Source organism: Aptenodytes patagonicus, chromosome 3 (assembly GCF_965638725.1).
Source record: "Aptenodytes patagonicus chromosome 3, bAptPat1.pri.cur, whole genome shotgun sequence".
Taxonomy (NCBI): Eukaryota; Metazoa; Chordata; class Aves; order Sphenisciformes; family Spheniscidae; genus Aptenodytes; species Aptenodytes patagonicus.
Genome location: NC_134951.1, coordinates 13,669,630 through 13,813,808, shown reverse-complemented (window position 1 = coordinate 13,813,808; position 144,179 = coordinate 13,669,630). Strand labels below are relative to the sequence as shown.

General features: G+C 39.9%; 1 long non-coding RNA gene across 1 annotated transcript; it reads left to right on the top strand.

Moving 5' to 3' along the window:
- The first annotated feature begins 25,335 nt into the window (after positions 1-25,335).
- Positions 25,336-129,440, top strand: LOC143157763 (uncharacterized). Its single transcript, XR_012994841.1, has 6 exons — positions 25,336-25,505; positions 31,069-31,222; positions 82,054-82,131; positions 88,658-88,747; positions 124,643-124,750; positions 128,783-129,440. It is a non-coding gene; the product is annotated as an uncharacterized LOC143157763 (long non-coding RNA).
- The last annotated feature ends 14,739 nt before the right edge of the window (positions 129,441-144,179 follow it).

Genomic DNA, 144,179 nt, shown 5'->3' with positions numbered 1-144,179 from the left:
CCACAGGATACACCAAGCTGCAACGAGTGAGAGGTCAATTCACCTTCTAATGCTACCATGAGCTACCTAAATGTGAACAAATTAATCCATTCTTTATCAGTCAATGTTTTCTAGATTTTATCTGTTATGGTCACAGCTACACCATCTTGGAGCACTTGGAGCGCTTCAGCCTTGATATGATGTGTACAGACCTGAGAAGGTACTGTGACTAAAATAAAATGGTTATGACAAAGACTGCAGAAAAAATGTAGAATAGCTGTGGAAAGTGTCAGAAGTGAATTCACATCTCTCTAGATGGAGCAAAGCAGGACACAGCACAGGTGTTCAAAAGCAGTGGTATTCAAAAGGCAGACTCTTGCTTTCTTCTATAGTTTCAGGAATACAATCACAAAAGCAGCTTAACATAAAGTCGCTATCCATTTCAGGGCAGCTGATACTACATTTTTGTGCTATTGCTATTATTACATTTTCATAAGAACTACCCAGTTCTAAATCAAATAATTTTTCAGACACATGAAAAATGTCAATAGTGCTCTTGGCTACCTAGAAACTTGTTAGCAGTTAGAGATATGAGTAAAGACACAGCATTTTCATGAAATTTTGCACACCAGCAGCACTGTGGCCTAAGAAAATAAGAAAATGCCTATTGAATTGCTGCAATTTAACATGATGCCAGTCAAATCTTTGTAATGCTTTTTCTTTTATATTATGTTTGTCACAAACAGCTGTTTTATGTGCCCAGGCACATTGTTTGAAATAATCTCACTAAGTCTTCTGAAAGCTTGATCAGTTCTACCAGAACTGTTTAATCAGGTTTGGAGGGTTGACTGTTAGATCAGTGGTCCTCCTCCAAGCCTAAGTCCATCAGATTTTAAGACATTTGACCAAAACTGCTCAGGTCAGAGGAAATGAAGACGCAGAATCAGGAGTATCTATTTAAAGACTCTCGGCATGGCTATGAGCCTGGCAATTCAGTAATCCAAATAGGTCTTTTCTCAAAGAAATTGAGGTTTATCTCATGCACCATAAAAGTGAAGATATTTGTTTTTATGAGAATGAAATAACATCAATTAAATTTAAAAAACCTTTATCAAATTAAGCTGAGGATGATTAATTGGCATTTTTATTTTCTTAAGTTCCTTACATAAGGACATAACACAAATAAGCCTTCATTAGATATCAAAAGCTCTAAGATCATAGACATACAGTTTGAATAAAAAAGCTGACTAAAGAATAACAAGCACCTTTATGTAAGAAAGAGAAAACATGTTACACAAGCGGTTTGCCTATCTAAACTAAACTTTGGCATAAATTTTGTAAAAGGAATCAAGGGATGGAGGTAAATGGAATCAGATATATTATTGCATTACAAAAGATATACCATGCTAAATTAATCCAATATTGTTCCTAGAGAACTGTTTTTTAATGATGGGATATGTATGTGTTTCAATTCACCAGGACCTTACAAAGAGACCTAAGATGATGTAAATGGGAGAAGAGGGAGATCGATTAAAAAATGATTAAAGAAGAGATTATATGGGTTAGTACCAATGTGGAGGGAGATTAGTAGTGGGCATATGTGAAGGAGGGTTTCAGTGATGAGCATGGGACTGGATCCAGCAAGATCCTTACAGTCCTGGGTTGAAGGTGAATCTCAGTAGTTATTTCCTGAATGTAAGTGATAGAAGTTACACTGCCTCTTCTAAAGTCGTACTATTCTTCCTCAAGAAAGTGAACAGTATGACTTTTCTAATACATATGTGTGTTGGTTTTGGCTGGGATAGAGCTAATTTTCTTCATAGAAGCTAGTATGGGACTATGTTTTGGAGTTGTGCTGAAACAGTGTTGATAACACAGGGATGTTTTAGTTACTGCTGAGCAGTGCTGACACAGAGTCAAGGCCTTTTCTGCTTCTCACACCACCCCACCAGTGAGTAGGCTGGGGGTGCACAAGAAGTTGGGAGGGGACACAGCTGGGACAGCTGACCCCAACTGACCAAAGGGATATTCCATACCATATGATGTCATGCTCAGCAATATAAAGCTGGGGGAAGAAGAAGGAAGGGTGGATGTTTGGAGTGATGGTGTTTGTCTTCCCAAGTTACCGTTACTCCTGATGGAGCCCTGCTTTCCTGGAGATGGCTGAACACCTGCCTGCCGATGGGAAGGAGTGAATGAACTCCTTGTTTTGCTTTGTTTGTGCATGTGGCTTTTGCTTTAGCTATTAAACTGTTTTTATCTCAACCCATGAGTTTTCTTATTTTTACTCTTCTGATTCTCTCCCCCATCCCACCGTGGGGGAGTGAGCGAGCGGCTGTGTGGGGCTTAGTTGCTGGCTGGGGTTAAACCACGACAATGTGAAAGCATATCCCTAACTACATATTTTTGTCTGTAGTCCCCATTTTAGAAGAGTATGCATTGCTTCTTAAATAAACTGTTATCTCTCAAGCTTTTGTTTCCTATGTCATTGCTAAAGAATTGGATGTCTTTTTTTTCTCCTCAATATGTAATGTGTATTTTGTGTAATAATAAGCAGCACAGAGTAGCTCTTTAGGAACAGCAGGTTTCGTGTTTTTTAAGGAGTAACTAGCCATTTCTAAGAGCATTGTCTTGTGCTGATATTTGGGCCAGGCAAAAGAAAATCTTTGGCAATCTTATAACATTGCTTCCCAAAAGAAAGAGCATGCTGTCTGTGATAAAAACATGAAGAGACCTCTGAAAGATCCAGGATTAAGAATCATTGTGCCAAAAGGCTTGTATGAAATGGCCCTTTCCTGACAACTTGGTTCTCTTGCAATCCTGGAGGATAAATAAAGGAGTTTCTTTATTTTTGCAATTCTTCATTCTAATTTACAGCATATTTTTACAACATATTACTGAGGAATCATTTGGAAAATGTGTTTGGAAACATATGGTGACGTTGGGTAGCTGTCAGGCATTTAAATAGAGAAAAAATGAGTGTGTTTCACAGACACCTGCAAGGGTGAGAAGAAGACCCATTTTGTCTGATTTACCATTGCAATCTGCATCACTTGTCATCATGAACTCGAGTTAAACATTTGGTGACCAACTATATTTGCAAAACTTACTGTCGTCATTTTTATAAAGTGACGTAAAGTGCCTTTATGGTAGTAAGACCAAGATTGTATACCCAATTCCTAGTTCCTTGTTACCTCACTCAGAAAGGAGGGTTGGTTGCATGGGTTTGTTTGGAAAAGGCATTGGATACTTCTACTCCTTCCTTCCTTCTACAGTATTTCTTCCCCTTGAAGAGAACTGGGACCACCACAGATTTCTCCATCCTTTTGCTTGATCCAGGACTCCTCTGATTCTGTTACAAGTTACCCAGCACATTTTCCTCTTAAAAAAACTGTCTGTCTTCTTACCTTCCCCACAAGACCCCATTTTCTTTCTTAATGAAGAATAATATAGTTAATTTTAAAGAAAGAGTTACCAATTTATATTTGAAGTCTTAACTTTGCTGTCACCATTGTGCCACCACAAAAGACATGCAGGTGGTCCGCTCCCACTCTGTCTTAATAGGTACATTTATTATTGGCTACTGGTCCACTTATGTCCATGGGAGGGCTGCAAGGATTATTCCCGTAATACCTTGTCAATAAGCACTACCTTGCAGCTCCCTCTCTACCAAGCTGTACAGTTCCTCCCACTTCTGTTTCGTACTGCTCACTGCTCTCATACTCTTGCTGCCCATGCATACTTTAATGACACAAAAAACTGACTATGAGTGTAAACCATTGCTCAGCTAAGTCAGCTTTGAAATTTGATGTCTTGTTTTAAGCAGTTATCTCTGTCAGAAAATTCAGGATTATAATGTTGCTGTAGTACAATGTTATTACTGAAAGCATTTCATTGTGTCCACACCACTGAAGTTTAAACCAAATGTAAGAAGAGGTGGAAAAGGACAGCAAGAAGAAACTCAACCTTCCTGTAAACCCTGGGAAAGCAGGTTGCCTTAAAAGAGCCTATCTCATGGTTGTAGTCCTTTCCTGGAAAGTTACCCTGCCTCTGTGTTGTTCCCAAAGACTAATGATTTGCTGCTGAGCTACTTCATGCTCAGCTCATTCCTTTTGTTGACACTAAATGCCCATCCATTTTCATCATTATGTCACTCACGAAATGCAGAGAACGAAGGAGCATACAGCATCTATAATCCTGCACACAGAGTTTAGGTGGTAACTGAATAAAGTAAAAAGATTTTTCTCCTCATATCCTCCTCTAGGCAGCTGGAGAGAGTCAAAATCCAGTCCTGAGCAGATTTAGTGAATTGGAGAGAAATGACAGCTATTGCCACGGTGGAGAAGACCAAGTGGTCTCTGAACCTGGGAGGTGATTGCCTGTGCTTTGCACAGCTGCGAGCAGCAACAGACAGAACAGGATATCTCTCCTGATCTCTAGATGCTTTCAACCATTTTTAGAGCACCTGAAACACTAGAATAAACTCAAACAAGCAAAAGATCAAACAGCAACAAATTTTCTATCTCTGAGTAATAACCAATTAGAATCACGACAAAATAATTGGGGGTAGTGAGGCAGAGTGTAGAAGATAGCTCCTCCCTCAAAATGAGCCTTTTATATAACAGCAGCCTATTTTAAACACCTCTGAAAATAATGAGCTGCAAGCTGCAATTAGCATGAAAAGTAGAGTTATTTCAGAAAAAGGTTTGAAACAAATGCTAAAGCAAGGGGAATTTTGTGGATAACGTCCTGCCAGAAGCTGTTATTTTTCTTAGACTGAAGAGTTCCTGGCTAAAATTCCTTGCTCTCCATTGCAAGGAGACTAAAGAGAAGAGTCATGGCAAGCTTATTATTAGTTAAGTTAGTTTTCAATAGGAGATGACAGCGGAATGAATACAAACCATGTGTTTGCAGCACAGTATGCTGTATCTTGCTTACTTGTTTGGATTGTGAACACCACCTCAGTTGATGTGTTCTGGACTTACTCTGTTGTGAGTCAGTGGCATGAGCCCCTGGGGTGCTGCTCTGAACTGCAGTGCAACTGTGCCTATTACTGGGCTGTCATTAAATAAATACAAGAAGTTCTTTGAGGGGGACCAGTAGAAACCTAAGTATATTTTAATACTAGAATGATATTCTAAGTAAAAAGCTAGGACTTTAACAGCAAAGTCACGATTTTGAGGTGTAACATGAAAGAATGGAAAATTAGTTTCAAGTATTTGGTTAAAAACAGCATCTTAGCACAATTTGGTATGTCATATTGATATGTAGGAGGGAGCTGCTTGGTCAATCTCAAAAAATTTCAGTACGATGTTGAAGCTCTAGCACACAATAGTATTCTTATCCTAAATTTAAGACAAAAATGCACTGTAAAGCTATATTACTGGTGGAAATCAGACTCTGCCTCACCTTTCACAGTGTTTTGCCAAATAAAGCAGCAATCTATATTTATCCCTGAATCTTTGGGGCTTCAAGGGGGCTGAGAGTAGTCAAAAGGGGTCAGTTAGAGGAGTAAAATGAGCTAAAGTTTCAAAATTTGGACCTAAACTTATTGCCAGAATAAGAAAATTCTCTAAATTTTGGTAACTAATACCATCAAGTCTTGTTAAAATTGAGTCCAACAAAATGCATCACTATTCAGACAAGAATATAAGCAAACAATTAAAACTATAACAAGAATAGAAGTTATGACCCTAGGTGATTCTCTGCAAAAAGTGACATTTGCATGTACATCTGCAATAAAAAAATATATACCATAAAAGTGATTGTGTAAACTATACATGCAGAAAAGTGAATGTCTGTGACAGTGAAACTGTGAAATGCCTAACATATATCAAAGACAGAAACCTGAATCTCTCTAGGACATGTTGATTCAAATCCTTGAATCCTTCAAATTACTCATATTCATGAACGTTGAATCTGTTTGAATATTGCTGTGAATTTTTTTTTGTTTGTTTTCCATCAGGGAGATTCTTTTTGTTTCAATTTCCTGTAATTTGTTTCACAGTCCATAAAACAGAGAACCTTTTTTGGAGCTCTTGAATATCTATCATTCTCTTACACTCTGAATCCAGTTAGATTAGGTCCTCAGGCAGAAGCGGTAACTTACTTTCATTATTAAGAAAGTACTTTGCTATTCAACATGAGGGGGTTTTTATTATTTTGTTTTCTTAGTTGACCATAAGGAGCTTCCATTGCAGTCCTGAAATTAGCTAAAATAAAGGAAAACTTGTCAAGCTGCATTTTTAGGAATAAAGAGCATTACTCCAGCTCTAGGTGATAGTTAGAAAGACTTTGCTAATACCCACCTAGAGTTCAACACCTCTTTCAGTGTCCCTGTGGTTAACCTAACGTAATCATGAGTGTCTTCCTGCAGGTGTGGGTTTTTCTATCAGCATATGCTTGACTGAAAGCATCTGATTCACAGCCTGTGCCAGGACAGCAGATGCTGTGCGAGTCATTTCAGAGTGATACAGCGTGTGGAACTCATGACTGTAAAAGTAACATCTTTCCTCTGAGATCCTATTCCAAGATATTTTTGAATTTTTTTCTTTTTGAAACCTTTTACTTTAGAAAGTTTTAGAAAGAGAAAAACAAGTATTTTACTTTTCCCTAGGGTCAGTTCTATGTTGCTTTCTCATATTCATGGATGTTGAATGCTGCAGAATTAGTGGGTTGGAGAACCTTTTGTCCATGGCTTATCTGTGGGCTTTGTGCAGGAATAAACTCACATAAAGCCCACTGATACAGCCAGTTCCGGTCATCTGTAATTCAAGGTCAGCAGCTAAGAAAATGGCTGCAGACTTCTGACAAACAGACCTGGAGAAAGATATAGCACAAAGGCAAAAAGCAGAAAGTGCTATTACTTGCTACAGAAAAGAAATAATCAAAATGGAGGGTTTTAGGTTAGAATCACACCGTGAACCTAAGTTTTGCTCTAATTCCCACGGAAATTTAATATTGGAGCAGGCATTTAAGTAACTGAAGGAAAACTGTTCTGATTGTAAGGCAATTGTCATCACTGAAATCACTTCCAGCTCTGTTCAGTTCCTCTCAGTTATGTCTGCAACTGGCATGGAGTGGAGAGCTTCAGACAGAGCTTTGACATAAGTGCTAAAAATGTCAGTTCCATCCATTTATACAAGACAATGCAAAACTGCCATTTTATTTTTTTTTTTTACTCACACTTTAGGAGCTTAGGGTCAAAACTGTTACTCTTGTAAAACCTGATCAGTTGTTGCCTATTCTGGAGAAGGTAAAATTTCTGGGAACCAAGGATATGCTTAAATTTTAGACTCCTAATGTACGAATCTCCTTAAAGCAAATGCCTAAAATGCCTATATAACCTATAGTGAAAAGCAGGTGCTTTTAACTCGTCTCTTTAAACACAGACAACTAAGCTGAAGAGAGAAAGCTGATGATCAATGGCTTTTGAGCATAGCTGGAAATAGCAAACAGAAAATCTGCAATTCCTGAGCTGTCCCCACCTGATATTGTGATATTAATTTTATATTCTTATATGAAAATGTACTTTAACCCTGTGCACTTTTTAACTCCTGAGCCACTAGATAAAGTGACAATCATCATTACCTCCTCTTTCCACTAACTGGAAATGTAGGGTTTTGAAAGACAGGGCCACAGCACCTAAAAGAGAGGAAAAGGAGTCTGTCTGAAAATGGCTTATGACCTTTTACCATCATTTCTGCCTCTTAGGAGACTTCTGACACTAACAACTTTTGTTGGCTGTCATTTATGACATTTTTGGGTCATTATCTCCTCCCGTACACATTATAGAGAGTTTAGACCCACATTCAGGCCTCTGTTCAAGATGTTTACGTCCTGTTATATTTTAGCTGACAACTGCTGTTTGCAAATTCCATACTCAGTGAATAAGAAATCAGAATTGGCCAAGAACCCAAAGCTGAGACATCTTCAGTTTTAATCATAGAATCATAGTATCATAGAATAGTTTGGGTTAGAAGGGACCTCTAAAGGTCATCTAGTCCAAACCCCCTGCCGTGGGCAGGAACATCTTCAACTAGATCAGGTTGCTCAGAGCCCCGTCCAACCTGACCTTGAAGGTTTCCAGGGATGGGGCATCCACTGCCTCTCTGGGCAACCTGTGCCAGTGCTTCACCACCCTCAGCATAAAACATTTCTTCCTTCCATCTAGTCTAAATCTACCCCCCTTTAGTTTAAAGCCATTCCCCCTTGTCCTGTAGCAACAGGCCCTGCTAAAAAGTTTGCCGCTATCCTCAGGCTAAAATGCTGTGCTGCCATGGCTTAGTTATCCACTGCTCTCTGTCTCTTTTTTCTGAACTGTAATCTGCCACCAGTACTTACACACTACATAGGAGAGGAATTGAGAGGATTGATAGTGCCTTAATAGAGCTGTTAAACACAAATCTATTCATAATTATTATTATCCAACAACTGATTTCCATCTACAGAAAAAAAATTAGTCATGCTCTACTATAATTTACTGATCTGCACTTAACTTGACTGGGACTTGATCCTCTCTGTTTGCAATTTAACTACAAAAAAAGAATCATATTTACTTCAGAGAGATTTTTCCTTAGTATGTATTATGTGTATTATATATTCTTCAGAGAAATATTTTTCTTGCAATGAAATAGCTAACAAGGAAGCTCAATTTCTAGGGTCTTTTAGAGCTCAAATATCAAAAAATCTACAGCCAAAAGAAATCGTTCTACAGTTAACTCTTCAGCTGAGTTTATTTACATATATATATATGAACGGATATGTATATATGTCTACAGTACATATATATTATGTATGTATGTATGTATGTATCTATCTATCTATCTTTTTTTTTTTTTCCTGGGCTAGACACAATCCCTGCATGCCTGCAGGAAGAATGGAGGCTTCCCCACCACCTGACCAGGAGATGAGGGCACATCACGCAGTCCTAATGATGGGACTGCAGTCCCCATATTTTCAGTTGTAGTACCTGGCATGCACTGTCTGCAATAGAAAATAGATATATTTATAATACTAGGAGTAAATGAATAAGTACACAGTACACAGTTCTGATTTAAAAAAAAAAAATTGTAAAATAAATCCTGCAGGATCAATTTAGCTCAACTGCATTTGTTTCCTGGCTTCAGAAGAAAATGACACCCATTCTTCCTTTTGTATCTGATCTGACTGGGAAGTTCCATCATTGTATTTCTTTGCTGATTCTTTCTCCTGTTAATATTCATGCTTTTCATTCTGTCTTCATCTGAAATTTATCCTGTAAGCATCCATATAATTTAGCCTAATGGAACCGTTCAGAAGCAATTTTTTTTGAAGAAACTGAAATTTAGGATGAAAAGAAGTAGAAATCAGAGTACACAGCTTGAACTCCCTTTGAGTTACTTGATTTTGAAAGTGCCTGGAACATCTAGTCATTCAAGCTCATTGCAGCAACAATGCCAAGAGAGTTATGACATATTTTTATTGCAAAAAAATTCTGTTTTAAATGTCAACAACTTGATAAGTCAGTGCTTTCACATTACCTCAAGTTTAGGGCTTAATCTCAGGCCCATACAAACAGTTTCAACCTCCTTAGCAGACTTTAGAAGAGAAAATGGGAGCATATTTCAGTGACAAGTCTCTGGAGCGCAGGTCACACAGACCCCTGAGCTGGCTGCCCCTTTCCCGCACTAGAAGCAAGCACAGCACTGCACCTGGGTACCAGGTCTTGGGCTAATATTGCTACCCAGTACTATAGTGCAACACAGAAATCGTAATGGGGCCCATTTCTACTTACAACGTGCGGCATTATTCACGCTTGCCAAAGTTCAGATTCACAAAAGCCTTTGTCAGTACAAGTCACACTCACACAACCTAAATTCTCTGTCGGTCTTGCCTCTTCATCTCCCATTCACCATCACACCCCATTTCATAGAATCATAGAATCATAGAATCATTAAGGTTGGAAAAGACCTCTAAGATCATCGAGTCCAACTGTCGACCCAACACCACCATGCCCACTAAACCATGTCCCTAAATGCCTCATCTACACATCTTTTAAATACTTCCAGGGATGGGGACTCAACCACTTCCCTGGGCAGCCTGGTCCAATGTTTAACCACTCTTTCAGTAAAGAAATTTTTCCTCACATCCAATCTAAACCTCCCCTGGCACAACTTGAGGCCATTTCCTCTCGTCCTATCGCTAGTTCCTTGGGAGAAGAGACCCACACCCACCTCGCTACAACCTCCTTTCAGGTAGTTGTAGAGAGCGATGAGGTCTCCCCTCAGCCTCCTCTTCTCCAGGCTAAACAACCCCAGTTCCCTCAGTCGCTCCTCAGAAGACTTGTTCTCCAGACCCCTCACCAGCCTCGTTGCCCTTCCCTGGACATGCTCCAGCACCTCAACGTCCTTCTTGTAGTGAGGGGCCCAAAACTGAACACAGTGTTCAAGTAAGCCCACCCCACGTAACAAAATTGTTCAAACAATTTTTTTTCATAAGTCCAACTAGTGGCTGCTCACCAGTGTTGAGTACAGGGGCACGATCACTTCCCTACTCCTGCTGGCCACACTATTTCTGATACAGGCCAGGATGCCATTGGCCTTCTTGGCCGCCTGGGCACACTGCCGGCTCATGTTCAGCCGGCTGTCAACCAGCACCCCCAGGTCCTTTTCCGACAGGCAGCTTTCCAGCCACTCTTCCCCAAGCCTGTAGCGCTGCATGGGGTTGTTGTGGCCGAAGTGCAGGACCCGGCACTTGGCCTTGTTGAACCTCATACAGTTGGCCTGGGCCCATCCATCCAGCCTGTCCAGGTCCCTCTGCAGAGCCTTCCTACCCTCAAGCAGATCAACGCTCCCGCCCAACTTGGTGTCGTCTGCAAACTTACTGAGGGTGCACTCGATCCCCTCGTCCAGATCATCGATAAAGATATTAAACAAGACCGGCCCCAAAACTGAGCCCTGGGGAACACCGCTCATGACCGGCTGCCAACTGGATGTAACTCCATTCACCACACCTCTCTGGGCCCAGCCGTCCAGCCAGTTTTTTACCCTGCAAAGAGTACACCTGTCTAAGCCGTGAGCTGCCAGCTTCTCTAGGAGAATGCTGTGGGAGACAGTGTCAAAGGCCTTACTGAAGTCCAGGTAGAGCACATCCACAGCCTTTCCCTCATCCACTAGGCAGGTCACCTGGTCATAGAAGGAGATCAGGTTGGTCAAGCAGGACATGCCTCTCATGAACCCGTGCTGGCTGGGCCTGATCCCCTGGTTGTCCCGCTCATGCCTTGTGAGCACCCTCAAGATGAACCGCTCCATAATCTTCCCTGGCACTGAGGTCAGGCTGACAGGCCTGTAGTTCCCTGGATCCTCCTTCCAGCCCTTCTTATAGATGGGCGTCACATTGGCAAGCCTCCAGTCGTCCGGGACCTCCCCCGTTAACCAGGACTGCTGATAAATGATGGAGAGCGGCTTGGCGAGCTCCTCCGCCAGCTCCCTCAGCACTCTCGGGTGGATCCCATCCGGCCCCATAGACTTGTGAGCGTCCAGGTGGCGTAGCAGGTCATTGACTGCTTCCTCTTGGATTACGGGGGGGTTCATCCTGCTCGCCATCCCTGTCTTCCAGCTCGGGGGGCCGAGTACCCTGAGGATAACTGGTCTGCCTGTTTAAAGACTGAGGCAAAGAAGGCATTGAGTACCTCAGCCTTTTCCTCATCCTCGGTGACAGTGTTCCCCCCCGCATCCAATAAAGGATGGAGATTCTCCTTGGCTCTCTTCTTGTCATTAATATATTTGTAAAAATATTTTTTGTTGTCTTTAACGACAGCGGCCAGATTGCGTTCTAGCTGGGCTTTTGCCTTTCTCATTTCTTCTCTGCACGACCTAACGAGATCCCTGTACTCTTCTTGAGTTGCCTGCCCCTTCTTCCACAAGCGGTAAACTCTCCTTTTTTTCCTGAGTCCCAGCAAGAGCTCCCCGTTCAGCCAGGCCGGTCGTCTTCCCTGCCTGTTCTTCTTATGGCGTATGGGGACAGTCTGCTCCTGTGCCTTTAAGACTTCCTTCTTGAAGAACGTCCAGCCTTCCTGGACCCCTTTGCCCTTCAGGACTGTCTCCCAAGGGACTCTCTCAACCAGCATCCTGAACAGGCCAAAGTCCGCCCTCTGGAAGTCCATGGTTGCGGTTTTGCTGGCCCCTCTCCTTACTTCACCAAGAATGGAGAATTCTATCATTTCATGGTCGCTAAGCCCAAGACGGCCTCCGACCACCACATCTCCCACCAGTCCTTCTCTGTAAACAGCAGGTTGAGCGAGGCACCTCCCCTGGTAGGCTCACTTACCAGCTGTGTCAGGAAGTTGTCTTCCACACACTCCAGGAACCTCCTAGACTCTTTCCTCTCTGCCGTGTTGTATTTCCAGCAGACATCCGGAAAGTTGAAGTCCCCCACGAGAACAAGGGCTAGCGATTGAGAGACTTCTGCCAGCTGCTTATAGAATGCTTCATCCGCCTCTTCATCCTGGTTGGGTGGTCTATAACAGACTCCCAGCAGGATATCTGCCTCGTTGGCCTTCCCCCCTCATCCTTACCCATAAACACTCAACCGTATCATCATCACAATCGTTGAGCTCTAGACAATCAAAACACTCCCTAACATACAGGGCCACCCCACCGCCTCTCCTTCCTCGCCTGTCCCTTCTGAAGAGTCTATAGCCATCCATTGCAGCACTGCAATCGTGGGAGTCACCCCACCATGTTTCTGTGATGGCGACTAAGTCATAGCTATCCCGCTGCACAATGGCTTCCAGCTCCTCCTGCTTGCTGCCCATGCTGTGTGCATTGGTGTAGATGCACTTGAGCTGGGCTATCAATTTCGATCCCAGCATTGGCATGCCACCCCTAGGCTCATCCCCCTTTGAACCTAGTTTAAAGCCCTCTCAATGAGCCCCGCCAATTCATGAGCCATGATCCTTTTCCCCCTGTGAGACAGCTGAACTCCATCTGTTGCCAGCAGGCCCGGTGCCGTGTAAACCTCCCCATGATCAAAAAAGCCAAAATTCCGCTGATGGCACCAGCCCCTGAGCCACGTGTTGATCAGGTGTGTTTTCCTGTTCCTTTCAGTATTCTTCCCTGCCACTGTAGGGATTGAGGAGAACACTACCTGTGCTCCTGATCCTTCAACCAATCGCCCCAGTGCCCTGAAGTCCCTTTTGATCGCTTCTGGACTTCTCTCTGCAACCTCATCACTGCCAGCCTGTATAACCAACAGCGGGTAGTAGTCAGAAGGCCGTACCAGACCAGGGAGTTTCCTAGTAATGTCTCTGACCTGGGCCCCAGGGAGGCAGCAGACTTCCCTGTGGGACGGGTCTGGTTGGCATATCGGGCCCTCTGTTCCCCTCAGAAGGGAATCGTCTATGACAATTACAATCCTTTTTTTCTTAGCAGAGGCAGTCATAATGCGTGGGGCTGACTGCCTCACCCTAGGCGACCCCCTGGATGGGCCTTCGTCTACATCCTCGTTTGCCTGGCCCTCAAGTTCCAGGGCCCCATATCTGTTCTGTAAGGGCAACTGGGAAGGTGAGAGAGGCCAGGCGGGGGTTTGCCTGGTACCCCAAGCAGGGACCTGTTTCCATTCCCCCCTGTTGCTTAGGTCCCCTCCTTCTGCCTGGTGGCAAGAGGGCAGGGGATCCTCTGCTTCTTGTGCAGCCTCCATCTGCTGCCTTTGCCTCAGGGACGGTAGGGTGCGGCTCCACCAATCTATCTCCCTCTCACACTCCCGGATACTCCTCAACCTTTCCACTTCCTCCTTCAGCTCTGCCACCAGGCCGAGCAGACCATCCACCTGGTCACACCGCACACAGGTGATGTCTCTGCTGCCCTCTGGTACAAATGACAGGCTCAGGTACTCCCTGCAGCCGGAGACCTGCACAGCTGTATGCTTGTGTGAGGGCTCTGTCTGGGTCGCCACATTGCTTCTGGCAATGGCTTTCGGCCGAGTGGAAACCATAGCTGGGTCCTCTTCTAGGAGGGCGATGACTACTAGTTGAGTTGGTTGAGTTGGCCTCTAGAGCCAGGAGGGGGACTGCGCCCTGCCCACTCGCCTTCCCTGCGTGTCCTGCCTGCGTGAACTGCCATGCCATGCCCTTCTGAGGCGCCAAGTCCTGTTTGCCCGTCCTGTTTGCCACACTCCAGGTCAATCGTGCTCCCTGGGGGCTGCTCTTGTATGTGAGGGGGTTTGGCTACTGTCCCTCCTGTCCTCTCCCACGCTGAGTCAAAGCTGCTGCTCATCAGGAGCTCCCTCCTCCAGCTCAGGGAATGGGGGGGCTGGGGCACCCTCTCACTCCCTGTGCTTTTGCTTTCACGGTTTTTGCCGTGGTTTTGCCGCTTTAGGAAGCGTCCTGCGGTGTGATCCTCCGCTCCGGAGCCCTTCGCCTCGGTGGCTTCAGAAGGAGTTTTGCTGATTCCAGAGGCAGTCAGAGGTTTTATAGGTCTGGATCTCTGGCCTGAATGGAGAACCCCTGCGAATACCAGCAGGGTGACTCCAGTGCTTTGTTAGCCACATCTCGGTACACCGAAGAACTGAGCTCCTGCTCTTTGGACTACCTTACTACGTCATTCAGGCCTCCAGGAGTTCAACATAATGACAGCTCTGTGAATTACCAGTATACTAATGGCTCCTGACATTCGCAAGAGTTTTCAGGAAACGATTTGACATGATTCATGCATAATAATTCCCTGTTGCTTTTTAACAAGCTCGACATTTGTCAATGAACCTTTACACCAGGCAAGGATACCTATGACTCTTTTAATCTCCATTAAAGATTAACTGATGCTAACAAACTGTCTCACATTGGCTGCTTCTAAGCTACAGAATAACATACTAGAGAGGTGGATAACTTTAAAAAAACCTCTAATTGGAAACGACACTGTACAAACACCCACCTCAGAGGAAAATCATGTACATATTTACACAGATTATGGACTATGAGCAATTTGCCCACTATCCTCCAAATGCAATAAATATTTAAAAGCTGCATACATTGCACACGTATTAACAACACAGAGGCCAACTGATGGAGCTGGCTGGCAGCATATCCCATCCTGCAATCAATGATGCTAAGTTCGTCTTGGTCCTCAATGCTCCCCCAATCTACCTTCAAAAAGTCATCTGTGATGTCATACTCACATTTTTGACCCTTTTTGACCATTAGCAACTTTGAAACAATCTGAGATAAATATTTCATTACTTTAGCTGGAGTCACATCCTAGGTTGACTGGATTTTTATTCACTTTTGCCAAACACATTTTTGAGATGGAATTTGAGAAGAAACCTTTTAGGTGAATATTGGTGCTTGCATCACCTTCTTTGGAACATTATTTATTTTATCGTTCTTATGAAAGCAAAGATTTTAATCTTTAACATAATAGGCAACAAAACTTGAAATATTGACTAAGTTTATTCTTTATCACTTTTTTAATGTCACTATCACAAATCAGTGGCATGCTTATTTTCCTTGTTTTTCTCGTTACACATTTTTTCCTCTGAGCTGTACTTATGTCAGTCAAACACTAGAAATTAACTTGCAAATTTTAATATGACTTCATTTTTAATGTCATTATTGGATTTTCCCCCAAATTGGCATTCTAATAAATGTATTTTTATTATAAAGAACGGACAGCATATTTTTATTCTATTTTTCAACTTCAGATCAACAAACCTTAAAAATAAGCAAGCAGTTCAGCATAAAACAGTATGGCTTAAGTAAATCCTGCTTCCCCTCCTTTGAAAGGCCATCTCCAAGCTTATAATCAAATACTGCTATTCTTGTCAGATAAATAAAGTAAAATATGAAAACTAGCTACTTTCCTCATGGATTGTGGTCTGCCTACTATGTGCTACTCAGGTGTTAATTTTGGAAGTTGTGCAGAATCTTGAGTTTGTTTAGACAGAAAACAGGTGGCTCTGAACAAAACTGAGTTTGGGTTCCTGTTTATAAAGGAAGGATAAAACAGCACTTCTTCTGTAATGTCAAAATGGTCACAGTTATTCATGCCTTTATCTCCAGAGTGAGTCAGAGGAATGGATTTTACCCTAGCTCTGTCCAATTACTAAAATTGCAACAGCAAAACAGGTAATCCATCATCCTCATAATACTGTGAGAAATATTGAAAGTATACCTTACCTTCAGCCACATAAATCAGAGACTATTTGCTATATTGCTAGCAAGTTGCTCATAATTAGCATGAACTTCTCTTTTATGCTCTCTTCTCTCCCTTAATATGCTTTTTTATTGCTGTATATTTTCCTTATTTTTTATGCTAGGAATTAAATGGAAAAATTATATGAACTAAATATTCATATTGGCAGAAAACATTGTAAACAGATTGTCAATTGATGATTAGTTGGCACACAAAGCTGTAGAGAAAAATATTTATTCCATTGCTTTGAAAAATCTAAGGCAAAAAAAAATTATTTTCATATAATATATATTATATATAATATTATATTAACATATAAAATCATCACAAAAAAATAACTATTTCTCCAGTGTGCTGATTTGGCTACTGGATAGTAATTCTGTTCATGGAAAGTTCCTACACTTTTCGCCCCCCAAAAAACCCTAATATGTAGGTTTCAAATAGCACTTTTTAATTAGATGTGAAAACATAGCTCTGCTGAAGTCTGTAAAAGCTTTTCCACAGACTTCAATGGAACCAGGATTTTACCTCAGAGGAGGTAAACCTCATTTTCATGCTGACTGGATGGCTTTAATTAGATAAGTGAATTAACCTCAAGGGTACTCCAGCAAGCAAGACAGCTTCATCGGGGGCCCAACTTAAATGCCTCTATGCAAACGCACATAACATGGGGAATAATAAGAGAATATGGGGAATAATAACAAGAGGAGTTAGAGACGTGCGCACGCCTGCAGGGCTACGACCTTATTGGCATCACAGAGACGTGGTGGGATGGCTCTTATGATTGGAGTGTTGGGATGGAGGGATACGGGCTCTTTAGGAAGGACCTGGGGGTGCTGGTTGACAGCCGGCTGAACATGAGCCGGCAGTGTGCCCAGGCGGCCAAGAAGGCCAATGGCATCCTGGCCTGTATCAGAAATAGTGTGGCCAGCAGGAGTAGGGAAATGATCGTGCCCCTCTACTCTGCTCTGGTGAGACCCCACCTGGAGTCCTGCGTCCAGCTCTGGAGCCCTCAGCATAAGAAAGACACGGAGCTGTTGGAGTGGGTCCAGAAGAGGGCCACAAAGATGATCAGGGGATGGAACACCTCTCCTGTGAGGAAAGGCTGAGAGAGTTGGGGTTGTTCAGCCTAGAGAAGAGAAGGCTTTGGGGAGACCTTCTTGCAGCCTCTCAGTACTTCAAGGGGGCTTATAAAAAAGATGGCGGCAAACTTTTTATCAGGGCCTGTTGTGACAGGACAAGGGGGAATTAAATCTACCCTCCTTTAAACTAAAGGGGGGTAGACATAGACTAGATAGAAGGAAGCAATTTTTTACGCTGAGGGTGGTGAAGCACTGGCACAGGTTGCCCAGAGAGGCAGTGGATGGCCCATCCCTGGAAACATTCCAGGTCAGTTTGGAGGGGGCTCTGAGCAACCTGATCTAGTTGAAGATGTTCCTGCCCACGGCAGGGGGTTTGGACTAGATGACCTTTAGAGGTCCCTTCTAACCCAAACTATTCTATGATTCTATGATTCTATGATAAGAACTTGACAGTTCAATAGCATTACACTTGGACTCTTAATGTATACAAATTAAAATACTTAAGAAGGAATAGCTATCCTTGTATCTATAAAAACTAAAGAAAACAGTGGCCATACTCTGCTTACCTTAAGGAAATATCTCAAGCTGCAAAGTCTGTGCTTCCATCTATTAAGGGTCCAGAATACCAAATAAGAAGGGAAAGAATGGATGGGGCACTTAACATCTGAGAAAAAAGGAGATCTTCCTTTAGCACAGCAATAACTGATTGTCTTCACTGGGAGCTGGTCCATACCTGTGCTTCTGCTGTGATGATAATGTGTCCATTTTCCATTTAAGAAGCACTAGATAAGATGGGATAATGGAATTAGGTCAGCAAAGTACTCTAATTTCTGGCCTATATACAAAGAACATTATTTAATTCCACATCAGGGAAAATTTAAGGGTATTTAGAAAAAAAAGAAAACAGAACCCAAAAGAAGAAAATGAGGCATTGGCCCATCACAAAGTTACAATTAATCCAGTGTTGGTTTCAGATTATGGATTTGACCATCAAGTGCCGAACTTGTTGGGCAATGGTCCCACTTACTGACCTACAGGATACTTCCTCATTTTGACCTGAAAAAATAAAGTGTCCTCAAGAACCTGGTCTTAATGGAAATGAAATTTAAAATCTTTCTGAAAAAAAATCAGTCTGAAGTGTGTCAAACTGATCTTTGTCAATGAAAAATGGTTTTGTCAAAAAGGTCCCAGGCAACCACGAATAATCCAGAATGAGAAATGTAACATTTCTGTTGTGTATCCTGAGGGATAAAGGCATAAAAATATCAAAATTAAGTTGACTTTAAGGGCTACTCCAAGTAAAATAGAACAGGATAATAATTCAATGATTACAGAATATCTTTAACAATGACAAGGCAGATGTCTTAGGAGTTGTAAAATTTTAATAACAGTGTGGGGCTTCACTGACTTGGAGCCCCAGTTCCCAAGTAGAGATTTAATCTTTCCCTTTAACTGTGAAAAGCCTCTTGCAATTTTACAGGTCTTGAAGGCTTTACATAGTTTCGTACTTTGTATGAAACTTGAATTATAATCTCCTGTTAGCTGGAGTTCTTTCCTTTCTATCTAATTTTTCTTCAAAGCAAGAGGCACAGTTTAGTGCAATTGTTTCTTTAAGTATCTCACCAGGAGTGGCTGTTAGTCACTTACATGAAGTGCTTCCACTTAAAGCGCCAATTTACACAGCAGGACCCTGCAGAGCAGTAGTAGCAAGACAGGGGATATTTAAAATAGTATTAAATACAGTAAGAAAATGATTAGGATAACTGAGAAAAAGAAGTGGGAAAGGAAAAAAAAAGTATTGGCATTGGGAACATGGAACTAAGAAAAAGTACTGAAGAGAAAAACTGTGAAAAGACGGGGTTAGAAATTAAACTGGAAATATTGCTGATAAGGTGCAAATCACAGTGCACTCTAAAAGGTAGATGCCATGCCGGTGAATGTTTTGAAAGAGGAGAGTATTTGAATTTTGAATGTTCAATGCAACTTTAACATTAATATCTTTGTGGGGGAGTGAGGATTGATTTTAAGAAAAATGGTTCCTTGTGTCTTGGCTGTTCCCAGGAGCATGGGAAACCCAGGTTTAAACCCCTAGTCTGAACCAAGTGAAGAAATGAGTTTAACCTAGCTCAATCCTCTACAATCTTCTTACCAGAAGTGTAGTGGGGAGGAACCCCTAAAAACCCCAGCCACTTCCAAATATGACATGAAAACAGTGTCTTTCTCAGATCAAAACCTAGAGGTCTTCCTGGCAGGCGCATATGAACACTAAAAGGTGACTGCTACTGTAACACACACTCCATTCAGTTGCCGTTGTTTGCAGATTACAAACCATCCATGAAGCAGGACTGCTTCCAGAGCCACTCCTTGCTATCACAGAATTCTTCCTTTCAGAGGAGCTAATATAGCAATGTAGAATACATTCGCACATATCTTACAATGAAGGCTAAATGCTCCCAAATTATTCCTTTAACTGTTTCTTTCTCCTCTCACTTATGTGATGTCTTCATGTTTCTGAAGAGAAAAATCAAGATACAGATTATGATGTATAGCTAAACCATGTGTTCATGAAAGGAAACGGTAGAGGAAATGCTGATAAACTTACTAAGGTATGCCTTGTTCTAAAACTTAGATAAAATGGGTGAAGATAATTTTTTTTATTGTTCTGTTCTCTACAGAATTCTTTTTTGAATCTGTTAACTTTGCTTGACATTCATTGTCATATTTAGGAGCCTTGAAACAACAGGTGATAACAGACTTCATGTATTATTACACACTTAAGATTTTTTTGATCCTTCGAACTTACTTATTGGAAAAAAAACCAACCCTAGTTTCTCATTGTTTAACTTTATAGCCTGAGTGATTAAGTTTTCCATCATAATCTGTGTATTTATCAGACTACACTATGTAGATGAGCTTTATATTTGTTCATACATGATAAGTACTGCCAGAAAAACTTTAACAACTATAATATATGATGTTAAATGAGTCCACTAACAGAACAGCTGTATAAGATCTTAAGACCGACAGGAGTGTGAAATGTAGATTAGGATTCATCTTCCTACACATGTCCAAGAAAACAAGACTTTTTTCAAATATATATTTTACAGAAAACGCTGCACGTAGCTCTCCCAGCCAATAAATCTGGGAGAGAAGCCCTATCAGAGCCTGTGAACTGGCAGCTGCTGCCAGAGAGCATCCTACGCCTGGTAGGCTGAAAGGTCTCCGCTTGCCAGAAACAAAGACAAAACATGGGAGCCCCATTTTTGAGAACAAATGAGCTCCTTTTCCCTGTGAAAAGAGCACAGAAATGGTACTTATGCTTCTGTCCTGGTCTTTTAGAGGCAATAAATGGGGTAATAAAATGGTTCTTTGCTGCACTGAGTTCGGCTCTAGATCTCTGTCTTTAAACAAAAAAACCACTTGAGAGTGGACTGCTTCCACAGCAAGCAGCATGAGATCTGACTGTGTGTAAATGAAGGCCACAGCAGCAGCTTTCACAACAGGAGGAGCTAATGCTCTGCTATCCACACTCCCATCAAGGTGCTGTTTACTTGCAGTACACAATCTCACTCATACCCTATTCTGCTAAGCGCTGTCACACATAATGAAAAGTGGTCCCTGACACCAAGACCTGACACTCAGCATACAAAAGCAGCAAATAGATATCAGATGAGGAGCAGAACATGAGGGACAATTCATAAATAGCATAAAAAGCAATGGTCGAGACCTGTCAGCTGCTTAGCTACTCTTCTGAGCACTATTTATTCCTAGCTACAGGGGTGGAGCTATTTTGCAGGGTGCTTTTTCCAATTCATTGTGGTGCCTAGGATGAAAGGTTGAAGTAGAAAGCAAGTGTTAGTAACAAAGGAGATGAAGCAGAGATGGGCATAAAAGCCAGCAGCCTTACAGTGCACATGCTGAAGTACAAAGAGTCAAGAGCATCAAATGAGAATGTTAAATGCTTTTTTTACATAGAGGTTTTGAGTGAAGTATATTTGCAGCAGCAAATTCTCATAGCTGAAGAATTTGAATAGAATACCAGGTGGGTTATGGCAATAACCACATACTCCATAGCAGAAGCACTATCATGTTTCTTTCATAGCTGAAGTATATTTGAATAGCAAAAGATTTGAATAGTGAAGTCTAACAAAGCATAAAAGACGACACAGATTTTAGAGCGACATTTTATTTTCTTCCATTGACATAGTGGCTCATTACGGTTTGGAGATGTGAAAACTCAAGAAACAATGAAATAATGTGGAAAATAGTCTATAAAGGGATGGATAAGGAATAAAATCCTAGGATGGATATTTTCCTCACTAAGAATGAGACATCAGGAAATAGATTAAGTAAAAAGACATTGGTTTATATGAACAGGATATTGCTTATGGAGAAGTAGCACAACTTTTTGTCCCTGTCTCCCTTCCCTAGAGAAGGAAGGAACATAATGCTGAAAGCAATTGTGGAAGAATTGGTTTGATCTCTACTTATTTTGCTGCTCTTAAGTAGGGAAAGTGAGTTGGAGAGTGGAAGAAAATGGTTATTTTGTTAACAAAATCTCCAGTAAAGAGTACTATTGGGAAAAACACATCTTACTTTAGCTTTGTGGGTAATGCTTTGTTGATAGTATACTACCTAAAGTTGCCTCTGGGATTGAACAGGGGCTCCCATCTGCTGGCTGAATGGCCCACCCACTGTCCCAGATAGTGGACAGATAACAGCAAAAGGTAGCCTCTATTTGATGTTCTTGTGTAAAAAGATTATGAGGGAAAAAAGAAATAAAAATCCCTGCAAACCATCTTTACAACTGTTTGAATCTAAATTTCCTTTTTCTGTGCATGAACAATTGGAATTTTATACCCTGCTGAAGTGTCAATAAGATCAAAGGTGAAGAGAACAAGACAGTACTGATCCTACAAGAAAGCAAGAGTCAGAGCAGAAACATAAAGGGAAACTTGCCAGAAGCAAGAAAGGAGGTGAACCAAAGAGTGTGCTATTATTTTTATTATTGTTCAAGATATAGTAAGGCAAGGTAATGTAGTATCAACTAAGCTAAAAGCTTTCAGTAAGTTGGTTCCCCTGGTAACTTCCAGTTTTCAAACACTTGTTCCTCAGCAATTCTGAAATAACTTGTCTCTTTTCACTAAGGAATGAGTTACCATGCACATAGTGAATAGCTAGAGTACATTCATAGGTAGGAAACAAAGGATCTGAGCTTCATCCACACTTATTTAAGAGTAACTTGTAGTAACGTGTTCACAAGCTTGTTCCCAAGCAGAGATTAAGATAAGACATAGGGGATCTGGTTAGGTAGGAAAGCTTACCTTTTTCCATGTTCTGGGTTTGACACTAGGTCATGACTAGAAATAAATTGTAATATCAGCTTTGGGACATGCTCTTCTGATGTTTTTTTTAATGTACGACTGATTTGGTAGACTGTAGCAGATACTACAGAATAGCTATGATCAATTGTTTCACTGGCTGCATGCAACCTCTGCAAATGCCAATCAGATAGAGATGGATTGGACAAAAAGGTAGGTGGTCCCTATGACAAGGATATTTGAAATGAATGGATTTTTTTTTCTTAGATCAACCTCAAAAGTGAGCTCTCAAATATAGCTAATATTGGAAATTTCTTCATGTAGATGCATACCTGTTGAGTTATGTCTGTGTATAGAAGTTGGCCAGACCAGAAACAAAATTAACTTAAAAATTGCCTGCCTCCTCTGCACTCAATGCTGGTTTCAGTATGTTATACTTCTTTAATTCTGTCATGGGGGCAACATTTTTAACCAGGGAATGTGATCACTTGCCAAATAAATTAACTAGTGCATCTGACAGTTGAAGATAGTGCATACAGGTCCACTTAATTGTGGCTCAAATGAAGCTCAGAAAATAAAGCTGCTCTAGTCAAAACAGGTCTTTAAGGGTCTTTTGCCATCTCAGTCATAGGTTTGCTGATCCTGTCAGTGGAAGATTTATTCATAGTGTTACCGATTTTCCCATTTTTGACATGTGGACTAGGATTGGACCAGCCAAATCATGTGTGTTTGTAATTAATTTTATGCTTCAGTCGTTTAGGGTTGCTGTAACTATGAATAATTACCTTATGCTTTCATGACAGCAAGTGGTAAAGGTGACATAGGGTAAATCACTTCACATTCACAGAAAGATGTCCAGGCAGACCAAATACTATTGTACCTAGTAAAGTACTGTTTTTTGAGCATCGTGTTTACCACTGAATAACTTAGACACCAAAAAGCGAATGCTGCAATCCACAATATGACAGAAGTCTACAATAGGCACCTCAGCTCCCTGCACAGTGTGTGGGAAGGGCTAGAATAGGAAGCAAAATAATAGACCAGAAAGATGACTTAAGTACCCACAAAGAGGTTCTGTATGCAGCTGGTTTAACCACTGAAGACAAATCTATAACTGAAGTCTTTCTTTTAGACCTCACACCTCCACTTGTTATACTCAAAGAAGAAAAATCCACATTCCATAGGAGAAGATGCACCTTCCTGGAACATTATTTTAGGAAAAGATAAATCATCCCACAGGGCAAACTTTCTCTCTCCATTCCTTAGAGAAGGAAAACAGACGATTAGTTTAGCCTAAATGATAAATTTTTGTACAACAAAAGTTTGGGGACAAGAGTCCAACATAAAGTGTTCTTTTACCACTGAGAAATAGGATATCCTCTCAACAAGTTAATTGCATTAATGACAATTGTTAATTGCTAATGACATGCACCTATTGAAATCACTGTCTCTAACCCTTTTAGGCATTTTCTAATACTTGAATTTAAAAACAGTATCCAACTTCTGTAGACTACGAATTCACTTATTTCATTTAGCTGACTCCTGCAAAAGTTTTTGCATCATATTTATAGCAATTTATTAAAAATAATCTTGAAATAAGCCCAAGTAAACACTATTATCAAAATCTTTGCTAGCTGGGACTAAAATACTCAGTAACAAAAATCTTTTTGCAAGATTTAGATTTTTTTTGTTAGAATTTGCAAACTCCAGTGAAGCTTTTAAATTATATATCTTTGAATACTTTCTACTTAAATGCTCAGAAAGATTTTTTTCCCCACTAAAAATTCGCAAATTGTAAATTTGCAAACTGATCCTTGCAGTTTAGTCTGATGTCTAAGGCTGTGCTTTGAACTCTTTGTGAGGAAAATAGCCCACTTTCTCCAGCTTCCCACCCACCTCCATTATGTTTCAAACAGTTTCGCTTGCCGCTCTTAAGACAGCTTGAAGCAAGACCCATAGAAAGACAAAGCTACCGTAATCTCTCAAAATTGTCGTGCAGAATTTTTAGATAGTTTTTTGCCCGACGCAAGCTTTAAGGCTTCATTAGGTGCCTACATTCTGTGAATGATATATAGGGTAGTTTTTCCCTTGCAGTGCAATGCTGTTCAAGCTCCAAAACTAAAGGCATTGTAAATATGGTTAGTTTGCCTGAATGCAGCACCATATGGAATAGCTACACTGCTATAGGGGAGCCTGAACTAGTACCTCTCTTAGATCTTGTACAGACACACCTTCTCATACGGAGGTACTTGAATACTCCTAAAATCATGCTGCTTTTCATTTTGTAGGCAGTGTACATGGATAAGTCGTCACTGGAACAACTAGAGGACTATATAATCTATCTGATAGAAACCGCTGAAGCAAAACTTTGGTAATATATGGCCATTGCTGTGACATCAGTGTCTTTCTCTGGCAAAAAAAAAGGAAGTAACTTATTTCTAATCTGCATTCATCATCCTGAATCCTCCTCTGCAGCAAAATGTCCAAGTCATTTTTTCTCAGAAAACAGAAGAAATAAGAATAACATCTTTCTCTTAACCCGTAGCAGAGCACACCCATCATTTAGGAGCTCCAGATACAAATCTTTGTTAGCGACAGAAACTAGATGTGGATATTCCAGGTTACGTGTGATACCAGCTAGGTAATAGACTCACCTCCCTTTTCCCCTGGCTCAAGAATATGCAAGTGTTTTTCATAAAGGGGAGCAGTGTTAAAAGCAAGTTAGCAAATGCCAAATCTGGAATCTAGACAACCCCAAAATAGTTGTCCCTATGTTAAGTAACATCCATGTGAGAAGTGGGAGATGGAGCTTATCTTTTTTTAAAGGCAGGAGAGAAATATGGGTCTTCATATCCTAGATGAATGCTCAAAACATGGAGTTTCTGTATTAAAGGTGTGTGGATACAGGTCTCTGCACAGGGGCTGATCTGGTGGCTGTGCCTCAAGACTGCAGTCAGGTAAGGACCTGCGCAGGTGAATGCTTGGCATATCTTGCTGCTCAATACTGTCCAGATCTAGCGGTTCTCAGCATGCCAAAAAGCAAATATTGGAAGTTTACAGACATTTGCTAATATTTTGGGGGGAATATCCAGCTTTATACGACTACTGAATTGGTGTTTTGAGTATAGGGACTTTGACATCTATAGGGAGGAGCTGACAAATTCATGGGAAAGTCTGAGGGTTTGTGAGGATAAAGCTTGTATATCCTGTTTTCTACCAGGGAAAAGGCACTCATTCAGAAATAATACATTGAAGCACAAATGAAAATCAGTGTGATGCTGGAATTAAGATTATAGAGGGCTTGATAGTGGAAAGGATTTGTAAATCAGGAAATTTGATTTCTAATATAATCTAGGAAGAACAATGGTAGCACATTTGTAATTCTGGAGCAAATATGAAAGCCACTGTTTTGACTCAGCCCAGGGATTGCCATATCATTTATTCACCAGGAAATGTAATAATTAGGTTTAGATATCAGCCATAATTTGGCAGGCTCTCTCACAATACTGTCATGTTATGGATGTTCCCTACTTTGGAAATGGGGAGGGCTGTACTCCACCTGAAAAAATGTCATAGCTTGTTTTCTGAGTTATTGACATTTGAGAAAGCTAGATCTTGGAATGTTTAGCTATTGATTTCCTGACTGATAAGTTACAGCACAGGTGACTAATATGGATCAGTCACAAGGCAAGAACAACAGGAGCAGCTCTTTTCTAAGCATAAAATGAATTTTTTTTTCTGAAGTCCTGTGTCATCACTACTAAAACATCCCTGACATGTTTAAAAAAAAAGAATAAAAAGCACAAACCAGATAGATAGTATATTCAAATAGAAAGATTTGATATCTTAAAAGTATTTTACTTATTAAAAATGCATTTCCAAGAGATAAAACCAACAGGTCATTCTAATAATAATAATTTTGTGATTGTATGTGTTCATGATAAAACTGCATTTATTATGTGCAAAATTATGGTTTGTGTATCAATATATGTGTTCTCAGTACTTCAGAAAGGGAAATTTCACAAAGCTGGAAACATGAGCAAAAGAGAGGAGGAGGAAAAAATTAAATGACAAAGATAATACCAAATTGCTTAAATAATGCTTCATTGCATAAATAATATCTGTAATTATTTAATAAAGAAAAAAAACATTCTAATGATTAAGAATTGAGATTATGGTATCACTACAAGTATTTATAAGAAGTAAACAGAAAAATGAGTTTGATAACTGTCGTGGTTTAATTTCAGTCGGCAACTAAGCACCACGCAGCCGCTCGCTCACTCCCCCCCACCCGGTGGGATGGGGGAGAGAATTGGAAGAGCACAAGTGAGAAAAACTCATGGGTTGAGATAAAAACAGTTCAATAATTGAAATAAAATGATAATAATAATAATATGATAATAATAATAATAATACACAAAGCAAGTGATGCACAGTACAATTGCTCACCACCCACTGACCGATGCCCAGCCAGTCCCCGAGCAGCGGTCCCCCCGGCCAGCTTTCCCCCGTTTATGTACTGAGCATGACGTCCCATGGTATGGAATGTCCCTTTGGCCAGTTTGGCTGTGCCCCCTCCCAGCTTCTTGTGCACCCCCAGCCTTCTCAGTCGGTAGAACACGGGAAGCTGAAAAGTCCTTGGCTAGTGTAAGCATTACCTAGCAACAACTAAAACATCGGTGCATTATCAACTTTGTTCTCATCCTAAATCCAAAACACTGTACCAGCTACTAGGAAGGAAATTAACTCTATCCCTGCCGAAACCAGGACAATAACACAGAAGTTAAGATTTGTGGATAGATGATACAGAAGTAAAAAAAAAAAAAAATTACTGAAAAGGGATAGGGCCCATAAGAGGGAATGTTTTGCTTATACGAAGGACAAGAGCAGTGTGAATCATCATTGGATCAGACAAATACAGTCTATAATACAAGGAGGAAGGAAGTTTAAAGCATATCAGGAACTGCTTGCAGCTCACAGGGCAGGGCTCAAAAAATCTTACCTAGATGCATCAGTTCAAAGCTCAGATACAGAATATACAGTGTGGTCTTAGTCACTGGAATCAGGGACATATTTTCAGTGTGACCAGCCTAAGAAGATGTATCTGAAGATAACAGAATCATGTGGTGTAATAAAATCACCAAAGCTGCCTGTTTTGAAAATGCTTCTTTCAGGCAAACCAGTGCCTCCAAATGTCCAGCTCAGACACCCCTGGACTAAAACCAGACATAGATCTGCCTTCTATAGGGCTCCAGGGATGCCCACCTGAATCTTCAGTTCCTAATCTCATGTAATTTACACTGAAACTTCATGCAGAACTACCATTACTTCTCATAGAGCAGGATTGTCCCTGAGCAGTCATCAGAAGAGGAGAACGAACAACTTCCCTTACACCTCAGATTGTTCCCTGACACTCAGAATGAGGTTTAATGAGTTTCTCTGGAGAACATATTTTTCCATGAATGGCTGGTCCATCAGCATGGTTTGTTTATTGCACGTGTAGTGACAGACCACTTTTTTGTACCTTCCACAGGTATATGGTTTCCCAGCACACCATGAAACAGTATTTATCTTTCTCACTTCTCAGCATGGCTCGGATCCATAATTGAGCCCTTAATTTCATTTCTCAAAGAACTAAAATCTGCCTGTTAAACTGCCAGGTGCAATGTGATGTTAATGACTGAGTAGTGCATAATTCTGTGGTATTAATAGCTATTTCTAGGCATGTATGTACCTGTCTTATTCATTAATTCCTTTCTGACTGTTACATTATTCTTTCTCAAACAGTATTTTTCCTTCTATCTATTGAGAAGCTCTTTGTGTCCCTCTTGATTTTTCCATTCGCTATAATTAGTTTTAAATCACATTTCCTTAAATTAGAGAGTTTTCAGCCTTCTACACTGAATGAAATTTCATGACTTTGAGTTGCATATCCCTTTTCATATTTGATAAAAAAATTTTAAAAGCCTTCCTAATCACTAATCACACAGGTCAGAAACTTTAAAGTTGTATGTGCAAAATTAATTAGCTAGCTCTGAATATTTTTAATGCACACTGTTTCATCAATAAGATGGTAACTTCTGAGCACTCAAAGTTGCTAGAAAAGCTCTTAGGTGTGAGGAGTTGTAAATGAGGACATTTTATACACTTGTTAAATGTGATTTTTTTTTTTTAAAAAAGGCAGATAGAATCCAGATTTCTTTTTTTTTTTCTTCATGATTAATCAAGATAATATAGTACATCTTTGTATTCTGAAGTCAGGCTGCAATGCCATTTTCCACTCTCACAGTCTTCCTGTCTGAGAAATAAGTGGTTTGCACCACTGTAAAAAGCTGAGAAGACATTAAAATTAATACTTCTTCAGCCCTATTTGCATGGCTTAAATTGCTCTGAACATGGTATCAATGACCACCTCTATCCTGCTCTGTGGAGGAGGACTGTCCATACTGGAGCACCCTTTCTGCATTCCTAGTCTTGGCCTTGAAGGCATCTCTAAGGCTCCCCAGTTCCATTCAACTCCAAACCAGATTTGTCCCCTTTCCAAATTCCCATTTCCCAGTAATCATTCCTTCTAGCACCTGGTGCCACACCCCACCTGTCTCCACCATGCATGACTTGTTGAAGGTCCATTTGCTGTGTCTCCCTTAGACATCTAGGCATGGCACAGTTCAGCTGCTAGTAACCAAGGTGCAAGGGAAGGATGGAGGAGGCTTTGCCCATGAGGCATATATAGACACCTTTAGAGAGGGACTCCACAGAGTAGCGCCGTGGAGGATATATTTATTGAGCAAAGTTATCTCCTGGGCTCTGTCTTTCAGCCAATGCAACCCATCACAAATTCAGTGCTGTGCCTGGAGTGCGGCAATCTCTTCTGCTGCAGGGCCTGTACAGACAGATGCATACCATGCTCTGATGTGCATATAGCACATCATTGATACTATCAGCCACTTGAATGCCTACATGGACCAGACTTCATCTCTTTTCTTTCCCAGTACCTGAAGTCCTGGGATGCAGAGTCTGGGAACCCAGGAGAGAAAGCAGTTTGAGTTACCCATGGCTCTCCTGGATGTAGATGTCATAAAGCACAGTACCTATACTGAGCACATCTGGTGGGTTACATGAGCAACACTCTGAAAGCTTAGTTTCAAGGCTCAGGTCTTGTCCTCTTACATCTTTGTTTGGATTCTAAAAATAATTTATTTCAGTTAAATAACTTCTGATTCAATGGGAGCTGTGCTTAAAATCAATCTTGTAGAATTCAGCCCTGTAATTAAGTTACTTATTTCTGGACTAATATTGTATTTCTTGCACACGCACATCTCTCTCTCAGAATTGCAGAGATGGGCTGACTGCCAGCAAGCATTGGGTAAGCCCTCAACCATCATCACAGATCAAGAACAGGGCTTGTTTTGATCGATGGTAATAAAAGTCATCACATTTATGCCAGTAAAACCAGTTCACATCTGTTAATGATTGTGGCTAAACTTGTAGACAACACCTGTTTTACTTGTCAGAACAGACTATATGTGCCGCTATGACTGTGTTCAGTGTCTCTGAAATGGATAGCACTGCATCTGTTTACTGGCAGTTCTCCAGCAGAGCAGGTGTGCCACATTTCAGACTGCTAGTTAAGGGAATACTGTTGTAGATCACCTTGGTCCGTTAGATATGAGGATACATAGGCCCCCAACAGTGTGATAGCAGGACCCCAGCAGTGAGATACAAGGAAGAGTTTGTGACTACATGGTTTTGTAAAATCCTGAATTAAGATGTATAGAGGATGGAAGGCTGGATAGGCATATTGACTAACAGATCACATAATTCAGTATTTTTCCATTCTTGAATGATATATTTTCTTCCCGTAGCTAAAATAAATGCATACATTGCACATATGGATTTCTGAGAGAAAAAAATATGATGTAGGAAGAAGACATAAAAATCTGAATTATTATGCATGATAATTAATAATGAAAGCCTTGCAGAGAAGCTTAATAAGACTGAATCAAACTCAAGTAGGTTCATTTATGTTTGACATGAATTGTGAAGAGGCCGTGTCATTCTAGAAGGAAATCTACCCACTACATTTATACAAACCGTACAAGAAATCTCACAATGCTAGGTTCATCTGTGGCATATATCTATTTATTACATTGGGGTTTATTTTTTTGTCATTATTATTCCCTGGATTAACTGCTGGTATGGAGATAACCCTTCCCACAAAGATCCTCTGAGTACATGCTCTTTGATCAGAGGCTCAAGGGGAGCACAGCTACAGAGCCACTAACTCTCTGAACTAAAGTAATCCAAATCGTGCAGTCATACTTTTTAAAGGATGACCTAGATCTATCTCACACACTGAATAGTGCTTTGTACAATGTAGTAGAGATAGCACATAAAAACCCAATTATTTGATTTTAGGTATATACATATGAATGTTCACAAAAATGTGAAGTAATCATGTTTGTGGTATTCTATGACTTGGGTGGAGATTTCAAAATTTTATCTATATGATCTCTCTAGGCAAAGCTGTTAACGCTGGACTCTAAGTCAGACACAGTGAAGTGCATCATCTGATGAGGACTGGCTGCATTCCTTTCTGACTTCGAGGCTGTGCATGTCAATCAAGCTGCAATCAGCTAGTAGCAATGGTAAACCAATTAATGCTACCTGAAAGGTAAGACAGACCTCACTCTCTCTAATCCTTGCAACCAAATGTCCCAGTGGTCTGTATAATCAAAGGATGCATGTGTTATTACTATTAAAATGGTGGCTGTTAAAATACTTTGCTGATTTTGTTATATGTCAAATTACAATTGTCACAGTTTACAAGAAGTGTATTTATATGCATGTAAGGAACACATACATACATTTCTCTGTGTATTCAGCACTACAATAATGTTACTCTTACTGGTTGCTTAGCTTAATGAAACCAAGTGTTTAAACCATGTCCTGAATGTACTTTTCCTGTCTTCTCATAATGTCTTCAATAAATATAAAGACAAGCAAGAAATATGAGTCAGTATAAAGAAGGGACTGTTTATGCTTTTTCTTCGACATCTTTATTGTGACTGTCATTGATAGACACCCAAACAATGTTCTTCAGGTGAAAAACATTAAATCAACTAATTACACTTTCCAGTTTAATGAAAGAGTATTTACATTTTTACTTCAGTTGATTTAGTAGATTTCAAACCATTTTCTTTCAAAACATTGTTTTTTTTCAAAACTCTGGTCAACAGAAGTCTAAAAACAATTGTAGGAGCCATAAGAAATGAGCTCTAGCAGTGGCTGGTAGGTAGTAAAGCAAAAGGGAATGATAATTTCTTGTTTATCTCTCCTCAGTTTTTTCCCCTGACTTCTGATGATAGTCAGTCATACAGTTGTATTTTTTTCTTACAAGCTTTTTTTTTTTTTTTTGATAGAATATGTCCTTATTCTCAAGGCAGCTTTTGAATTTTTTTTTCTTTTTTTTTCATATACTCTGAAAAGTTCACACTTTGCTGAGGATTTGGGAGGTTTCTGCTAAAAGGAATTAATTCAAAGGTCTTCCTAAAAGCTGCATTGTTACTCCTCAGAATGTTTTTATGCTTCCTTTATCCTGTATGCAGTTCAACAGCAATCACCATTCTGTTTCTTTCATTTTTCTTCCTGCTTGTTTCACCTGCATAAGAAGGTGACAAGTTCTTATCTTGATGTTGTCATTGTTATTTTCCTATGCTGGGAATAAGGTTGCAAAATATGAGTAGTTGCCTAGGTCACAAAACCTGTGTAATGTGTAGTGATCACAGCTATATTTAAGCCCAATGAACAGCTATTTTTACAGAGTTCAGCATTTTCTAAATCATTGGTATTTTCAACTGGAAGACCATGGAAAATGTCTTGCTTGTACACTCAGAAACATCATTGTACACCAAATATAGCCATAAAGTTTATGTAAGTCCAGTCAAACTACCAGCTTATCTTTGGGTAGGAATGCAGGGACTGTGAGAATGCAGGGCAGCCTATATTTGGGATCTTATCTGCAGTCTACTCAGTTAGCACCTTCAGAAAGTCTTTAACTGGAAGACATGAAAGCCAGAACTGCAGTAACTCTTCTGAATGCCTAATAAAAACAATATTTTTTACTTTCTCAGTGTCTTAGAGGTCACATTATATTAGTGAGGTGAGAAATAAAATCAGGAAAGATGAACTAAAAGTATTAAACTAGTCTGAGCTCTGTGACTAACTTCAGTAAGAGGCTGAAATCCTTCTGTGAAAATAAAGCCATCTGTGTGAGACTGTCATAACAAATACTGAATTTTAAAGTAACCTAGAAATTCCAGGCTATTTAGTGAGTACCCAAATTACTACTGAATCAATATTTTTCTGCCAATAAAGGAAACAATATCCACTTTTTGTAAGAAACTGAAGTCTCTTACAAATCTTCATGGAAGCAATATAGAAGATTTGCCAACAGACCAACACTTAAACAGCTAAATTCTTTGTGCTGTAGATAAGGTCAATAGATCTAGAGAAGTTACAGTAGACAGCTAAGTTGTTCCGGCAATCAGCTGCTCACAGAAAGAATCTCAGTAACCTATGGGGTCTTGTAGGAATATTTGTGGCATACCAAACCACCAAAGAAAATCCCTAACTCTCTACTTCATTGAGCTGGAAGCCTTCCAATAGCAACCAATGAAAGAAATCTAGACCACTCCACCTGGATGCTCAAGCAAAGCCACACAAGTCCCAAGGGCACAGAAGTCCACTGTTGCAATGGTGCAACTTGAGTATAGAAGACTTTGAGAAAATGGCAAATTAACAGCTTGATAATAACATGAAAATATAGTACTCAATCAAGCTAGTGAAAGTTACACCAGACACGCATGGTATTGCAGGAAGAAGATACCCAACGGGCTCCAATAATCAGTTTTTAGCATGTAGCATGAACAAAAAAAGGGAGATCAAACAGTCAGTGAATGACAGGTTGAAAACTGCTGGTAGAGAGAAAAGGTGAATCCCGACCTAAAGCATTTCACAGTTAACCATTAAAACATATCTTTGGTATATTTAAGCCATATTATAGTCACATCAGTAAGGAATGTACTTTTTTTTCTGGATGAATATTTCTTTAATATTGTCTATAATAACTTTGGATCTCATTAGACACTGAACCACAATGATTTTTGGTTAATAAAGGCACTGCCAACTAGTAATTAATGAAAGTGGCTAAACTGTTCATACTTTAACTTCTGACTTTGAGTCTTGTATGGCTCCAGAAAAGGCAGTTTTATTAACTCCCATCTATTTTTAATTGGTTAAACATGAAGTTTAATTTTCAGGTAGCAAGATAATATAAAGAATCAGTGGTATTCATTTCAGAACATTCTGAGTCTCTCAAGAAGATCTCAAGATTCTTGAGCCTCTGACAAATATAAAAATTTTCACAACAAAATGCTCTCAATATAGACTTCAATCTGTTTAGAACTTTTAAGGCAGTTGGATTTACATTCAAAACTTTTTTTTTTTTTTAAACCAGCTGAACCGCCTTTTAAAATTACGTAGTGTCTGGTAAAATTGATAGACAATACCTTTCTTAATCATGCCATAGGACCTTCAAATGTATAGGGGGACATTTGTTAGTGCTAAACAAAAATGTAGGCATCAAGAAAAATAGTTGCTACAACAAATGTGCATTAGTGATTAAATGCTCCAATTCCAGTTTGCTTCTTATTCATTAACCTACCCATTGTTAATCTAATCATGCATTTTTTTTCAGATTTATATAGCAATTAAAGATTTCCCAATGAGTTTATTGAAATTATTATAGAACACTGTCTAGGCTCACCTACACCTGTAATATGCTAAATGATTCTATAAGCAAGAAATTATCACCCAAATAGTACTTGATGTTACTTGAAACAGACAAACTGCAGTTACTCGCTATTTTTCCTTTTCCTGAATATAACAGGGTGTTGTGAACCTTTCTAGCTTATGGTAAACTTTATTTTTATGTGCATTACCTTATGTGAGTGAAGAGTTCTTTCTTAACCCCATATCTTGCATCATAATGTACTGGATTAGGCTGTTTCATTCTTTGTTAAGATCAGTTTCACCTAATCAGGATAACGTAACCAGCTTTTTGTTGGCAGTGGATAGCATTTTTTTTCCAATCTTCATGAATAAAGGCTTTAGGAAAGAATTTGATTCTACTACTTCTAAAAATACAGTTTTGTAATCTTAACTCCAGACTCAGATCATGAAACCAGATGCCACAAGCCTTAGTAACGCTGCCTGAAAATTAATGAGACACTGAAAACTGGAAAAGTTGTTTGATTTCTAGCAAGTAGAAGTTGCCATCCGAAACTGAGGGATTAGGGTGATAAACTTCCTTAACTTTGAGTAAAAGAAACAATTTGAAACACAGTTTGGGATGTGAAATTAAGTTTGAAAATAGAGGTTGACAGAAAAATGTATCACATTCTTTACAACCCATCCTCTATATTGATTAGTTGGTCATCTTTATTGTTGCTTAGTGTTTATCAGCCAGAGTCAATAATCATATTCTGAATACTTATGTAAACAATATTATATGTACATATTGCAACACTCCAAACTCACTGTATAATGACTTTAATTCCAGGACTGCATCATTTATAAAATGTCTGTGAGCAGATCCAGTTTAAACTCCTCTGTCTAACCACACATTAGTTTCTTAGCTCAGGTGTCTTGCCTTTGAAATTAGTAATTAAATTTTAAAAGAATTAAACTTATTTAATTAGTAACACTGACTGTACATCATCCCATGATCCCCATCAGATAGAATTCTTCCCTGTCATTAAGGCTAATATTTAAAAGAAAATATGTGAACTTCAGATGAAAAATAGTTCAGAGTCATCAGCATACACAACTGCTATCATGCTTTCACTATATGCTTTTAATTTATATATTATTCCTGGTAATTGCTTGTCAAAAGCTGAGTATGACTGCAAATTGAATTTCCTGAGAAGATGTCCCTTTCCTCTGAGGAACTGTCTAGTTTCTCCAGCTATTTTGGTGTTTTGCCAAAAAATGCACAAACAAAGTTTTGGGATGACTGTTCAAAAATAATTAAATCATTTTGAGGAATCATTTGATGCCAGATCATATTGCAAAGATATCAGACATCAGCAAATATTTCAGCATATCCAGAAAGTTTAGTGTTTTCTGGAGCATATCTGGTTTAAAAAGAGGTATGCTATACTGCTTTCAACACATCTTTTCAATGTTAAATCCAAACTACTGATGCTTGCCACACAATCTCACTAAGCTTGAGTCAACAATGATGAACATTTTCAGAATAGTGCCCTGATCCAAGTTGGTCCAGCAATCTTCATTTCATGGCAGAAACAATTCTGTGTATTTTTGCTATTCAGTTCACACAGAAATCAAATGCTATAGATGTATGATATAGAATGATTCCTACGGCAGATGGTACATGATTTCATGTGTTATAGAATTATGGAGTTTCTAAGATTTTTTTAAAACAATATATGGCCACTGATGAAAAAAATCACCTTAAAGAACATTTCCTACTATGCTGCCTGATGAATTTTCTTCCCACCATTTCTTTTCCTTAAGAAAACAATATCTCCATTATTATTTTAGTGTCTCAGCCTTTTCTGCAAGTACCTGTGCATACCATATTTTTCTGGCATTATAGCTCCAGTGGAACAATATTTGCTACCTCTCACAGCTGAATTCACACAGGCCTAAGCATCTCTGCCCAAAGATCCCTTTTCTGGGTCATCACCTAAGGGAGGTATAGAAGTCAAGATGAAAGAGAGATTAATGAGGGATCAGTACTCCACAGGAATTGAAGGAAGCTAGAATTAATTGGGACCTAAATTAGCCATCCTTGCATCTTTTAGCCTGCCTTTAAACTGGAAAAGGTTAAGAGGAGCAGCAGATCAAGAAAGCAGGTGACCACAAAACTGATGAAAAAACACAAGTGTCTAGGTGATCAAATGATAGAGGACAGTGCTCAGTAGGTTCAAACAGTGTGGGTTTAATTAGGGGCAACTGTGATAACAGGCAAGAAGAGAAACCTGTGCTTTCCTAATCAGGATTGATATACATAGTACATGGTGTTTTATAGAAAAATAGCCAAAAATATTGGCTACTGAAACTATCAACATTGAGTAGATAGAGCTTTTTGCAATACTGTGAAGCTCTGCAATGCAAGTCTCATCTTCTAAGCATCCCGCGGTGAGTCAATACAGAATACAAGGATATTGTATGCCACAGGCCTGTGACAACTAAAAGTGAGATTTAACTCACCCAACTTTATCTATGCTTAGGTGTTGACCCTAAACCTAGGAAAAGAGAACTGAATACAAGATGTCTGGAAAACTCTGCAGGGTCATGCAAAGGCATTTACAAAATTAATACTTGCAATATACAAAGACCATGCAGCAAAGCTATTTCTACAAACCAAGGGCATCCACACAAATTCATAACAGATTCACCTATGAAAAAGAAATCACCAAATCTCCCTACCAATAGGCTTTTGCACTGAAGGCCAGGAAGAAGGATGGGACTTTTTTCTTCTTCACATTTCCTTGAAAACACAAATGTGCAGGAAAAGCCTGATTCCACTGTAAAGTGAGAGTTTATGCCTCTGCATTGTTAAGTAGAATCATAGAATCATAGAATTGTTTAGGTTGGAAAAGACCTCTAAGATCATCAAGTCCAACCATAAACGTAGCACTGCCAAGTCCACCACTAAACCATGTCCCTAAGCACCACATCTACACATCTTTTAAATACTTCCAGGGATGGGGACTCCACCACTTCCCTGGGCAGCCTCTTCCAATGTTTCACCACTCTTTCAGTAAAGACATTTTTCCTCATGTCCAATCTAAACCTCCCCTGGCACAACTTGAGGCCATTTCCTCTCATCCTATTGCTAGTTCCTTGGGAGAAGAGACCGACACCCACCTCGCTACAACCTCCTTTCAGGTAGTTGTAGAGCACGATAAGGTCTCCCCTGAAGCTCCTTTTCTCCAGGCTAAGCAAGCCCAGTTCCCTCAGTCGCTCCTCATAAGACTTGTTCTCCAGACCCTTCACCAGCCTCGTTGCCCTTCTCTGGACATGCTCCAGCACCTCAACGTCCTTCTTGTAGTGAGGGGCCCAAAACTGAACACAGTATTCAAGTAAGCCCACCACCCCACGTAACAAAATTGTTCAAACAATTTTTTTTCATAACCCCAACTGGTGGCTGCTTAGATATATCAAATCACTGCTAAAATGTGAGCGTAGATCATTGGACAGGTAGAGTAAGTTAGAATTAGATGTTACTGCAGTCTGAAAGCACCTGGCTTTCCCTTGCTGTTATTACAGTCCTTAAATAAAAATAATAATAGTATGAGTGGGAGCTGAAGCCTATGATCTGCAGAGGCACCAGGAAGCTTAACAATTCATCATGACTGATGCAAATCCAATGCCTAGGATAGATATCGTGCTCTATTTAGTGTGTTGCATATGTTATCTCACACCTTGGATTTGAGCAAGAGATACTGCCAGATCCCCTTGGGTCACAATGCAGAAGCAAAGAGAGGATCTAGGACAAGTATAGGACTTTTTCTGATTCAACTTCTTACATTTTTGACTAATTAATACAGGAAATATCTTCCAGAGACTGATCAAATGAATGTAGACTCCTGCCTACATTCAATATTTCTATTTTAAGCAACACCTGGGAGGATCACAGAAGGCCCATGGAAATTTTGTTATAGAAACATTGAGAGAGGTGAGTCTGATTGTAAAGTATCCAAATGCCAACCAGGAGTGGGTGAAGCAGTTCACTTAAGAGTAGAACTGCAGATGAAGTACCAAGGAACACAACATGCTTTGCTACAGGTAATGCCAGTATTAACTGGCAAGTGCCTAGGACTAGAATTTTCTTAACAGGACTGGTATGCTACTATCCCAGGTTTCAACAACATTATAACTGCCATTAGACAAGTTGGGACTTCTGCATTAAAAAAAAAAAAAACAACAAAAAACCAACAACCAAAACAAAAACCAAACAGCCAGGAAATAAGCATGTTGAACAAATTGAACAGGTAAAAAAATCTCAGTCAGTTTTGACAACGTATTTGAATTTTGCATCAATGCATGAAACAGCAGGTTTAGAAAGGATTATTCCAAACAGGGAAGGAAAGAAAGAAATAGGATGAGGCTTTTGCATTCTTTTTCTTTGCTTTGCTTTTAGCAAAAATGTTAACATTTTGCAAGCAGCAGTTTTTGTCACATAATGGGAACATTATGCCATTGTAGGGATCAGGCAATTGAAGTTTTGGTTGTTTAGCTATGTTCTCTACTGAAAATAAAACCACTAATTCGAATTTGTTAAACTAGAGTTTGCAAAGCGAAGAATGTGTCATCAATGTCTTGGATGACAGAAAGGTAGTTGAGTGGACTTGAAAGCAAATCAAGGCCTTATGGAACAGCGTGCAGCCAAACTGCTGTGTGTGTCAGAGGGAATGTGTGAGAGCCTTAACTTCTCCAAATCACAAATAAAGGAAAGTGAGGCACTCCAGCTGGCAGTAAATTTTTCATTTGTACTATTATACTTCATGGAATCTCTCTAGAAATCAAAATATTTTGTATCACAAAAGCACAAAAAATTGTGTATAGTATATATTTTTTGCAATATTACAATTCCCAGTTACAGGAAGCCTTAAATAGGCTTGTAGGTTAAGACAAATTGTCTGGAAATAGGACAGTCAGAAGGATTTCAAGTGCATCAGCATTCCCTGATAGGAAGAGGATCTTAATGTAAGAAATCAACTTATGACAGATACTGTGTGCATATCTCTGCTCAGCTGGACACTATATTTCATTAGATTTTTTTTTTACAGGATTGTAAATTCAAACTACTAAAACTGCAAGTTTTGTTAATTTAATCTAGTAAGGAAGAAAGAAAAACTGGAATGAACAGAAATTCCTTAAGCATTAATTAGTAAACAATGGCACTCTAATAGCCCTCAACAATAGTTAGAATAATGGAAGCTCAGACTAAGTCAGCTCTGGGAAGCTACTTTTAAGAAATATCTAAATGACAGGTTACAGATATTTGGTTCAGACATTGAAATATACAGTCTCTTTTTTGTGTACATTTCTTACATCAGTTTCCTACTTTGCAGTGAAGAACTTAAGCATTCACTGTGTTAACCTGTTGTTTTTTAATTCTGACTTGTCTGGTCTGTGACGATCTTAATCCGATCTGACAACCACAAAGCATGCTCTTTTCCAAAAGCAACAATTCTCAGTGAGGTGTTTTCCAGACCAGCTTTTCAGAATATTTGCAAATTAAAACCAAAGCAAGTCTGGGAAACATTGAGATTGGGGTGTATTTTCCAGTGAACAACAAAGTCACATTTGGGGCATGATTATCATATACAGAGTATAAGAGAAGTCAGTCTTTGAAAGTCTTGACCAGTGATCGTCCACCAAACCGAAAAGGATGAGACACAAGTATAAATCCATGTCACTACAGCAATGTTGCTTACTTGCACAGTAGGATCGCTTCAAGGAGGGGTGGGCGTAATTGTGCTGCCTGATTTTGAACCTACTTAATATTGTAGATTTGCAAGTCAAGACCAAACTCTTTATTCTGTGTTCTTATTACAATTGAAAAAGAAAACAGGAAAAAAAGAGGGGAAGAAAATAAAACAGAAAAAGTAAAGGTAGTCAATGAAATAAAGATCGAAGGAAAACACTTTTTTATGGTTTAAAAGGTTAACATGTTCTTTTAAGCTGCTTGTTGCCTAATATTAAGTGCAGAGAGGCCCTTTGGCTTTGCTGTTCCATATTCAGTACTTCAAAACTGAATTTAAATGTAATTTGTGTAAGGATATATTTGTGCTTCAAATAGTCTTGTTATATTAACTGATTCCAATTTGTAACATTTCTTGGTATTAAAATTTCCAAAATAGTGTGCTTTCATGTGCTAAAAGTAGAAGTGTTTCATAAAAGGACGTGGTAAGCACTATCTGTGTATTCTAATCCCCAGATTACAGAATGGGTATTCCAAGACCCAGGGGGGAAAACATGAGGAATTAATTTCTCAGAGGCTTCCAGCATACCATGGGCAGATCCAGGAGTCAACCTCCAAGTCACAATCCACTGTTAAAGACCCATTTGGCCTTTATAGTAAACTACTTCAAGTTGGGGGAAAAAAAAGGAACTTGAGACTTACAGCTCATGCTTCTCTATCACACTTCAGTTCTCCAGTTGTTGGTCTAACAAGACAAACTCTTTTAATCCCACAGCAGTGCAGGTTATGTTTTTCTCATGACAAACAACAGGACAGAAAGATTATCCCCAGTTCAGTTTTGGTCACCTTTATTTCTGTTCAAAACTTTCCCTACTTTTTTCACAGTGGAAAGTGGTGATACCCTGTGTACCATTCATCCAGTGACTTCTGAGGGTGTTTCCCCTGCTAATTAATCACTTATTTAGAATTATTTTTTCAACACATAAAATATACCTACGTTTTTTACATATTTTCTTATTTGCAATAAGCCAGTCCTTCCTGATTCTCTTTGTTGATCAGAATACAGCTATTTTTGATATCCTTAAAATTTTTCCTTGCTGTCAGGAAGAAGGCAATTAAAGTACATGTTACACAGTAATCTGAGAATCAACACTAATAGAGATCAAAAGGAAAAACTTTAAAATCAGCTTTTCAAGTGCACACAGCTGCATCAAACTGTAAATGAACACAGATTCCTTGGAGATAACCCAAAGTGTCCAAAATTTCCTTTTCATTGCTTTTGGGGTACACTGATTCATATTCTGACTTTCTCAATATCTTTTATTAGAAGATACATATCTTACAAATCCTTTCTTAGGAATTTCCATCCCTTTTTCTTTCCCCATCACTCATTTCCCTAAGCATGTATTTGATACATTGATCACACAGTCATCTTAAAGTTACCTGCTTGCATGCAAACTGCCAGCTTGTACAAGAAAATGAATCTGAGATCCACGGATGCAAAACATAATCTGAAATGGCAATAAGAAGATTTCCAGAAAAAAAATTTAACACAGTCACACAATTCTTTGTAAGGAAATTCTCAGCGATAATAAATTTAGCTCTTTAAAATGTTTTCCATGTTTGTAAATGAAAACAGGCTATAAGCATCCTATCAACAAGAACAGGCAAGACTATTTTGATCGTGGTGAACATTCCCAAACACAGTTTTCTACAGTATTCATCTCATTCTTGCCCTTTCTTTTTTGCATTGGAAACTGCCTCAGTGCCTGTTTTGGTGTCTGGTTACTCTGAGTACCACTGAGGAGGCTCAGATGGCAATCTTGTACTTATCTCTAGAAAAAACACAGTGCTTTATTTCTCAAACTGTTCCCGTGCCACCTCTCTTTTTAGCACTGATGATAACAGAAAGGAAGTTTTGCCAGCGTTGACCTCCCCCAGGAAGCTCAGTAATTACCTGTAAAACTAACTGGTAAATTTTGCCCTACCATGACACATTTTAACAACATTGTAGTACTGTAATGAAAAAGACACTATTGCTTATCCTGTAGATGATTGTTTAAAAGAAAAACAAAGCATTGTATTTATTTGGTTTTATGGTACAAGCATGAGAAAACAGGTAAACTTCCTAACTGCCTACTAGATAGTAAGGAAAGAAGTTCATTTTGTAAACATTATACTTATAAGTGTATGTATAAAGGAACTTTAGAAAAGAAAGAACAGTATAAAGAAATTAAAGCAGACAGAGTTTACACTAGGGTAACAGACCACTTTGTAATCAACAAAAGTGGAATAAGACTGAAAGGAAGCTATTGCTTAGTGATTGAAGAAGGAAACTACCAACAGGATTAAATGGAAGTATTTCAGAGAAAACACAAATGCATTTGCATTACTCCACTATTTGGCTCTTCTTCTCTTGTCTCCTCCTGTGCATATCTGTCAGTATACAAGTACCCTTTCTGTTAGTATCTCTTGTTCTTTCAAGGAAGACAGTGGCAAACAGAAAAAAAAAATGTTTCTACATCTTCTGAAACAAGATTCTTCAAGTATAAGATAACGATTTGCAGGCATAGCAAGCAGGCAGTGAAAGAGATACCACTCTGCAACTTTGCCTTGTGAAACACACCCATATTGTGCTCAGCTATTTTTTTTCTTTCTGTTTTAACCTTATTAGGGAAAAAAAAACCACAAACCACCTGTGTTTTGTTATGTTTACTTGTCTTTATTCAAAGGTATCTGTTAGCTTTTCTTATTGAACTCATCGAATAATTGATTATAGAATGGAGTATATCACTATGCTATGGCAATTACCTTCCATAATGTAATTCAAGACTATGGCCATTACTCCAGTGAACTGTTGCAGCCAATTAAAAAAAAAGGAAAAAACAGAAATATGTATCTGTAAAATGTCAATTATATTTCTAACAAATACATACTCTGGACAGACCTACTGAAAAGACACTTAACTGGCTGTACTTGGTTGTTAATTTTAAGAAGACTTATGCAAGGGGAAAGTTTTATTCTGTATTTTCCTATTGATGGAATCTTGCCTCCAATGTCATTGAGTTGGGAATATGGTTCAGATGCTAGAGTTTTGCCCATGGATTTGATGAGATTACCTATCTGAAATTTTGGAAGATAAAAATTGTCATCTTACTGTTTTGCTTGAAATGATCCTCACAATAAGTCCGATTAGGAAACCCAGCAATTTCTTCATCTTCAGTCATCTTTTACAGTGCACCGTTCCTTAGTCCTTTTTCAGGGTTTAGCAGAATCTGTGAAATAGTATTAAGCTATGAGTAGCTTTACATTGTGAAGTGTCCAAAGGTCATCTTTTTTTATAAGCCTTCTTAGTGGATGCTCCAGGGCATGACATCCTTGAGTTGTCAGAAATAACTCTTCTTATTCTTTCTTTTGAAAGAAATACACTTTACAAGTTTCAGGCTAGTCTTAAAATATTCCCTTTACACACCCGACCCTTTTAAATTTTGATCTATTCTAACAGTCCCCTGAGGATGATATTTTCTTAATTTTGTACGGGGGAATATATAAAGAATAGAATTGTAGTCCACATAGGCTTGATCTTCTCATCGGGTGGACAAAGTCAGGCTAGCAAGAAGTAAGAGAGCAGAAAAAACCTGTACAACCATTAGACATCAGAAACAAAAAGTGGAAAACAGATTTGTGTACTATAAGAAATAGGCTTAAGAGGTAAAATAATGTGTTGAAAGAATGGCAATATGGCGTTCTTATTGATTAAATTCATGCTTACGTTTCCCTTTTCAGAAGCCAGAAGAGCTTGACAGAATGTGTATAGTGGGATGCAGGTCGATGTTAAGACATATTTGAGTGTCTACACATGATCTAAGTGTATAAATTGTATTAATGAGGCAATTAAGTCAACACAGTCAATTAAAACTAGAGGAGGATTCAACGCACTGTAGACACACAAGGCCCAGTTCAGCTGTTTAGTGCCTTATGAAACACACAAGCACATCGTGTGTGGTTTCCACCTACTGTTCTGGAAAGATACTGGCCTCTTGTAGGTCCTATGTCACTTCTATCAGCTTTATGCAATTTTTTCAGGTGTGAAAGAGTATAACAAATGGCACTGGATACTCATTTAGGAAATCAGTTCAAGCCTTTAGCAGCAGGTCAGCTAATTGCTTTCTAGACCCAACTGACTGCTGCCTGTACTGCCCACCTGGGCACCTTTGTTTAAACTTCTTTGTCCAGAGTTGGATCCCACTTGCAGAGCTCCATTCAGCTCCCCACATACAGGCATCCAGATGATTTGAGATAGTCAAAAGTATCCACAAGCTGCTAACAGATGTAAAACGGGACTTGATGAAGACTTGAGGTATTCTGGGGGAGCAATAGGACACCAGGTACAGCACTCTAGAGGATCTCTATGCAAGGCCGACTGAACTGAGCTAATCTGTAAATTAGGAAGGATTTCTCTCCTAGTAGATTTGATCACCTGTCACATTTTCAGAAGAGAGGCTGGAGACTTCCTTTTAAATAAATGTATCTTTTAATGACCAACAGAATTGTATGCATGTGTTCCTTGCATCTCATTGACAGTGCATTGTTCTTTATTTGCTCTTTGTATCATGTGTTTAAATATATATATATTTTTTTAAACAAAGTGATGTAAGAGCTTTGTCTCTCTGGGGCAAGACCTATTCTGAGTAAAAACTTCAGGAGATAAAGCTGATTCTTAAGGTTAACCACAACTCCCAGAACAGGGAGCCTGTTGATTGGGGTCAGGCAGGTTGCAAGGAAGACTATTGTACAGTTTCCAAGCAACTCATAAGGCAGCCTGTTGTTTTGAGCAGGTTCATTTGGCTCAAAGTGTTGTGGGTATTTACAAGATTTAAGAACGACCCAGGAGACAGAGGACTAAATTGATGTTTGAATGCTAGCTTGGCTGTCCCTTTCCAGGGAAGCTGGTTTAGTACAGGTCATACAGAGAAGCAGTACAGGATCTCATCCCTGAAGTGTGACAAAGCTTTTTTATACACACAAGTCTGCAGAGCCATTCAAAAATAGCTGTTCCACAAGGATAAACAGGTTTCCAGTTTTCTGAAGTTTAGTACATACAATAAAAATTCAGGCACTGCGTTGCATGAGAGAAAGATATTTATAGTTCCCATTTTTTGGTGTTGCCTGCAGGAGAATAAACAGTGCACAAATGCTAACCAGAGATGTAGACAGAAGGCAAAGAATATTGGTAGATATTAGGGTAAAAGAATTCATTTAATTTTAATCTATTCATGAGATCAATAGCACTCTGTGAAGGGCATCTCAAATGGTTAGTTTAATCATCTAAGTAATAATGATATATCCAATACCAGAAAATAAGCTGTACTATATATACAAAAAAAAAGTCTATAGGGACATTGTGTGTGTATACAAGCTCTCTCTTTCTCTCTCTTTGTCTAAAACTAATGGCATTAAAGAGAAAACAAAGGAACAAGGCTAAGGTTCTTCACTCCAAGAATATGAAGAATAACAGTTTCTATTTTGTAGAATGAAAGAAATGTTCCTCTTTCCCCCATGATAATCAACCAGAGGTTTGAAGAAAAACATCTTCAATTTATGTTCCTTGTTTTCTTCCTCCTTCATACACTGATTTGCTTTTACTGTTTTGTTCAAAAAAGAAAAATAAGAGTATGAAAAAGTCATGGAAAAAGTCATGAAAAAAGTGTCGCTTTTTTTAATGTTTTACTGTGAAGATTTGGAAGTTTTCCTACTTTGGGGAAAGATTAATAAAGGGATATAACAAGCCTGTAGCAGTATGAAAAAGGGCAAGATTATTATTTTTTTTTTATCATCGGAATTTACATATGCTGATATAAAATATCATAAATCCAACAGCTTATTGCATCTACAGGTGGCTCCTGGAAGTTATCTGCATTCTTGCAGTCAGGCATGTACAGTACTAGTTGACAATTCAGTGCCTGAACATCTCCGTAACGGTCACTCCAGTGACTGTTATGAACTGTCACTCCAGTTCATAAAGTATCCCTGTGGTAGTATCTGCATGTCCACGCTGAGCAGGGGTAGAAGAGCCCATCTCCCTCCACCTCCCTGTCCTCTGTGTTCCCACGAGGATTGCATGCTGTCATGACTACATCTACACCCTGAGCTGGACAAATGGGGAAAGTCAAATCAATCTAGGGAGTCTGCGTTATTTGAGGAAATGAAAGCCACAAAGCCTGATCCCTTTGGCAGTAGCACCCCTTTTGTCTACTCATGTAGGTCATAAAGGCAACTTTCCACTAGCTCCTGAGAATGACCTTAGACCTTGGAGCACTGGTTTTGGTGCCAGTCAAAGTAGAAACAGAGGAATCCCCTGCTCCATGTATGCCTTGATTCATCGCCATGCAATTCCAAACTCTCCTGGATATTCTAGCTGCACTACTGCTGCTGACTACAGATATGGTACACAGAAATTAATTGCTTTTTCAATCTCACCATAAAAACCTGGCATGACAGCTAACTTCTTAGCATTCTGGACATCCTGGGCAGATTTCAAGTGGGTTTATCAGTTTGCTGGGTTGAAAGCCAAAAAAAGCAGTTAGATTAGGCCTAGTTAAAGGGCAGATATGAATGTTTTATGCCTTGAGTGTATTTACATCAGCAATTTACATCAAGTCATCCCCTATCTCTGTGGGCTTCCTTTAGAACTAGTGAGTTGGGATAACCTGGTTAAAATGCACCTGTGATAGCTGCTGAATTATTGATATAATTCAATAATTACTATAATTATTGAACCACCCATTCTGCCCTGGCCATGTTCATTCGAAGCAAAATGATTTAACTAATTTTCAATGAGATTTGAATCAGAAATTTATCAATGTATGTTCCCATAGCTTTAAACAGAAGGGCACATAAAAACCACGAGCCTTTTTTTTTTTTTTCTTCATTTATGTTAGTTATAAATGGGAATAAAATAAATAAACACCACATACAACTTGAAAAGCCTTAATCTCTGGAACATTTTGTGCCTCATAAATGGGAAATTCAGAGAACACATTAAGAGATTTTGCAACATGCAGTCTCTCATAATGTATTAAAGTGTTGATCAAAATGAACTCTATATCAACACATTAATCTAGTCCTGTGAGGGATCCAAGCTTTGAAAAACTAAACAGAAATTGTTTTCTCATTTATATGGCTTGCGGTTCCTGACAGAAACCAATTTGTCCATAGAAGTGAAGCAGCTACTACCTAAAAATCATCTCAATTTTGTCAAAGAATTAAATGCAACTGTTACTCAAAATTCTGTACGGAAGCAAAATCTGAGATTTAGCTCTCCCTGCTTAGTATATTTTCTCAGTTGATAACCAAAATTTTGAGTAATTACTTAAAATTATATCTTTTGAAATTTGAGAAATATGTGTTCCCTTTACTTCCAAATGTATTTTTTCAGAAGATACTGATCCCCACCTGATTAAAGCAGGATGAAGAATAGAGCTGGATCAAGCTTTCCCAGCCACTTCGAGCATTTGAGGCCTCGGTCATACCTCTTCCCTCATTCCTGTATTCTCTTCTCTATCCTTCATGCTTCCTAGTTGACCTAAAATTTCTAGTCCTGAGTGTCAAAAGCAACTAACAAGATTTTTTTTTTTCTTTCATTTGGGTGTGCTTCCTGGTAATCACTTGTGGCAGAGATCTCTCACTGTATCCTCGCTGCATTTCTCTTTGGGGCTCAGGTATGTTATAGAGCCCAGAACAGTGTTTTCTCAAGGCAGACTTCCATGAACATCTGAATTCTTCAGTGTTTTTTATTAAATGACAAGTTGCTAAACCTCTCTGGGCTCCTGGGAGCTTTATGACACAAAGAGGGGTCAAAATGGTTCAGTGGTGGGTGGTATAACAAAAGGGATGTCATTACATGTAATGTAATGTAAACACATACTGCCATTTTTGGCAGAGTGCAGGAAATGGTACATACTGAAACGTCTCAGTCTTCATTCTGACCTTGGCCATGAGAACTGTGTGATGCTTTAGTAAATTGCAATGCATACAGGAAACAAGATTCATCTAGAAAGCCACTGCCTAATTCAAATAAATTTGTCTCACACTACAGTAATTGAAAAGAAAACAGAGGTATTGTAAAGAGGGGCATCCAAAACAGGTCAGCAGAACAAATTTTAGAGATTCCTCTTTTTGTCCACTAACTTCAGGATGGGGTTTGGGATAATTAACTCAGACCTAGACAACTGACTTTTAGCTATCTACAGTTAGGCAAAACTTCCCCCTTCACAGAGTGGAAGAGTTTGTAGAAGATATGACTCAGCTTTCCATTTTCCAGCCTCACTGGGATTTCCCAATCAGCTCATTTCAGCACATCCAGCACTTCTTCCACCTCCAGCCAAAAACTCCCTGATATTCCAATTATAAAACAGAAATCATGTATAATTTTTGAAGTAACGAAAACTAGATTACCAATTAAAAATAAAATAATTAGGGAAAACTAATTATGTAACTTCATGATGTGTTCATTTGTTTATGGAATATTTATCATGAAATCTAGGAAAAAGCATAATTTTTAACTTACAAAGTGGAGATGATTGTTATTACTGATTAATAAATACCTTGAACGGTGGCATAGAAGGTGTAAGAATTTTTCCAGGCTTTTCACAGTACATATTTTTTAATTTTACACCTTCATCTGAGATTTTTGTGCTCCACCATTCCAAAAGGACATGGAATTCATTCATACTTAACAATCCTCCTGCTCTTTCACTGCCCTAAAGTTAATTGGCAATTTCTGCTAACTCATTTCTGGTCAGTTTAAAAAAAATATTGGATATTTGCTGGGAGACAGCTCAAACACTTGGATTTCTAAGTTTGTTTCTGTGTTGGTGTGATGGATGATATTGATCTTAAAGGAGAGAGAAAGGAACATACTCAATCTCTCTGATGTCTTTGAAGGGAGGGCGGGAAATAGCAATTTGGGAATGCATGTGCTGTTACCAGCTTGTCTGGCTCTTTTGAACTATTTCCTTTCACTCTGAGGGAAGACTTCTTGGATTTGTGACATTGCAAGGGTAAACCGTCTCTCAAAAAGTAAAATCAATTACCCTTGGGATTCTCATTGTCAATATTTTCAAAGGCGTTAGTTTCAGACAAGGTTTTTTCTTCCTAATTTTAAATCTTTTTTTTTTTTTTTTGGTGGCATCAGTTTACCTTTTCCAAATATTATTTAATCCAGAAAACTAAAGCAAGGAATAGAGGTGAAATATTTGAAATATGTCAGATAAAATGCAATTCTTCTCTATAGATCAGCATATGCTTACACAGTGTCAGGTACCATGAAAAAGGGAATTTGTGCTGCTAGGAACATATGTTTTAAAAGTGCTAAGATAACCAGTGCACGGAAGTGAATAGGCTCAGGTATGTCCAAGGCCATTGATCAGACAAATGACAGAACCCACAATAAAACCAAATTTCCCCAGGAAGAGATGCCAGTTGCTCCCCCTCCATTCAAAGGCATTTGATGACGTTCAGGATTCAGCTTCTGACTTTCTGAATAATTTTGAAGGCAGTCCTGTAATGGAGGTTTTGTGCTAGATGCAGATGGTAATTCATAATTCCCTGGGGTTAAAAAAAATACACAGTTAATATAAAATTTTTTTTTTGAATTATGAATCTTTTGAAGACATTTGAAAAAGGAAATCGGACAGGTGATGAGTTTGGGACCATTTATCTAATTCTAGAGCAGAAAAAATGTCTTAAAGGCCTGTTATATTGAAAAACAGCATTGTTGCCATTGTTGCCATGACCCTCCAGGCACCGGAGCAGAGATTCCCCTGCAGCCCGTGGTGAAGACCATGGTGAGGCAGGCTGTCCCCCTGCAGCCCATGGAGATTAACGGTGGAGCAGATATCCACCTGCAGCCCGTGGAGGACCCTATGCTGGAGCAGGTGGATGTGCCTGAAGGGGGCTGTGACCCTGTGGGAAGCCTACACTGGAGCAGGCTCCTGGCAGGACCTGTGACCCCATGGAGAGAGGAGCCCACGCTGGAGCAGGTTTGCTGGCAGGACTTGTGACCTCGTGGGGGACCCACACTGGAGCAGTCTGTTCCTGAAGGACTACACCCTGTGGAAAGGACCCACGCTGGAGCAGTTCATGAAGGTCTGAAGCCCATGGGAGGGACCCACGTTGGAGAAGTTCGTGGAGAACTGTCTCCCATGGGAGGGACCCCATGCTGGAGCAGGGGAAGAGTGTGAGGAGTCCTCCCCCTGAGGAGGAAGGAGCGGCAGAGACAACATGTGATGAACTGACCACAACCCCCATTTCCCATCCCCCTGCGCTGCTGGGGGGGAGGAGGTAGAGAAAATTGGGAGTAACATTAAGCCCAGGAGGAAGGCAGAGGTGGGGAGAAGGTGGTTTAAGATTTAGTTTTTATTTCTCATTACCCTACTCTGATTTGATTGGTAATAAATTAATTTAATTTTCCCCAAGTCGAGTCTGTTTTGCCCATGATGGTAATTGGTGAGTGATCTCTCCCTGTCCTTATTTAGACCCATGAGCCTTTTGTTATATTTTCTCTCCCCTGTCCATTTGAGGAGGGGAGTGACAGAGTGGCTTTGGCTGGCACCTGGCATCCAGCCAGGGTCAACCCACCACACATATCAAGCAAGGAGAGATAGTAGTGCTGACTCATGAACAGCTAATTTTACACTCGTTAGAAGAATGCAACTTATTTCATTTGCAACCCAAAGTTATTTTCGTATGGAAGTTAAGCCATATTGCTTCGTGACGTGTTCATTTGTTCATGGAGTATTTATCATGAAATCTAGAAAAAAGCTCAGAAATACCATGACAACCTCAAGTAACTTCAAGCATAGCCATAGTCATAGGACTGTGATTTGAGGAAGGACCCTTTTAAAAAAAAAAAATTGATTGAAAGACTTCAAGTGATGGAGAATCTGCCATATCTCATGATACTTATTCCAATGAGGTGACCAATGAATTGTTACAGTAAGTAATTGTTCTGTTTTCTGCTCACTGAATGCTCTCAGGCTAAAAATAGACACAAGGTACAAGATGTCACAAAAATAAGGCACAATTTCTGCTTTAACATTCTAACCATGTGATATACCTTTTTTGTTAGAGAAGATATTCTTTAGTCTTGGAAAAGTTAGTCTGCTCGCTTTTCAATCTGTCAAATCAAATAATATTTTTTAAACTTTGATAGTTGTTACTTAACAAACTTTCTATGATCAGTAATTAAGAAAAGTTTCCTTATCTTTGAATGATACGATGGCATAAACCTGCTCTTTTCCAAGCAGAAAAATTAAATATTTAGTCAATAGTGTCCTTGGAACTAACATTTTTACCATCATTATTGAATCTTTATCATACTGGAGTTTATTTATTCTCTATATATTTCAATAATATCTTTTTAATGTGCATAACGTCCTTAAATATTTGGTTAATTGAAAGCCAGTCCAAATTCACAGACAATGCCAATAGAAGGTTTTGCTTTTTCAAAGTATCATTCACAAGAATAAAAAACCATAAATTGCATTCAGTATTTGTTTAACAAATTCATATCACAAAATTCTATTTCAGAAATTCTTTCATGGAACAGTCTTTTAAAACCATTGTGCATTTTCATAGCCTGCCTCTACATAATGTATGTCAGGAATATATCTGTTCGTGAAAGGGCTTCTGTCTAGAGTCTGCCAAATATGACCAAACTTATATTCCAGTCATGGAGCAGGAACATGCCCACGCCCCTGTCTGTCAAGATAAGCCGGCTAGATGCAGCAAGCTTCATTTTGCCAGAGAGAAAGTAACTAAAAAAAATAAAATCACTCATAGGATTCCTAATACTTTGTTCTCTCATTCTGAATTTATAACTGATAATTCTTTGTGAAATCGAGGAAAGTACAGTGAAATAACTTAAATATAGGAAGTATAACTCACAAGCAAATAAAAAATAAGGCACTGTAAAGCATTCTTCTTGTGGCTGAAGTAAAGTGTACTTTCAATTTTGACTTTTTAAACCCATATAAACCTTGCTGTTAAACAGCTAACCAAACAAAAATCTTTTTCTATAGTTTTCGGTACTTAAGTGCCAAATGCAGAGTACGTAAAAAAAACTTAGTAGAGTACCTGAGAACTAAGGGAAAGAATATTTGTCTCACATCCAGCAATATTTCATGAGTGAGTTCATTCAGTGAGGTACAAATTTCCTACAATCAAATACCCCCATCAGTAGTCTAAGTAGGTGTCCCATTTGTGACAAGAGAAGTTGAACCTACTAGTTAAAGATTTTCATTAAGTTTTGACAAAAGAACGCAAGCAAAAATCCCCAACGTGTTGTGAATAATTTGGGTTACATTGTTGTATTTATTGCTGCATTCCAAAAATAACATTGCCTTGAGCTCAGAGAACTCAGGATTTCTTGAGGATCTCAGGTTCACATCTTCAGCAAAACATTTCTGCAATGCTGTGCCAACTGTACAAGTTTCTTCAAGAAAGATGAGCAAAAATACTCAATGAGCATTTGTATACTATACCACAGCGTTCCAGCTGAACGTTCTTTTGATGGACTGAATGTGTCAAAACAAGGTCCCACTGAAGTTAATGCTGAAAACATATAAATCCTACCTCAAATGTCAGGAGTCAGGAGACTTCTAAAGGAAGTATGGATTTGCTTACATTAAATAGGAAATACTGCCAAGTAGGATCAGTTTAGGATTTGTAGGTGGGAAATGGGGATTATTGTTCTCCCCACAGAAAATCTGAAAGACCATTTCCATAGCTGAATGCGCTTCTTGTCCTACAATCTTGACCAAATAAAATCAGATAATACTATACAAAACAAACAAAAGGAAGACCCCTTTCATTAATTTTCATCCTTCTCAAGGACAGAAAGGATCATAGATCACTGGTAAGACTGTGTTTTATTTTTTATTATACTTAGAATACCCTAGGAGGGAGAGCAAGAGTCCAAGCTCCTAGCTTCCCATGTTTGTTACCAGATTGCTGGATGAATTTCTGAAAAAAAAATTGTCCATCTCCACTTATTCAAGTGTAATGACATCTATGTCAGAAAGAGGCTTTACTTAAATCTCAGTTAATATGCATAAATCACTGAGATCTTTAGAAAATATTACACAATTTAAAAATACACATTGTTGATAATTTACAAAAAATAAGCAAATCATGCTTGAAGTTGACCATGTATATTCACAATAACTCACAGTGATTTTCATCATTTCAAGAGAAATATAAAAGTGAATTATGTTTTTCGTCCTCTGATCTTATTACTTTCTGTCTCAGAACTGATATACTGCTGGACTTCCATACCTGAAAACTGAAACTCAGGAGAGAGCATTTTTAATGCAATGTCCTGCGATCTGCATGGAAAATTTCAGAATATCTCAGATGCAAAAAAATTAACCACTCCCTTCCATGTCGAATCCCACTAGAGTCCCTCCATGTGGCCTGAAATATTTTTATTTTCAGACTCAATGGATGAATGAATTCCCGTGGTTGATCAAATCTATGAGTTCTAAACAAACACATACATAGGCTTTCAAGTACTCGTATAAAATCATCTAAAGGGGATGCATGGCAGCCTCTATATGAATTGGAAGCCCACCTTTCCTTTCTTTCTTTGATGTCCCGTGAAACAGAAAGCAAAGCTATAACACATGACCTCAGCTGAGGAGAAGCACTCCTATCCCCAGATGTTGCTTTGGCTCATTTCTGAAAAAAATGATGGACAGAAACTGCAAATGAGCGAGTTCCCAGTGTATCATGGACAAAAGAGTAAACCTATTCGTGATTGATTCACATTCATATCGATGTGCCCTTGCACCAAGCAGTTACAAAGACTCCAATCAGATCCATCATTTTCCCTACATTCAGGGTCATTAGTGACAAGTTTTCCACCCAAGTTTGACAGTCTGGCCATTTGTGGGCTACAGTGCTGTATTTCAATGGGTGTATTTTAAACCCATGCTGAATTACAAGGATTTGCTTGAAAAATGCTATGAGAGTTCCCCATAACCTTTATCCTTGTTCAGCTGCTTGTTCAGAAATATGTCATTTCAGAAATTCAGTGTCTTGACTGGTGCATCATTTCTGAATATGGATCTTGTAGTTCTTGTATTGACATGAAATATCAAGCTCTGCTAAAGATTTTCACATGGACCTTAGCTTGAAAATTAATTATCTTTAGTCCCCGAGGTAAAGGACAATGAAGGCTAATAGAATTACAAGCTTCAGAAAAGGTAATCTTTTTGTTATGCACCGTGGTCTATGTTAAAAAAGGAAACTTTTGGAAAGTTATTTTTGAAAATTTCTTCTCCCACACAGAGGAAGGCTCTTAGAGCCTCTTCAGATTTCACACATGCAGATGATGTCTTAATGGACAGCTATTGGGTTTTGATTTGTGAAGAAATTTAATGTATTTGAAACAGCGTGACATACACCTTGGGGGGCTGAAACAGGAGAAGTTGTTGATCAGTGAAGCCAGTGCAGTGGAGTTTCTCCCAGCCTGAAGATTTGATGTCTCCCTGTTTTTATTCATGGGAAGGGAAATTATGCAAGGGGCTCTTCCTCGGCTGGGGAGCGCAGGGGAGGAAGCTGCTGCTTGTGCGTGACCATGGAGGCATTGGGGAAAGGTGGTCATGTAGGACTCCCTCACAGGCAAGTCTTGTTTCTATGAATGTTGAATCCAGAATTTGTTTTTAACTGAGCCCAGGGGAATAGACAGAAACATTACTTACTCTCCCTAGACATATCCAAAGAGATTCTGTGCCTTCTTCACAAGAGGTAGAATGATACAAGTTGCCATAAAACCATCAGAAACAGAGGAAGTATAAAAAGAAGCAATACCAGTATTTGCATTAGAAGTGGTGGCATTGCCATAATGCTGAGGAAAGGAAAAAGAGATTCAGCAATAGAAATACCTAGAGTAGTTCTTATTAGTTTTTTATTTATTTATTTTTATTGACTGTGCCAGGATGAAATTTCTGTGAGGCACACAATATACAGAATTCTGTCTTTCATAAATCCTAGAGCAGAGAGATCTGGCTACAAAAACACAGTACACTAATGAAGGGAAGTCTTCAAAGAGAAGGTGTTTAAATAATTAAAATATCTGGCATGGTTGAGAAATGAGTTCTCTTGCCACTTGCCATTTATTTTTAATCTATTCAAAGCAATAGGGCATTTGAAAGAAATTACTTTGAAAAACTTAAAGGAGCAGAATTTATAAAAATTGTCATTGGTAAGGTAATATTAAATTTATGAAAGGTTCTCTCATAATTATGGCCATAGAAAAAAAGGAAATACTTGCCAGGTGATGAAGTGAGTATAGTAGATTCTCAGAAAGGATGGCAGGGGTACCTGATCCTGGCAAAGGTATTGGACAACATGCAAGTAAACAGAGTCTTATAGGGAATTTCATGCTATGTCTTTACATTTTTGCTGTTATAACTATAGTTATAGGAAAAAAATGCATTCTTTTTATTAGACTGCATTTGATTAGCAGCAATATTTGAGGAGATGAAGAAATAATATGTTTCTGTTGTAGCAAGGTAATAATGTAGAGCTTCATACAGGCTAGTTCTGACACATCAGCTAATGCTTAGAACTGGATTGAGCCTTATTAGCAGTATTAACATGTCCATCCACCTTGACTGAACTACTCAGTGAGAACCCGAGATAGCTGGTTGGAGGTGCTTTAGTTAGCTGCACCTCTTTGCATTGTGCCGCACAAGCAGACCCAAAACATGAAAGAAAAGAAGTGGTACATTACTGTAGTATTGCATTAAGGTTATCTTATTGTGAAGAAGTAGAGATAGCAATAGAGCATCTTGATGGAGAGAACAGAACTTGCTGGAATTTTTTTTCTTTTTCTTTCTATGAACATTGTAAAGATTTAAAACTTTCTTCCTATTCCTACCTAAAGAGAAAAAAATCCTGTAATTGAAAATGTGAAAAAAAGAAGGAGGAGTAAGAATATGCCCAGCACTAACAGAGAGGAGTTGCAGCATAACAATGTCATTAGAAAAATTTCTTTCTGCTGTCCCCAAAGGAAACAACTGTATATGGTAATCCAGAGTATTTAGAAACTAAACAGAGAGCCACCAAGAATCCCCCAAGGTGACAGATTCTTTTCAGTTGTTTATTTGTACTTTGCGGCCCTGTATGATTTTTTACATCTTTCAGGACAGAAAAGCCTGTGCTGTAGCCTTGTTTTGTGTTTCTGTATACCCTTGTATTGTGCTCGCTATAGGTATAATAAATTTTCATTAAAACCATTACAGAACTCGCACTGGCATTCCTATCATGGAATATACTGAGGACATAACTAATAAATACAGAAATACACACAACCTATGTAGTTTTATTTATATTTTCATGCAATCACTTTTCCCCCATTTGATGTACTTCATATTCTTTTTTGTTGCTATAGTAGCTCTTTAGACAGTTAGGAATTTCTCACATATCTAAAGGCCTTTCCTATATGTCCCATGGAACTAGTATGAAAATATAATATGTATATCTAAAGATGACAGAAGATGAGATATGTCATGCTCACAAGTTGGGAGGTTCCCTAGGTTTGAATTTTCATTAGGGAAATATGGATAGTGAAATAATTTGGTTACAAAGGTGCCACATAATTTCATCACACTTTTATAAAGCTGGGAATTCATCTTGCCTAATAATTACCACCTAAGAGCTGGAGATGGGAATTATCTTTTTGTTTGTTTGTAGTCATGTGTATCACTGACTCTGTTACATTAAGATAAGTAGTTTAATCTGTGTACTGTTTCTCCATGTAAAATATTACCTTGTTTCACAGCACTGTTGCACATTGTAAGCATTGTCTGTAACACACTGTATAACCCTTATCTAACTGATAATGCAGAAAAGAGAAGTTCTAATATGATGTGCTAAGAAATTAATTAGTATATTCACCTTGTTACACAAGCCAGAGCAGTGCCTCTGTAAATAGTTTCTCCATTCTCCATTCCTTGTTTCCTCAAGTGAGGTCATTCTTTCTCCTTTCAGCTACGTTTTATAATGTTAATATGTTCTATAATTTTAATGTTTATAATCTGTGACCAGTTTTCATTTAATATCTCAAACACCTTCAGAATTATCTGGGTGCTTCTGTTTGTTTGTCTTTAACTTACAGTATTGCATCTTCAAGATTGCAAATCATGTTATGCTTTCTTCTAAAAAAATTTGCATTATAGTTGCCAGAGTAAAAGAGTCACTACCTCAATGATTGATACGAATGACATTTTAATCTTATCTTTATAGCTGATGCTTCAAAGACCAGGACATTCCCATACAAGCAGCAATATAACACACTGCAGGAAAAATAAGGCCCTGTCTTTATATTTAATAAGGTGATCATTGTTTTGTCATTTCTCATTGCTTTATCTTTAACTTTTAAATTATTTAGCATTTTTTCCTCACTGAAAATAGGAAACAGAACAGAGAACTTCACTGATAAAAAACTAAAGTTAAAATGACATCATTTTTTAATAAGATACCTGAGGAAAATTGCATCCAATATGAGGTTATTAAAGCTAAGAACAATGGATAAACCCTTTAAAATGTATAGTATTTTCTCGTCTCATATCACTCATTCAGCAAGTGCCTTATAAAGCTAATTACTACCTAATTTATTGTAGACTGAATAGCAGGAAATCACTGCTCTCCTATGTAGTATAGCAGATAATCCATTAAGTAGCACAGTAGGATATGAGGCCATCAGGAGCCTTTCCGTGAGAAATGATCTATATCTTCCAAAGACAGGCAAGAGGCTGGCTGTGCAGAGGTATGTCCTAATCAAGTTACAAATGCCGGTTGCACTAATCTTCACCAAAATACATTTATGATGCTGCAGAGCTGTAAAAGAGGTCTGTGTTATTAGACATGGACAAATTTGCATCCCTTTCCCTCATGCTGCCATGCATGATAACCGCAGACCCGGAGCCAGGCTGTAGCAAAGAGGAAGAATCAAGGCAGTTAGTTATTGATTTGATAACTTAATCTCTCAGTAATCCTCCCAGCTCATACTGCAGCCTTTTCATTACAGGTGGTGTTTACAAGGTCTCTGTCTTCTTCCCAGCTACCCATTTCCCAGAAACTGTAGGAAATGAACTATTTTGAGGTCTCTGTTACGATTTTTTGACACTGGCTAAGAGGTTTAGAGATTATCGACGACACAAATACACACACAGTCAGCATGATCATATAAACTTTCTTTCTCTAGGAAATCAATCTAGAAATAGAAATAAACATGAAGGCTAAATTGTTACAGTAAATGATTCTCTGTTGTACAGGCTCACGGTGATCTCGACAGAAGACAACTGTACAGAAATATTCCTACTGCAGCTTGAATCTGCAGGAAGGCAGAAAACTTGTCTTGATTCATGGTTGTGTTATGCCAGAATAACATCCCCTGATATTTTCACATTTATCCGAGTTCTTGGCATCTGTTCTACAATGAACATATTGGAGAAATATGTAGGTATAAAATTCTTGCCTTTTTTTTGTTTTTTGGTTGTTGGAATTTATAACAACCACTGTTTCCACTGATGTGAGAGTCAGAGGAAAGAACTGTAACCTAGATAGATAATAACAAATCGTCACTGTGGGCCACAGACTTCATCTCTTCCCACCTCTGAGCCCTGTGAGACAAAGAAGAGGAAAGTGCAAGAGAAAGTGCAAGAGAAAGTAAAGATTTTTATTAAGCAGGGCATTTTCTGTTTTCAGAAAAGTGCTGAAAAATTATCACTTTTTTTTTTTTTTAATTTAAAAAGAGGTCATATTTGGATGCATATTTTTTAAAAAATACAGAAAGCTTGGGGATCCTGAAAGTTTTTCCTCTCATAAATATGATTTCTTAGTGTATTAATAAATAATATTTTCCTTTAACTAGAGTCTTCAGTCAAAAATCTGATTATATATTTTTCTTAAATGAAGTTCTGAAAGTCAATCATGTTAGGCTTATTTAGACACACAAAGCCAATAGCCTTCAAAGTGAGTGTCGCTGACCCATACAATGAGGCAGGGTGGCATTCTTTAAAAAAGTAAGTTTGAAAATGGTTACTAAATATGTGAAAACTGCACTCTGAGTGGAACTGTCCTTCATGTTCTCGAACCTTGTTCTGCCAGGGCAGTGAATTGTAAAGAGAATGAATTTATCTTAACTTAGCCTAATTTAGAATATTAATGAGTATTATATATATGATAGAAGAGGTCATTTTTTCCACTGTACTTTTCTCTGGTAGAAGCCTCATCTGAAAAAATCTGTTCAGTCTGGACACTACACTTTTAAATAAAATTCAGGCAAATCAGGAAGAGTTCAGGGGAGCACAAGAATAACAAATACAGAAGACACAACCCTTGAGAAAATGCTGAAGGGACTGGCCTTTGTAGACTATAAAAGAACAGCCTTAGATAACTTGCAATATATGAAATATTGTTAGGTAAAGGCTGGTGAACATTTTTTCTCTTCACTCACTGAAGGCAGCACATGAAGAAGTTAGGTTAGATATTAGGACACTATGGAAGATACTGTCGTTAGACATGGTAAGGGTAGTGAAACACACAAACAGGCTATACACAGAACAGGTCAGATAAATGTCTCCCTGGACTGATTTGGTCCCAAATGAGAATGATCTTTTTTGAGCCTTTTAAACCATCCTTTGCCCTGATTTTGTGAAGCAGTTAGTTGTCACCTTCAGTGAAAAGCTTCTGCCAAATTCTGTGAAATTCCTTTTCCAGACTTGCTTTTCCAAAGTCTCATTCATAATTTCATCATGCCAATTAAAGAATACTTGTCCTCATTAGATAATCATCCTGGTGAGCCATTTGGAACTTAATCCTGTTATTGCAAATAAATTTTTAACTATTCACCAAGCAACTAGGAATACAGAAACAACTAGAGCAAACCAGAGCATTGACAGAGATATTAGCCTGTCACAGACAGACACCAGTATAAACTTCTTCAAAGGAAAGTGCAAGAAATCTTGCAGGAGGCTGGCATGAAGACATACACTCTCAGACTGTCTCCTTAACCTTAGATAGAGACATGGAGCATCGACAGTTATATCCTTTCAGCCATCCCCTTCTGATCTTCTCTTAATCCTTTCCAATTGAAATGTGGACATTCTCATCATCTATGCAAATCCTTAGGTTTTCGTATAAACCTGCTTTAGTCTTAGTCTCATTAGCATTCATAGCAATGAGTTCCACAAGTTGATTGGGCACTGTTAGGAAAGTATATTCTCCTTATAGCTTTAAATATTCCTGTCAGTGCTATTGAATCTCTATTTGGGTTTTTTGTTTGTTTTGTTTTGTTTTTTTTTTAATTATGAAAATAATTGAATAAAAAATTAAACAATTCAAACTTCCTATAGTTCCTTTTTTCCTCATCTTTATCCCAGACTATATGAAATGAGCACCCTTCACATTTTCATTTTGTCTTTATACAATTTATATGTTTCTGTGGTGGGTCTAACAGTCAAACTCTCACCCAGCTGCTCACTCCCTCCCCCTCCTTAGTAGAACAGGGGGAGACAATAGGAAAAAACAGGAGGGAGAAAGCTCATGGGTTAAGACAGGGAGAGTGCTTAGCAATTACTGTCACTGGGCAACCAGTCTTGGGGAAAATTAACTTAATTTACTGCCAATTAAAAAAGATTCAGGTAGTGACAAACAAAAAGACAAACATTAAAGGAACACCTTTTCTCTCCCCTCTCCCAGGCTCAGCTTCATTCCTTCACTCCAGACTCCTCTATCCCCACCCCAGATGGCACAGAGGGGATGAGGGAGATATTAAGGTCAGTGCAGAGTGGTTTCTCTTTGTCGCTTCCCCTGCTCTGGCATGGGCTCTCCACAGACTGCAGTCCTGCGGGAAATCTGCTCCAGCATAGGTTCTCCATGGCTGCAGGGAGTAGCTGCTCCAGCTCCTGGAGCAGTTTCTCCTCCTTGTTCTCTGATCTCAGCGTTCCCTCTGTTGTTTCTCACTCTTTTTTCCCCCTCCTCTTTCCTGTATCCCCTTTTTTTTGCCCTTTTTAAAACGTGTTTTCACAGAGGCCACACAAGGTTCACAGATTGGCTCAGCTTTGACCTGCAGTAGGTCCCTTGCAGCTGGATGGCTGGACAGCTGACCAGTTCAGGGAGCTGACTTTATCCCAGAAGCCACCCCTGCAGCCCCCCTTCTTCACCCGCTAAAACCTTGCCATGTACACCCATAAGTGTCATCAATTACTTTTCAGCTGACTGGTGATTATAGACTGTTCACTTTGAATGTAAGTCATTTGGCATCTTACTGCCTTTTCCTTCAGCCATCTAAAACCCTATTCACAGGCAGCTAGAACAATTTGAAATTCCTCAGCGTATCTAAGGCAATCATATGTGGCTAGCAGATATTCCTCAATACAAAACATAGTTGTGCACAGGCTGATAAGAGTAAACAGGAAGATTTTCTGAGAATGTAACAAGACTGCAACATATTCTTTTCATGCATCATGGGAAAGCTTGGTGGTTTCCCATGCTGTGCAGAGAAAATACGCTTCAGTAAGAAAAGGAAGGAGAAGAGCCATAGCAAGGATATATAAGGTACAAGAGGAAAAGAGTCTGATAGTCCGGTAAAGGTGTAGGTAATATGCTGCACTAATGCACTAACATTGCATATGTGATATACAATATCACATAGGCAGCCATAGCTAGGAGAATTCTGGGAAAACCAGGGACAGTCAAATAGGCATGAAAATAAATTAGACACATAAATTGTCATACTGAATCTGTGCACTCAGTCTTCAACACAGGCAGATGAGAAACTCCCATAATAGGAAATTATTCAATACATGCTCTGTGGGCATGTTTCTTCTTAACCCCATGAAAAATACTCTAGAACAATGTTCTGAAAAAAAGATGGTTTATAAACTTTAGAGATTTTTGAGCAGTGTAAACAAAGATGTTGTTGACAGATCTAAACAGAGTTAATCCTTCCTTAAAATACTCTAAGATGACAGCTACTGGAATTTACTATTGCCTTATATTTTCTGACAAACATCACACAATTATTCCATGCATTAAGTTCTTGTTGAATATCTTAATCTTCAACCATCTACAAAAAATCTTGGTACTTTAAAAAGGCAGTAATTATGTCATTCATGAAAAGTCACAGGGTGGCATTCAGTAGCTGATACAACTCCAGTATTTATTTTTAACCTCAAAGTTCAAGATATGCGCCTTCCAATTTAGTAGAAAATAACGTTCTATTTCCCTGTCAAATCTAAATTCTTGTATTTCTTTTACTACATTTATCTTAGTTCTTCTGACTGGAAATATTATCAGACGTGATGTTTATGAGGTAGCATTTTACTTCCTCTTTCACATTTCACTCAGCCTGCAGAGTTTCACCTTCAGGAGGAAGGTTGCATTACTTTCACTTGTTCAGTCAATCAACATAATTTACAAAACAGAACCACTTTCCTACAATAGTAAGCTTCAGAGCACCTTCAATTCCCATTTCACTTCCAAAATTTGCTGACTGCACCGCCCCTCAAAGCCATATTTTGGCTTCAGTGGCTTTCATAGGCAATAAAAGCATTTTGAATTTCCAAACTGAAGGCAATTAGTTCTGTTCTGCAATATAAATAGACAGATTAACCAATTTAAATCCCTTTGTCACACTGATGCATATCACTATGATCTATCAGCAGAAACCATTCTTGAGGCAGCACAATAACCCATCTAAAAGAATCATCTGTAAAGGGAAGTAATCAAGTGATATATTATCAGTATGGTCACTGAAAACTCTACCAAAATGAATGAGTAGACATCAAAAATTGCATTGAAAAATGCATATTAGAATATCAGGTTAGGAAGAGACCAATAGCTCAGCAAAAGATCTGAAAAACCCACCTTCCTTTTAACAGGTAAGAAATAAAAATGATGAAAGGGAAGACGTAAGGTATTCTTTGCATAGTATAATACCCTTGCTGCAGACATTTGCAGAAGTTGAAATTTTGTAACCAATCTTTTTTGGCAGGTGCAGCTGCATACAAGCCAAGTCTGTAAGAGATAAATACAGAAGTGAGTTTCATAAAACAGAAACGCCCAGCAAAATTCAGCTGTAGTGAAGGAGAGATATAATCAGACCTCCTCTCAAGGAAAGGTCAGATACCAGATGAAAACATATGAAGTTCTTTGTTTACCTTCCCAGAAAAATGTGAGAAACAATCTAATTTCTTATAAAGTTGCATTGTTGTTGTACCATGACAGTATGAGAAAATAAGTGAAGCAAAGCTACTGTGGTTAAATTTTTACCTCTTCCCATTACTTTTCAGAGCCTCTGCAGCATCTCAGGTTAACACTGGAAACCTACCGTGAATCACACCACCTTCACGTCTCCTACATGTCTAGGAGATTTTAGTCTTTACTCTTGTTTTCAAAGTACTGTACATGTGCACTGTACTTATATAAAAAATTGGGGGTGGGGGTATACTGAAAAGATCCAATTAGGACCGTATCACTGTTGTTATGAATCAGTTTTATACCAAACATGACTATGATACAGAACACAAATACAGATTACATTTTTTAAAAAGAGTTTGCTCCAGAGCCGGCCCTTAGGAAGCCTCTGCATCTGTCACATAGGAAGAAATTATAAGGTTCCCACGCAGTCCTTTCTAATGACCAGGACTGCAGTAGTGGAAGACCATTTCTTCCTGGAGTTTAGCCTCATCTGAAAGGAAGTCTGCAAAGATCTGAACATTTATTACCCTTTCAAGGTTTCTGAACCACTGTTCAAGGGAATCTTGACTATTCCTGGTCTGTACAGCAGTATGAGTGAAGCTGTCATATTCATATTTCATGAACATTTGTTGGGAAGTTCACAATGGTAAAAGTTATTCCACTAGGGATGTCAAGGAATACCTGTCATTTTGTTTGGTGGGACTCAACCCAGCAAGCTAGAGCCAAACCTAATTATTTCTTGTTTTGTAGAAGTGAATTCTACTTATGTGAGTGTTGTCATTTTAGTGAGAAATGCAGACTTGGTAAATCATTCCTCCTCTTTATTACACACTGCCATATTTTCCAGGGTTAAACTGCATTTCTATGCACTTTTCTTGTGCTAAGCCATTAAGCCCAAGAGTATCAAACTACATCACTGTACTCAGCAGGGGAAAGCCTACTAGAATGATGGGGATACTTAAGCATTCATGCTTCATCTGAGAAATGGCTTGCATTTGTGCTTGGCTTGCCACAACTTTTAGGTTCTACTTTCTTAAATGTTGTGCCTCAGTAGGCAAAAATGCAGGAAATTTACCAAAGGGCCTCTGCTAATGATAAGTTGTCCACGACCAGCAACAGGAAGGTTGAGATGGGTTCCATCCCATTCAAAAAAGGTGATGAGGTAATAGTAATCACTGACATTTTTAAATTTCTACCTCTAGAAGGATAATAAACACAACAATTACTTCATTGTGGAGGAATTCTGGCTATGTTTCTTCTCTACTTTAGCTTGTCAGGCATTTGATATTATAACATGCAAAAATGTCATGAGGAAGGGGCAGTATATGGGATTGAACAAAACTTCTAACATTTTAATTAAAGAGCAGCATTAACCAGTGGTATTAAGAACTGATATCAAACTTTACTAGAGGAAACTGCTCAACTGGAAAATGTAAAAGCATAAAAAGCCTATATGCTTGATTGCATCTATTGATGCAAATATCAACCAGAGATGTACATTCCTCTTCTCTTGTTTATATGTTGTAGAACTGAATTTCAGCACTAGCAATGAGCACTGACTAATTACAGCAGTCATTTCATTGTCTTACTCAAGGGATCCATCAAGATATATGGTTTCCCAAGAAGATATTCTTGGGAACTGCCTGTTCTTTCTGATTTTTTTTTATGTATACATGTCAGTGACTGATTAATGGTGATGGGTCCTAACAATGACTGGGAGAAACAAAACTTGCTGGATGCCCTAGGCAGGGCTGCCACAAGCAAGTGAGAGACCAGGACCAGGTAACTCAGCAGTTTCCAAAATCACCCACACCACACTGCTGTTACAATCCTCCTGCAAGCTAATACAGCAGGCTGGACAATTATCCTTGCCAGCATCATCATAGCACTCCCAAATTCTCAAATTAAAAATGGTTCTGGAGGATATCCATTCTGCTGTGCTTTGCTGATACTTAAGTACAGTATCTATACTGTTCAATAGCAAATGAGGTGGTAAGTAACATCAGTAAACAGTTAAATATTTCAGATGATAATCTGAGCAAATTGAAATGTCCACAGGAGATGCACAATTATCTGGTTTCACTGTGAGAAACATGTCTGATTTTGTATTCTAGATCTAAAAGGAAAAGCTCAGGAAAATGTGGGAAATTGTAGGTTTTTTCAGGATGTTGATTACTGATGAATGTTAAAACTATCACTATTTTTTTGAGGAAAACTTAATTGACTGTGGAAGCATAGTTTTATGCTTCACCCTTATGCATTTTCCACATCTATGCCGTAAAGTTTATTTTACAAAATGCTTGTAAGTTTTTGCAAAATTGCTCAGCCTTAGAAAAATATATCAGCCCAAAATTATGAATAAAACTGAAATCTGGGTATGCATATATAGAAATGAGACTGATGTGAAAAACAGCTGAGTAGAGCTGTTCCTTGTGTAAAACACTTTGTCTTCATTGAATCTCATTTTCTACCATTTCTATTATGCATCGAGGTTTACAAGACTGTAATCTGATGAGTATTTAATGTCTCTTTTGACTTCGTATCAACTCACACAATTGTTATCAACATTGTCATTGAAAAATGGGAGGAAATCTTTAATGCTGATTTTTAAAAGACTAGACTTGAAAGAATTTGCCGTGTTAATTATGAACCATGATAATTTCATACTCAGGATTTTGATCTATTTTAACATCCAATCTTCATCAGCTTTCACACGGAAACAAATTGACAAAGATCGGTCCTACGCTCCTTGTGTACTCACACTTCCTAATCCTTTCCGAGGAATTTTTCATACATAAAAATGGAAAGAACAATGTTTTTACCAAAGCTAAGTTGGCTTTGACCAAGTCACAGTAATTTCAAATGTTGGCTATATATTACTAATTCCTCATTTTCCTTGATATGCACAAAAGCTCTCTGCTCTGCAGAAGGTGTTGCATTTAAATGTACCGCCTTATAATTATCTTGGGCCTAATTATATGAACTCTGTTATTTCTAGTGAACCAATGGGATTCAACACTACCACTATTTCCCTATTCCTTTTTCTTAAAAATAACTACTGAATATTCTACTGAATATCTTTCCCCATGTATTTCTGAAAATGTCTGACAATTAATGAACTACTTTAGACAGTTCCTTCTGCATTACAGTAACTTCTCACAGAACCTTAGGAGAAATAAGGTCATTGCTCATAGCTGCACAATGTACTTCATTCGATGCTGTTCATAGCGATGCACTTATGCCTTCACTTTCCTTTATCATGACCACGCCCTTCTCTTTTTAGCTTTCTGAAGAATTGTTACACAAAGTGTTCTGCCACTATTTTAACATGTGTGTCTGTATATATAGACAGAGATTGAGTGACAGAAGATCACAGAAAAATATCTTATTAAGCATTTCAGCCTTCTCCTTGGCATCTGTTATTTGCATTCTTTCCTTGGAAAGATAATATGTTCATCTAGCAAAATATGATTGATTAAATGATCAGAAGGGTTATTTTGTGTGTGTCAGTACTTGGAAATGCTATAGTCTGCATCTATTCTCCTGCCAGTCTCTCCTCTCACATGGTTTAATGCAAAATGTCAATCTTTGTAGGACCCTGCCATCTTTTCTCTAGTTTCATGATTATCATCTGGAAAATTACCTTTATTTCATGGAAATAGGATTGGGTTTATAACCTGAGGGAAAAAGGTGTACATACTACTCTGTAAAATATATAAAGAACTCTTGTAAGTGTCATTCTATGTATCTCTTTATGACAGGTTTTAAAATCTTTTCTTGTGAAGTTAGGATTCACTGAATAAGTGAGATGAAGATGAGGTTGTTTTATTCATCAACAGAATCACGATAGCACAAGTAGCAATAGTGCAAACCTCTTCAACTAAACCAGGAACATTGATCAGTCTCTGCCTAAAGATGTGACGTCTTCAAATTTTCTGAAATTGTTTTATTCTGGCTCTATGAGAAAATTACTACCAGTTGTTACTCAATTCTACTGTCCTTGTATAATATCTTCAGGGTAACAGACTTGAAAGCAAAGTACATGTATAAATGGATTATGAGTGTGTTATTTCCCATGTAATAAAATTTCACCATCTTTCCTATGTGGATGTGTGCTTAATCCCAGTTTACGTCATTCCTTCATTGAATATACCAGTATTACTATTTATTTCCCTTCTCCTTTTTCAACTTAGATATCTCCTGGTATTAATACAATCATGCTTAAACTAAAAATAAATAAAATTATTTATTCATTATTCTATCTACATTGTGGTCTCACCTTATATTAGGAGTCAAACATGGCCTTTTCAATCAAAAAAATGAACAAATCAGATTTGCTGTTAGTACATCCACTTTAAAATCCTTCTGTTCTTACTAAGTAAATGAAGAATCTTAAATGTAAAAGATTTCTAAATCCTGTATTTCTTAGTTATATCTCTGGTAATGCTTTTATGATGGGTTGTATTTCCCTACGGAAAATGATAGGAACTGAGAATAAAGTCTTATTTCCCTCATCTTAGGCTGTCAACTGTAATTTCTGCAGCACTGTAGGCATGGACTGCCAGAATTGCAAACTGTTCATATCACCACATTATAGATTTAACTTATTTTTACACACACAGCTTGGAAATAAAATTCTGCACTGCGATTGTCTGGTAAACTGGAGTGGAATTCACCTCACCTAATTTAAGACAAGATAAATGTCCAATTAGCCATCGAGGCTCCCACTAAAGTCAGTGGAGAAAAAAGGGTGCACCAGAGGATGATTCATCCCATCTGTCTTGGTTACGTATCTTGAGAGTGGGACAAATTGTCTTCGAATGTGCTTATCACTCTTCACTGATCTGCTTGATGACTTGTTTGCACAGTATGTCTTTTAGGTCACTGAAATTAGGTAAAATGAATTTCACTCAACACAGCAGAAAACCAAGCGAATATTTCTGTGCTTATATTTTAAATCCTCAACCCTTCCTTCAGTCTCTGCAGTTAAGATTTGTTATGTTTGAAGAATAGGCATGGATGAAAACTAAAGCCGATGAAATAAGTCATATAAAACTCTTTGCTTGAATTTCATGACCTCTGGGCTTTTTGTAATCAGTCTCCACCAATATTTGTCTTACCTTCCTGAATGGCCATAGAAACCAACCTGCAATGACATGTTTTATATGGATAGGACGTTATTATTACGCCAAGGGATCATATTCCCAAAGTTCCTACAGCAACCCACTGACAGAGAATCGAACAGGATGGATCTGGTCCTTCCTAATTTGGACCCCTTCTGCAATTAATTTTTTCAATGCTTTAAAAAAACCACTTAAATTTTGAGTTATTTCTGTACCTAGTACAAAATATTTTCAGGCTGACTAAATCTTACTAGACCCAGAAAAGGAGGAGTGGAAAATTCCTTGATTTGCTTTCCTTTCCATCTCTTTCTGATCCCAAGTGGGGCTTTTGGCATGGCATCTCACTAAAAGGTGGATTCACCTTCCTATTAGCTTCAGTGGGAGGTGGTAGTGGGGAGATATATCCTACCATGGAGCAGAAATGTTCCTGTATCATCATGGACCAGCTGTAACTAAGCAACAGCTCACATTCCTCCTGTCAAATAGTTTTGCAGGTTGTTGTACTATTGAGACCTAAAGGAAAAAAAAATGCATGCACACACAGCCACTCCCACAAAAATGGCAAAGAATTTCAAACAAAAATATATTAACCTTCTAACATCTTATTAGGATTTTACAAACCAGTCAAGGACATTTTTTTAATGGAAAACCTGTTAGATTGCTGTAAACTTTGAATTACAAGCTCAACACAAAAGGATTGAGGCCCTAGGGAACTCAAAAAACTTTTCTTTTCTGACAAAAGTGTGCAAAGCACCATCACTCTCACAAAATCATAACCCACAGACAGAAGACTCCACTGTCTGTCTCACAAAGTAGTCCTGCAGGCAAACCTGCACTGAGACGCAGACACAGATGTTAAAGCCACAGATGTCTCTTTATAACTGAGTTAAAAAAATCTCATGTTAACAATTCATATAACACTGAAAAAATAGCATTGCCTAGTGTTCAATGCATAAACCCCTAAGTTTTATTCCTACTCTGATGATCAGCTGCAGTTAGTACATACTTCTTTTCAGTTCTTTAAGGAGATCCAGCCATAATGAAGAGGATGGGGTGGAAAGTTCATAACTTACTGAACTTTTACCATGAAACATCTCAGTCAGGAGCCAGGATACTTTGCAGAAGGCACTTAGCCTAGCGGATTAGGCAAAGTGTAAATCATTGACCATGCGGGCAATAGCACTATTAACAGAGACTTCTGTGAGGCATCTGGATTGGTACCACATGCCATTTAATTTAAAAACTAGGACAAAACTGTGCAAACACAGTACACAATAGATACCAAAAGTGTTATAAGGGGGAGGGGATGCTTTTTTTTTTTTTTTTTTTTTTTTGAGAAAATCTCTTTCTAATAGTGTCCTCTAGCAGTCAATTCTTCATTCTATATTATTTGGTATCTCTATCAGTGACTTGGATTAGAGTGGAAAAGCACTTTTGGTAAAGAGTTGGAGATGACACATAGGTCAAGGCTGTGATAAGCAATGAAGACGATGGATTACTGAAGAAGCAGCACACCAGGATCTGTTAAATGGGATGCTTTATTTAGTATAGGCAAATAGGATGTTTAATTTAAATTGGTCACCTGTAAAACCATTTATTGTAAAGGATGGAAAACTATTCTGGAAAGAAAGATCTTAGAGAATGATTTAAAAGTCCAGGGAACCAGGATTTGCATATGATCAGTCAGGACAACTTTTTTGACTGAAAGAGACAGTGAGCTCCGTGTTAAGCATAAGGCATTTTCCTTGATGAGGATGCCACTGAGAAAAATGGTTGTACTCATTTCATGGGCAGTGAAAATTAGAAATGAGTTTGGAAGAGACCAATGGGGATGAGGTGCCGATGTCTTAAATTGAGAGACTCAGACGTGTCTGAGTTTGCATTGGCAAGTAATAATATGCAAGTTGTAGCAGTGAATCTGCAGAATAATACACCTAGTGCTGGGTGCCAATCATCCACACTACAAATGGATGAAAGTTTTATTTAATACTACTTCTAGTCTGTTCCTGTTGTTTGCATGCTCATAAGTGACAGGATCACATTAAAAATCTCCTGAAACACATACTCATCCAGATTTGGGTTCATCTAGAGTCCAGTCTGTGCAATTCAAGGCTCTGTCATGAGAAGAAGCTAGGAGTCATAAGTGGGGATGACAGGAGATTTCCTTTAAAACAGCACTTGATCTCAATTAAAACACATTCAGTGTATTTAGAGAAGCAAAAATATGAAATAGCTTGATGTCTTTGTAAGTAGCTGCTTGTGGACAGGTCATTTGAAAGAAGAAGTTTCTATTGTATAATTAACCAAGGTAATATATCCAGTGTCTGGAAATTGAAACTAGATAGGTTTAGTATAGAAACAACTGGATAGCTTTAAGATAGAAACAACATGTCCATGTTACCTGTGAGTATAAATGACATAAACACCAGTTAACAACTTCTACAGTGGATTCTCTACCACTTAAAATGTTTTAACCAGGGTTTTCTTTAAAGATATGAGTTTGGGTTTGTGACTGAAGACTTATCTCCACAAACACAGAGATGCACAGAGGAACAATGACAAGCAGGGCAATCCTAATAACCAGGGCTGTCACAGGAGGGCAGTGGACAAGGCCATTGGTGCCATGTGTGTTTGAAAGAGTGTTTCTCTATGTGTTGATCTGTGTATGTATATGTATGTATATATGTGTTGTTGTTGTGGTTTAACCTCAGCCAGCAACTAAGCCCCACACAGCCGCTCGCTCACTCCCCCACGGTGGGATGGGGGAGAGAATCGGAAGGGTAAAAGTGAGAAAACTTGTGGGTTGAGATAAAGACAGTTTAATAGGCAAAGCAAAAGCCGCATGCACAAGCAAAGCAAAACAAGGAATTCATTCACCACTTCCCATGGGCAGGCAGGTGTTCAGCTATCTCCAGGAAAGCAGGGCTCCATCACGCGTAATGGTTACTTGGGAAGACAAACGCCATCACTCCAAACGTCCCTCCCCAACCTTCTTCTTCCCCCAGCTTTATATGCTGAGCATGACGTCACATGCTATGGAATATCCCTTTGGCCAGTTGGGGTCAGCTGTCCCGGCTGTGCCCCCTCCCAGCTTCTTGTGCACCTCCAGCCTTCTCAGCCGGTAGAGCATGGGAAGCTGAAAAGTCCTTGACTAGTGTAAGCACTGCTTAGAGACAACTAAAACATTGGTGTGTTATCAACTTTGTTCTCATCCTAAATCCAAACCACAGCACTGTACCAGCTCCTAGGAAGGAAATTAACTCTATCCCTGCTGAAACCAGGACAGTTGTATACGTGTGCTCGTATGCATGCTTTTTGGGAATACAAGCTCACCCTCACTGCTGGTTGGACCTGGAAGCATGGAGCCTCATGTCTATCAGGCTGCCAGATTCAGCAGTCCCTAACAGTATACGGCAGTTTGAAAAAAAGGGTACAAGATGAAAAATTAGAAAATTGCAGTGTTGTCTTTAGCCCAAAATTTAAGGATATATGATGAGAGTAATCTTACTAATATCTTCCCTCCAGCTCAGGCTTGATGCCACAGACTTCAGTAAAAAAAAAATCAAGAACCAGCTCATCAGAAATGACCTCCCTTCCTCCCTTCCTCCCTTCCTTCCTTTCTTCTTTTCTCCCTCCTTCCTTCCTTCCTTCCTTCCTTCCTTCCTTCCTTCCTTCCTTCCTTCCTTCTCTTGGCAATAACCAAATAATGAATGCATAAGAGCATTATCGTTTGTTTTGAGAAAGATAATTTCTTATTACCACAAACTTTTAGCTTGTACTCATCTTTTTTCCTATTGTGTTCAGCAGAGACACATTATTTATAGGTAATTTACACTAGTTTGTATAGTAAAACTAGTTGTGACTACAACTCATTTCTCAAGAAGGGCTCAAAACATTTTTTTTGTTTATTTCTAAACTCCCCATGAACATAATATAGCATTTTGTTAAAAATCAATGAAAGATGTGTTAACATTTTTCAAAAATCCAATTAAGTGAAGAAGAATCTTGTGCATTTGTCAAAGACAAGAAATAGTTTTCAGGGCTTAGAATGTTCAGCTTACAAAATTAACCCACCACTACATTTTTAAAAATTAAAAAAACCTGACAAAACCAGACTTTTACTTAAAACTTTATTATTGAGCTTTATATACTAAAAACACTTTGGCTGTTTTGTTTCATGTAGGTTCAAAGATCATTGCTATTGAAAGTACTTTGATGAAATCATTCCAACTTTCCATCACATCAACAAGTCATATCTCATAATGTTCAATGCATTTGCAGTCCCAATGTAGATACAAAATTACGAGTTTGGCTTACTATTTTCATACTTCCTTTGCAGTTTTGTAGTTTATTTTCTGAATCTGAAAGTCTGAAAGAGCACCTAACTTTGTTTTTACATACATCATCATGGAGGAAAAAACTAAAGAGTAACAGACGGAAGATAGTCTGAGCAAGTGAAAACAGAGAAATGCAATTAGAAAAATTGAAATTAAAATTTTATCCAGCATACAGCATCCAATCTCCAAACATCTGTGAAATACATTAGAATGACAAACTTGACAGTGAAGAAGAGCTCTGTACCCTGGCCCAACTAAACATGACAAATAATGGATTGGTTTCATCTGTTCAGTGGTATTCATATCAGTTTGAAGGAACATTGGGGAACTCCCAGAAATCTGCCCGTCTTATCCTGTTTTCTTCTGACTTCTGTAGTCACTTATGTGGCTCTTTTTCTATCTGAATAGAAAGCTGCTGTAGGTTGGAATTTTACTGAATGTAATGTAGAGTGATTGCTTGTCAGGGTTGTTGTTGGTATGGTGGCACATCTCAGTTATTACTGCCATGAGGTTCGTTTTCACATTCTTTTGAGTACTTGGAATTTTCCTCAAGAGAAAAAAATGGGCCATTATCGCTGCTTCTGTTATTGCATCTGGCACTATTACTACTGAAGCATTTCCATCACGTTTCATCCAAAAATAGCAGAAAAAAAGAAATGTTCCAATGGCTTTAGGTGACTCTTTTTGTGTGATAGTTTAGGATAGAGATCCTGAGCCTGTGGCCCAACACCTGTGCACAATCCACTGAAGCAGTACACATCATCTCTTGTCCTGCCCTGACAACCTTCCTTCTGGATGCAACACAGAAATGGCTGTGAAATATGAACAGCAGCATCTCTTTTATGCCATCTTCCTCCTTGGTGGCCTTTCCCTGTCGCACCCTACACAAACATGAGAAGAATGTATCAGTCTGGCTGTAGGAAGGAAATCTGTCACTTCTGTGCATCAGATTTTCTCTGCATTAGTTGAATGCTGAACAGGCACAGTAAATCTACTTCTTGAGGACACTGGATGCACAAGGGTTGCACTGGAGTTCTGTCTTGTACATATATTAAGCCCACAGCATCTGTGAATGTCATAGGCGTACATTACAGTTCTCAAAACCTGTCTTATTGCATATGCACAGTGAATCCACCATTTGGTATGGAATATGCAGCTCTTTCATGATGCTAACACAAGCAATATGAAAGCAAAGACATTGGTTGTTGAAATGAATAGAGTTCAAACTAATAGATATATTATCAAAGCTTAGTATTTTGGGAGGAACCAGAAAATTCTCATTGTGATGGACTGAAATTGGAATCCTCGTCTTATATTTGGGACACCTAGTCAAGGTGGAAGGTTAATAAAAAAGAAATGCTTTTTTATCAGTGGTGTTCTGCTATGGCACTTTTTACTCTGTTACTTTTTTTTTTATTTTATTTTATTTTTACTTTTTACCAATATGCTCCAGGACACTGGAACACATTCCATATTATGGTCAACATTGAAGTCATCTGTGAGGGAAAGTTTGTGGAATGTAAGAAAGAACCTAGTTCTGACTATGATCACTAGTAAGGTTTCCTCCTCAAAATGTATCCTGGGTTGTTATAGGGGGTGCCTATAACAATTACAATTGTTGTGCCTGGAATCTGTTTTGCTGGTTTGTTCACCATATGTTGAATGCAGTTCTGCATTTGGTTTTGCTGAAGGGTTGCCCAGGTAGCAAGGAGACACCTTGTTCTGGCTGTTTCACTGTGCCATGCAGAAACCTGCAGATGGAAGTGGAGATTGCATCTTCCAGAAGAAAAACCTCGGGAACGAGAAGGCAAGGGAGCTCCCGCAGTGTAGAGAGAGAATCAGAGCAATCAGGGAACCTGGAGCATGAGAAGACACTGGGAGATGCTTGAGATGAACAGATATGATAACCAGGTAAAACTGAGCCAAATCTGCATAAAGAAGAATATTTTACTTGAATCCAGAAACAAACAGGCAAACTTTGTGGCCCCTAAAAGGCAGCAAGACTCAAGAGAGGAAGGTACCTTAGGGGATACAGCTGGCAGGGAAGCATGAGGTGTTTTTTAAGACCAGATGTATTCTCTCACCCAGAAAATCTGATTTTTTTCTATTTGAAAATTATCTTGTTTAAATAAAGCTTAGCTTTGCTGTTGGAAAGTGTTTTTATCACTTTTGCTTTTTTCTCTTTAAGGAAAAGATGCAGGAAGACCTCTCTCCACTCTCTAGGGTGTTATCACAACCACGGAAAGACAAAACCAAGTCCAAAAATAATGGGAGAACTCAGGCTGGAATTTAGCACAGTTCCATGAACACAAGAGGTATTCACTTGACTTTCTGTAGACCTTTTGCCAATTTACATTTCCCAAGAGGCATAGCTTTACAGACTTTATCCTGTGTGTTTGTGCCAGTAGAAGGTAAAGCTGAGCAGAAGTTAACTTTTCTGAGAGAAATGAAACCTAGAAATGAAGCCAAGGCTAGTGTTAATGCGTGTTTTGGCTCAAGCAATTTTGCACCCTTAAAAGGAATCAATTTCTTATTTTAAAAAACTAGTTACTGAAATTTTGTGAGCCAAATGGAATGTAGGAAATAAAAGGATGTAAGTCCAGAACAAAGTCTTTAAATCCCTTATTGGACATACAGAACTCAAATGGATTCAAACTGGACCTTCTTCTGCATCCAAAGTGACAGGTATTAACATAGTGGCAGAAGATCCCCTGATAAGCGACTCAATTATATCAGGATTATCACAAGCCAGTCTTAATAAAACTAAAAAATGAACTCATGCCAGTATCAACCTGACAAAAAATGTCACTAAAGATCTTCCCAATTACAGTTTAATTAATATGCCAGGGAGTAAAGCTAGAGTAAAAAAAAATTTGTGATCAATTTTGCAGAAAAATGATTGCAGCTGTTCACATGCAACCCTTTGAGTTTCTAAGACAAGTAGAACAGATTGAAACAGTGGTGATAGGATCTGTAATTGATGGTAGACTTTTATTTACCAAGCAATGCATTCTTCATGAGCTGGCAGGCAGGTTTGATTCCATGACAGTGAAGAAAACCTGCTCAAAGGCGCTTGAAGTAGAATAATTTCTTCAGGGTGCTGAGGAAGTTATGTGAGAAGTATGGGATGTCTCAAAGCAATGCAGCTACAGTGTTGACAGGTCCATTTTTCCCAGGAAAGGGTAACAGGGGCTGTTGCCTGCTCATTTACAGGGTGTGTATTCTCCAGGCTGTATGCCATAGAGATGTCCTTCTTCCTCTCTCTTCCAGACCACAGATGAACCTGGCCATAACATCACAAAACTTAAACAGGTTTTTATATGAATGGAAAGTTAAATGATGATGAGATTAGAAACACGAAGTGTACCATATCTGTAAGACTGAGCAAGTGTCTTCAGTTAGAGATTATCCAAAAAAATTATAGGAAAAAGAAGCACAAATCTCAGTAAAGTCAATGGGATTACTTGCCCCTAAGTTCTGTGGGCCACTTTAAGAATCTCCCTGTGAACTTTCATGACCTAAATTTCCGAAGTTATGTATGTAAGCTGAAGAAGGGAAGTTTTGCGGATTTTTTGGAAACTAGGTATGATTTTGCAGCTTCAAGAACCTAACTATAAATTTTATCACTTGATTTAAATGGACAGAGAAAAACCCTATCTTCTTTGGTCTAACTCTGTCAGACCAAGTGAAGCTTACCTGGAAGTGAAAGCTTTATTTACACATTGATCTCAAAAGAATGCTTGGGATTTATTTAATAGTCGCTTCTGACAGGTTAAGTGCAGAAGGATAAAATAAGTGGGGCAAACATCTTTTGAGGTGGGATTTGAATAACATACAGGCCTGCTAGTATTAAAATCTTAGTAAAGGATGGCATATTTTATCTGCATGCAGTTCTCCTTGTAAAGGAAAGTAAAGGAGGACCTTAAAGAAGTGCTATCCCAGCACAACTATACTGAATTAATAAAACTGTCAGCTGTGTAACCTCTCTCTGTAATTATTCCTTTTACAAACCGAGATAATGTTCCCAGATAAGTGTGCTTGAGAATGATACCAGAACTCTTCACAGAGGTGTTAGCTACTTCTTGAAATACAATTGTTTTGTGGGGTATCCCACAGGCTGCTGTCAAGATCAAAATCCCCTCGAATCAGGTGCTTAGAGAAGCCTACATTCCCCAGAGAGACTCAGGACTGAGAGAGCTAAATGCAGGAAGGTGGGAGACTTCTGTCTAATTCGTCACCTTTACTTGCCCCATTTATTTTTGATTTATTCATTATTGGTAGAGAGATGATGCAAGATACGAGAAGAATAGCAAGAAAGGTTGATAAAAGGAGAGACAAGCTGAAAAGGGTAGAACAGCATCAGTGGAAAAGAGGGATATCCAGGTGAAAAAACATAAAACATTTTGCTGACATTGTCTCCATCTAGAATCAAACGGGAGAGCAGGGCACACCTAACCAGTGACTTATCCACTGCTTTAGGTATCTACAGAATAAATTGCCCTGGTCACATCACTTTAAGGCACCCAAAGAATTACAGCCACAGGTATCACAGATGGGTATAGTACAGGAAGGCTAGGCAAACATTTTGGAATATCTAATTTCTCTTTTTCTTGCTGGTGGTTGTGGCTGGGAGTGTTTAATTTCCTGATTCCTAAAGTCTGATCTGTTGCTACATCTTCTTTTCAGTAGTAAATTGATAAGTTTTTTTCTTATCTGAACAGGATCTCAGGGCAGTGAGTTCCACAGGTTAAAAATGTATTAAGGGAAATTAGTATTTCTTTTTATGGTTTATACTGTATTGCCTATTCATGAGTAATCTCTCCATTCTTGTCTCTCAGTTTCACCACTTCTTCTGAGTCAGTTCTTTTCTTTTTTGTTATAACTCTACTCTCATTAATGAATTTGTAAAATGACTCAGTAAGGAGTTGGGCAATGGTGGGATTTTTTTTTTTTAATTTCAATATGATAGTTTGTTCTCATGTGAGTGGCTTTAAGTCTGCCATGGCAACTCTGCATAGCTGGCTTTGTTCTCTCCATTCTCTGAAGCTGTAGTTCAGTATTTTTGACATTAGTATGTATATCACCTCACTGCAGAATTGAAACATTACCATTTTGAGTGTGTTCAAAACACTAATGATATGTCTCCTCATGTTGTCCTATTTCATAAATGCAGTTTAATCGACTTTCCGCACTTTGAAATGACTGTCACATATTGAACAGGCAGGCTAGGGGTCCATCTGCAGAATACGAATTAAGAACAAAATGGTAGCGGATTGCCATATACTACAGAAATCCCATCTTGTGTCAATGCCATGGTTTAACTCCAGCCGGCAACTAAGCCCCACACAGCCGCTCGCTCACTCCCCCATGGTGGGATGGGGGAGAGAATCAGAAGAGTAAAAGTGAGAAAACTCATGGGTTGAGATAAAGACAGTTTAATAGGTAAAGCAAAAGCTGCACACGCAAGCAAAGCAAAACAAGGAATTCCTTGACTACTTCCCATGGGCAGGCAGGTATTCAGCCATCCCCAGGAAAGCAGGGCTCCATCATGCATAACGGTTCCTTGGGAAGACAAATGCCATCACTCCAAACGTCCCCCCCTTCCTTCTTCTTCCCCCAGCTTTATATGCTGAGCATGACATCATATGGTATGGAATATCCCTTTGGCCAGTTTGGGTCAGCTGTCCCAGCTGTGTCCCCTCCCAGCTTCTTGTGCACCCCCAGCCTACTCGCTGGTGAGAAGCAGAAAAGGCCTTGACTCTATGTCAGCACTGCTCAGCAGCACCTAAAACATCCCTGTATTATCAACACTGTTTTCAGCAGAAATCCAAAACACAGCCCCATACCAGCTACTATGAAGAAAATTAACTCTATCCCAGCCAAACCCAGCACAGTTAACTAAGTATTTAGTTTGAAAAAAACTGTTGGATAATTTTGTAGCTGCTGTTAGTTGCATAGGAGGCTATAGTATACTAACTTGATTTCTTTTCATGTGGGAAGAAATTGTAAGTTTTTCTCATTGATGTAAAGCAATCCTTTTGATGGCTGGCTGCTCTCAATTTTTGGAACAACCTAATCTGAAACTTGTAGTTACAATAATTTCTTGGTCTGGAATAATACCATCAAATACAACATGAAATAGTAGGAAGTGATATATTTTCTAGCATAAGCAACAATATTCATATTGGCCTGAAATAATAACTCAGTTCTGAAAAATATTGACAGGTTTCCCTGCCTTTCATAATGTGCTAGAGACTAAAGGTCTGTTCCACTTTATTTTAAAATGTTTTGAGGTTACTATAATTGAAATCACCTCTTAATGAACAAAATAGTTGTGGCTACAGAGATCATATAAGTATTAGTAAATACAAACAACCTTTCCCTCAGGAAAACCATCAAAGTACCACCAAAAATACCATTGTAGCTACCAGCTTTATTAATATTTCTGAGAGATTAAATTGAAGATTTTACAAATCAATTGCTCACACTACAGTTTCTTAGATGAAGCCAAGATGGTCTTATGTCATCTTTGGGAAAAAAATCTTAAGGAACTCATGCTCACTTGTGTGTTACAAAAGTAAAGCCTATAAAATATCACAAAATTCAAGATTTTGCCATCTCCTGCTCTTTTTCACAGAATTATTTTCTGTCTTTATGGCTGTATGCATTCAGCAGATATGGCAAGAAATTAGTAAACAAACCAGTCATTTGAGGGGTCATGTAGGAGATGTATCATCATATACTAGAAAAGCTTGCTCTGCCACAGTCTATTTTTTGTGGTTAACTGATGCCGATTTCTAAGGTTGCTAGTATTTTAAAAGAACAACATTCTTTCGTAGGAAAACAGAATAAATAAATTATAAAATAATTGCTAAAGCCACCATATGTCACATCCTCTTCTGCTTCTCTTTCATATTTTTCCCATCTGAAAGATTCATCTTCTGAAGCACAACCTTTTCTTCTGACCTTTAGGAAATCAAATAAAAATGAGGATTTTTCCTCCTCCCTACTTGGAGGATGAAAACTGTGCCTATAATATGAAGTAAACCACATTAAAATCCTCCTTAATAAGTTATTAAAACCTCCAGAATGCTTCTGACAAAAGCTCCTAAATGCCTTTTCCATCACTTGGGAATATGTGCAATTAAGGAATACTAATAAAAAAATTAAAATAGATTTCTTTATGGATTACAAACCCAATACATAATTAACATACACATCAACTTTTTTGTCTTCACCACAGATTGTTCTTTTTGGCATAATTTGATGACACAGAAATTTTGGTAATAGCACAAAAATGAATCAAACTGCATTTTAAAAATAGTTTTAGCTGGCTCCTGTGATCTGTCTCCTATCATCAGAGGCATGACCAATGCTGCAGCTTCCTTCCACGCTGGTTCTCTAGAGTGCATCTGCCTTCTATCAGTAAACCATTTCAGCCTTCACGAGGTGTTAATGTCTCATGTCTTTGCTTTACATGCTAAGGCTGATGAACATCATACTCATTAATGGGCTTGATTATCCTTATATGGATTCCCATTAGCTAGGAGCTGTATAATTTCCAAAGCTATTTTTCAAAGACATTAGCACAAGCATTTTTGTCATTGTAACTTTTGGCCAATATCCACGTGGGCTATTTGTGGTGACAGAGATAAAAGAATACATCCAATTAACAACAGAGGGATCTTCAAGCTCCTCAAGGAAAATTTAATGGGGAAAAAAAAAGGAAGAAAGTATTAGTCGAAAATATCCATAACATGCTAAAATATAGGTCCATTGCTTGACTGACAGGAAGATGACCAGATTTCAAAATAGACCAGATCATGCCCCATTCTATCACTCAATATCCTCCAAAAATCAGGAATTATCCCTTATGAGACAGGAATATGCTGCTGTATGCAGGAATGAAATCTCTCTTCTTTTCTTCTATTGAATGATACCTAAAGCCCACAGCCAAGATTTCTACCAGCATTAAATGACGTGGGTTTGTGCTTTGAAATCTACAGGATTTGGAAATGGTATTTATTGTGTGGATTCACTGTCACTTGTCTTACTTTCACTCCTAAAAAGACGCAATGTGCAGAGAGGGGATTACTTACAGACACAGCTATAAGACATAACCCTTCATCTACACAGAGGGCTTCCTAAAAAGGATCAAGTGAAAACAAAATGAAATTGTGCCGCTGCCTAGGGAATTATCTAATGTACCACGTGTGAAAATGGCTCTCCTCAAAATGAAGAAATGCAAGAAGTAGAGAGACTGCAGTATGACACAAAAGTCAGCTTGTGCCCAGTGAAACACAGCTTGAACATATGCTGATATTCAGAGTGGGATGGATACAGTTCATTCACATCCACCCTAAAAATATCATGCAGCATATTGCTGAGGAAGTAGTAGGAGAAGAGCAGGCAGAAGCAACATTCATATCCCTGCACTGGGAACTGCATTAGGAAGCTGGGAACTGAGAGGTGGTGATAAAAGGTGGTGTCACCTTCATCTGCTCTTGAGTAGATGAGCTTGCTGGGTGGGTCATTGTTCCTCACTGCTGCCACTTCCCCTTTCCACAGAGAGTGAACATTATTACTGCAATTGCTAGTTACTAAGTGATACCCTGAAGGGGGACACTTATAGAGAAGGTCATATCGAGGATATTTCCTCTGTGTGTCCTTAGAAGATGAGCATGGCAACACTAACCTTAGGAACATGGCAACATGAACCTTAGCTTACAAAAATGTCATGTAAATCTCTTTAACGTATCAAGAGGGCAGAAATTTTATGCCAGCAGCTTTGCAACAAATGCTGTTAGCTATGTTTTGTAGAACTGTGTTTTATAAACAGGAAATTATTGGCTCCAGGAAAAGACTCTTGGAAGATTTTTATTCTTTTTGCTCTCAAATAAGGTTCATGTTTTACAGATAACAATGCTGAACTGTTGCTTGCACTCCCCAGGGACTCCTGTATACAAGCTCCTTAATGTCATCTTATATAAAATTAATATATGAAATTACAGGGGGAAGCATTATGGTATGAGGAAATAGAATTTCATCCATATAGTTTTGAATATTACCACTCTCTCTCCTTTGTTTAAATCTAATCCAGAATCTCAAAAAAAGACAAATACTTTCCAAAACAAATGGTCTGACATCCAGCCTACAAAAAGTGGGAGAAGAATTATTGGAGCTATTTAGGACTGTGGCTGCAGCCCTTCTGAAGCATGTATTTTGCTGAAATAATTTGACACTTTTCTAGGTTGCAGGGCATCTGAAGATACTTCTTGACTAATTATCTACAGCTGTCCCCGAGGAAAACTTCAGACCTTATATTCAGGTGAGAGCCTCCGACTGTAACCCATGTGTTTGTTACATCCAGTTTTCAGGAATATGACAAGGTTGTGATGCCTGGGAGTGCAATTGAAAGTGCAGCCACTTCCACATGGTCACAAAAACTCTGTCACACAACAAGGGGCAGCGTCCACAAATCAGATTAACTGCAAGCACCTTCAAGGTGGCTGAGGTATTTGATTTGGATACATTTCTGTTATTTTCTTTCCATGAACAAGAGTGGAAAACAGCACTGAACACCCATGTTTGCCTTTGCCTTTTCTCTTTCCCCCTTCCAAGACATTGGTGTTGTACACAGCATGGCCTATTTGAAGTGGCAAATGTAGGCCAGCCCTTCTGCTTTAATCAGCTGGGAGGAGTTGCTCTGGCTTCCTTTGGTCCAGCGTTCCTCAGCTGACCACAAGGCTTATGCACCAGAGAACCTGCCACCAGCCCCTTAAAATTATTCCCTCTCCCAAAATGTAGTGAACATAGTCAAAATGCCTTCATTTAAATTTTTCATTGCTTTTTATTACTAACAGTTACTGTAGATGTTTTCATATCTGTTGTAGGTTGTTTAGCTTGGCTCTCTGTTTCACCCCACACACCCCCTTTTGTATGAATAGTTTAGCTGCCAAGAGACAGATACATAAAGCAGAATCTTTTTAATAGAAAAATGGATTTGAGTTCTTGAATTGTGTTGCTTTGGCAGCTCTGATAAGGAGAAAACACCCGCAGTGTGGTGATAATGTGGGAAAAGCTTCATCGTCTGCTATTTCTCACTCCTTTGCTGCATCTAAATTATGTAAGAGTCTGCTTCCATCTCAGCGTACTGCACTCTGCTTAGCAGCCTGCATGACTCTGCAGTTAATTCTTGCAGCTACTGTAATTGCCTCTTGAAATTATTTGGCAGCTCACCTTGCAGAAAAGGGCATATCTGGAAATTGCCTTTTCTGCAGTTTCACAATGTCTGCGATTATCCGATTTAAGCCAGAGGATCACACTCAAAAGAATTGAATTTCCATACCTGACTAATAGCTCCTGTCTGCGCTTCCATTTCTAGTGGGTTCTTCATGAAGCAGCAAGTTTTGGATACAAAGTTCTGAAAAGAGCTCACTGAGGAATAATGAAACTAAAACCAACACAAGCATTGAGTGAAAACTGGACATTAACATTCACACTAAATATCTTAAGGTAAAGATTAGACTAAAGACCATTTGTTCCTGAGACACTTCTCATATAGTTTAGTATTTCCTTCAGGAAGAGAATTGATTTTCAGGATCAAAGTTTCTAGCCAAAAATAATGCCAGAACAAGCTTTATCAAAACAGTGTTTGTGAGAGATTATGTGTACAGAAGCACATGTCACTTTCCCCTTTTGGAAGGCAAAGATACAGTCCAAAAATCACTATAATGCAATCAAGCAACACGGAGTTTCCTAAAGTTCAAATGAGAAAGGACTGTCATTTTGGAATATGAGAATTGCACATCATCCTGTTTTGGGGATTGCCACAAAGTGTTAATAAGCATTTTGACATTCCCAGTCAGATACATAACATGCTTAATTTTCAGAAAAAAATTTGGATGCTGAAGTTTCTTTGCAGTATGGGAAGACAGTAAGGTCAGTGTTCTTATACTACTCTAAGCTGGTTTGTCCTTTCCTAAGAGAGTGCTGGTTTTCCTACTGGAAGTTTTCCACAGTGTGTTCCATTGACATTTAATGTCCTGGTAGTCAAGATGACTTCATAACAGCAGATTGGGGTTTTTGTTGGCTTCACTGTCGTTTTTTTAGAAATATTGTCCAGTCTTGCTGAAATGTATCAAAAGACTTGTATTGCTTTAGGATCATAAGGGTTAATTGTTATCATCTTCCATGAAAGTGCCCAGCCCATGGTTCAAGACTAAAGTTAGTTGTGACAATTTCTCTTTGATTTGGAGTCATAATGGGGTGTAAGAAAAATAGATCCTAAAATAACATCCAGCTTCTTTATTTTTTAACCCCAATCTCACATGAGATTCCATGTTCAACCGGAAAGAAAAGAACCATTTCTGGCAACTTCTTCTTGCACCAGCTGTGAAGTAAGAATTTACAATTAAGAATCATATATTCTTATCTTGAAGGGTGCTGGGTCGATCTTGCAATGTGCTAAATACCTTCAGTTCCCATAGAAACTAAATGGGATTAAAGGACACCCAGCACCTTGTAGCGCAGACTGTTGGCTGACAACCAGCCTAGATGTTTATTTGCAGATGTGCTACACCACTAACTGCTTTCATAAAAGTTGTAAGTTTTCCATTAGATAGACGAGACTGAGGACTTTTCAAGGACACAGTGTTTTAAAGCTTTAAACCTATAGGCTGAAATAGCCTCTCAGATACATGTTCAGCTCATACCAAAAATAATACAGGAGCAGTGCAGTTAGCGTGAATACCTTTGCTGCACCTATTAAAAGAAACTCTTTCTTATTGGAGAGACTTTTTTTTGCAGCAGTGTTTTACATACTGGCCACGGAGAACACTGCACCAATCTGCAGAGCTATCAGAATCACAGGGAATGTTTTAGCACTATGAAGCCAGCAGCAATAGTAATGGGATGCAGACCTCATTCAATCCTCTGTAGCATGATTTGCTGTGCCATACTGTTACAGGATAAAAATATGTAGTTTAAAATCAAACAGAAGAAAAAACCCTCTAATTCCCCCCATATGCTTTGTAAGTATAGTAAAAATTTTTCTAGCACTTCTCCCACACGAGGCCAGGAGCACAGAGATGGCAAACATGGCACGGAGTCCAGATACCCCTCATGTATTTATGCACGCATATGTACCCATTCTTGCTGTAATACATGTTCTTTATTTGCTGTGATGTAAGCTGTCCAATCCATATTGATGCCTTCTTGTGACACTTTGAACTGTGATTTTCGGGGTGTTGGACACCAGTAACTCCCAGCCATTCCAGTAGAACTGTGGGCACTTTATACCATTTTAGGTGAGATTTGTCTGATCATATCTGGACAGCTACAGTACACAGGCCTACAGCCGACTAAGTCACCATATCAATGGAGAGAAAAAAGCACCAGGACGGGAAATTCATTCTACTGTGAAGCTGATATTAAAATCAGTGAGGAAAACTGTATGATAGGAAAAAAAAACAAAAACAAAAAACCCACCCCTATTTGTTTTCATTAAATATAAAAGATCTCCAAGTGGTTAACTAAGCTGCAGATGAGTATCTTACGGTATTCTAAGATTACATGAATCCCATTTCACAGCTGTCTGAGACGGGGTATCCAAAGTCAGCTGACACTTTATAACATATATGCCTTTGTCTGTTATCAGAGTGACACTTTTTGGTGACCTGTGGGTGTATTCCTCAGCAGAAGCTGCTGCCTTGTAAAAAAGCCATAGGTTTCCCTGAGGGAGGCAGCTCCTATGTCCAGTGGCTGCTGCAGAGCAGGAAGGCTCAGAAGCTGCCGCTTGCATGCAGCAAGGGGCTTGCTGCCATAACAGGCAGTCTGCCCTGCAGCAAAAGGACCTGAGGGTGCTGGTTGACAGCCGGTTAAACATGAGCCAGCAGTGTGCCCAGGCGGCCAAGAAGGCCCATGGCATCCTGGCCTGGATCAGAAATAGTGTGGCCAGCAGGAATAGGGAAGTGATCGTGCCCCTGTACTCGGCACTGGTGAGGCCGCACCTCGAATACTGTGTTCAGTTTTGGGCCCCTCACTACAAGAAGGACGTTGAGGTGCTGGAGCGTGTCCAGAGAAGGGCAACGAGGCTGGTGAGGGGTCTGGAGAACAAGTCTTATGAGGAGCGGCTGAGGGAACTGGGGTTGTTTAGCCTGCAGAAAAGGAGGCTCAGGGGAGACCTCATCGCGCTCTACAACTACCTGGAAGGAGGTTGTAGTGAGGGGGGTGTCGGTCTCTTGTCCCACATAACTAGCGATAGGACGAGAGGAAATGGCCTCAAGTTGTGCCAGGGGAGGTTTAGACTGGACATGAGGAAAAATGTCTTTACTGGAAGAGTGGTTAAACATTGGAACAGGCTGCCCAGGGAAGTGGTGGAGTCCCCATCCCTGGAAGTATTTAAAAGACGTGTAGGTGAGGTGCTTAGGGCCATGGTTTAGTGGGCATGGTGGTGTTGGGTTGACGGTTGGACTCGATGATCTTAGAGGTCTTTTCCAACCTTAATGATCCTATGATTCTATGATTCTATGAAAAGATGGGAGCTGCTCCTTACTAGGGAATACTGGCTTCATTTCCTCCTACGTGAGGTGACAGGACCCAAATCTCACTCAGTTTTGTAAATGGGAGGAAGCTCTTGTTTTGCATGGGGCCGCTTGTCTCTTTGCAAGGCAGGAGTTCCCAGTTCTCACATGCTTCTTACTTTTTTTCCCGCTCTTGGAGTACTGTTTGTCTACCTTGGCACTGTGGGTACAACCTTGCATTGCTAGCAAGAGCATTCTGATTTTACTTATACTACAGCCATAGAATAATTTAGGTTGAGAGGGACCTCCAGAGGTTACCTAGTCCAACCCACTGCTCAAAGCAGAACTAACCAGAACAGTTTTCTCAAGACTGTGTCTTGCTGAGTCTTGAACACTTCCCAGGGCGGTTCCCTTCACACTCTCTTTCAGCAACGTGGTCTAGAATTTGATCCTTTTCATGGTAAAAATATGTTTCTTTCTGTCTAATCAGAAAAAAAATCTGTCTCTGTGTCCTCCCAGCAGGTAGTTGTAGAGAGCACTAAGCACTGAGCCTTCTCTTCTCCAGGATGTACTGACCCAGCTCTTTCAGCCTCTCCCTGTACGCCATGTGCTCCTTCCAGCTCCCTGGTCAGCATGGTGGCCTCTGCTGGACTCGATGCAGAATATCAATATCTCTGTTGTACTGGAGAGCCCAAACCTGAATGGAGCACTCCAGATTTGGTCTCAGCACTGCCAAATAGAAGGGGAGGCTCACTTTTCTGGGCCTGTTGGCTACACTCCTTCTACTCTGTGTAATTGAAAGCCAAGTGACTCTTTTCTTTACCAAAAAATGTCCTTTATAGCTTCAGGACAATGAAAAAGCAGAGATAACTTTCTTTTCCAGTGCTCATGTTATTTTCAGCTTCAGTAGCAGGGATTTCTAAACGTTGGTGATAACATCAGTGAACACACAGATTTTTCTAATTCATGCTTCTACCCATCCTGTCACTCACCCAGCTCTCACAGAGCTGAGAGATCTTCCCCTTCATTCTTTTTATCTTATGCTCTTCCTTCTTCAGGATCCCTAAATTGTTAGTTCCCTGAAGCATGTAGCACCCCACCCCCAATAAAATAAATAAATAAAAGAAGTGGAATAGCTGTATTGTAACTTCAAGACTTTATGAGATTTTTCCCTCATGTTGGGTTTCATAAATAAAATTCCATTTTAATTAAAAAAGGTTTCTATGTTTTACTTTGTTCTAAAATAGAGGACAGGATTGAGATTCTTAAAGAAAAAAATTTAAGCAAACTGTCTTTGTAATCAGTGTAGTCCTCACCCTCTGACACAGTTTCTTACAACATCTCATTCATCCTTCTTGACTGCCATCTTAGCCATCAATTAAGGACACACTTGATAGATATGTATTTTCTTAAAAAAAAAAAAGTTAGAAACCTAGTCTCTTCATTTTTTTGGTCAATAAAAATACAAAGCAGCCCTATTCAAGAAAAAGTAGCACTTCCAGTAACCACTTGTTAACTGTAAAAAAATCCACTGAATGTGGTTTTCACCCCTTTAGGATGCAGTTCCCATGAAGCATACAACAGCTTGTTGAGCTTTTTATTGTGCAAGACTGTAGCTGTAATTTTGCAGGCAAGTGTCTCTGCTTCAGACTCTGATAACGTGCTCGCTCGTGGGTGACTAGCATGTTGTGCACTGTCACAGGTGAGTCTACAGTGAATTAAACAGGGCCAAGGAGTGTTTCAGCCCTGTCCCCAGTGCTGTCGGCAGAGGCTGACAAGTACTACCCTGAGTAGTTCCTGACACAGCTCGGCAGCTGACACTGCCAAAGGACAACTCACAGTAAGTACCTTGGGTGCAGTTGCCTTCTTTTGGAGACTATGAGAGTTTAGCAGCATAGGCTTGATGACATTTGCCATTTGGTCACAAGACCAAAGAGTGGTCTCCGGTATCACTTAATGTAGGAGTACAGAAGCAGCAGTGAGTCCTCAAAGAGAAGGAGGTGCATCATAATCCAAGTGGGAAAGAGAAGAATAACTTTTCTAGGACTTTTCCCTGCCTCAAAATAACCAACCAACCAACCAACCAAAAAACAAATTAGGTTTACGTAAACTGTGAAATTGTGATGAAATGTTTTTTTTTATAGGGCAGCTTCCTCTGAATGCGTTTCCACAGATTCCAGACTCAACCCTTGTATTTGTCCTCACCTCCCTAGTGAGAAAAATTCCCCAACTCCGCTGTTTCACTTGCTGGTACTGTTTGACTTTTCCCCTAAATGAATGAGGTTCCAAGACTGTTTTGACAGCCCCCCCTCCCTTTCTTTTCCGTTTCAGATTATTTCAAATATGGGTCAAAAGGTCTTATCTGAGTTCATCATTCCCAAATAAGAGAAGAATTTGCCTGACAGAACTTGTGATTTGAGGGTAATTATTATAATTATTGGGTCACATTTCATCATAATCAGTTATTTAACTGTTTTTCAGTTTTGCTGCTGCTTTACTGAATTTTTACTGACTGCTACTATCATACTGAATTTTTACCTGTTACATTTCTCACACTCTTACTTCAAAAGAAGTGAGATATTATTCAAAAGAATTTGATCTACTTTCCATTATGGATCCAGTTTCCAGGGTTGTGTTCAGCTATACTTTATTGTATACCTTTGTCTATATCTGTATTTATATTGTTTATCTTTGACTATCTATATAATCTGTCAACATTCCTTAACTACTCTCTTTATAAATAAAGTTGTGGAGAAGAATAATATATTCTGTTAAACAGGCTGTTTTCTGTCATGATTCTTCTCCACGGTCCAAGATACCTGTTTCTTATGTAATTGAATGTGCCTAGGTGGGTCCACAGTACAGACACAGACATATAGAAATATATTGGTGTTGCTAAACAACAAGCTAAAAAATTCTCTGATCATCATTCATACACAATGGCCCTATATCCCAACAGATACCCCAGTTCTATCTGGTGATAATCTCTGAGTAGGATTTTCAGGCAGGATTTGTACCTGCCATTTAGAATATTCTTATTTTTCTATTTATTTCTCCAACTGTTATACACCCTTATTTTCATTCAAAGAAACCTACTATTTATGGTCAAAAATTGGTTTCAGGAACATTGATTCATAGTCCAAGAAGAAACTTATGAGAAAGTACATGGTAGGAGATAAGGAGAAAATGTATTTATCAAAAGCAAAATGCAGCAATTCTTACCTAGTAACACAGTCTGTTCTGAAGATTGCCGCATATATGAGATATATAAAGGAATGTATGTGAGATCTATAAAGGGATGTATATGAGATACATTTCCTTCCAGAAAAAGGAAAACATCGTTCCTAGTGCTAACAAGGGAGAGCAACTGTAAAATTCAAGTGGAGGTCATTTACATAGGAATTGGTAGACTGGTTCAACCAAGTGATCTAATACCCAGACAGGAGACAAAATCCAGTGCAAGAATGAGGTGAAAGAAAGGTCATAGTGAGTACTTATAGAATAACCTGTCCAAAGGCAAGTTTCCTTTTAATCAGTATCATTGATTAAGTCTCAAAGGCGCAAAGGTTTTGATTCCTTTGCATAATGGGCCTTTCTATTTTAACTGTGCACGTGGTCATTGTCAGTGTAAATGCAATAACCGTTCTGTTAGGCTGTTATCCTCAGTGATACTCAGCAGCAATAGTTATATCGTTACTTCTGTGCTTTCTGCTCATCAGTTTTGTAAGTGTTTTTTCCTGCTTCTCACATTCTGAGAAAGGACAAGAAGGTATGCTGAGTTCATTGTCTGTATTGCATGCATTGTTTAGCATAATATTATCATGTCTGCTCTCACTAATTTCAGAGGAAGGACTCTAAAAATCGTCACTGACTATTTCTGAACTTTTCCTTGAAACTTCTTGGTTTTATCTGGAAGTGAACTCTTTTTATGTGGACATGAACTCTTTCACATTTTTCTTGAGAAACAGCTATGTTTACTTTCAGGTCTTCTGTGCTGTGAAGTAATTCACAGGTACTGGAGAGTGGTCATAGAATATCCATTTTTAAGTGTGACTACTCAAATGGTAAAATTTGACAGTGTCATAAGTACCACAGCTACTTTGCAGAGAAGTTGACCTGCATGTTTGGCCAGTTTTAAAAGCAAAAACTACTAGTGAGCTATATAGCCAAGAATTTAGCCTCTGGAATGGGCAGCTGCTAGATTTAACTCTTTGCTGTAGCTGCTGTCAGAGACAGAACAGGAAGAGAAAAGGGCACTAAGGCACAGCCTGCCAAACTAATGACAGACAGCAGCAGCACAAATGAAGAAAAATATATCTGAGTTCTGGGTAAAAACCAAGAATTACCAGTGGTTTACCCTACATAGCAGACTGTGCAAATGGAAGGAGTGCAAATGTTAATAGAATATGTGATGAAGCATTTAATAAAGATGTCAATCCTTTTAAAAAATGAAATCTCTATCTGATGCTTGTTTACACATCCTCCTCTATTTTTTATTTGCATTCCTTTTCATAGTGACAGTATTGTTTTATCTCACCAAAACATACAGCTTACTTAAAATATATTATTATTATCCCAAGACAGATAGATGCAAACATTAAATGACAGCACAAACACATTATGGGACCATTATTTCCCTTCTTTGGCTTAATTTCTTCTGTATTTTCCATTTAGTTTATGCACAATAGGAATCATTTTAATATCTTAAACATTTTATTGTTTGCATGAGGCATCAACCAAAATATTCTGCACAAAGGGCATCAAAACTCTCCACTGAGGATCAACGTTTCATTGGAGGCATCTACTCAATATCTGCATCCCACACGTGCTATTCTGAGGGTCTTCTGAACCAACTAGTATTTATCATTAGTGCACATCTACCCAAGCCCCATCAGTTTTGCTGTGCACTTTATGGTGACTGCTACAGAACATGGTCTGCCTACATGAAGGAAATTCAGTCTAAGAGACTAAATGAATTTGAGCAGATAGGAAGACAGAAGCTAGCCCAAAGGAGCAAAGCTTACTGTCCATCTTTTCTGATACCCAGGGATAACAGCTAGTAAAGTAAGAAAACCTTAGTGCTTTTGCAGTTCAGAAAAAGTGGTGAATCTGTGAAAGGCAAAATAAAAGGTGAAAAATTTATTTCTGGATTTCCCAAGCAGAACAGCAGTAGCATATGCATAAGTTACAAAGAATAAAACTGCAGAAGTTTTACAGATAGGTATGGAAGCTTCATTCTTCTTAGAAGACTTCCTCTGCGGATGTAAGGAGTATTCTCATCACCTAACTTTAGAAAGAGATCCTGGCATCCTTAAAGGAATTATTAAGATAAAATGGAATGAATCATCCTCTGAAGATACCTGTCTATCTCCACAGACTATACAAGGAACCCAGACAGCTAGCTTATGCTTGGTCTAACTTAATTGCTAAAGTTGGGTGAGACACATTTACCTTCTTAATTCTCTTCCAAAAGAATTCAGCTCATTTTCAGTTTGAATCACTTTCACACCCCTTTTTATTTGGAGAGAATCTGACCCACCTCTCTGAACATCAATGATCTTTTTAAACATAATTGACTGTCATCTTCTTATTTGTAACTGACATCTTATGAATTTTAAAAAACAGACATTCTCCCTAGCCTAATTAGTTTGAATAGCTTACTTAATTTCACTACAGCATCCCCCTAGCAACCTACTCTAGCCCTGCCAGGCATGCTGGATTATCAAAGAATATGTGTTTTCTTCAGAGAAAATTGTCACGACTTGTGCTACTCTAAGTTTTCCCCCAAACAACGTCTGTCTTTCAAATCATTCTGCAAAATTGTCTCACAACCCTTTAACTGTGTCCATCAATAGCTACATTGCCCATACATCAACTGTTGCTATGCAAATAGATAGCATGGATTTAGGTAAGAATTAGCTATAGTTAAGCCAGAGAGTCAAGAAAGACCAACTCTAATGTATCTAAGTGTGATCATAATTAACATACCCTGGTATGCCTTTTGGAGACTTTTTTTATATTTCCATAGCATGCTCAATCAGTCTAACATCATGAAAAAGCATTTCACAGCAATTCAGGATGGCACTTTTCCAAAAAACCTTAGGTGTGCCTGTATTTCTCATTTGGTGCCCTGGAAGCGCTGGGTTTAGGTGTGACTTTGCCTTATGTCCATACTCAGTCTTGTGGCATGCGGTTTCCCTTGTGGTGTAACCACAGATGAACTCATGCACGGAGGTACCATCAAGGGCTTCCCATCTGCAATGGGAATGCAACCCCCTGTAAACAGTTACCTTTCTCTGAGGACTGGAAAGAACTTTACTGCTGGCAAAGATATGTCCACTATGCAGTGCCAGACCATAATGCATCACAGCAAACTGAAGCCCTTCCCTCCCATCCCTGTGCCACACCAGTCTGTGACGTAGACACACACACTGTGTTTGGGATCAAGTGAAATAGAGCAGAAGAACAACATCTATGCCTAGAATCAAAAACTGGAAATGGAAAACATACTTACTCCAAAGTTTTGGAATCTTTTATAAATATCTTCCTCCTTGCTTTTCCTTGTAATTTAAAAAATAATGAACCATAATTAAAAATGAGAAATGAAAGTGAGGAACAGCCTCAACTCAGCTGACATTTCATTTTAACATTTACTGGAGGCATTCTACTTCTGTTAAGAAAAGAAAATGAAGAAAAAATTAATTGTATTAAGTATTTCTTTAAGAACACCCTTCCACAATGGATGTTTTCTATGTCAAAGATGATTCCTCAAGTCATAAAAACTGGTATTCTACCTTTGTCTTCCTTTGCCTAACATTAACAAGAAATAAAAGCATGCCTCCTTTCTAGACTGACTCGTTAAGACAGGGAGAGCCTTGAGGTATTGCCCCATCGAGGATTCACCACCAGACAGGTGGCACGTGTTATACTCACGCTTGTTCTGGAGGCTGTGCTTTGGGCTACTGCAGACAGGCACTGATTTCAGTGGGAAAAGGTACTGGTGAGACAGGCTTAGCAGCTGATCCCAGTTTGTCATACAAGACTCTAAAGGAAACCTTTATATGCTGAGGAAATAATAAGCTTACGGTTAGTTTGAGGAAAGGTTACAATGTTCTAATTACATTCATGTTTTATTTTAATAATGGTTTCTTCTCAAAACACAAATTTATAAACAAGTTTCATTATCCCCTAATGCTTCACTCCCACAACAATCTCAATTCCCAATTATTGTTCTCTGTGATACCAGGATAAAAAAGGGGCATTTGTAGAGTGTGAAACACCTTGAAATATACAGTTCCAACAGATTTCTCTCAGGCTGACTATTTAATAATATGGAAAAGCACTGTATTAACAACTTCCTCTGAAATTGACCAAATCAGAGCTGTTTAATTCCTTCAGGAAAATGTAAAAAAAAAATGTTGCCCTAAAATGTTTATTTCACTCCCTCTAATGCATTTTCCAGTCTTTATCTTGCATCAGATTATATCAATTAATCTTTTGGGGTATATCTAACCCTATACTATTGAATGGCATCACATCCAAGGGCATGCCAGTTCAAAGTCAGGCTATTGAACTATGTCAAGTGGAGGGTAGTTTAATCTTTAGCAAAAATTAAGTAAATCTACTTGTGTTTGTTGCTGAGCACGGGTACTGACGCAGCTAATTACTGCAGAGAAAGTAACATCCCATGAATCCAAACCCTCACCTCAATAAAATGAGATAGTAGAGGCATAATCTGGGCCTTTTTAATACAAGGCTTTACTGAACCTTTCCACTGTGTCAGTTCCTTTTCTCAATAGTCCTAAATTGGATGAATGGGAACCGCTTAACAAAACTCAGGAAAACTTACCATAAAGAACAATCCTACAAGGACTGAATAAGTCATTCCAATAGGTCTAATAGTTTTCCAGGCTTCTGTAACAGAATCAGATTCCATTTGGCAATTCAAGCTCCTAAATCCATTTGTTTATGTTCCAGTAAGCATCACTGGGAATAACACAAATGGCTTCGATTTTGCAGGCAAAACCAAATGCTGTTCTGACCAAGCCCACTCACCAAAGCTGAAGCAGGTGATGTATTTTTTACTTTGGAAAGCCACAAACCTTCCCTTTGCAAAGGTATAAAACTCCCTAACACATTGAAATGTGAGCCTTAGACTTTCAATTATCTGTCAGAGGATGTAAATGGAAGGGGTTTTTAAACTGCTTAGAGTCCTGGAAGAGGTAAATTAATAGACAGAAAGCAGAAGCAATTTCTTACAGTTTTTTTTTACTATACACACACCCACACAGAAGATACGATATAAAAGTAAAACACCTGTCATAAAGGGAAATTATGCAGCACTTTGCAAACTCTATCCTATTTCTACAGTCCTCCAGTGGCAAATCTAAATCCCAAGAAACCCTAAAATCAATAAGAATCACTGTATCAACTGTTAAAATGTAACTCTGTAATACTTGGGGAAGAACAATGGGGCATTCTGAAGTTTATCAGCTTTCTTCACAACCATGGGAAGACAATGTGAGGAGGAAAACATAACTGAATGTACAGGTTTTTCCAAGAGTGGATGCAGAGATATTTTTCACTGTGGGTTTTGAAGTTAATTCTAGCAAGCATACCAAAAACCATTCCAATACCAACAATAACCCCCAAATGTTTGTGATGTTCCTAACACCATGCTGGTTGTCAATTAGATGATTCATTTTGTAATGCAGTTGTTATCTCGGGAATCACCAACGACACTTCTTGTCATGGTTTAACCCCAGCCAGTAACTGAGCACCACACAGCCGCTTGCTCACTTCCCCACTGCCGGTGCAATGGGGGAGAGAATGGGAAGAGTAAAAGTGAGAAAACTCGTGGGCTGAGATAAGAACAGTTTAATAATTGAAATAAAATAAAATATATTAATAATAATAATAATAGAATATACAAAGCAAGTGATGCACAATGCAATTGCTCACCACCTGCTGACTGATGCCCAGCCAGTCCCCGAGCAGCAGCCCCCCGGCCAGCTTTCCCCAGTTTATGTACTGAGCATGACGTCCCATGGTATGGAATGTCCCTTTGGCCAGTTTGGGTCAGCTGTCCTGGCTGTGCCCCCTCCCAGCCACCCATGCACCTGCAGCCCTCTCGGTTGGTAGAGCATGGGAAGCTGAAAAGTCCTTGGCTAGTGTAAGCACTACTTAGCAACAGCTAAAACATCGGTGCGTTATCAACATTGTTCTCACCCTAAATCCAAAACACAGCACTGTACCAGCTCCTAGGAAGGAAATTAACTCTATCCCAGCCGAAACCAGGACATTTATTCCAGTCATTTGATTTAGTTTGGTGGATAGTTTTTACAGTACAAATCAAACCCAAACCTTTCTGCCATGAGACCAATAATACAAAGATATCACAGATATCAATTCCACGAGCTAGCTTTCGGATTTAAACAGATTATTTTCAATTTATATTAAATATTTTTAATTTTATTGTCATTCTCCTAGCAAACTAGAAGGAGTGGAAGCAGAGCTAAACTGGAGCAGCTGCATTTAAATTTTCCTTCAATTATTGCAGAACATAATTAACATCCAGAGTTTTAAGTCAGACTTCCCCTTCTGTTCTCAGGAGGGTCTGATGCATGATAGCCTTTCTACAAATGTCATTTCTACCTAAGAACATTCTGAAGTAAATGAAATTTTCAGTCATTACGCTTCATAATGAAAAATTTTTTCTCCTTAAAAAGAAAAAACACTGCAATAGGTTGATGAAGATGGCAGTATTTTCAATCTCATGTTAAACATTTTCATATTCAAACAACGGTGAACAATCCAAAGTGCTGAGAATGATTTTGCATGTGAAAAACCGTGTTTAACTGAAACTTAGTTTTCCATGCAAGAGGTAATATTCAATTAGCCTTTGTTGCCTTGCAAAGCAAGAATGATGGCTTTCCTGCCATCCTTCCAGGTACTGTGATACAACTTTTGCCTTTTTAGTTGCTGAACCAGATTTAGGCTTAGCTTGATAGACTAAACCTTGAGGTAGTTTACACAGACATTGCTTTATGTCCTTCAACCAGTCTTAGTATAGTGAAGTCATTATTCTTCTGATCATTAATTATCTTTCTAGATTTTCCTATGTAGGAGGGACACGTGCTAGAAAGTAAGCTAAAACTGTACCGCAAGGGGATTTTCCGAATGGGATCTGGACAGTAGACCCCAAATCTCACTAGCTTTCAGACATCTGCAATAGTTACCAAGCATTCAACAGTGCCTAATGAAATCACTTTGGAGCTGGGACTTCAACGAATTTTTCAGATACCTAATGGAGACTAATGTTAATTTGCGGAAAAAAAATCTAAAAAGATTAAGGGATTGAAGCATCCAAATCCCATCAGAATTTGAAGTGATTTGGGTGTCAAAATTACAACATATTTTTCTAAAATTTTCAAGCTAAATATAAGTTTATATTTTTTGGAAGATTGTCAGATGTCTTTGTTCATGTTATAAAAGGAAGTCAAGTTTATATATGTGTTTTTAATGCTTCAATATTGAAACATCTTACTGCAGAAGGCTTTCCTCTGATACTTGAAGGCAGTATTAGGATTATGTGGGCTCTATCACAAGTGCACATTCTAATGGATGGGAGGACACCTTGCCTTGTATTATCTCTTAGGTCATTATTCTCAGCTTTTACCTCCAGTGGTGCTTATACAAGACTTTCTCTCCTAAATCACCTCAGCACATCAACTTCTTGATCGGCTGCTCTCTGGTTCTCCAGTGAGAAATCACTTTGTACCCCAGGAGTCTGACTCTGTTCAGAGAACTGCTGCAAATTTGGCACATGTACCTGCTTTCTGACGGGATAAATAATTCAGTAGAATATTCCCTGCATTATGCATTCAAGAGAGTTCAAGTCATATATATTATTCATTGAGTGCTATTTAACCAGCTCTATCATTGACTAACTTACACTCTGTCACTTACCTTAACATTCATTTCAGCACTTAATTTATCCCTTAACAGTTATCTCATAATTATATTAATGAAGGGTGTTATATAAAGTAATGATTGCAATATTTTGCATTTCTATTGATCCCTCCACCATCAATCTATCTTAAAATGTTCTTCTACACTTTTTGAGGCCATGCAGTGGTCCTTAAAAGTCCACAAAGGACATCAAAGCAATCAACATTTTCAACATAGAGAAAATGCCTGGAAAATTATTATTTCAGATAAGCAAAATCTATTTACAAAATTAGATTTAAAAATTACAGGAAAAGTGATATTGAAAAGGGCATCAATTTAATTTCATTATCTGAATTCTTATACCTCATTTTGAGATGTTATTTTTCATGTTGTAATAGCCTAAGTGAAAAGAGAGGGGGAAAAAAAAAAAAACTGTGTTAAATAATGTGAAAATAAAAAAAAAAAGGTTAAGTTTAGTGGGTTTTTCACATGAAACCTCATGAAGATAAGACAATCTTTTCTAAAAGTAACTGTTTACCAGATCACTACCAAAAAGTTTGCAAAGGAAAGAACACAGAATATTTAATCCTATTAACATTTGAGAAACCTTTTTCATAAGATAATGTAAGACAGTCATCTTGAAAGGTCAAATTTTAACTGCATTCATCACTCACTGATATTTTCAATAACACAATCTTTTGCCAAGAATAGACATGTGGTACCTGTGGGCTGATAGAGGCTTTTTCATGGCAACTACTGCCTTAGTCTTAATCAGAAGTCAGACAAGAGTCTCCAGATCTCACCCAAGCACAACTGAATTTTTGCTACCGTGTCTTAGACCATGACTCTGTCCCATTAGTAGCACAACACTCTCAGTGGCACTTAGCAATTTTCAATATGGAAAAGTGTCCTCCACCTAATCACTAGACTCAGGTCTTTGGCAATTAGCTGTTCTGCATCAATGAACTGACAAAATCTCCTGGGGGACAATTCTTGCCATCTGATGACAGACTTTTCAAGCTGGAGGGATGAGTTACTCACTGAAGACGTCTCTCTCTCCCACAGACTACAGAGAAACCTTAGGTTGACAGCTTAAGAGATGCTTATTTTTAATTATCCATCCATGAAAAGGACTGTGTAGCAAACATTCAGCTCTTCTGAAGTTCTGCCCAAGTGGCTTTATGGCTGCAGGAAACCTCTCATCTTATGTAAGAAGCAAAGATTTCCTTTCAAAATTCTTATTTTACTGATGTTCAAGATAGTTATTTAAATCATATATAGTAAATTAACTCATGGTGGAAAACATTAGTCTGACCACTAAATTTCAGTTTATAAAATTAACAACATTTTAGCAATTAGTCAGTTTATACAAGCACTGAAACTTTGGTCGGGTCAAAACCTCCCTGACATAGTCTAGTGGTTCAGTTTTTAATGCAAATGTGGTTACCAATGCCAAATCAGCCCATCAGTACTAGTCAATGCATGATGCATGATGCAGGTTACACAAATCAATATCGAGAACAGAGAAACCAACATTGTGACCCACAACTATTAACAGATATAAGTTCCTTAATACACTCTGGTTAATCTGTTATTATCTCAAACCCTTCGTGCCCCACGTTGGGTGCCAAAAAGGACTGTCGTGGTTTAATTTCAGTCAGCAATTAAGCACCACGCAGCCGCTCGCTCACTCCCCCCCACCCGGTGGGATGGGGGAGAGAATTGGAAGAGCACAAGTTAGAAAAACTCGTGGGTTGAGATAAAAACAGTTTAATAACTGAAATAAAATGATAATAATAATATGATAATAATAATAATACACAAAGCGAGTGATGCACAGTACAATTGCTCACCACCCGCCGACCGATGCCCAGCCAGTCCCCGAGCAGCGGCCCCCCCGACCAGCTTTCCCCTGTTTATGTACTGAGCATGACGTCCCATGGTATGGAATGTCCCTTTGGCCAGTTTGGCTGTGCCCCCTCCCAGCTTCTTGGGCACCTCCAGCCTTCTCAGTCAGTAGAGAACTAAAAAGTCCTTGGCTAGTGTAAGCATTACCCAGCAACACCTAAAACATCGGTGTGTTATCAACTTTGTTCTCATCCTAAATCCAAAACACTGTACCAGCTACTAGAAAGGAAATTAACTCTATCCCTGCCAAAAACAGGACAGCCCCACTGACATAGTCAGTGTGTAGAAATATAAGAATAAGACTCAGTTTACTTGCTTAAATATAGATATCTAATATCACTTGGGTGTCAGGACATCATGACTGGGCTGACCCAGGTGAATGCTTCCAGATGCTGTGGCCACATGTGGATGTCGGAAATTCCAGGATATCTCAGATCTCACAAGACACCTCTCTGTGGACAACTGAGCCTCTACACAGTAACTTCTTCCACTTATTTTAGATACCCACTTTCAAAGCTAGTCCCACCTCTTCCCATTGCTCTGAGGGAGCCTCATTGGTCAGTTGGGACTAAATGGCTAAAGTTAGGTGAGAAAAGCCCTACCCAAAGTGATACAGAACAGGGGGATCTTTCAGTGCAATCTTAAGGCGTATATCATCATTAAACAAATAGAAGAAATTATAGGGATAGAATACATTTATCTTTTGTTATGAATTAAAACTATTAATATTTATGCATGTGAATCATCATGTGTTGTAAATATGTAGGTAATACAGTTTAAGCTTGACCTACAAGGACAGTATTTCAAGAACAACCTTTCCACAATGTTGATGTTTGGATTAAAAAAAATCACTGAAAAACAAACACCTCACTGAAGAGTCCTTCCTCATTTCAGATTAGGTGTAAGTTACTGTAGTCTTCCTCATACCTTGGTTCACTCCCTACAAATATCCATGCAATTAAGATTACTTGGCATGAACGTGAGCAGGAATTTCAAGTTTCCACAGTTAAAATCTGTTCTTATGCACAGAATTAGTCCAGTGATTTCTGGAAAGTGAAGATATGCTATGTAGGTGAAACTGAGATCTAAATGCTGCAAAGTGGCATCCATTTGAACTCAGAGGTAGGTCTGAAAGGCAAATCTCTGATTATGTTTATCAATTTAACAACCAGCCAGTAATTCAGCCAGTGAGGCAGAAAGGAGCCAAGCACAAGTAACATCCTAGATCTCAGTTAGGGATTCAAGCCTCTCCAAAGTTTTCCAGCATTTCAGATTTGGAGGATGAAGTAGTTTCTCTCCTGCTAAAGGAAAAATAACATGATCTGTTAAAAAAAAAAAAAAAAAAAGGAAAAGAAAATTATTAGCAAAACTCCAACAAGGGCCTTAGCAACACAAATCCAGCATCAAAGCTATAGACATGTTTGATGCTAGTGGCTTATCTTTCACAATAATTTATTAATTTTGAATGCTGTGCATGTTATACAATGATCTGTTCTGTGGGGAAGCTATCAAAGCTCAGACAAAGCGATTAAAGAAAGCCTTTAATGTAAATGAGCATGAAGGGTGCAGTATTTCTCTTAATTTTTATGTCTGGTTTTCCAGTTCACAATGACATTAATGTAAAGGACCCTTTAAGAGCACAAAAGATGTATTTTCTTTAGGTTGCCTCCTACAGCAAGTTCCTGTTGTACCATTTATAAAAGCTCATCTTCAAAGGAAAAGAAAAGAGGTTATTTTTACAGGAAACTGACTTCATGCTTCTTTAAAGCTCAAGTCTGAATAATGTGATGTATTTCCTCTAGTGTTGCATGTGTCAAACTACTTCATTTTTTGTCAAGTTTTCAGGAGATCCATTATTGTCATTACTTAATAAATCTATTCTTGCAATTATTGGATTCAACAGGAATTTTCTTCTGACCTTGCTAGGAAAGACGGAAATTACTGAAAAACCAGGGAATTTTATTCTGAACTAAATCACTCTTCCACCACAGAAGGCTTACACTAATTAATATATTAGTGTAAAAAGTTCTGCTTTCAAAAAAAAAAGGTGCCATTTCCCAGCCAAAAGAAGAAGTAATTTCCTTGGGAAAAAACCTCAACTTTATTTTTTAACATATATTGCTTAAAATAAGTAAAATACCTATTTAAGGGCATTGTTTGATACTGCAAGATACCAAATATACATTAAATCTTACAGAGGTTGTAGTTGTTATGATTACTGAGGACTGCAAAGGATCTAACTCAGTCTAACATGTTATTATGTGGCTTGCTTCTAGACTGCTAAATCTGCAGGAAGGAAAAACACAATTACTTTCAGTTCAAAAGGTGTCTTGTAAATCCACACTGGTGCTTTCTTTTCCCTCCTGGAGCTTCCTTTTGGCTCTAATGGTACAATTAAGCACCTAAGTTAAGAAGTTACAAGTTCTCTTCTGAAATGGCTCATGAAAAATAAATACAAATTTTAGTTTTCCCACTGAATATTTTTGATCTTTTCCTCTGCTTTAAACTCAGCTTGATTTAGTTTTCTGATATGTGCAATGGCATACAGCACCGCTGTGAGCTCTCTCCAGACCTGCACTGCAGTATGCTCGTGTTGTGTGAGAGCTGAGAGGCATGCTGAACACGGGCGGACTCTGCCTATAAAAATCTTATGACAAAATGATTCATCATTTCCTTTGTGCTTCTCCTTTTATTTTTGACGAGGGTGAATGAACTAGTGCCTGTCAATAAGGAATCCAAAATCACTTCCATATCTCTCTGTGCTTTTCCTGTTCATGTCTAACTTCTAGTCCTGCTTGCCAGGTTTAGTGTAAAGTGAATTTTTGATCATGTTAATATGTTCCAGTATTACAGCATTTTAGACTGAAGATACCCACTTTACAATATCGATGAATAAACCTTACTGTAATTTTTAACAGCATTAATGTTTTTCACTATGCGTAAACATGTTTGAAAGGAAGATGAAACCTAGGAAGTGAGGACATTTGGGTCTCACTTCTGGATCTGTTACTGCAGTGACCTTTCCATACACAGTCTCCTCATTTTTTGCCTTACAAAGAAGCATAACAGTCCAGACGTCCTCTGTAAAGACCCATGATAACTGTAAACAATAATCACTATATACATGTTAGATATCACACCTACATTCTAGACTTTTTGGCTAAAACTAAAAGATAAAAATAAACTAAAAAAACCTTCTCCTCACATCCCCTCCCTTCCAGGCTCAACTTGCCTCCTAACTCTTCTACCTCTTTCTCCCTGAGCAGCTCAGGGGGACAGGGAATGGGGGTTGTGGTCAGTCCATAACACTTCGCCTCTGCTGCTCCTTCCTGTTCACGCTGTTCCCCTGTTCTATCATTGGGTGCCTCCCACGGGATACAATCCTTTGCAACCTTCTCCAATGTGGGTGCTTCCCATAGGCTGCGGTTCTTCAAGAACTGCTCCAGCATGGATCCTTTCCATGGGGTACAGTCCATCAGGAACAGACTGCTCCAGCGTGGGTCCCCAAAGGGGCACAGGTCCTGCCAGAAAACCTGCTCCTGCATGGGCTCCTCTCCACAGGCCACAGCTCCTGCCAGGAGCCTGCTCCAGTGCAGACTCTCCACAGGCTGCAGCTTCCTTCAGGGCTTATTCACCTGCTCGGCGTGGGGTCCTCCACGGGCTGCAGTGTGGATACCTGCTGCAGCGTGGTCCTCCATAGGAGGATCTGGCTGGAACTGGCTCTGCCCAACATAGGGGCATCCCCTGGTGTCTTCTCACAGAGGCCACCCCTACAGCCCCTGCCCCCGCTACTAAAATCTTGCCATGTAAACCAAATACACAGGTTTACTGGGAATAGGCAAATTCTGGAGCAGCAACAGATGAAACCCTCAGAGTCTAGACTGATGCCTTAACACAAGCCCAGACTCTCTTTTTATATGCTCTGAATAGGTCCTATGTGGATGGGACCAAAAGAGTCCAATTTATGCTGTGCTTTTGTTGTAGTTTAACCCCAGCTGGCAACTACGCACCACACAGCCACTTGCTCACTCCCCCATGGTGGGAAGTGGGAGAGAATCAGAAGGGTAAAAGTGAGAAAACTCGTAGGTTGAGATAAAAACAGTTTAACAGGTAAAGCAAAAGCTGCACACACAAGCAAAGCAAAACAAGGAATTAATTCACAACTTCCCATTGGCAGGCAGGTGTTCAGCCATCTCCAGGAAAGCAGGGCTCCATCACGCGTAACGGTTACTTGGGAGAAGGACTTGGGGGTACTGGTGAATGAAAAGCCAAGAATGACTTGCAGGGACTGGGGGATGACAAGCTGGACATGAGCCGGCAATGTGCGCTCACAGCCCAGAAGGCCAACCGTATCCTGGGCTGCATCCAAAGAAGCATGGCCAGCAGGTCGAGGGAGGTGATTCTGCCCCTCTACTCTGCTCTGGTGAGACCCCACCTGGAGTCCTGTGTCCAGCTCTGGAGCCCTCAGCCTAAGAAGGACGTAGAGGTGTTGGAGCGGGTCCAGAAGAGGGCCACGAAAATGATCAGGGGGATGGAACACCTCTCCTCTGAAGAAAGGCTGAGAGAGTTGGGGTTGTTCAGCCTAGAGAAGAGAAGGCTTTGGGGAGACCTTATTGCAGCCTCTCGGTACTTCAAGGGGGCTTATAAAAAAGATGGCGGCAAACTTTTTAGCAGGGCCTGTTGCAACAGGACAAGGGGGAATGGCTTTAAACTAAACAATTTAAACAATCTGGCCGCTGTCGTTAAAGACAACAAAAAAAGTTTTTACAAATATATTAATGACAAGAAGAGAGCCAAGGAGAATCTCCATCCTTTATTGGATGCAAGGGGGAACATTGTCACTGAGGATGAGGAAAAGGCTGAGGTACTCAATGCCTTCTTTGCCTCAGTCTTTAACAGGCAGACCAGTTATCCTCAGGGTACTCGGCCCCCCGAGCTGGAAGACGGGGACGGCGAGCAGGATGAACCCCCCGTAATCCAGGAGGAAGCAGTCAATGACCTGCTATGCCACCTGGACACTCACAAGTCTATGGGGCCGGATGGGATCCACCCGAGAGTGCTGAGGGAGCTGGCGGAGGTGCTCGCCAAGCCGCTCTCCATCATTTATCAGCAGTCCTGGTTAACGGGGGAGGTCCCGGAAGACTGGAGGCTTGCCAATGTGACGCCCATCCACAAGAAGGGCCGGAAGGAGGATCCGGGGAACTACAGGCCTGTCAGCCTGACCTCGGTGCCGGGGAAGATTATGGAGCGGCTCATCTTGAGGGCGCTCACAAGGCATGAGCGGGACAACCAGGGGATCCGGCCTAGCCAGCACGGGTTCATGAGAGGCAGGTCCTGCTTGACCAACCTGATCTCCTTCTATGACCAGGTGACCCGCCTAGTGGATGAGGGAAAGGCTGTGGATGTGGTCTACCTGGACTTCAGCAAGGCCTTTGACACTGTCTCCCACAGCATTCTCCTCGAGAAGCTGGCGGCTCACGGCTTAGACAGGTGGACTCTGCGCTGGGTCAAAAACTGGCTGGACGGCCGGGCCCAGAGAGTTGTGGTGAATGGAGTTACATCCAGTTGGCGGCCGGTCACGAGCGGTGTTCCCCAGGGCTCAGTACTGGGGCCGGTCTTGTTTAATATCTTTATTGATGATCTGGATGAGGGGATTGAGTGCACCCTCAGTAAGTTTGCAGACGACACCAAGTTGGGCGGGAGCGTTGACCTGCTCGAGGATAGGAAGGCTCTGCAGAGGGACCTGGACAGGCTGGATGGATGGGCCCAGGCCAACTGTATGAGGTTCAACAAGGCCAAGTGCCGGGTCCTGCACTTCGGCCACAACAACCCCATGCAGCGCTACAGGCTTGGGGAAGAGTGGCTGGAAAGCTGCCCAGCAGAGAAGGACCTGGGGGTGTTGGTCGACAGCCGGCTGAACATGAGCCGGCAGTGTGCCCAGGCGGCCAAGAAGGCCAATGGCATCCTGGCCTGTATCAGAAATAGTGTGGCCAGTAGGAGTAGGGAAGTGATTGTGCCCCTGTACTCGGCCCTGGTGAGGCCGCACCTCGAATACTGTGTTCAGTTTTGGGCCCCTCACTACAAGAAGGACGTTGAGGTGCTGGAGCGTGTCCAGAGAAGGGCAACGAGGCTGGTGAGGGGTCTGGAGCACAAGTCTTATGAGGAGCGGCTGAGGGAACTGGGACTGTTCAGCCTGCAGAAAAGGAGGCTGAGGGGAGACCTCATCGCTCTCTACAACTACCTGAGAGGAGGTTGTAGCGAGGTGGGTGTTGGTCTTTTCTCCGAAGTAACAAGCGATAGGACGAGAGGAAATGGCCTCAAGTTGCGGCAGGGGAGGTTTAGATTGGATGTAAGGAAAAATTTCTTTACTGAAAGAGTGGTGAAACATTGGAACAGGCTGCCCAGGGAAGTGGTGGAGTCCCCATCCCTGGAGGTATTTAAAAGACGTGTAGATGAGGCGCTTAGGGACATGGTTTAGTGGGCCTGGTGGTGTTGGGTTGACGGTTGGACTCGATGATCTTAGAGGTCTTTTCCAACCTCAATGATTCTAAAGGGGGGTAGATTGAGACTAGATATAAGGAAGAAATGTTTTATGCTGAGGGTGGTGAAACACTGGCACAGGTTGCCCCGAGAGGTGGTGGATGCCCCATCCTTGGAAACATTCCAGGTCAGGTTGGATGGGGGTCTGAGCAACTTGATCTAGTTGAAGATGTCCCTGCCCACAGCAGGGGGGTTGGACTACATCACCTTTAGAGGTCCCTTCTAACCCAAACTGTTCTATGATTCTATGATTCTATGAAAATGATTCAATTTCTCCCAGTGGAACAGGAAGACATATGGGGCCTCATTGAGCATGTCTTCTTTTAGCAGACTTGCAAAGCCATGAAGATTGTTTTCAGTTTGTCTTTGCTGAAACTCTCAAACATATCAGAGCAAAGGTAGTTATAGCTGTGAAGCTCTGGTGAGTTGTATCCGTCTTTTGTTTAACCAAACAAGTGAATTTCTACAGTTCGCAGAGAACTGTATTGGAAAACAATCCCTCTGGCTACTTCATTTCCTATCACACCTGCCATTTCCTGACACTTCACTCTGTCCAGATTGTTCAGTGGTTATTCAAAAAATGAGACTTAATTTACTTTCCCAGATATGATATGCTATTTCTGTGAAGGATCTTGTACCTCTGACATTTCAATTAGAGGGATGAAACATCAACATCCGACCTTTACTCTGCAAAGATGGAAAACTCTCAGCCTCTCACTTTCTGCTTTTGCTTCTTACTCACCCTTTCCACATAAGAAAAACTTCTATCATATTCGTGGCCATTGCTAGAACCAAGAATAACACCATAAATGGGATTTTGTAGCCTAAGCTTGGCAGTCCTTGTCCTTTGAGGTGACCTAGGCTATCTGAGACGTTTTCATGGGGCTTGACACAAAACCTGCAGGAGACACTTGCCTTCTGAAGGTAGAGTGGGAGGTCAGTGAGCTGTCCTAGAGCATCTCAGATAGTGATAAACTACGTTTTGGCACCTGGAGCTTTCACTATTTATCAGCTACAGGCCTATGATGCTTTTTGCTCTATATCAGATTTGGTTTGCACCCTCTACCCACCACATTTAGGCTCCACTGGTCTGTTCCAGATATTCTGTCCCTGCACAAGCTGAGTCCTTAACTGAATTACCGTAATGCCTAAAGGTGCTTAGAATAATGTCGTGGTTTAACCTCAGTCGGCAACTGAGCACCACGCAGCCGCTCACTCGCTCACTCCCCCCCCGGTGGGATGGGGGAGAGAATTGGAAGAACATAAGTGAGAAAAACTCGTGGATTGAATATTGAAATAAAATAATAATAATAATAATAATAATAATAATAATAATAATAATAATAATATAATACACAAAGCAAGTGATGCACAGTCCAATTGCTCACCACCCGCCGACCGATGCCCAGCCAGTCCCCGAGCAGCAGCCCCCCCGGCCAGCTTTCCCCAGTTTATGTACTGAACATGACATCACATGGTATGGAATGTCCCTTTGGCCAGCTGGGGTCAGCTGTCCTGGCTGTGCCCCCTCCCAGCTTCTTGTGCACCCCCAGCCTTCTCAGTCGGTAGAGCATGGGAAGCTGAAAAGTCCTTGGCTAGTGTAAGCATTACCTAGCAACAACTAAAACATCGGTGTGTTATCAACATTCTTCTCATCCTAAATCCAAAACACTGTACCAGCTACTAGAAAGGAAATTAACTCTATCCCTGCCGAAACCAGGACAATATCCACCCCTTATTCTATACCATCTACGTCATGCTTGTCTCATATTTTCCAGTACATTTTCATTAATCACCACCCCCTTTTTTTTATATATATATATATATATACACACACACAGATATCATTCCCTTAGTCTATGGGCCATCCCTCTAAAATGTTCGATGAGTTCATTTAGTCCATGACTTCAGGCTCCATCTGTCATAATAATCTTTCAGGGCAGGAAAAATGGAGGTGGTATGTGGTGTTGGATTGTTTCATGTTGAAGTCAGTTCTGGTACCATCATCACTGTGCTTTGCTTGGTTTCACTGAAGTTATTCTTCATTAGTCTGGGTGATTCTTATTGTAATAACATTAGTATGGCATATAATATTCTGTAGTACTTAACATCACATAATTCAGATCATTGGCTATTCTCACCCAAAATCAAATCCCCTTGAGGTACACATCGGACTTCCCCATCCTTCCACATTATCCACCAAGTGCACCCAGGTCCCTGAGCAAAAGCAATCCCACGGATGGGTCTGCCTCTGCCCGAGGCAGGAATAACCCAGACTGTTTTCCCCAACATATTTTTTATGTGTGCTACAGGGACTTTATTCCCATCTACAGTACGTAAAAGTTCTGACTGGGCAGGGTCTGCTCGATTGGCAGATCCCCTCGTGTTGACTAACCATGGTGGCCCATTTGCTTGGGCGACATATGACATCTTCCTTAAAGGGATACCTTTCCTTCACGCTTGACAAGAGTCGCCTTTAAAGGCTGAGGACTCGTGTCCCTTTTCCAATTGCTTTGTCAATGCCCCCTTCCCTAGAAAGGGATCCCAGCTGCTTGGCTTCCCTACCCTCTAATTCCAGGCTACTGGCCCCATTATCCCAGCATCGGAGCAGCCAGGTGACAATATGCTCACCTGGACGGCGGCTGAAATCTTTTCGTATACCTCGCAGCTCACTCAGGGATAGAGATCGGGTGGTCACTGCCTCGTTTATGAGTTCTTCCTCTTCCTCCTCCCCGATCAGCGGCCGGCTCTCCTCCTCCCGTTCTCGTGATGGCCCTTCTCTAGGGTCGTCTGTCTCGTATACTTCTTCCTCCGGTTCCCTTTTAGAAGAAGCTTCTTCCTCCCTTACTAAACGAGCCGACTTCCGCTTCCAAAATTCCTTCTTGTGTACAGGGGCGACTGATACCGGCACAGGCTGGTTCTTTGGTTCAGCCACAGGGCCTGTTGCCGGGGTTGGAGTGGCTGCAGTGCAAGTGCATGTCACCGGAGTCTGAGTGGCCGCAGTGCATGTCGCCGGGGTTGGAGTGGCCGCAGTGCATGTCGCTGGGGTCTGAGTGGCCGCAGGGCCTGTCACCGGGGTCAGAGTGGCTGCAGGGCCTGTCGCCGGGGTCGGAGTGGCTGCACGGCATGTCGCTGGGGTCGGAGTGGCCGCAGGGCACGTTGCCCGGGTCTGAGTGGCCGCAGCGCATGTCGTTTTACTGTCAGAGCCAGAGACCTTCTCTTCCCTTTGAGGGCACTGAATGGTGTTGAACAGGGCTCGGTAGGCATGGGCCAGGCCCCAGCACGTTGCAATGATCTGCATCTCTCTGGAGTTGCCAGGGTGACAGCGTACTTTGTCCAAGTATTCTACTAACTTTTCAGGATTCTGCACTTGCTCAGGGGTGAAGTTCCAAAACACTGGGGGTGCCCATTGGCCTAGGTACTTGCCCATCTTGTCCCACACACCCTGCCACTCATAATTATTCAGCCTTGGGGCAGATCTCTGGATGATATTCTTAAATTGCTTACCAACTTTAGACAAAACCAAAACAATATTCCCAAGAAGTATTAATAGAAGTATCTTAACTGCCCAAGGATGTTCAAAATACTGAAAAGTTACTGTAATGAAGGAGGAAACATCATAGAAGAAGGTAGTGACACTGCCATTCTGTATTTCCTCCGTAAAAAAACTCCCAGAAAAGTTACTGCAATTGCTAGCTGTCTCCACGAAATGGTCTCCGTGGTACAGTACCGGCTTCATTGCAAAATTTACATACCACACTAACGTCAAGGTCAATGTTCTAAAAACAAACCTCACAAGCGAGACATCACTATTCACTGCAGACCACAGCAAACTGCAAAAACCAACACCAGTCTTTAACATGTACAGCAAAAAAAGGAGCATGATGCAGGTTACACAAATCAATATCGAGAACAGAGAAACCAACATTGTGACCCACAACTATTAACAGATATAAGTTCCTTAATACACTCTGGTTAATCTGTTATTATCTCAAACCCTTCGTGCCCCACGTTGGGCGCCAAAAAGGACTGTCATATTTTAACCTCAGTCGGTAACTGAGCACCACGCAGCCGCTCGCTCACTCCCCCCCACCCGGTGGGATGGGGGAGAGAATTGGAAGAGCACAAGTGAGAAAAACTCGTGGGTTGAGATAAAAACAGTTTAATAATTGAAATAAAATGATAATAATGACAATAATACACAAAGCAAGTGATGCACAATGCAGTTGCTCACCACCCGCCGACCGATGCCCAGCCAGTCCCCGAGCAGCAGCCCCCCCAGCCAGCTTTCCCCAGTTTATGTACTGAGCATGACGTCCCATGGTATGGAATGTCCCTTTGACCAGTTTGGCTGTGCCCCCTCCCAGCTTCTTGTGCACCTCCAGCCTTCTCAGTCGGTAGAGCATGGGAAGCTGAAAAGTCCTTGGCTGGTGTAAGCATTACCTAGCAACAACTAAAACATCGGTGCGTTATCTATCAACTTTGTTCTCATCCTAAATCCAAAACACTGTACCAGCTACTAGGAAGGAAATTAACTCTATCCCTGCTGAAACCAGGACAAATAAATAATACACTGTGCTAATATTCACTGAAGATGGAGCAAGAACACTGAACTCCCCACTCAATACAGGAGGGCTTGTCTAGACCATGCTTTTGCCAAAAAAGGTTGAACCAGATGATCCTTGAGGTCCCTTCTAACCTGGTATTCTATGATTCCATGATTCTATGATTAATTCCCAAGGAGAGCAAAGGATGGGAACAGGTCCTCCAGCAGGATGCAATAAGGATGAGATGGCTCATTGGATTCCAACTCCAAAATAGAAAGTCCTTTCCCCAGTCACAGTGCGCTTGCATCCACTAAGACCCGGGTGACCTAATACACGCACAGTCTGTACATCTGTCATCACAGCTTCTCATTTCTCTGGTAGTTGCTTCATTCATTCTCTGGTACCTGCCAGTGTTAGCACCTGAGGGAAATACCTGAGTTGAATATGGCCCATTGCAATGAGCGAAGGGCAGTTTTGGAAACAACTATAAAAGAAGTAACATCTACTCACAATTAGGTATTGGTGTGTTACTGTAACTTTAATAGCATCACTTGTCACTAGTGAGTTTGCTCTAATGTTACAAAAAAACTCCAGTACTGAATAATAGCTGCATTCTAAGAGTACACATGTAATATTTCTACCTGAAATATGAATATAATAGAAATTTTTCCATCTCTATGAAATTAGATATCATAATTTAAGATAATTTTGGAGCATGACGTTGACTTTTTAATTAAATAATAGCACACAGAGATGAAAGTCCAGCTAATTCCAGTGAAACATCCCAAATGTATCTTCTGTCTAACCTGTTCAATAAGAAAGAAACATCCATTCTTATATTTTTCATTAAAATACTTTCTTTAAATCCTTTGCTTGTTGATTGTGTCACTTGGACATAGCATTCTTTTTAGTTTGAGCAACCAGATATATTTTCTTCAGGGACCAGCATCTCTCTTTGTTACTTTCCTCATTTGATTTACTTCAATTATTATGCCATCCATCTAGTGGGTTTCCTTGTATGATCTTCTTTGAATATTTTCACACAGCAATCCTAAAATAGATGGAGATGCATAGTGGCCTGTATGTAGAACACACAGAAAGTAGCAGGGAGGGATCATTTATGAAATCTAATTTAACAGTATGTTGGTTAATGTTTGGATACTGCCTGTTTCTGTTCTGCTCATTGCAGTCTGTTGTTTTTCAAGAAGTAGTTGCTTAGGATCTGCAATGCAGTAAGAGTCATTTTCTTTGTTTTAAATCCCAACACAATTCTTTCCATATATATATATATATGGAAAATGTTTCTAGTATTCTTTTTAGAGCACAATTTAGAGGTGTTAGTTGTTAATGAATAATGTGTCTGGAGACATTACAGAAGTTAGTACACTAAATGCATAAGATAAACATTTTTGGCTGAAAGAACCCACTGAAGACACAGAGCAGTTTTGAGATGCATATTATTCAAATCATGCCCTGAAATGAACCATTGCAATGAGTTTTCTGATGGCACAGCATGCAAAATAGTTCTTGCCCCCAAATGATGCTAAGTTGTTATTTCACATCATGGAAACCCCACCAGTCTGTTGTACTGTCTAAATGTAAATGATTTACAAACATAAATAATGAATGACTCTCTGTTTTGTCAACTTATGGAGTATACTGATTCTGATTACAATAACACTATAGTAAAAGATGATATATTGTTTCTTTATTGAGAAAGTAATCATTTCCTTTGCTTTACAAAAGAAAAACACAACCCCATATATTAGTTCCAACTAGCTTGTACTCTAAAAGCTAAATATTAAAAACAAATTACTAGAATGAAGTAATTCAATGAAGCAATTATTTCTGTTTATATACATTAAGTGAAGCCTCTAGGGTGTTTTAAGCTTGCAATCCAGTTGAGGATTCAATGACATTCAGCAGAGGAATGTGATAGAGTAGGAGATGCAATTTTGCACAAAGGGAAGGCATTAGAAGAATGGTTAATTTAAGATACCTCTCAACACTAGTATTTTCTACTTTTCACAGATGCTCAACTGCTCACTAAATAGTGTGATCCTTTTGGCTATAGGAAACTTCAATAAAATTAAAGTGTCATATTGTAGCACTATGAAGTCAGTGCAGCAAGCAAGGAGAATATAGGGGAGAGTCAGACCACCTTCTTCTGTTGACCAACTTGGGTGACGCAGTGAACTGAAAATAGGTATCTGGAGCTAGTAGGGTGATTCAAAGTGAATTACCTAAATGACCACCTAAGTTTCCTGCACACTCATTGGAGAAACTTTGGTTTCAGACTAATGATCTTGAACTTTAAGAACAGCGCTTAAAGCTGGCCAATGAGATATATAGTAATGTATCAGATCACTTGCTCCCTTTACAGGGAGTAAAAAATGGCCACGTAACAGTTTGCCTCCTTCTGCTGAGGATTCAGAGTGTCAGGTCCTCTTCAAAAAGCACATGCATGCACAGACAGGGAGCAGCAGAACAGCTTGTGAAAGAGATCAAGGATCAAGGCCAACAACGCTCATCCGCTATGGATCAAATATATCTGCAACCAAAAGAAATTCAAATCCCCGTTCACCCATTCCTCAAAGCCTATTATATAAAGGTGGAAGGAGCAGGAAAGTTATTCTTCACCCTTGTCCCTGAGCCTGGGGGACTCTGCAACCAAGAATTCAAGAGTCATAGCACAGAAGAAAAGCAAATAAGAAACTGTGGACACACTCTAGTAGGTAGGACAATGAGCCAAAAGGGAGAGGATATGAGCAATTTAAAGATAAAAGGCCTTTATTAACTTTGTTTTGCCCATGCACTCCCCAAAAGAAGTTACTGCAATAAAATTCCTTCATTTATTCCCACAAAGCCTGACAATGCTTCTAAATAGGACACCATACACTTCAGTAGGGATTTGCTGCGTAGCTTCTATTATATGTTTCACACTGAAGGATTACACTTGTTTCCTGCAAATGTGACTGTTATTAGTGTGCAAAGGGGTGAACGAACAGATGGGAGAACAATAAATGGAGAAGTAGAGAGGATTCCTTTAGAAACCCTGAGATCCTAAGGGATTATTTGTGGAGTTAATTTATTTTCCATAATAAAGGATGATGATTAAGCAGAATTGACAGATAATGAGAGTTAGAGACTTAGTTCACTTGAATTCAAATGGAAATTAAATGTGAAACTGAATTTAAAATTACATTATGAGGTGAAAATTGGAAGTATATTTGGTACAATATCACCCAACTCCTATTGTTCCATCCATGTTAATCTCTACTTTTAGTTTGAGAAATAAAACTTACAAGCTACTGTATTACAGATTGAGCAGGTGACAGGGACTGGATCCAACATAACTACAAATACTTACCTGAATGTGACCCTAATTATTTCTAAAATTTATTCATTAAATGTGTGGATATGACAAACTCAGGCAAACATATAAAAAGTGTATTGCACTGTTTAAAGCTGGCACAAAATGTGTTGCTTGGTCTATATAAAAAAACAATTATCTCTTGAATGTTCTTCTAAAATACCTGTAGGAGAAAGTTCTAATGTGGGATATTTGGATATACACATGGTCCTTAATTTAGAAGGAAGCAAGGTACAAAAAAATATAAATAAATTTTTTAATTCACCATAAAGCCAGAAAATTGTAGAAAATACTACAATTGGCCCAGAGTACTATTGGGCCAATAACAGAAGCAACTGAATAGCAAACTGCATATAAACTGTTAAAACCTGGACAAAGATAATGTTGTGTCAGAAAAAAATATTAAATGAAATATTGTAAAGGCATTAAATATGGAATATTTTTTTCCTTTCTCTAGTGGCTTCAACAACATTTTCAACATGACCTGATAGACCAAGTCTAATTAGAAAAAATAATTAAACACATTAGTCAACTTTCTGAAGTCCAATAAATTTGCTAGTGTGGATTCCTGCACAAGCACTGCATGTGGATAACTTCAGAAAGTCAAACTTCATTCCACAGTTAATCACTAACTTCATCTTGAACAGTAAACTTGCAACAGTTTTATCCCCTAAGCTCAGTATTCTGTAAGACATATATAGAACTGGATGTTTATCTTTTTTGAGTTTGTGAAAAAATAGATAAATTGTGAAGAGAATGAACTTTTTTGAAATCTCGGAAGTTATATTTAATGAAACTCTATGAAAACTTGCAAGACTCAAAAAACATTCTGGTTGATGGTGGAATGGAAAAGAGTGTGCAGTAAAGAATATAAGAGTAGCTGAAATAAGTAGGATCAACAGTCCATCTGGACAAGTATCTTGTCCCTGGCACTGGACAAGTAGCAGATGCTGAGAAGGATTACAACCAAGAAAGCATAACATGAGACTTCCTAGTACATTCTCTCATCATGCAGCAGACTGTGCCTCAAGAGCTGCCTAATCCACAGCTATTTTCTTTTTATTTAATGCCTTCCGATGCCTTCTCCCTCCATGATTTCAAAAAACATGTTTTGAACCTATATTAAACTTTTAACCTCTGCACATCCAAGGGAAGTTTTGTAATGTAACCATGCCTGTGAGAAGAAGTGTCTCCTTCTGCTTCTTTTGAGTCTGTATTTTGATAGTTTTAATTGGTGTATTCTACCTCTTATGGAAAGGACAGGGAACAATCAATCCTTATTCATCTTTCTGCTTTTTATCTATCAAACGACTTCTCAGTTATCTCATCCTAGCTGAATTGTCTTATTCCATTTAGTGGTTATGCAGTCAAAGGCCCATCCACACTTTTGATCCTCCATGTCATCTTTCCAGTTGGGATGTGTTTCTTCTGAAAGGTAGGGAACATACCTGCCTCCAAATGCAGTTGCACCATGGAGTTATACAACACCATGGTGATGCCTTCTGACATGGTGTCTATTCCTTTCCTATTAATTCATAATGTTTCACTTGCTTTTTGACTGTTGCTGAGTACTGAGCTGATTTTTTTATGCAATGATGATTTGTGACTCAAAGATCGAATCTCTGAGCAGCAATAGTTAACTCAGAACTTACCCCTGCAAATGCAAAAATTGTACTTTTATTTTTTCTGTATGACATATTATGTTTGAGTTTTGTCAGCAGTCTGTTGCCTAGTGATTAAATATTGCAAACATCTGCAGTTCTCCACCATTAGCCATCATCTTTATTATCCCAATTAAGTCTCATAAGCAAATTTTGTCACCTTATTATTAATATTCATAAATATGTCAAACAACACAGGTCACAGGTCAGACCTCCATGGACTCCATGAGCTACTTCCCTGCACAGTGAACACTTTGAAAGTCTGTTAAAACTAGATATTTTTCAGGTTATCGCAATTTCTTGAACACGCTGATAAGAGATAACCTGAAGTTAGCCGTCTAGTCTCAGAATTGTTATTAAGGGAACAATTCATCTCATTCAAAGAGAAGTGCCTAAATTGGCTCTAGCCATCCCTACACATTCAAAGGAGGTGTCTGTCCCTCTTCACTGACTTCAGAGAACCTGGATGACTAGCCTAGACCAGAACTTAAGCTTTCAGGTGGGTAAAATGAAGAGAGATGAATCCTGCCCTTCTGATGAATACTTTCCTCCATTACAAAAATTCCGTCAAAAAAATCTTTGGCTAAAGCAAGCGGCTGGAAAAAAGTTCCCTTACAATGCAGTTTGATTTTTTATTCTCTTCATAATCAATAACTTCTATTTCTGTGTTTTGTTGGGGTTTTTTTTTTCCTAATTGGCAATAACCATTAAACCCATATAACTTTGTCCTGGTTTTGGCAGGGATAGAGTTTAATTTCCTTTCTAGTAGCTGGTACAGTGTTTTGGATTTAGGATGAGAACAAAGTTGATAACGCACCGATGTTTTAGTTGTTGCTAGGTAATGCTTACACTAGCCAAGGACTTTTCAGCTTCCCATGCTCTACCGACTGAGAAGGCTGGAGGTGCCCAAGAAGCTGGGAGGGGGCACAGCCAAACTGGCCAAAGGGACATTCCATACCATGGGACGTCATGCTCAGTACATAAACAGGGGAAAGCTGGTCGGGGGGGCCGCTGCTCGGGGACTGGCTGGGCATCGGTCGGCGGGTGGTGAGCAATTGTACTGTGCATCACTCGCTTTGTGTATTATTATTATTATCATATTATTATTATCATTTTATTTCAATTATTAAACTGTTTTTATCTCAACCCACGAGTTTTTCTCACTTGTGCTCTTCCAATTCTCTCCCCCATCCCACCGGGTGGGGGGGAGTGAGCGAGCGGCTGCGTGGTGCTTAATTGCTGACTGAAATTAAACCACGACAGTCCTTTTTGGCACCCAACGTGGGGCACGAAGGGTTTGAGATAATAACAGATTAACCAGAGTGTATTAAGGAACTTATATCTGTTAATAGTTGTGGGTCACAATGTTGGTTTCTCTGTTCTCGATATTGATTTGTGTAACCTGCATCATGCTCCTTTTTTTGCTGTACATGTTAAAGACTGGTGTTGGTTTTTGCAGTTTGCTGTGGTCTGCAGTGAATAGTGATGTCTCGCTTGTGAGGTTTGTTTTTAGAACATTGACCTTGACGTTACTGTGGTATGTAAATTTCGCAATGAAGCCAGTACTGTACCACGGAGACCATTTCGTGGAGACAGCTAGCAATTGCAGTAACTTTTCTGAGAGTTTTTTTACGGAGGAAATACAGAATGGCAGTGTCACTACCTTCTTCTATGATGTTTCCTCCTTCATTACAGTAACTTTTCAGTATTTTGAACATCCTTGGGCAGTTAAGATACTTCTATTAATACTTCTTGGGAATATTGTTTTGGTTTTGTCTAAAGTTGGTAAGCAATTTAAGAATATCATCCAGAGATCTGCCCCAAGGCTGAATAATTATGAGTGGCAGGGTGTGTGGGACAAGATGGGCAAGTACCTAGGCCAATGGGCACCCCCAGTGTTTTGGAACTTCACCCCTGAGCAAGTGCAGAATCCTGAAAAGTTAGTAGAATACTTGGACAAAGTACGCTGTCACCCTGGCAACTCCAGAGAGATGCAGCTCATTGCAACGTGCTGGGGCCTGGCCCATGCCTACCGAGCCCTGTTCAACACCATTCAGTGCCCTCAAAGGGAAGAGAAGGTCTCTGGCTCTGACAGTAAAACAACACGCGCTGCGGCCACTCAGACCCGGGCAACGTGCCCTGCGGCCACTCCGACCCCAGCGACATGCCGTGCAGCCACTCCGACCCCGGCGACAGGCCCTGCAGCCACTCTGACCCCGGTGACAGGCCCTGCGGCCACTCAGACCCCAGCGACATGCACTGCGGCCACTCCAACCCCGGCGACATGCACTGCGGCCACTCAGACTCCGGTGACATGCACTTGCACTGCAGCCACTCCAACCCCGGCAACAGGCCCTGTGGCTGAACCAAAGAACCAGCCTGTGCCGGTATCAGTCGCCCCTGTACACAAGAAGAAATTTTGGAAGCGGAAGTCGGCTCGTTTAGTAAGGGAGGAAGAAGCTTCTTCTAAAAGGGAACCGGAGGAAGAAGTATACGAGACAGACGACCCTAGAGAAGGGCCATCACGAGAACGGGAGGAGGAGAGCCGGCCGCTGATCGGGGAGGAGGAAGAGGAAGAACTCATAAACGAGGCAGTGACCACCCGATCTCTATCCCTGAGTGAGCTGCGAGGTATACGAAAAGATTTCAGCCGCCGTCCAGGTGAGCATATTGTCACCTGGCTGCTCCGATGCTGGGATAATGGGGCCAGTAGCCTGGAATTAGAGGGTAGGGAAGCCAAGCAGCTGGGATCCCTTTCTAGGGAAGGGGGCATTGACAAAGCAATTGGAAAAGGGACACGAGTCCTCAGCCTTTAAAGGCGACTCTTGTCAAGCGTGAAGGAAAGGTATCCCTTTAAGGAAGATGTCATATGTCACCCAAGCAAATGGGCCACCATGGAGAAGGGTATCCAGTTTCTAAGAGAATTAGCTGTGCTGGAGGTGATTTATGATGACCTGAACAATGAACAACTATCCAAAGATCCAGACGAAGTCAAGTGCACACGACCCACGTGGCGGAAGTTTATAAGGAGCTCACCATCGTCATACGCCAATTCATTGGCAGTGATGACCTGGAAAGATGGAGAGGAACAAATGGTGGATGAATCGGCTAGTCAACTCCGGCAATATGAGGAAAGTCTCTCTTCCTCCCTCATCTCAGCTGTGGAGAAACTGTCCCGGGAGATCCAGCAACTCAGAGAGGATAGGTTCTACTCCTCACCTGTATGGACCAGTATCTCGGCTATTAGAAGTAAGCGTTCTTTTGCTCAAGAGAGAGAATATAAAGGGTACACACCACGGGGCACCCTATGGTTTTATCTGCGTGACCACGGAGAGGACATGAGGAAGTGGGATGGGAAACCTACTGCAGCCCTAGGGGCACGGGTACGTGAATTGCAAGGGAACACAATCACAAGAAAGAGGTTCTTCCAGGAAAATTGCTGCTCCAGTTTCCAGCGGGCAGTTCCCCAGAGAGAGTAGAAGGGCTGATCTTACTCTTGATCTTAATGAAGAAACTTCTGACTCGTACGTACAAGAAATGAGAAACGAGTACTGTGATGAGGATTAGAGGGGCCCTGCCTCCAGCCAGGGGGAGGAAAGGGACAACCGGGTTTACTGGACTGTGTGGATTCGGTGGCCTGGCACATCAGACCCACAGAAGTATAAGGCTCTAGTGGACACCAGTGCACAGTGTACCCTAATGCCATCAAGATATATAGGGACAGAACCCATCTGTATTTCTGGGGTGACGGGGGGATCCCAACAGCTAACTGTATTGGAAGCCGAAGTAAGTCTAACTGGGAATGGGTGGCAGAAGCACCCCATTGTGACTGGCCCAAATGCTCCGTGCATCCTTGGCATAGACTACCTCAGGAGAGGGTATTTCAAGGACCCAAAAGGGTACCGGTGGGCTTTTGGTACAGCTGCCTTGGAGATGGAGGAAATTAAACAGCTGTCCACCTTGCCTGGTCTCTTGGAGGACCCCTCTGTTGTGGGGCTGCTGAAGGTCGAAGACCAACAGGTGCCGATCGTTACCACCACAGTGCACCGGCGGCAATATCGCACCAACCGAGACTCCCTGATTCCCATTCATGAGCTGATTCGTCGACTGGAGAGCCAAGGAGTGATCAGCAAGACCCGCTCACCCTTTAACAGTCCCATATGGCCAGTGTGGAAGTCTAATGGAGAGTGGAGACTAACAGTAGACTATCGTGGCCTAAATGAAGTCACGCCACCGCTGAGTGCTGCTGTGCCAGACATGCTAGAACTTCAATACGAATTGGAATCAAAGGCAGCCAAGTGGTATGCCACAGTTGATATTGCTAATGCGTTTTTCTCAATCCCTTTGGCAGCGGAGTGCAGGCCACAGTTTGCTTTCACTTGGAGGGGCGTTCAGTACACCTGGAACCGACTGCCCCAGGGGTGGAAACACAGCCCCACCATTTGCCATGGACTGATCCAGACTGCACTGGAACAGGGTGGAGCTCCAGAACACCTGCAATACATTGATGATATCATCGTGTGGGGCAACACAGCAGGAGAAGTTTTTGAAAAAGGGAAGGAAATAGTCCAAATCCTGCTGAAGGCCGGGTTTGCCATAAAACAAAGTAAGGTCAAGGGACCTGCACAGGACATCCAGTTTTTAGGAATAAAATGGCAAGATGGACGTCGTCAGATCCCAATGGATGTGGTCAACAAAACAACAGCCATGTCTCCACCAACTAGCAAAAAGGAAACACAAGCTTTCTTAGGCGTCGTGGGTTTTTGGAGAATGCACATTCCAAATTACAGTCTGATTGTAAACCCTCTCTATCAAGTGACCCGAAAGAAGAACGATTTCAAATGGGGCCCTGAGCAACGACAAGCTTTTGAACAAATTAAACGGGAGATAGTTCATGCAGTAGCCCTGGGGCCAGTCTGGGCAGGACAAGATGTAAAAAATGTGCTCTACACTGCAGCTGGGGAGAATGGCCCTACCTGGAGCCTCTGGCAGAAAGCACCAGGGGAGACTCGAGGTCGACCCCTAGGGTTTTGGAGTCGGGGATACAGAGGATCCGAGGCCCGCTATACTCCAACTGAAAAAGAGATATTAGCAGCATATGAAGGGGTTCGAGCTGCTTCAGAAGTGATCGGCACTGAAGCACAGCTCCTCCTGGCACCCCGACTGCCGGTGCTGGGCTGGATGTTCAGAGGGAGGGTCCCCTGTACACATCATGCAACTGATGCTACATGGAGTAAGTGGGTTGCACTGATCACACAACGGGCTCAAATAGGAAACCCCAGTTGCCCAGGAATCCTGGAAGTGATCATGGATTGGCCAGAGGGCAAAGATTTTGGAATATTGCCAGAGGATGAGGTGACGCGTGCTGAGGAGGCCCCAATGTATAATGAACTACCAGAAAATGAGAAGCAATATGCCCTGTTCACTGATGGGTCCTGTCGTCTTGTGGGAAAGCATCGGAGGTGGAAAGCTGCTGTGTGGAGTCCTATGCGACAAGTTGTAGAAACGGCTGAAGGAGAAGGTGAATCGAGCCAATTTGCAGAAGTAAAGGCCGTCCAGCTGGCTTTAGACATTGCTGACCGAGAAAAGTGGCCAGTGCTCTATCTCTATACTGACTCATGGACGGTGGCAAATGCCCTGTGGGGGTGGTTGCAGCAATGGAAGCAGAGCAACTGGCAGCGCAGAGGCAAACCCATCTGGGCTGCCACATTGTGGCAAGATATTGCTGCCCGGGTGGAGAACCTGGTTGTAAAAGTCCGTCACGTAGATGCTCACGTACCCAAGAGTCGGGCCACTGAAGAACATCAAAACAACCAGCAGGTGGATCAGGCTGCTAAGATTGAAGTGGCTCAGGTGGATCTGGACTGGCAACATAAGGGTGAATTATTTCTAGCTCGGTGGGCCCATGACACCTCAGGTCACTAAGGAAGAGATGCAACATACAGATGGGCTTGTGATCGAGGGGTGGACTTGACCATGGACACTATAGCCCAGGTTATCCATGAATGCAAAACATGCGCTGCAATCAAGCAAGCCAAGCGGTTAAAGCCTCTTTGGTATGGAGGACGATGGTTGAAATATAAATATGGGGAGGCCTGGCAGATCGATTATATCACACTCCCACAAACCCGCCAAGGCAAGCGCCACGTGCTTACAATGGTGGAGGCAACCACCGGATGGCTGGAAACATATCCCGTGCCCCATGCCACCGCCCGGAGCACTATCCTGGGCCTTGAAAAGCAAGTCCTATGGCGACATGGCATGCCAGAAAGAATTGAGTCAGACAATGGGACTCATTTCCGAAACAACCTCATAGACACCTGGGCCAAAGCGCACGGCATTGAGTGGGTGTATCACATCCCCCATCATGCACCAGCCTCTGGGAAAATTGAACGATACAATGGACTGTGAAAGACTACACTGAGAGCAATGGGTGGCGGGATGTTCAAACATTGTGATACGCATTTAGCAAAGGCCACCTGGTTAGTCAACACGAGGGGATCTGCCAATCGAGCAGACCCTGCCCAGTCAGAACTTTTACGTACTGTAGATGGGAATAAAGTCCCTGTAGCACACATAAAAAATATGTTGGGGAAAACAGTCTGGGTTATTCCTGCCTCGGGCAGAGGCAGACCCATCCGCGGGATTGCTTTTGCTCAAGGACCTGGGTGCACTTGGTGGATAATGTGGAAGGATGGGGAAGTCCGATGTGTACCTCAAGGGGATTTGATTTTGGGTGAGAATAGCCAATGATCTGAATTATGTGATGTTAAGTACTAATTATAGTTATAATAGTTATACTAATAATACACAGATATACTAATAATACTAATAATATTATATGCCATACTAATGTTATTACAATAAGAATCACCCAGACTAATGAAGAATAACTTCAGTGAAACCAAGCAAAGCACAGTGATGATGGTACCAGAACTGACTTCAACATGAAACAATCCAACACCACATACCATCTCCATTTTTCCTGCCCTGAAAGATTATTATGACAGATGGAGCCTGAAGTCATGGACTAAATGAACTCACCGAACATTTTAGAGGGATGGCCCACAGATGAAGGGAATGATATCTGTGTATGTGTGTATATATATATAAAAAAAAGGGGGTGGTGATTAATGAAAATGTACTGGAAAATATGAGACTTAAGCATGATGCAGATGGTATAGAATAAGGGGTGGATATTGTCCTGGTTTCGGCAGGGATAGAGTTAATTTCCTTCCTACTAGCTGGTACAGTGTTTTGGATTTAGGATGAGAACAAAGTTGATAACGCACCGATGTTTTAGTTGTTGCTGGGTAATGCTTACACTAGTCAAGGACTTTTCAGCTTCCCATGCTCTACCGACTGAGAAGGCTGGAGGTGCACAAGAAGCTGGGAGGGGGCACAGCCAAACTGGCCAAAGGGACATTCCATACCATGGGACGTCATGCTCAGTACATAAACAGGGGAAAGCTGGCCGGGGGGGCCGCTGCTCGGGGACTGGCTGGGCATCGGTCGGCGGGTGGTGAGCAATTGTACTGTGCATCACTCGCTTTGTGTATTATTATTATTATCATATTATTATTATCATTTTATTTCAATTATTAAACTGTTTTTATCTCAACCCACGAGTTTTTCTAACTTGTGCTCTTCCAATTCTCTCCCCCATCCCACCAGGTGGGGGGAGTGAGCAAGCGGCTGCGTGGTGCTTAGTTGCCGACTGAAATTAAACCACGACAACTTCTTTGAAGCGGATTTTTTTTTTCTTATTCCTAATCATTACTACTGAAGTAGTTGGGTCATTTGTATTTAAATTAGACTTAATTTGATGTATTCTAGAAATTAAAATATACTTGATATTTATCAGACATCAGCTGGATTTGGATGAGAAAGGCTGAATCTATATAACAAATAAACCCAACAAACACACAAACATCTCAGATACTAAATTTCAGACCAGGCTGACCCATGCCATTACTAAAACTAACGCTTTACCTTTGCATTTGTAAGCAAATGTTTTGTATTATAAAAAGCATTACAACTAGTTACAGACAAGAATAATATCATAAGCCACATAATAATGGGAACCTTTGGACTCACTTAAACTGAATTTCAGTCTGATTTCTAGAATTCTTTCAGTTAGCTTATGCATCAGGAAAAAGGCCATAGTTACAAATTCTGTGTGAAGAATGTGTGAGATCCCAAAGGGAACTGGGATATCAGCATTACAATGCAATGCGCTGCTTCTATCAGTCACATGCAGAGAGTGATCTTTAGCTTCAGTAAATTCATATATTCCAGAAGACAAGTGAGAATATTGCTACTGCAAAGTGGGAAGTGGGAAGTACTGTGGGAGAAACACCACACCACCACCACACCCTCTGCCCCCCCAAAAAAAAAAGGAAAAAAAAGGTAAGATATCTCTTACTCCCAGTTGTGGAGAACTGAGAAATGTCTGCATTTTACTTATTATCACAGTTAAATGCACAATATCTGCATAAAAATGCAGATAAGTGTAATTCAATATAGATTTCCGATGGCTTCCTTGCTAACAAATATATTATTATAGGGGCGTTCAGGAATCAAGAGAGGAAACAAAACAGCCAAGGCACAAAATATCCCAACGCAAACTAGAAAGTCTAATATCTATTATGTAATGATCCTATTCCTCAATATATTAGCCTATACCTGCACTTTTTGTCCCAAGGCTAGAAGTATGGGCAAGAATTAGTTTATATTAGATGAAGGTATACCTACATTTCAGATCTCTGTCCCTGGTTATTTAGATAACATCTATCTAGGTGAGGCAGAACCTTGCTTTCGCACCTCTTTCCTCAAGCTGTATATGCATTTTTATCAGATCACCAGAGCAAAATACAAAAACAGTCCAGGGAGCTGTTTTCTTCTCTTCCCAAGTAAGTTCCCAAATCCCTTGTCTGCTTCCTGCTTTCCTTCTGGTCCTGCTGCTCATCCACCGGGGAGCAGTTCTGAATACTTCAGTCCCACTGAGATTTTGTTTCTTTTATCTTTCCTTGCATATAAGTTCTTGGAAACTCTATCTCACATAACCCTCATTACACTGAAAGATTTTTGTAAAGTATTAATGTTTGCAGAGAAGAGGATAAATGGTAACTTTTTAAAAACATCTTGTAATACTCAAAAATAGGGGAAAAACCCTAAAATGTCTGCAAGCAGAAAACACAAACCCCACACAATATAAAAGAGTTTCTGCAGGAGTGAATTCTGGAAATCAGTGTGGCTGTCCTTCCACCTGCCCACTTTTTTTTTCTACTTTCCATCACTTGCAGAGTCAAACTGAATATAATATCATTTTTTCCAGATGTCAACCCTCTTCAGAGCAGCAGAACATCACTCCAAAAAGTTGTGGAGCCATGGCCTTATCTTTTGAAAAGCGTATGCCTCAGGGACTGGAAAAGATCTTTGGAAGGTACATCTTACCTTTAAGCTGTAACATCAAGGTCTTAAAGGCAAAGGAATTTTGGATTTTAGAAAAATCTTCACAGGGCTGCATCAAAAAATTGACTGAGCAAGTTGATCTAGAGGACATAGGGAGGGTGTGAACTTTAGGCCAAGAGCAATTAAAATGGCTGCAGTGATGTTTCAAATGGTGTTAGAGAAAAGAATAAACAAGAGGTGGGATGAGTTTTCACTTCAGTCTAAGCTTCTAGTGGCATAACCATTTTTAAAGGTACAAGAACCAAGTATGAATATTTTAGATGCTGTCCTTCATTCAGAGCCAAGATTCAAACAAGCAATATAAGGGACAAATTACTTATGGGATATCAGGTCTCGAGAGGCTCACTTCAACCAGAAAACAGAACAAAGCAACTCTCAAGTCAATGTGTACACAATGCTTTAGTCAAGTAATGGACAGTGTATGTGTCAAAGCTGATGTTTATTGAAGTCCTGAGTTTTGGTGAAAGTTTTCTTAGTCAAAGAAGATGATGTATGAAACATCATTAATTCAACTGATTTCTACAGTGATTGTTTATAATTGTAATTAAACTGCCAGATGACAAAATACTCAAAACTGAGAAAAATACAGAAAAAGAAACATGGTGGGAAGAAATTACTGTTAGAACAGAGAAGGGCAAAAAGGAAAGAGAATATTACAATGCTTTTTAAGTAACAATATTACAATGCACATAAGTAACACCATGCTTTTCTTCAATAGCTTTTATGAGGTAATCTAAGAGCTAATTTCTGAAATTCTAAATATTGACTGTCCTTGCCTGTAGAAATTTGCATTCTGTCCTATGAGCACAGGAAAGCTACACTAAAGAACAGTCATCTGGTATGTCTATTATTGAAATTTTCCTCTGTTAATTTCTCTTCTTTTTAAAAATCTGTAACTAGGGAGTAGGGGAAAAAATAGGAAAATTAGAAGAAGTTGGAACACTTCAGATATACCTTATATTTCTATGTAAGCATATGGGAAGTATTGCTTATAATTTTTTGTTTGTTTGTTTATTGTAGCAGATAAGAGTCCTAGGTTTAGATCAACCCCCCATATTTACTGTATGAAGATGATCCTCTGGAAAGCACTTACCTGAAGAGTTTAAAACAACATTCTGTATTATTAGATGCAAGGTCTAATCATGCTTAGTCTTTATTAGGGAATGGAAAGTTTCGGTCCTTGGGCTCTTCTGCTTTTGGAAGCTAAAACCAAGGGTTTCAGAAGCAATTTGTGACCTTGAATGTCCAAGTCAGATCCAGCAAAACTGGTTGTATGAAATTTTCTTTTCCTGAAAATTTATTTTTATGATTTGAATGCCAGAAGATGAAGGTAACCAAAATCATTTATTGATTCAGTGTCACATTTCTGAGGGGTTTTTAAAGTGTAAATTCAAACTCAAGACACCTTTGAGTTGCTGGGTTTTTTTAAGACCTGAGTCCATAGTGATTTTAAAACAAACTGGTGGAAGTTGTGAACAGTCAGCACCTATGAAAGTCAGGACTGATCTGTAGGTAAAGTATGAAGAGAAAATTAAATTGAAGAAACTATTGCAGACATCATTTGGAACTGTTGACCTTAGCTTGGCATTCAATTTGTGCTTTACATGCATGTTAAACATATAAAACCCAAAGACACAAAGAGAAGAATAGTAGAGGAGTAGAACAAAAATGGGAATAAAGAGAAAAATAAAAGAGGAATAAGACACTTGTTAAGAGAGAAATTTCATTAACAATGAGCTGCTCCAAATGTTTCTGTCTCTCTCCATCTGAGAGCTGTCATCTCAGGAAAGATTATAAATGTAGAAAAGAAATTGCAATGCCAACCTCTTGTGTTCTTTCCCCTACACTCATACAGAATAAAGGTTTTCTAACACAGGTTCCTTCAAACCTCCCTGAAGTGCAACAGAAGTTTATTCAAACTGAGGAGCAATTGCTTGTTTGAACACACCAATTTATTTTCAATGTGAAGTATAGGACAGTCAAGGTGAAGTGGTGACTCTCAAATTCATTAAGGAAAGCAGAACTGCAACTCCAAACTGACATGTTGACTTAAGGTACAATCATCTGAACCCAAGGTAACCTTTATTCTAATACATCATCAGAAAAAAAAATCCAAAAGTGTGTTCACATTTTGCAGTTTGTTTATTCAGATAGAAACAATGCTGAAGAACTGTATGTTCTCAAAACAGGGTTTATGATATGAAACAAAGTTTAATTCTTGCATGTTTTCCTGCATAGAATCATAGAATCATGGAATGGTTTGGGTTGGAAGGGACCTTAAAGATCATCTAGTTCCAACCCCCCTGCCATGGGCGGGGACACCTTCCAGTAGACGGTTGCTCAAAGCCCCATCCAACCTGGCCTTGAACACTTCCTGGCATGGGGTATTTCCCCTTAAAAATTCAATACAGACAATTCCCTGCAGTGTTCAATTAAATTCTTCTTCATCTCAGAATCTGCTTATTTGTGTTTTACTACAAATAATTCTGACCAGTTTTTTAAAATGTAATTCACATCTGATGATTTATTTTCTGTTCTACTACTGCTCCATAGGAAAGAAAAATTAGGGTGGTATTTTCAAACATGGAGACATTGAACTTTGATGACTAAGTGACTGTCCTAGCTCTCCTTGAAAGTATTTGGACATTAGCAACTGATATAAAACTGGACTCTCTAACCTATTCTGGAAGTTGTAGCTGTTCAGATTCCAACCTTGGCTTTAATAGCTTTATTTTGTGCACCTATCTTCTAAGCAATTTTAGGGTCCTGGGAAGCCAATGCTCATAAAGTTAGTTCCTAAGTTTGTTTATATTTACTGGGGACACGTCAGAATATATTGATGGTTTCCTAAAGCTGATTTTGTTTAGCTAAATTTAGGGGCCTATTTTGAGTGGAAGATCACACTGGAGGAGTACTTCTAGCTTCTCTTCACTGCTTATACTGGTCTTTACTTTTGCTCCTCACCAAAACTTGGAGGTGAGTTGGAGTCTTTGTAAAAGGTGTTGATACCTATTGCTGTATTTTTGTTAAGACCAATCTCTTGCTGTTAAATTCCAGTGAAAATTAAAATAAAAAAGATGAAAACAAACTGATTAAGCTGAGAGCACTTCAGTGCATTCTGCATAATTGTTAAACATTTGTAGAGTTAAGTCTTCCTGTTAGAAATGCATTAGCATTTAATAAAGATGCAGCACTTTGTTTTTCATTTTGAAAAACCTTAGGCCATAAAAGTAGAGATATGAAGCAGAGATGTAATTACAGTACATCAACCGGCAAAGTCACTACACATTTGATTTCTTGATCATAATTGTCTATCTGAAATACAGTGAAGTTCTGACATGCAAAGTGCTTTCCATTTCAAGTGTTTGACTTTTTAGGGAGATAATATTTAAGACAGAGTATGCACATCTTGTTGCCATGGATACAAGAATATTGAATTTATGAGCAAAACAACAGAGTTTGAAAACTTGAAATCAAAATGAAGTTAGAAATTATTTCAGTTAGACAACATAACGAGCTCAGAATACACAGCAATGGATGATGTATAATAACAAAACATAGAGCAAGATGAATGTTGCTGTGGGTGACTTATTTTCTTATATTGTCTTCCGGTAAGAAAACACCAGGATCACCAAGTTAAGAAAAGCCTGCATTCAAGTAAAATGCAAAGAATGGGAAAGATCATTCACCTGATTTGTGTTTTGTAAACAGGATTAATATTCTGCCAATATAGGCTTTTCCTTTGTTTGCAATAGCATAAAAGCAGCCTAGTTTTAACTTAAATATTTAGTATATATTCCCTAAATTACTGCTTGAAAACAAACATTTTCCTTTCTCTTTCATATTAGATATTTCTAGAATTCATATTAAATTATCTAAATATATTGTTTTCCTTGAAAAGGGGATGCATGGAAGTTCCTGTGGTCAGTAGCTACAGCCACACCAGAATCACCTAGCTGTGGAACAAAGAAATGTCTTTTCTGAGATGCTGCTATTTTCTCAGTTTTTAGGGACTGAATTTGCATGCTCAGCTTGCCAGATGGAGAAGAATATGCCTGCATGATAGCAACTTCCAAGAAGACATCCCTCAGCCCCTTCCCACTGCTATTTGGAAATAGATGGGTAACAACTTTCCATATCTTTCAACAGAGCCAATTTTTCCTTTGCTAATTATGCTTCTAACCTGTGTTTTCATTTGAGAGGATGGATGTCTTTGAGGTGAATGCTCTATGTTGAAACTGCAAGGACGCCATGCTGTCTCAGGTTGCCTATGACAATGACAAACTGCTTGGCCTCACTTTGCTGCAATTCTTCTGACAGACCTTTATTGCCCACGTTACCTCTGACAGTCACGTCACCTAGATGTGTACGAAGTATAATCTCTTACAACCATATTTCTCTAGTCTTTTTATACCCTAAACAGTGAGCGTGAAGGAAGAAAGATTCACCTCGAGAAAAAGACTAAGACATTTAGTGGTCTATGTTTTTAAATCTCCAGTGCAGTCAATTGACATTGAATGCATATAGTCAGAGGTATCCAGAGAGGGATTAAACCCACTAGACACGAGAGCAGGACTCAGGTGTGCAACAAAGAAGGCTGTTGTCATTTGAGACATCCTGTAGAACCCAAGCCATCTCCAGGGAGCTTAGCAAATCTGGCAAAGTGAGGCCCAGCCTCAGCTTAGGTGCCAGGCACTCCCACTTTTTTGTTAATAGTAATTCTCATAGGTTTGATCTGGAACCGGTTTTACATTTCAAACGAGTCTACAATTACCCATCACTTAAACCCCAGACTATAGTCACCTTGATGGGGGAAGGATAGCACTCATAAGCTGTGCAATGTTCTACGTTACATAACTAGATGATTCTTATTTATTATTTAGTAACTCAAAGTATATCTATTTTTCCTTTGAGCAGACTGGAGTGGTTCACCAGACAGGAAGGAGAATGCAAAATATAACACATGAGTAGGAGTCAAGAGCTGCAGTGGCATGCTGAAAACTGTTGATTTATCAAATACATCTCTCTGGTTTTAAGAAAACTATGTTTTAACACTGTATGTGCATGACTGGTAAGTTCATCAGTTCTGCCTCTGTGAACAGTAGAGGTTTATGTGTTTGGTGCAGAACAGAGCACTGAAGACATTTGTGTCACCCTAATCATTTTGGTTACATCAGTCACCTGAAAGATAGACACTCCCTGTATTACCTCAGTCTTTCATTCTCAATTAACATAAATGAAGGAAAAATTCCATGGACTTTTACTACTTTGGAAAGGTTTTTTAAAATACTTTTAAACCAAAACTAAAGTGTATTAGGAGCATTTGGCATACATACCCACTGGTAAACATATTACAGTTGCTCTAATTCTGCATTCATATAATTATTTATTCAGCTCTTCAAGAACTCCTGGTTTTAAAGTAACTCCATTTGTAGCTGTGGCAAATTATATAATTTCTTCCTTGATTTCATTAACTGAATAATAGTATTATTAGAATTCCACACACTAGATGGCAAGGCTTACTTAAGACAACTGATGGGAAGCAGTGGACAAATGTAAGAATTACTGTTACCTGAAATTTCACATTGCTTGAATAGATGGAAATGTTTTGCTTGATCATGATTTTACGTAAGGAAAGTGATTGTAATATCAGTGACTTTCATATTCAAATAGATATATTGTCTTCTTTTGGTTGTGAATTCAGTAAGCATTCCTTTAGGTCTGTCAATAAAGAATTGCTGAAGCAGAGCATATTTGACAAAGAACTGTAATTTGGTTTGTTGTGCACTGTTCAGAATAAATCCAATAATTTTCATAATGCAATGTCTATGTAATGGAGATATCTGAATGTGCCTTTGGTGACAATATTGATATACACTATATAGTAATTAACAGCCTTAACAATGGATCAAGGTTCACAGTGCTTGAAAGCTATCAGTACAAAATGAAATGCTGAGCCCTGCTTTCATCCATTCATGCATGCTCAGCAAAGGAAGATTTACAAGGGTTGAGGAGAAGGCTGTAGGTATCTCATTAATGCTGGTTCTTGCAGGGCACTTTCTGCCGTATGACAAAGAAAGGCTGGATCATTGCAGGTGCCTGCTTTGTCCTATAGGAATTAAAATTGTGGAAGAAAGAAATAAAATAAGTCATCAGTGAAATAATATTCTGGAGACTATTTACCCTATGCAAGTTTAGGCAGGAAAATTAGTCAGCTCCTTTCCTTAACCTTATCATATTCACAGGACACCTACATGGGGCGGTCCCAGCTTCCAGCTGCCATTGCAGAAGGACACAGGTCTCATGTATTTGCTGTGCCATAACTGCCAGCCTTTTGCATTTGGTACCTCTGGTTAGGCAGCCCTGAGCAGGTTAGGTACCTGCCTAGCCTAAGGCAACTGAATCATGTATTAGAAATCGTCTCCTAAAATCCACTGGTGGTATGGCCATGGTTTCCTTTGGCAAAGAGTTTAGACACCTATAATCCCATAAAGACAACTATGTACAGGTATCAAAATGCAGGTGTCTTAACCCTCAGCTGAGTCCTACCTCTAAATTTAGGTGAGATAAATCCCATTGTCAGAGATAAACCCCCTTCATTATAAAGGTTGAACTCAGCCTTTCTGATGCCTTCTAAGTTCTATGGTGGGACTGTGCTGGGAAGTTCAGGGGCAGAGCAGTCTGTTTATAAAAAAAGGATTGATCATGAACATCATTTTTAGATTACTTAGCAGTCATGCCTTTTGTGACAGATTTGGGTATGACCCAGTTAGACAGTGAAGCTACATGTTTTTTCAGCAGGTATCTACTTGACTTATTTTAAATTTACATTTAACAAGGTACAGCAAGCAAAGCATTCACAAGCCCAGTGGGAAGCACACACTTGTTAGTTTGGCTTTTAAAGACTTTTTTTTTTCTTTCTTTTCTTTTTGTATTAAAGGAGTATTGACCTCTGGGAGAGTCTCATGAATTTCCAAGAAATATTTCACAGCTAATGTCAACTGCCAGTTACAAGAATAAAGACCCCTCATCTTTATACCCTTATTACTGTGAAGTCCCTTCTTGGAAAGGAAGCTAATCTTCATATTAACAAGGCACTTTGTAGGATAGATGAAAAATCTGTAAATTAGTTGAAACTGATTAGTATTAATTGGAGCTGTTTTCACAACTGGTGTTGACAATAGGAATTCAGGTTTTACAACCATGAGATCCTCTTTGAGGATTGAGGTCTGCTAGGAAGAAATGGGAACCATCTGACCACACAGGGCAAAAGCATCTTTACGCAAAGGGTGGCCAACCTGGTAAAGACAGCTTTAAACTAGGAGCAATGGAGGAGAGACATGATGACCCAAAGTCAAGTGAAGAAGTAGTGGTCCAGGTTAGCAAGCAAAAGGCATAGGGTCATGCAGACAGGAGAGACCTTGAAAACCATAAAACAAAGCTGAAGGGAGCCAGCCCTGGGAAGTAAATGGAGTAAATCATCCGGAAAACAATTTCAAAACATATAAAGGGCAGACAAGAAGGTGACTGGGAGTAGTCAGCATGGATTTACAAAGGGGAAATCACGCTTGACCAACCTGATAGTCTTCTACGATGAGATGACTAACTTGGTGGGTTAGGGGAGAGTAGTACATATTATTTATCTCAACTTTAGTAAGGCTTTCAAGACTGTCTTTCTCAGACAAACTGAGGAAGTACAGATTAGATAAGTGGGCATCTGGAACAAAGCGCACCCTTGGCAATTTTGCAGATGATACAAAACTGGGAGGTGTGGTTGATACACCAGGTGATTGCACTGCCATGTGGAGGTGCCCCAAAAGGTTGGAGAAACGATCTGACAGGAACCTCATGAAATTGAATAAAGGGCAATGCAAAGTCCTGCACCTGGGCAGGAATAACCCCATGTACTTGTGCAAGCTGGGGAACAACCATGTTGAAAGCAGCTCCACAGTGAAAGACCTGGTGGTCCCAGTGGAAAAGAAGGTGAACAGGAGCCAGCAGTGCACCCCTGTGGCAAAAACCAAACCAAACCAAACCAAAAAAACCCAGCCAACAGCATCCTGGAATTCATTAGGTAGAGTGTCATCAGCAGGTTAGGAGAGGTGATCCTTCCCCTCTGCTTATCACTGGTGAGATACACCTGGAGTGCTGGGTCCAGGTCTGGCCTCCCCAGTACAAGGGAGACACGGACACATGGAAGTGAGTCCAACTAAAAGCCATGAAAGTGATCAACAAATTGAAGCATCTGTCACATGAGGACAGGCTGAAGAGTCACAGCTCCCAGCTGTAGAAGAGAAGGCTCAGAATCTTATCAATGTGTATGCATACCTGATGGGAGGGAATGAAGAAGATGGAGCCTAGACTCTTCTTAGTGGTGCGCAGTGACAGGACAACAGGCAATGGGCACAAACTGAAACACAGGAAATTCAATTTACACATAAAAAACTTACTGTGAGGGTGGTCAGACACTGGAACAGGTTCTCTGAGAGGTTGTGGAACCTCCATCCTTGGAGATACTCAAAACCCAACTGGACACAGTCCTGAGCAGAAATGAAGATTCAGTAGCTCTTATGAGGACTTTCATTAAAGATGCATTTCTAAAGGTACAGCTAAAGATTTTTAAGAAAAGCAATAATTCTAGAGAGACCACAAAGGAGTAGAAGCTGAATCCCTGGTATTGATCACAAGTGGGACAGAACTGGGGGGAATAAGTCCATGGCCTACATGGTCAGAAATTACTGAAGGTTTCTCTAAAGTGATGTTAGCTGACATGAGAAACCTTACAACTAGATCACACGTGATCACGTTTGAAAGTATTCAAGGCTAAAACTTTAAAAGCAGAGGGATCCCATTGTAGGAAGGTTGTGTTGGGCAATGAAAATGCCATGGTGCCCAAACTTAAAAAGAGATGATAAAAAAGATTTTATTTCAGGTCATTTATTTATTTATTTCCTGTTAATCTAATCTTTTCCATAGCTTCTCTAAACTTTGAACTAACCTTGAACAATTTGTGCCTCAAATCTCAGTTCAAAATGGCAGTGTTGTAAAGTCAAGTTTAATTCACATTTAATTCAATTACAATTTGGGTTTACTTTGGCACTGATCCTAACGTGGCCAAAATGCATAAATAGGGGATTTATGCTAATCTAAATACAGGAAAGGTCTGTAAAGTCTTCTGTGTTAACCCATTTGTTTTCACTGAACTGATATTCTAAAGCAATAATACATGATTATAAATCTCTGAAGATGACTAATTATAGTCTAGGCCCTCTGTTGCTTATTTCATAGCAGGTGATTCTGTTTATTTACTTCACTTATCTGAATCGCCAAACATGACAGGAATGGGCTTCCACCTCCTGATCTTAGATAGCCAGCATTGTGGGTATTATACTCCTGCATGTAATGCTTTGTGTCCTTACATACCATTATGGGAGTGGGCCCCCAAACACTAAACTTCAATCTCAAGACATGGCTCAGTAGGCTCCATTGTACTAATTAGATCACCATTCACTATAATGGGAGTTCAGACATCTGTTACGCAGGTAGGCACATAAATTTAAAAATTTACTTTCAAGCTGATTCCTACCTAAGACTGGAATTCATTTCACCTGAATTTAAACATCTAGAAATTGAACAGACTCATTGACTCATAGAATAATTTAGGTTGTAAGGGACATCCAGAGCTTACTAGTCCAAGCCCCTCTTCAAAGCAGGTTTAATCATATTAGGGTGCTCAGAGACATATCTAGTCAAGTCTTGAATATCTCCAAGGGTGGAGATTCCCCAGCTTCTCTGGGTAGCCTATGCCAGTGTTGATCACCGCCTTGGTTACAAGTACTTTTCCTTACATTTTTGTCAGAATCTCCTGTGTTCCAACTTGTGTCCATTGCCTCTTGTCCTATTGCTGGACACCTCCAGGAAGAGAATCTGTCTCTCTTTTCTGTATGCTCTGATCAGGTAGTTGCAGACAGCGATAATGTTTCCCCAAGATTTTTCTTCTACATGCTGAACAGACCTAGCTCTCACAGACACTCCTCACACAGCCTGTGCTCCAGCCTGGCCATCATGGAGGACTGTGGAAGCCTGGCAAGGGCCTTCTTAAAGTCAAGGTATAAAAGATCCACTGCCCTTCCTTTGTCAACAGAACCAGTCACCTTGTCATAGAAGGAAATAAGGTTTGTCAGGCCCTTCTTAAATCCATGCTGATTGCTTCCAACCACTTTCTTGTCCTTCATACTTTTAGAAATGGCTTCTAAGAGGATTTGCTTCATCACCTTCCCAGGAACTGAGGTGAGGCTGACCAACCCGTAGTTCCCTGGATCCTCTCTCCTAAAGATCGGGAAGACATTTGATTTTTTCTACTCATTGGGAACCTCCTCTGACTGCCAGGACTGTTTGTGATGATAGATAGCAGTCTTGCTATCTCCATCAACCTCTTGGATGCATCCCACCAGGTCACATTAATTTGTGCACGTCTGGGACGGTTAAGTTATGTCTAAACCTATGTTACTCTACAGTGGGTATTCCTTCACTCACATAGACTCTGCTAGGAGGCTCAGTGACCTGAAAGGCTGGGGGACAAGCCGTACAAGGGAAAACTGAGGCAAAAAAGCATGGAGTATTTCAGTCTTTTACCATTAGATCCCCTGCCTGACTGAGCAATGGGCCCATAATCTCCTTAGCCTTTCTTTTGCTCTCAAAGTACTTACAGAAACCTTTCTTGTTGTCCTTCATTTCTTGCTCATTTCAACTCCAACTCAGCTTTGTTTTTCCTCACTCTGTTCCTACATGTGCAAGCAATGTCCTTGTAGTCCTCCCTCACCTCCCCTGGTAGCCTGTCCCTACTTCCACCTTTGAAACACTACCTTTTTTGTGCTGAGCTTAGTCAGAATCTCCATGTCCATCCATGGTGGCCTCCTGCCATCCTTGTTCAACTTTCTCCATGTAGGAATGGACCATTCTTGAGCTCTGAGGAGGCTGTCCTTGAAGATCAGCCAGCTCTCTTGAGCTTCTTGTCCTCCAGGGCAGTTTCACATGGGATCCTACCAAGTACATCCTTGAACAGACCAAAATCTGCTTTTCTGAAGTTCAAGCTTGTAATTCAGCTCTTTGTCTTGCTCAGTTCTCTTAGGATCTTAAAATACACAATTTCATAGTCACTGCAACCAAGGCTGCTCTTGACATTCATATCTTAAGCCAGTACTTTCTTGTTTGTGAGTAACAGGTACAACAGAGCACCTTCACTATTCAGTTTATTGATCACCTGTATCAAGAAATTGTATCAATATATTTTAAGTATTTCTGGATTATTTATCATAGAATCATAGAATCATAAAATATTTTGGGCTGAAAGGGACCTCTAAAGGTCATCTAGTCCAAACCCCCTGCCATGGGTAGGGACATCTTCAACTAAATCAGGTTGCTCAGAGGCCCCTCCAACCTGACCTTGAAGGTTTCCAGGGATGGGGCATCCACCACCTCTCAAGGCAACCTGTGCCAGTGTTTCACCACCCTCAGCGTAAAAAATTGCTTCCTTATATCTAGTCTCAATCTACCCCCCTTTAGTTTAAAGCCATTCCCCCTTGTCCTGTTGCAACAGGCCCTGCTAAAAAGTTTGCCGCCATCTTTTTTATAAGCCCCCTTTAAGTACTGATGGGCTGCAATAAGGTGTCCCCACAGCCTTCTCTTCTCTAGGCTGAACAACCCCAACTCTCTCAGCCTTTCCTCACAGGAGAGGTGTTCCATCCCCCTGATCATTTTCGTGACCCTCTTCTGGACCCACTCCAACAGGTCCGTGTCTTTCTTATGCTGAGGGCTCCAGAGCTGGACGCAGGACTCCAGGTGGGGTCTCACCAGAGCAGAGTAGAGGGGCAGAATCACCTCCCTCGACCTGCTGGCCACGCTGCTTTGGATGCAGCCCAGGATACGGTTGGCCTTCTGGGCTGCAAGCGCACATTGCTGGCTCATGTCCAGCTTTTCATCCACCAGTACCCACAAGTCCCTCTCAGCAGGGCTGCTCTCAATCCCTTCATCCCCCAGCCTGGATTGATACCCGGGATTGCCCCGACCCAGGTGCAGGACATTGCACTTGGCCTTCTTAAACCTCATGAGGTCCACACAGGCCCACTTCTCCAGCTTGTCCAGGTCCCTCTGGATGGCATCCCGTCCCTCTGGAGTGTCAACCGCACCACTCAGCTTTCTGTCATCTGCAAACTTGCTGAGGGTGCCCTTGATCCCGCTGTCAATGTCATTGATGAAGATATTAAACAGTACTGGTCCCAAGACAGACCCCTGCGGGACACCACTCGTCACCAACCTCCATCTGGACATTGAGCTGTTGACCACTGCCCTCTGGATGCGACCATCCAACCAATTCCTCACCCACCGGACAGTCCACCCATCAAATCCATACCTCTCCAGTTGAGAGAGAAGGATGTTGTGGGGGACTGTGTCAAAGGCCTTACAGAGGTTCAGACAGACAACTGTAGCCCTTCCCGTGTCCACTGATGTAGTCACTCCATCATAGAAGGCCACTAGGTTAGTCAGGCAGGACTTGCCCTTGGTGAAGCCATGCTGGCTGTCTCAAATCACCCCCCTGTCCTCCATGTGCCTTAGCATAGCTTCCAGGAGGATCTGTCCCATGATCTTCCCAGGCACAGACATGAGACTGACTGGCCTGTAGTTCCCCAGGTCTTCCTTTTTTCCCTTTTTCAAAATGGTGGTTATGTTTCCCCTTTTCCAGTCAGTGGGAACTTCACCGGACTGCCACGACTTCTCAAATACGATGGACAGTGGCTTAGCAACTTCATCCACCAGTTCCTTCAGAACCCACGGATGGATCTCATCAGGTCCCATGGACTTGTGCACCTTCAGGTCCCATGGACTTGTGCTCAGACATACTGCTCTTCCAGCAGATATTCGTGTGGTTAAAGATGCCCACGAGTACCAAGGTCTGTGGTTATGAGGCTTTCTCCAGCTGCCTGAAAAAGGCTTCAGCTACATCCTTTTCCTGATAATCCATTCTAATCTAGTTATTTAAGCCCCCTCTGGAGTTGTCATTAGAAATGGCAATTTATTCTGCCTGCTATGGATATATATGTTAGGATGGCATGATAAATCTCCTTGAAGTGATTTTATTTCAACAGTGACTCTCACTAGGGTCCACGCAAGTAGTTTAACTTATAGGTTTCTAACTTTAGGCAGGTAGCTTTTAGCTTTCGTGAAGTTAAATGTGATGAGTCTAATCATGAGTACAGCAGGAAATAAATTACAGCACCTTATGCTGAAAGTACACAGCTATTAATCACTTATAAGATTTATTCTTTGTATTCACTTTCCATTATACCACCAAAAAATGCTTATCTCCAGGCTAAAGATACCAATGAAGATCTATAAAAATTGTTCTATCTGTAATCATTACTCCATTTCACTTTGATGGCAGTTGTGTTCTTTGAAATATTATATTGACATAGTTCATTGTCTTTACACAGAAAAAAGGTTAGATCAAAAAGACACTTGAAGTGGGATTCATCTACTCCCAGTCAGGTATCAGAAAATTGGTTTTAAGTCCAAGTTTTTAAGACTGGTTTAGTCACATTGTGATTCATTTATAGTCACAGGAGAGAACAGGCACCTTCAGAGTGAGGTTCATCTCATCATGACATAGGTCTAGGACAGCTGAGATGAATCATTCTCTGGAGCCCCCAGATCTTTCCACCAATGACAGAAAGAGATAAGAGTTTAAAGTAGATGTATAACCTTTAGATATCTTATCTTAAGTGAGATGAATCTCAACCTTCCAGCATCATTTCTGCATGTTACTACAGATCCCTTTATCTGAAGTCAGTTCTGCCATCCCTAAAGCAAGTGTATAGAGTCTTCATTTAAGCAGGAATTGGGGACTTCTGAATTTTAATAAGCATATTAATAGTCTGGAAGGGGATGCAGAAATTCCTTTTCTTACCAAACAGCTTAGGTCCACAGCTTGTTTCTTTAATGGGAGATTCACTAACTCCACCACATCCTTTAGTTACAAAACAAGAGAGCATTGCTATGTAGTTCCTCTGCTTATAACAGAAATCAACACTTGACATTGAATCAGTGTTGAATACTGCTTACCTAGAATTTCACTGAGTTTCAAAATGGTTAAGTACTCTTACAAGACTGTATTTAAAACTGAATTGCCTCATGGCAGACAGTAGCACAGATCTGAATGCAGAACTGTGGTCCTGCTATGGTCCTGCAGAATCGGTTACAAATGCCCATGCACATTTCTGTAGCTCCTTCCTACTACTAGGTACTGTAGTATCTATAGTATCTATAACACAATTGAGATAGTGTTTTGTAATAAAGAAATACCATCAAAATATTCGCAATGCTTTTCACAAACAACTCTACCTTAACTTCTAAGAAAGCTTCACTCATGCTGAATTCAAGAGTTAGTTCCATGGGAAAAAATGGAGGCCTGATCTTTCAGCAATACAGGACTGTAGGAACCTTCTGAGATCAACAGCATGAATTCCTTTCCATAAAAATTACACATTAAAGGTAATTTTCCTTTCTTTTGCTATTTTTTCAGTTAAAACTGTTTCTGTTAGCTCTCTTGCTAGCCAGACCTCAATATCCTTAGTAGACAGACACAGGTACATGCAGAGGGTGACTTAAATCATCTTCTGGTGATTCTCTCTTTTTGCCATAGACATAGCTTAGAAGACTTACACTAAAGGTCTGTCAACTAAAAATAAGTGAAATAAATTCATACTCAGCCAGAGTTTAACAATGATGAGGACATTCGATATCTATTCTGACCCCATGTATATCACAGACTATAAATTTCACTTTTATGTAAGGCCAATAATATGTCTTCAACTATGGAAATTCTGCTTTTTGCTATAGCAGATTTTCTGTGTCAACATGGAAGCCTTGATTTGAAGACATCACTAGGCAGGTGCTGAGAGAGGAAATACAGTTTATTGGTTCCTTCTGATTCAGAATGCAGAAGGTCAATACCTAGTAGAAGTTATTCATGTTCTCAGTATTATCTTCAGAACGGCTCTGTTGTGGTCTGCTTGATCATCCGTAGATGTGCACCAGCTGTGTTAATGTCCCAGCTCGTGGAACACAAGCCAGTTCCCATCTGGAAGACTTTTTTCTTCTTTACTCTGCTTCAGCTAAAAAACCTGTTTTTTGAGTTCCTACACTAAAGGAGGTTTGGGACTGCAGTTGGTTTGCTTGCCACTATCTTCACATGTAGGCAGAGCTAGAGCTGCGACTACCTACACTTGGGGGGCTGTTCTGGACACTGGCCATCTGCACAAGATTGTCTTCCTTGGAGATGAGGCTTCTGAGCATTCTAAAGCAGATGTGCAATTTCTTGGAAAAATGGTTTCATAAAACTAAATCTAGGTTTCATAAAGCTAGAAAACTAAGTCATATGGGAAAATGTTGGTTTTCTAAACAATCTCATTAAAATACTATTGTGGAGTTGAAATATTCCAAGAAGCTGTTTTATCACAGGTTTTATGAATCATTTTCATAGACAAGCTTTCACAACTCTTCCATATACCCTGAAATATTCAGTTCATAACATGTAACTATAATTAAAAAAAACCCAACAATCCTCCACATCATTTTTATTGGAAAATACATTATTACAATACTACGTCCCTTAAAATTTTACTTTCTCTGACAACCTGCTAAGGAGGTGAAATAACTTTAGCAGCAAAAAATTTGTTTCTTGATAAGGCAAAACAATGGAAAAAAAATATCAGTGTAGTGAATGTTTCACTTCATTTTGGATTTTGGTACCATTATGCCTATTTCCCATATACTTATTTCCACTTTGCATTTTCCCACAGAGCAGACTGATTCACGTAGAGGAGCACAGCTGAGAGGGTACAGAGGAAGTGTGTTAGGAGAAAATCTCTAGTAGGAGTTATTTTGCTTGGCTTTCTATTATACAAATTGTCCTGAACCAGCTCTGGTTTCTCAACTGTGCAAGGAAAATTGAATTTTGCTGCCTCGAGGATGAAGATTGGACTCTTCTTACAGTGAGATGAGTGGAAAGAGTAATTTTTACTTCTGAGAAATTATTTACACCTATAGCAGAGGTTATTGCCTGTGATACCCGCACTCCCTTCCTGGCACAGCAACCCAGGTTTCCTGGGGCTTTCACATGCAAGGAGGTCACCAAGACCATGACAGTTTTTCTACCTCTTGTCACAACATGCTGTCAATATAAAGGTTAAAGCACATATCTACTTGATGTCTACAGCCAATTCTAGCTTTGTAAAAATCACAAAGGTATCTATAATGACCAAAATCCTTTGTCACCTGTCTGTTAACCTCTCTACACCTGAGAAATTCCTGTACATGCATGGCAGCTTTGAAGGAGTCATTTGGCTATAATACACTGAACTGTTGACTGACAGTGTCTAAAATGATGACAGAGGTTAACAGTACTGCAGTATAGTGCAGTTAGTTAAAAAAAATGCTGTTTCTCAAGATGTGCAAAGGTTCCATGCTGGCTTGCTTACTGAAGAGAGTATATCTTGTTCCCTATGCAAAAAACAAGTTTTCTAATCCTGTCCTTTCAGTGATAACACAGACAGGTATACAGCTACCCATCCATCAATGGGCAGCAGATGAGTCAAAGCTGGTAATCAGGTTTCTGAAAAACATTTTGTGCTTAGTAAATCTTTACGGACAAATTCAAATACTACTGACATGATGTGATGTAAGAAAAATTTCTTCTGCATGGGTCAAGATGAAGTATTAATGCAAGATGATATTTAAAAACCCCTACAAGAAGGACATGAGGGAAGACCCAGGGAACTACAGACCTGTTAGTCTAACCTCAGTTCCTGGAAAAATTATGGAGAAGATTATACTGAGTACTATTGAAAGGCATTTAAAGAATAATGCAATCATCAGGCACAGTCAACATGGGTTCACAAAGGGAAAGTCCCGTTTAACTAGTTTGATATCCTTCTATAATAAGGTCACCCGCCTAGCAGATAAAGGGAAGGTGGTGGATGTAGTTTTTCTGGATTTTAGCAAGGCTTTTGATACTGTCCCTCACAGCATCCTTCTGGACAAGTTGTCCAACTGTGGGATGAGCAGGTTCACAGTGCGCTGGGTGAAGAACTGGCTGAACGGCAGAACTCAAAGCGTTGTAGTGAATGGGGCTACATCTGGCTGGCGACTGGTCACCAGCGGTGTTCCTCAGGGTTCAATCCTAGGGCCAGTCCTGTTCAATATATTTATCAACGATCTCGATGCAGGAGTTGAATGCACCATTAGCAAGTTTGCTGATGATACCAAACTGGGAGGTGCTGTTGACTCTCTTGAGAGACAAGAGGCCTTGCAGAGGGATCTAGATACATTGGAGCATTGGGCTATGATTAATAGGATGAAATTTAACAAGTCCAAATGCTGGATCCTGCACCTAGGATGGAGTAATGCTGGGCACAAGTATAAATTGGGAGAGGAGTGGCTGGAGAGCAGCCCTGCAGAAAGGCATCTGGGGGTGCTGGTCGACAGCAGGCTCAATACGAGTCAGCAGTGTGCCCTGGCAGCCAAGAGGGCAAACCGCATCCTGGGGTGCATCAAACACAGTATAACCAGCCGGTCAAAAGAGGTGATTATCATGCTGTATTCAGCGTTGGTGTGGCCTCACCTTGAGTACTGTGTGCAGTTCTGGGCCCCACAATTTAAGAAGAATGTGAAGGTCCTTGAATGGGTCCAGAGGAGGGCAACAAAGCTGGTGAAAGGGCTGGAAGGAATGTCCTGTGAGGAGCGGCTAAGGACTTTGGGTTTGTCTAGTTTGGAGAAAAGGAGGCTGAGGGGCCTCATTGCTCTCTCCAGCTTCCCGAGGAGGGGAAGTGGAGAGGGGGGTGCTGATCTCTTCTCCCTGGTATCCAGTGATAGGACGTGTGGGAATGTTCAAAGTTGTGCCAGGGGAGGTTTAGACTGGACATTAGGAAGCATTTCATTACTGAGAGAGTGGTCAAACACTGGAACAGGCTTCCTGGAGGGGTGGTCAATACCCCAAGCCTGTCAGTGTTTAAGAGGCATTTGGACAATGCCCTTAATAACGTGCTTTAACTTTTGGTTAGCCCTAAATTGGTCAGGCAGTTGGACTAGATAATCACTGTAGGTCCCTTCCAACTGAAACAGTCTATTCAGTACACACTTAATTTTTAGGAAACCTTTTTCCAAGTGACACAGGGACAACTAAACTCAGCTAAGCACAGTAAACAATTTATAAAACCCTGTTATGATAGCCGAAGGAAACAAAGGGTATACCCATAGAATGTGTGCATTTGCTGACATATTACAGTAATATCCCTTTGGAAAGTTATGAGAAAAATGAAAAACAGTTATGGTGTTTGTTTTACTTTGTGGATTGCCTCACTTGGAATATACACCAAAACCTCCACAAAGGGCTGGCAGATTTGACAAGGGACTTGTAAGAATCACAGAATCATAGAATCATTTAGGTTGGAAAAGACCTCTGAGATCATCGAGTCCAACCGTTAACCTAGCACTGCCAAGTCCACCACTAAACCATGTCCCTAAGCACCACATCTACACGTCTTTTAAATACTTCCAGGGATGGGGACTCAACCACTTCCCTGGGCAGCCTGTTCCAAGGCTTGACAACCCTTTTGGTGAAGAAATTTTTCCTAATATCCAATCTAAACCTCCTCTGGCACAACTTGAGGCCATTTCCTCTCATCCTATTGCTAGTTACATGGGACAAGATGTGGGGATAGGCAGCCCAATGACAAGCATTGCGGAGTTTGACCTTGACAACCAAGCCTTGTGTCCGTGAGAAGAGAACAACAAGTAAGAAGAAACTGCTGTGTTTATAGAAGACTAGCCTATGTGCTTGTGTCTAGAAGCGCGTGATCAAAAGGCTGTACCCTATCAGTAAGCTGCTGATAGCACATGAACACTTAAGTTTTCTATAGGAGGAGAGCTTAATGTATAATAAAGGTCTTTGGTTGCCTCTGGCCAGAGTCCGTGCTGTTAATCCCCACAACAAGAGACCGACACCCACCTCGCTACAACCTCCTTTCAGGTAGTTGTAGAGCGCGATAAGGTCTCGCCTCAGCCTCCTTTTCTCCAGGCTAAACAAGCCCAGTTCCCTCAGTTGCTCCTCATAGGACTTGTGCTCTAGATCCTTCACCAGTTTTGTTGCTCTTCTTTGGATACACTCCAGTACTTTAATGTCTCAAGAAATCCACATGCTTCCCAAATGGGAGCTGGAGGCAGGGTAGATTACACTAGGTATCACAAAACCTCCTGGAGACATGTGTTTAATTAACTAGATCACATCCTTACTCAATGGACTTGATTCAATTGTCTACATATAGATGTCTACTGCTCTTTGTTAT